The sequence below is a fragment of the Ictalurus furcatus genome, chromosome 4, assembly GCF_023375685.1.
Source record: "Ictalurus furcatus strain D&B chromosome 4, Billie_1.0, whole genome shotgun sequence".
NCBI lineage: Eukaryota > Metazoa > Chordata > Actinopteri > Siluriformes > Ictaluridae > Ictalurus > Ictalurus furcatus.
In genome coordinates, this window is record NC_071258.1 from 10,996,753 (window position 1) to 11,140,931 (window position 144,179).

General features: G+C 37.7%; 4 protein-coding genes and 1 long non-coding RNA gene across 10 annotated transcripts; 3 read left to right on the forward strand and 2 right to left on the reverse strand.

Moving 5' to 3' along the window:
• Positions 1 to 3,053: 3,053 nt before the first annotated feature.
• ctsd (cathepsin D) lies at positions 3,054 to 10,840 on the forward strand. 3 transcript variants are annotated; one of them, XM_053622940.1, is made up of 10 exons: positions 3,076 to 3,145; positions 4,361 to 4,445; positions 6,514 to 6,670; positions 7,540 to 7,663; positions 7,790 to 7,908; positions 8,091 to 8,290; positions 8,654 to 8,776; positions 9,363 to 9,507; positions 9,747 to 9,845; positions 10,100 to 10,840. In XM_053622940.1, exons 2-10 carry the CDS (start codon positions 4,384 to 4,386, stop codon positions 10,259 to 10,261), a joined length of 1,191 nt encoding a protein of 396 aa, XP_053478915.1. In that variant the 5' UTR covers positions 3,076 to 3,145; positions 4,361 to 4,383; the 3' UTR covers positions 10,262 to 10,840. The 3 variants fall into 3 exon arrangements, with proteins under 3 accessions (XP_053478916.1, XP_053478915.1, XP_053478913.1); XM_053622941.1 differs by lacking the exon at positions 4,361 to 4,445 and having other exon boundaries at positions 3,054 to 3,145; XM_053622938.1 differs by lacking the exon at positions 3,076 to 3,145 and having other exon boundaries at positions 4,269 to 4,445.
• An 818-nt stretch (positions 10,841 to 11,658) lies between these two features.
• slc6a15 (solute carrier family 6 member 15) lies at positions 11,659 to 37,564 on the reverse strand. Its single transcript, XM_053622937.1, has 12 exons — positions 37,474 to 37,564; positions 35,210 to 35,704; positions 26,206 to 26,363; positions 25,865 to 25,991; positions 25,142 to 25,323; positions 21,296 to 21,406; positions 17,232 to 17,473; positions 16,781 to 16,970; positions 13,618 to 13,810; positions 13,365 to 13,524; positions 12,184 to 12,346; positions 11,659 to 12,048 (listed from the first exon to the last, which is right to left on the reverse strand). The coding sequence occupies exons 2-12, from the start codon at positions 35,526 to 35,528 to the stop codon at positions 11,659 to 11,661; spliced, it is 2,235 nt and encodes a 744-aa protein (XP_053478912.1). The 5' UTR covers positions 35,529 to 35,704; positions 37,474 to 37,564.
• Positions 37,565 to 46,345: 8,781 nt separating this feature from the next.
• Positions 46,346 to 92,128, forward strand: lrriq1 (leucine-rich repeats and IQ motif containing 1). Of its 3 annotated transcripts, XM_053622942.1 has the most exons (27): positions 46,346 to 46,484; positions 48,130 to 48,256; positions 48,413 to 48,515; positions 48,594 to 48,694; positions 48,918 to 48,987; positions 50,951 to 51,168; positions 51,266 to 51,340; positions 57,411 to 59,528; positions 61,017 to 61,169; positions 61,248 to 61,398; positions 63,227 to 63,420; positions 65,100 to 65,227; positions 65,348 to 65,421; positions 66,542 to 66,635; positions 69,639 to 69,809; positions 74,716 to 75,129; positions 76,023 to 76,197; positions 76,784 to 76,903; positions 78,406 to 78,495; positions 79,144 to 79,271; positions 81,695 to 81,766; positions 81,854 to 81,945; positions 82,858 to 82,956; positions 88,313 to 88,445; positions 88,608 to 88,668; positions 88,806 to 88,926; positions 91,721 to 92,128. In XM_053622942.1, the coding sequence occupies exons 2-27, from the start codon at positions 48,131 to 48,133 to the stop codon at positions 91,858 to 91,860; spliced, it is 5,421 nt and encodes a 1,806-aa protein (XP_053478917.1). In that variant the 5' UTR covers positions 46,346 to 46,484; position 48,130; the 3' UTR covers positions 91,861 to 92,128. The 3 variants fall into 3 exon arrangements, with proteins under 3 accessions (XP_053478917.1, XP_053478918.1, XP_053478919.1); XM_053622943.1 differs by lacking the exon at positions 82,858 to 82,956; XM_053622944.1 differs by lacking the exons at positions 81,695 to 81,766; positions 81,854 to 81,945; positions 82,858 to 82,956; ... (2 more) ...; positions 88,806 to 88,926; positions 91,721 to 92,128 and adding an exon at positions 80,738 to 81,525.
• LOC128606636 (uncharacterized) lies at positions 51,469 to 52,276 on the reverse strand. The gene is made up of 3 exons (XR_008385717.1): positions 51,892 to 52,276; positions 51,745 to 51,802; positions 51,469 to 51,543 (listed from the first exon to the last, which is right to left on the reverse strand). It is a non-coding gene; the product is annotated as an uncharacterized LOC128606636 (long non-coding RNA).
• Positions 92,129 to 96,350: 4,222 nt separating the features above from the next.
• Positions 96,351 to 103,204, forward strand: alx1 (ALX homeobox 1). Of its 2 annotated transcripts, none has more exons than XM_053622945.1 (4): positions 96,351 to 96,958; positions 98,597 to 98,910; positions 99,974 to 100,102; positions 102,506 to 103,204. In XM_053622945.1, exons 1-4 carry the CDS (start codon positions 96,754 to 96,756, stop codon positions 102,842 to 102,844), a joined length of 987 nt encoding a protein of 328 aa, XP_053478920.1. In that variant the 5' UTR covers positions 96,351 to 96,753; the 3' UTR covers positions 102,845 to 103,204. The 2 variants fall into 2 exon arrangements, with proteins under 2 accessions (XP_053478920.1, XP_053478921.1); XM_053622946.1 differs by having other exon boundaries at positions 98,600 to 98,910.
• Positions 103,205 to 144,179: the final 40,975 nt, after the last annotated feature.

Here is a 144,179-nt window from a genome sequence, read left to right on the forward strand (position 1 = left end):
AGATTGGTTCGAGCTGACAGGAAGGATGTAGTAACTCATATAATCACTCTTTATAACTGTGGTGAGCAGAAAAGCATCTCAACATGCACAAAACATTGAGGTGGATCGGCTACAACAGCAGAAGACCACATCAAGTTCCACTCCTATCAGCCAAGAAGAATAATCTGAGGCTATCATGGGCACAGACTCACCCAAACTAGACTGAAGATTAGAAGAAGAAAAAAAATCACCTGGCCTTTTCCCCATTTCAGTCTGTGCTATAAATTACTTATTGTAGTCATTCATAAAGTTTATAGTTTATATTCATATGATTTAAGATCGCAAGTTCTAAAATAATGTGTCATAATAAACACTGCACTGCATGTACTGTCAGGTTCATAAATACTTGGACACCAACAAAGTTATTGTTTTATTAGCTGTCTACCACAGTGTATCGCAGTTGAAATTAAATTGTGAACATGAGGTCAAAGTGCAGACTTTCGGCTGAGGACATTTACATCCAAATCAAGTGAACAGTGTAGAACTTGCAACACTTTTTATATGTGGTCCAAAAATAATTGGATAATTAACTGCTCAACTGTTCTATGGTCAGTTGTATGTTATTCCCTCATTACAAGCAGACAAAATGTGTAGAATTTCAAGTGAGGCATTTGCATTTGAAATCAGTTGCTGTTATCTCTCAATATGAAGTCCAAAGACCAGTCACTGCCAGTGAAGAAAGCCATCATTAGGCTGAAAAATCAAAACAAACCCATCAGAGAGATAGCAACAACATTAGGTGTGGCCAAAACAACTATTACATTGTTAAAGAGAAAGAATGCACTGATGAGCTCAGGAACACCAAAAGGCTCAAGGCACTGAAGGTATCAGTTAATATATATCAGTAAATGATATTCAGGAAAGCTTTTTTTTTGCTCATTTGCATAATATGCAGAATGTACTTTTGCAAACTAGTCCTAGGATTTTTGTCATAAACTTGGTGTCAAATTACTCAGCAGAGTGCAATAATGATCAAAAACATGTTGACATTTGTTAACAATATGGCATGCTACATGTCAAACAATTCTGATGAGGCAGAGCCTAATTTACTCAAACAGCTGTAACTCATGGGTGATTGCATAGATTGACACAAAACCTGAAAGACTTACACTGTGTTCACACCATGTCAGAATTACCATAATTACATCCTCGAACTGATTTGGCGTTTCTATATGCCAAAATGAATCCCTGTGAGATGATGTTGTTGACAACTGCAAAATACATAATTACCACATTAAATCACATTAAAGAGCATATTGTCAGATTTAATGACAAACACAGTAATCAGTAGTCAAAACCACAATACAACAAATAACAAGACAAGATTCTAACATCAGTTGCAAAGTTTGGGGTGTCTGATACTATTCCAAAAATGTTTGATTTTTGATATACCAGACAGTCCATAACATGAATTTTATGGCAAAGCCACCAAACAGGGTGTGAAGGCACCCATCTCACCAACTGAGTAAGGAACCTAATGCTAAGGGAGAAGAACTTTGGGCTATATTTAACGCTAAGTGGTGCTATTTGGAGAAAAAAAAAATGCTTGTAACTTTTGAAGCATGCAACATCAAATCAAGATTCTTATTCCTCTTGCTGATGTTGGGGATTTTTTTATTCTAAGTGTTTTTTTGTTTCTCCTCCAACAAACTTTGTCAAATCACCACCAATTTTATCATGCAGCATTGTTAGACCAGTAAAAAAAAATTTAAAAAAATGCTGTTTCTCAGATTTTTTTTTTAATTTATGGAATGGTTCATCCATAACATGCAACAGATTTTGAACAAACTTTGTAGATGAGTACATGACCTTGTCCTAAGGGACTCCAAGAAGTATTCACTACATCCCCTCTATGGGATGCTATAATTCAAGTTCAACTGGTTTTATTGTCATTTCAACCATATACAGCTGGTACAGTACACAGTAAAATGAAACAACGTTCCTCTAGGATCATAGTGCTACATAAAACAACACACTGAAAACACATGAGACGACACAGAACTAAATAAGACCTACAAACATTCTACACAAAGTGCACATGAAGATGTCTGCTAACACAGGACAGTACAATACTATTAAAACAGGACAATAGGCACAGTAAATGACAGTGTAGTGCTGAACAGTACACAGTTTTAGTTTAGTTTAGTTTTAGTGTCAGGTATAAAAGGTAGTGAAAAAGACAGGTGCCAAAGAATAACAATATAATTGAAAAATGGTATAAATGTAAACATAACATGCTATGACTTAGTTTTCAGCAGATTAGTTTATACCAAATATGGACATAGCAGTTATTGTGGAAACAGCTAGGTAAAGTGTATAATAGTGATTTATTAATTTACAAATGAGTAAAATTTATCATAACGTTTGAACTGTTTAACATGAAATCAGTGATTGACTGGCATAAAGTTGGTTTGACGTTGGACGTTCGATATTCACGGATATGCGGAAATTAAGGGACCGTCTCTAAAGTTACATACGACATTGTTATACATGTTTCTAACTTCAATAGCATTTGAAGGGAATGCTGTACAGTCACACAACCAAATTCCCTTCAAATGCTATTGAGCTTTAAATGATGGTATATTTTGAGTATGGGCCCATTCGGTAATGAAATACATGACAATATTTACATATGATTTAATAGCTTATTTTAATAAATATCAAAAATCTAAAAGGTGTGCATCATATCTGACATTTAGCTGAACACTTTACAGGTGGTTGTGTGACTGTACATCATTCCCTTCAAATGCTATTAAGCTTTAAATTATGGTATATTTTGTGTATGAGCCCATGCAGTAATAAAATACATGGCAATATTTATATATGATTTAATAGTTTATTTTGTTAAATATCAAAAATCTAAGAGGTGTGCATTACAGCTGACACCTAGATGAACACTTTACAGATGGTTATATGACTGTAAGTCATTCCCTTCAAATGGTATTGAAGTTGGAAACCTGTTTAACAATGTTGTGTGTAACTTTAGAGACGGTCCCTTAATTTCCACATATCCGCGAATATCGAACGTCCAACATCAAACCAACTTTATTCCAGTTCAAGGTTGTTCATTCTCTTGATTCCTTGGAAGGTGCAAAGAGTTCGGCATGTAAGGAATTTGTGATAAACTTATTATATATATTTAGCAACATGAGCTGAAGTTAAGAAAGAAATCTTGTTTACATTTTGTTTGACATCATTTGCAACTTGGGAGGTCTACCGAAAACAGGAAGTGGGGTCATACTGAGGGGAAATAAGTATTGAATTCGTCAACATTTTTTTTCAGTAAATATATTTCCAATGAGGCTATTCACATGAAATTTTCACTAGACTTTGGTATTAACTCAAGAAATCCAAACATTAAAGTCCATCAATGAAGTTAGACCAATTGACATCTCTAAATTGTCCATAGTGTGTGAATGAGTGTGTGTGCTATTGTGCATTGGGATGGGTTGGCACCTCGTCTAGAGTGTCCCCTGCCTTGTGCCCCAAGTTCCCTTGGATAGTCTTCAGGAGCCCCGTGACCCTGCGTAGGAACAGCGGTACAGAAAACGGATGGAGGAATATGAGGACTGGGGAAGTATAAGTCAGTGGATAAAATATTGTTTATAAAAAAGGAACAAGTGAATAAATCCCATGTGGAAAAACAATCTAAATGAGCCAACTAGAAGGGAAGGGAGACATTAAAAGACCTTGTCCTGTTTTTTTATCTTGTGTGTGTGTGTGAGTGTGTGTGAGTGAGAGAGAGAGAGAGAGAGCGAGAGCGAGCACTCATGGACAATGTTAAGTGCTGTTGAACAGGGCCAAATGCCTCCATGATGATAAGAATGCATGACACATTTGGCCATGCAGGGAGAGTAATTAGAGTTAGATTTCGATGTAGTCATAGCATTAATTAGCTGCATTATTAATTATGTCAGTAGAATATCCTCACAAGGAGTATGTGTGATCAATGAAGTGTAGGTATAACAAAGATAGTGACTGGGCTGACCTACAGAGCATAACGAAATCCCACAGCTCCGCATGGTACACTTAGCCATTACTTGCAACAATTAAACCTTCACTATAACCCGACCACACTGGCTATTCTGTGTAAAGTGTGTCGTGCTCGTGCTCGTGCTCTTGCTGCTGCTAGGTGACTTTGAGAGCTGCGCACTTTATTCGCGCAACACTGAAAGCGCCGCGCATGAACACACCCAGAGCGCGTGCTTATAATCACGTGACCGTTGCGTCAATGCAGTCAAGTGACCGCAGCGGTTTGTCTTTAAAGCAGCCTGTTGGGGCAAGCATACATACTTTAACTGCGTTATTTCTTTCTGTGTAGTTCTTCACTAGCTAACAAAAAAAATGAAGCTCGCCTGTTTGCTGCTCCTGGTTCTTGCTGCATGGACGGCCGACGCGGTTGTTAGGTAAGCGCTGTGCTGGTTTTATTCAGCAGCGGGTGAGGTTGTCATTTACAAAAGAGCTAGGTTTAGCTCGGTAGCGAGTGGACAATGCAAGCTGTAGTTTTGAAAGTGAGAGCCGCTGGCGTTAATAACGTAAGCTACAGTTTGTTTCCTGCTAGCTAATTAATTTAGCTGACCTGAATTATCGTCTCTATGTTTGCGTGTGACTCAGCAAAACCCTGGACTATATTTAGATAGCAGGGTCCCATTGGAGCTGTCGGTAATGGTTTGAAAACAAGAACACATGTAAGACGTGTTTGGTGTGTAAAATATATATATATATATATATATATATATATATATATATATATATATATATATATATATATATATATACCTAGGTATATAGGTATATATATAAGGGTTTCCCCCTTATATATATATATATATATATATATATATATATATATATATATATATATATATATATATATAAGGGGGAAACAAACAAATGGTGTTATTGTCTTCATAGCACCAACATATCTACAGAACTAAACCTAACCCAGTTTACAACGCCTTTGGCTTCACAGTTGTCAATAATTGATCAAAGATTAGCTGAAAGGTTCTGTACTTGAAGTGTCTTCGTGCAGTTACACTATCTCCAGTGTTTCACTAATGGCAAAGGAAACAGTTCACACCAAAAACTTCACGCCTTCAGTTGTTTGACTGCAGTTGTGCTCTGTCAGACCACACACACACACTCACTCACTCACTCTTTATGCCCGCTTTATTAGCAACCCTTATTATTAAAAACCCTTATTTACATGTTTTCACTTCAGCATGAAAGCAAAGAGTGGTTAGATTAATAAACCAATCACCAGTGAAGCAGTTCCTCCATCATCCTTTAATAAAATAAACCCTCATAACCCTCATGCACATAATTTCTTTCCAAACATTTGCACATTGCCATTCATTATGTGGAAGTCAAGTTCTAGTTTAATCCGTGACTCTATTAGAGCTTTAAATAAGTTCATGATGTTCATGTCTCTTCCTTCTGTTTTTAAATTGAGATTTCCAAATGGCTAATATTGCCTGTCCAACTAGAAAATTTATGATTGTACAGTGTTCTCTGCTTGAATGGGAATATTTACAACCTAAAATAAACATTTTATCTTTGTGTGTGTGTGTGTGTGTGTGTGTGTGTGAGAGAGAGAGAGAGAGAGAGAGAGAGAGAGAGAGATAGATGAGGAAGGGTGGAGAGACCTCAGTGTATAGTGTTAACTCGTTTTTAAACTCTTGGCATTTATCCTTCATTTTGCTTAACAACTGCTTAGTCACATTTAAATAGTTAGTCCTGTTCTGTAGCAGAGTAAAGCTTTTGTTATTGAGGCTTATGAGATGAGAAATGCTTTTGTTTACTGCCTGGCTTTTGTTTTTGTGCCCAACATTTCACAAAAAGCTGGATATTAGGAGCTCAAACCCTGCCAGATTGAGATCATTCTATTGTAAGAGACATGTTTACTCTCTGTGAGCACCATGGAAGGATGCTGTTTAAGCTGGGTTGCCTTGAGCTTGGTATGGTGGTGGTGACCGCTTTTAACATCTAGAGCAGTGTTTTCCAACCTTTTTTCAGTCACAGTACCCTTTTGAAAATGTGAAATTTTTTTTAAAAAAATTGTCACCCTACACAAACATCAATGCTAGACAGCATTAGCTACATGAGGATGAAGGTGATGGTCCAGAAGCATCTGGAGCTTTTCTTTTTTAAGAAATTTGTCCATATTCTTTTGCACTACACATGCATCGTCACACGCTAATTATTAGGATAAAACACACGCATATGTTACGCATACTGATGTTGACATGCTGTTGATGGGTCAGCATGGGGGGCGGTCGAGGGGAGGGAATCTCACTCTCTCTCACTCACTCACTCACTCACACACTCTCACTCACTCACTCACTCACTCACTCACTCTAAAAATGTTTGAAGGATTTTAACACTGCACCCCTGCTCTCATCAGACGGGGAAACACTGATGTAGAGAATGGTGTGAGACCGTGTTAACTCTAACGTTTGTATGTTTCTGTTACAGGATCCCCCTAACGAAGTTTCGCTCCATAAGGCGCTCAATGTCCGATTCAGGCCGATCTGTGGAGGAACTCTTGGCCAACTCTCGGCACATGAAATACAACCTGGGTTTCCCACCCAAATCCGGCCCAACCCCTGAAACACTAAAGAATTACCTGGATGTGAGTGTGGCCTGTCTTTACTCTTTAAACCAACCACTCTTGGCTGACCAAAACTAGCCTGTAGTACCTTTTGGCCTGGTTTGCTAATCTTATTGTGTGTTTGTACTGTGGGAGGCCCTCTTAATCGGTTTCTGATGCTCCTTAGTTTGGCTGGATTATTCACAGAGAAAGTAGTTTGAAAACAATTGCCATGCAGATAATGCTCAAGATTGCTTGCATGTACAAAATTCCAGTATGGCAGATGACTTGAAAATTTGGTCTGATCTATAGCACGTTGTGTGGCCATTTTACAGCACTTCAAATCAAGCAGAATCAGTCAGTCATGGGATGCTCTGTAACATGGTACTACTACTATTTGGGTTTGGAAATTATGTGGCAAGGATTGCTGAGGGTGTAGGTCAGAGGAAGTCACATTTCTTGTCTGCTGTGTGGTGTTTTTTTTTTTTTTTTTTTTTTTGGGTCTTTCCACGAGATATACAGGAAGGAAGTAATTCAGAAGTTAAATGTTGGGCCATGTCAGAAAGTTAGACCATGTGATTAGGCATGCTTTAAGAATATGCTTGTTCATGGCTGACCTCTGCAAGAATGATCTTGAAACTTGTTCTGTCATGATTTTGAAAAGCATGACACCAGTATTTGAATGGTTATGGTTGCTTATCATGAGACTGTTAGTCATGCTGTCCTAACAAAAGGAGAACTATGAGATTAGGCAAACAACCTTTTTGCCCAATTGTTGCTTGGTAAACCACATATTTGTTTAACTTTTCTGTTGGTGTAAAATTCATTAGATTATTTGGAACTGACTTTATTATTTTTTTTACTTTGCATAATCTTCAGGCAACCAAAATTTGTATGTCTCACTTTCAAAGGCCCAATACTATGGTGAGATAGGTCTTGGCAGTCCAGTCCAGACCTTCACTGTGGTGTTTGACACGGGGTCCTCCAACTTGTGGGTGCCGTCTGTCCACTGCTCCCTTACTGACATTGCATGCTGTAAGTCAACACTTTAGACGCTACTTAAAGACAGTGTGATTGATGGATTATTTATGCTATTGTTGAATGTTTGATGTTGGTTGTGGGTCATCTTGGTGCAACTCAGTTGTGTTGCTGTTCTTGCAGTGCTTCATCACAAGTATAATGGGGCCAAATCCAGCACATATGTGAAGAACGGTACTGCTTTTGCTATCCAGTATGGCAGCGGGAGTCTTTCTGGCTATCTCAGCCAGGATGTCTGCACAGTAAGTTTCTTCTGTATAGTTTGTTTTTGTCTATTTTAAAATAGACAAATTTTTTCTATTTTTTTTTGGCAAAGTCCAATGGTGGCCATCTTGCTTACATGTTCATGTAGTTCACAGAAAGTATAAATCAGCCTTTCCGTGACTCTGTTGCTGGTTGAAATTAAAATAAAGTTTAATTGCAGATTGGAGACATTGCTGTAGAGAAGCAGATATTTGGCGAGGCCATCAAACAGCCTGGAATTGCCTTCATTGCTGCAAAGTTTGACGGCATCCTGGGCATGGCTTACCCTCGCATTGCGGTAGACGGTGTTCCTCCAGTCTTTGACATGATGATGAGCCAGAAGAAAGTGGAGAAGAATGTCTTCTCTTTCTATCTTAACAGGTTTGTATTGTGTTTGTCAGCAAATTCAGTGTGAAGTTTGTTGCTAGTATATATGCATCAATGCTTCTGTAATACAGAGTGAGTATTATTATATATATTATTATATACAGAGTATTATTAACACTTTATGGTTAATAATAAAGTAAGCGTGTTATTTATTTTATTTAAAAAAGGGTTGAATGAAGAAGCAAAGTGAGCAGTGGTATATTAAATAGTTCTGAATACAGAGGGAATGTTTCAGGTTCTATGATGGTGTCAAAGTCCCCTGGGTTGACTAGAGGAGTTAATCCCAGTGATGAAGATTCCTGATTATTTCTTGATGAGCTTGCCAAATTTCTGTTTTGTATCATTGATTTTTGGTAGGAACCCAGATACGCAGCCTGGTGGTGAACTACTTCTGGGAGGCACAGACCCAAAGTTCTACACTGGAGACTTTCACTACGTAAACATCACCCGACAGGCTTACTGGCAGATTCACATGGATGGGTGAGAGATCTTTGTCATACTCACTGCAAAGTCATGCTTGTGTCTTCCTTTCTTGAGAGGAAGTTGGTGTTTGTGCAGATCTCGAGGCAGAAACTGTTACATGGACATAAAATTAAGCAGGTTTCTCAATACTCTCATGATCAGACACTGAAGGTTTTTAAAAACATTTTTTAATTTTTAATTTTTTTTTTATAAAAGATGCTGAGCGTTTAAATGAAAAGCTGCTTAACTTCGCCAGTGACTCTGGTAGGCTTTCATGTAAACAGAAAAGATCAGTAAGTGATCTGCCAGATCAAGTCTGACAGTAAGGTGTATATAATGTTTATATATCTAATGATTGATAGAATTCACACTGGCATAGCACAACCCAGTCTTTGTTACTTTTACATGAATCTGAATTTTTTTATTTATTATTTTATTCATTCATCACCAGGGCTTTGTTTCCCAAAGGCTCTTTTATTTAAGCTCTTTTCTTTACAGAGTGTTTGGGAAGCTTGGCCAAGTTTTTGTTTGGCCCTTGCATAATCTGTGCTACATCTATAATGAGAAGTTAGTTGGTCTAACAGGAGTCTCTGGTTTCTTCCAGCATGACCATTGGCAGTCAGCTGACCCTTTGTAAGGGAGGCTGTGAAGCCATTGTGGACACTGGCACGTCTCTGATCACTGGACCTGCTGCGGAGGTCAAGGCTCTCCAAAAGGCTATTGGAGCCATTCCCCTGATTCAGGGAGAGGTACACAGTCATTGATATTAGAACTGTGGAGACCATTTAGGAGTTTAGACACTTGTAGTACAATGCTGAACTCCTTGCATGCTATTAAAATACTTGGTCCTACCAATGATTTATTTAGACTTACTGATTTTGTTTAAAATTAGGTATGGGTGTTGCAAGGTGTCAGCTCATGTAAGCATTTAAAACAAGCCTTGCCTTTTTGTGAGATTGTTGCTGAAAGTTAATTTGTTTCTTGGTAGTACATGGTTGACTGCAAGAAGGTGCCTTCCCTTCCCACCATCTCCTTCAATTTGGGTGGGCAGACCTACACGCTGACTGGAGAACAGTACATTCTCAAGGTTAGTCACATGCAACAAACCTGACTAACATGTTTGTTGCTGTCTTAAACCTCTCTGCTTGGTTTTCTTGTAAATTACATAATCGTGTATAAAGGAAGCAGTCACGTGATATTTTCGTTGTCAGACTTCTTCCAAACCCTCTCCAGCCACATTTGCTTTGAATAACTGGAATATGAGTTGTGTGGTTTTACCCAGCGTCAGGCCATATCACAAATGGGCCATGGTATGACTGAAAATCTTGTCTGTCTGTACAGGAAAGCCAGGCTGGTAGAGAAATCTGTCTGAGTGGATTCATGGCTCTGGATATCCCTCCTCCTGCTGGGCCGCTGTGGATTCTGGGAGATGTGTTTATTGGGCAGTACTACACCATGTTTGACCGTGAGAACAACAGAGTGGGCTTTGCTAAGGCAGTTTAGGTCCATCCCACCGTAGGCTTGTCTTTTTGAGCAAAGGGTAGGAAAGGAGTAAGAATGGGAGTGGATACAGGAGAACTCCCCACTAGAATCATATCAGCTGCTATTATAATCACTAAGCAGTTATGATAGCATTGTGTTTGCACCGTACTTTAGCTCCTCAATTCTCCGTTTCAATGAGCTTGAAGCTGAACAAATCAGGGAAAGGCCAAGAAGTACTACACACACTTGCAAAGTAATGACTTATGGTGTTTAATTGGCAGTAGATAGGAAAGGATGTATATGATTTTAATGGATTAACATGTTTTATGTTATTGATTTTATGAAGCTATTGTGGGTTATTTTTTTATTTTATTTTTTTTTTCTTCTTGGTCTTCACTGAAAATACCTCTGAGTGAAATTGGATAAAGTACAATAAACCTTTTTAGAACATTAAATGTTTATCAGTCTATTGTTTTAGTTTCTTTTGAGTTTGAAGAGCTTTGCCTGCTGTGATTGAAACTTGTGACCTAATTGTTACATAATTACTCTGGTTACTATTGTAATTTTATACTTTCTTCCAAATAAACAGTGATTAAACAATGTGGACTGAACAAAAAACAGTGCTTGGTTTTTTTTTCCTTCTCATTTTTAATTGTAATGTTGAAAAAGAGGTCAAAGCATTTAAGGAAAATTATATTTACAGTTAAAACTGTCAAATAGCCATAGAGTGACATTACATAAACAGAGAGAGAGATGGCATTTGGGGTTTTGAGCATTTTATACCAAATACATGTTTTGATATCCAAACTATCAGATAAATATAATATATATTTACAACATACCTTAAATGTACAACAGCCACATTGTATAAACAAATTATTAGGCACACATTATTTGAACAGTCATTTTTAGGTTGTACATTTCATTCATACGGTGCATATTATAACCATAATTTTGCCAAATCAAAGTAATATTGCGTGTTTATTTTCACATTTGATGCTTACAGTACATTCTAAGTGCTTCAGAAGCTGCTAAACTGTTTCTAATCTTGTTAGTGATGGATAGCGACTATCCTTACTGCAGACATGATCATTATTTACAGAATGAAACCCAGAGGTTATAGATCTCCATTGATCAGAGAGGTGACAGGAAAAGAAAGGGAGTGCGCAAACCCTGGGCAATGTTTAGGGCCACGGGTGTGTCTACGATATCTATAGATGAAATACTGTTTCTCATGACAACATAATGAGGTGGGGAAGGGAGTTACACTGAAGGGTGAGGGTGAAGATTTGTGGTAATACAGGTGAGATGGATTGTTAACTTGTTGCACAGATGCTGTGGAACGGCAAATGTACTGATTTATGTTCACATGTAAGCCCTGAACTTGAGCTATGACAGGGACAAAACATGACTTGCCTTCATAAGTCAGACTCTGGCATATCTGGCATGTCGGCCATGAGATATCCGATGCTGAAGTGGCCATTGGAGGCAGGCTCTGCTTGAGCTGTGGTGCTACTCTCCTTGCGGTACATACTATTAGGCGGCACGGGAGAAGGAGTCTCCCTTGGTGTCTTTCCCTGAAGGAGACTGGTGTCATCTCCCTCGTCCTCTTGCCTTTTTCTGTGAACACTCTCTTTAATGATCCGGCCCTTCTTGTAGATGGCGGCGGACGCGCCACAAGACTTCTCGTCAATCAGGTTGAAATATCGCAACACCAACACCACAGGGACAGGCAAAATAGCAGCGATCACTAGCGTGATGCAGACAGCCAGGCCCCATGGAGGATAACTGAGTGATTGGTCCTGAGCCTGAAACACACATAGATAACGTCTACATTATTCAAAAAACAGATGCTTTAATCCTGAGTTTGGGTTACGCACCATCCATTCAGCACTGTTTTATCCCCAATATCCCCAAACACTAAAAATCATTAAAGGACCAACCAGCTCCTGGATCCAGGCTCTGTATCTTGGAGGACTTGTGCCCAGCTGGATGGCACTAGCAGTCAGCAGGGCAAGCAGCAGCAGAGGAGTAATATACTTCCACATGTAGTAATAATAACGGAACGGCGTGAAACCCAGCATGTCCTTTAGATCCTCGAAAAACCTACAGGAAGATGGGCACAATTCAACTTGTCAGTTGAAGCCTGGGTTATTTTGGTTTCATTTGCATGGTCAGAGCATTAAATAATTTAGTTGCTTGTATTTTACATTTGCATCTGCTTCTTACAACACGCACTGATGCAGAGCCATGTTTCCAGACTTTTGTAATAGGATGTTACAAATAACGTTAAAACTGTTTCCTCAATTATGTTTGTTTTAATTTGACTCGATGTGGAATGGTAATCATTAACTGCTGGTAACTGTTACTCTCTGTATACAATGCCCTCCACTAATATTGACACCCTTGGTAAATATGAGTAAGCAAAGCTGTGAAAAATTGTCTTTATTGTTTAGCCTTTTGATATTTTGTTTTAAAAAAAATCACAAAAATACTCTGCTCACATGGATATCAAACAATTGCAAATAAAACACGTTTTTTTTTTTGATAAACCTTAGTTAAATACAGGTGTGCAACAATTATTAGTACCCATATGAATTCATATGAGAAATATATATTTTAAGTATATTCCCAGTGATATTTAACATTTTTTAGTAGACCTGGAGGAATGGTCTCAGATCCCTTGCCATGTATTCTCCAACCTCATCAGTCATTATAGGAGAAGACTCAGAGCTGTTATCTTGGCAAAGGGAGATAGCACAAAGTACTGACTAAAAGTGTGCCAATAATTGTTGCATACCTATATTTAACAAAGTTTTTTTTTTTTTTGAGAAACCAATGTTGTTTTTTGCAATTGTTTGATATCCATGAGAGCAGAGTATTTTTGTGAATTTCTTGAACAAAAGATCAAAAGGTTAAACAATAAAGACAAATTTTCACAGCCTTCTTTGCTCATATTTACCAAATATTAGTGGAGGGCACTATAGGGGCCTTTAATTATGTCCACCACTGGATAAGAGAGCACATTTCAACAGGACATTCTATGTTAATCAACAGAGAACACATCTTTGTGCAAAACACATGAAACCCCCCCCAATTTAATTCTTCCTTGCATGTAACATACTTTTCAGTGCCATAAACCCAGGCTACAGCCACGTTTTCCAGAAGAACTACTATGAGGAGGGGCAGCGTAGCAGAGTAGTCATCAAACATGGCCACGAAGTAGTTGCCTGACCGCTGGACAAAGATTAGACCAATACTGAATGCCAGGAAACAGCAGCCGACTGTAAAAACACCGGAGGAAGAACGCGTGAATACTACAACATGAAATGTATGTAATACTGCAGTGTGTGAAGCTGTGCTAGCTGTGCTCTGACCTGTCAGGTATTCCTTGCGTACTTTAAAAGTGTCCACGAGGGGTGTGATGATACCCTCGATTGTGCCAAACATGCTGCCCAGCCCCAGGTTCACCAACATGAGGAAGAACATGACTGACCAGAAAGGAGAGGCAGGGAAGTGGGTCATGGCCTCAGTGAAGGCGATGAAGGCAAGTCCTGTACCCTGCACTGCCTGAGAGAGCGAGAGCGAGAGAAGCAGCATAACTATTTACTAATTGCTTTAGGGCATATTTCAGCATGAATGGAAAAACGTGTGGAAAATTAACTGTAGAGAATAAACTTGGAATAGTTCTCTAAACCTGATGTGATATAATGTACAGGAATGCAACTTTGGATTTTCAGTCAGAAACAAAACACATAATTTATGCTTAGGCAAGACTGCCTAACTCTGAACTCTACATTTGTATCATTTAGTATCACTACTGTCTCAAAAATATATGTAAACCAGAAGTGATGCAAAGAGCTACACTTCTCTGATTGTAATTGACTACCTATCAAACAAGACCATAATTGTTGCTTCAAAAAATATTTCAGAATGGAGACAAAAATACTAACTACATCTACAACTGAAAACCAGAATGGGTTACTGGCTGGAATAAAGGTCAATGTGGTTTCATCTTTGTTAGGGTGATGATTTAATTTCCTGCTTACACACAGACACCAACCATGCCATTTTCCATTGTTTCAACCGTGCAAGAAAGCCTTTTTATAATCTCAATGTCTGTCCTCACAGGAAGATTTTGATGGGTTTTTGTTTTATTCAAGCACCTCATAGACCTGCCTTATAATTAACTCCCTCACACTCTCACCCAGTCACTCATTCAATCACCCACACTCACTTACTCACTCATATTAAGGAAAGCCCAAGACTGTTATCAAAGACACACCATATAACAGCTCTGCAGCACTGTATAGAGTGGTGCAGGAATGAGTCCTAAAACCCGGAAATGAGTTAGCATTTTAGCACTTCCGGTTCCATCGTCCCCAAGTCAGTGGGTTTTTTGAATGGGTTTTTGGTTAAATGACTGAAATAAGTTCTGTGGTTAACACAAGCTCAATACATTTTTATGTTTTATTCTACTATATAAAATACATCAGTAATACCCCACTTGTAATACTAAATTGTATTTAGGCTTCAAAATTCATAAAAGTTGTGTTCATTTGAAGATTACCTTAATGAACAAAACGTGTAAGAATCTTTTAAGTTTAAAAAAAACTTTTGTTGGTCACAGAGCTTATTTTCTGCAATAATCTAAAAGCCAACTGAAAAATCCTATTGGATTTTTGTCGAGGGAACCAGGGTGATGCTAACTTCCGGGTTGGCCTACAAATATACGTCATCCCTGCAGCAGCTATTGGGGATACAATGAAAAATACTGGGGATGGTCCAAAAAAAACACCACCACCACAGTGTAGAATTTGATACCATTAGGGATGCCACTGCTGCCTACAAGTCTAGCCCTTTTTGTTTCTTTGTATCCCTGACAGACATATGGACAGGAAACCTGAACAAAATGCTTCCACCACCACCTAGTGGCGAATAAAAAAAATTGTGGTGATAGATAAAGCTGATACAATTAAAAACCCCACCACAACATCCAGCTGAAACATCCGATTGCTTCCACATCTCCAGACACTTTCAAAAGCTCTGTCAGTTTAAATAATAATAATAATAATAATAATAATAATAAATTTCCACTTGTTGATAATGGCTTTTATACTAGAAAATATTGTGCTTACAGTACACTGCTTGAAATGGTGAGGAATCACATGGTTATATTAAAAAAAACATATCTTGAATATAGTAAAATAGATCTAGTTTTCCTTATTATAAGATTACAACAAACCTAATATGATTATGAAACCTATTTCTAGACTTTTTTTTTAAACTAATGTCAAGCTTGAAATAGTGAAGAAGTTTAAGCATTTATTTCTAGAAAGAATCAAAATGACCTGCCAATAGAATACTACTATTTCAAGATTGAGATTAGTAAAGAATGTTTAGAAATTGGTGTAATAATCTTATAATTGGTTTATAGGAATCTACATGGTGTCCCAAAAGCCCCCATACATTACAAATTTTTTCATACTTGGTTTATATTATATTTTGTTTTCAGATAGCCTTTAAGCCTTTAAGCCTTTGGCAAAAGACAAGAGTACAGAAAGCGTTCTCTTGGCTGAATCGGGAAGCTGTTGCAAGGTTGCGATGGACTTTAACAGAAAACATGGCAAGCACGTCACATACGACATTGCTGCCAAACTTATGAACAAATTCAAGAAGCCTGGAAGTGTTGGAGACCAACCGAGACGTTGATACTGATAATGGCACAACCGATGTGGTGCTGGCAAACATAGTCCCCTGTGTATGGAGACTTTTGGACACCCTGTATATTAATAATAAGGATATACTGTATATTACTAATAATAAGAAATACTAGATACATTTACTTATTTTCAAGATATTTCCACTTGCTAAAATGTCATTTTTTGCACTGTTATGGGGTTTCAATAGGTTAAAAGCCATTAAATAAACACTGCATTCTGATTGGCAGATTAAATGTAAAATTAAGCATGTATAATTTTCTATCAGAAACTAATAGAGCATGCAAACATTTGCACTCGCATGGAAAACATAAACCAACTGATTAACTTATGTGAGTCTGTTAAGAGCTTAAAATAAAGATAAACTCTTGAGTCTTGTTTCTATTGTGGATGTCTTCGAAGGCACTGAAGCTTATATACCATTTCAGTTTATTATCTTTCAACCTATATGATAAAACTGATAGGACTAATGAGTTCATGTGCTATGATTGCAAGTTGGGTGAAATTGCAGCTTTAATATAAATCGGTCGATTTGGGTTACAGATCTAATTGCTGACTTTTGTATGTGGATACTGGGCTGGGTGCAGCCCTGAACACGGAGAGCTCAGAGTGGTTGTGTGTGACAAAACTTGGATCCCTGCTAAACTTCTTTGTTATGTATAACATTTTATATTAATTCATTCGTTCATTCAGAGACAGTAACCATGATAAATAGGATATTAAATGAGAAAAACTGTCCTGTTCAATATGTTTAAGGTCCAATGAATGACTGATTTTACAGCATGTTTTGTGTAGGAATTTTGAGCTGCTGAAGTCCTACCTTGTTGAGCTCCTCTTTTAGAGCACAGCTGTCCAGGCCCAGGCGAGGGTAATCGCCCTCCATCACGCCATGGATGATGCTGGTCATCTGCTGGTAGTCTTCTGTGCTCATGTGACTTAAGTTGATGTGATGCGGAATTAAGTTAGGACTTATCTCGTTGCCTAGGTATCCAACAATCTTTTTTGCGTTTCTGGGATTTAATAAAACACAACAGATGTTTGTGGGGTTTTCCAGTTCATAATCTTATTTCCACTATTGTGGCGACTATTAAACATGGCTAAGATGAATAAGGATTTGAGGGGAAAAGAGCAAAAAAACAAAAAAAAGTATTTCACATACTGTTGCATTAGATGTGCAGTGACATTCTGCAGCAATCTTTAAATCAATCCAACATACACTAGGTGCACAACACCTGTGCCCATTTTATTATTCTGTATGATTGTGGACTCACAGTTCGACACACTTGTCATTCATGATATTGGCTTTAAAACCAAGCACGGCGAACACCACCAGTGTGGCCAGCACAGACGTGAAGAAGTTGATGAAAGAGACGAGAACGGCGTCAAAGTGGCAGTTGTTGTTGCGCTTGTTGTAACTGGAGAAGGCAATGACGCCACCGAAACCCAGGCCGAGAGCGAAGAACACCTGTGAAGCAGCTTCACGCCACACTTGAGGCTCCAGCATGATCTCCAACTGATGCAGGATACACAAACACACTTATTGCAGTCTCATCTACACTGTTGAGCCCTCAGATATCAGATAAAACAAAATGGAAAACTGATGTGATACAAATTGACACAGCGTAATGCTCCTTTTATTTTGAATTCTGCATTTGTTCATTTCAATATTCGTAGACATTATTGACCAACGGCAGAGGACTAGTGCAGGTTCTACTTAATATCCCTCTATTGTATGATTATCACAAACATGACTTTTGTCATGTTTCCCTGCACTGAGAAAAAAAGTTTACTCAATCCTCACTTATAATAGCACTTTTGGAGCAGTTGTAAATTTATTTTAAAATTAAGCTCTAAATCCATATAATTCATCATTTCACACATGGGATTACCTTTGAGTGTTTGTGTATGTGGAGAGTCCATAATACAACTCACTGTGAATGAGCTGTTATTATAAAAACAGTAACGTATTAGAATGAGCGCATTAATATAAACCCATCATTCATGTTACAGCTGGAACTACTCTCCGAGCATGCTATTAGGGATGCACCGAATGTTCGGCCACCGAAATCATTCGGCCGAAAATAGCAAAAAAAGCACTTTCGGTGTTCGGCCAAATAAGTGAAAAGGCCAAATAAATTTGACCGAACAATGACGTGTTTGATGACGCGCCAAATAGCCTAGCAACCAGAGTGAGATGCACGAATTTCACGACCTCCACTTCGGGCAGCGTGCTCGTAGCGATGAGGGGGCACGCGCATACACGAGCTACATGCAAGAGCGCATGCTCTTCGGATGTTGACAACCGTGACATTGTTTATTGTGGACACGTGTGTTTGTTTTGTTTCTGTTCCGGAGTATTCTGTCACGTCACGAGATGTAAGGGAGTAGAGTACGGAAGCAGGTAAAGACGTATTTATTTAAGGGAACATAACATTAACAACGTATCTAACTATACTATATCTACTATAATACTCCGCGAGGTGTACAGGGACGCGAGCGGTATATATCCCCAATATAATCAGCCGTATAGAACCGAATAGAACCATTTTTTGCACTCGTCAATGCACTTTTTAATGCACTTTTTTGTTTTAGGCTACAGAGTGTTACATTCTTTCAGCAGTCAGTTATAGGCCTAACATCGGCTATTCAACGGGGGGCTCAAAGATGACCACATAAAAATATTTTTATATTACTCATTTATTTATTTAAAGTTATATTGTGCCTTGTTGGTAGCCTATGCCTTCTGGAATGAAAAAACAATGTTCAGTGTTAAATAAATAAAAAAAATTTGAAATCTTAGTTTTTGTAATAGATTTTTGTCTTTGAAAAGCAAGACAAAATAGTAAAAAGCACATTTTAACTATTTAATTTATGCGATGGTGAAAAAAAAGGTAAAATAAATGGAAAAAACATGTTCGGTATTCGGCCAAGTTTTTCATTATATTCGGTTTTTGGCTTCGGCCAAGAATTTTCAATTTGGTGCATCCCTACATGCTATTATACAAAAATAATGCACAGCTTTTGACCAGTCAGACTTGAGAACTGAACCGTGTTGTTGTACAAATCTACCACCACTTCACGCCATGCTGCATCACAGCATCCTGGTATGGATTATTTTCATTAGTAAAACAGTTCGTTCCAGTCCGCTTATTTGATTGGAAGAGCAGCATTCCGCGATTGCTTTTATTTAGTATATCCACCCTGGGAAGTTTCACTAGGTGTATCACTCTGCTTGTCTGTCTTCACCAAATAAAATTCAAAACTTTTGCTTGTTCAAAACTGTTACTACAGTAAAGTTAGCGACATGATCAGCAGACATGGCAAAGGCACTTTTCATAAATAAAACTTCTGGCGTATAATATGAAAGCTCTTCAGATTAAGATGAAAAGGAAGACAGGATGCCAATTTTACCAGAAGCACTTTTAATCAATGTGCGCTACGTAGCTAGTCAGCTAGACAACGTGCTATAAACGAGTGTGGCTTCTTCGGGATCTATTTCTGCTAGCAGAGCAAAAATAAACAGAACATTTGGCACATTGTGTCCAAAATCTCACAGGCTCAATATTAATTTCTGTTGTAGAAAAGTGATCTCACACTTGGAATTGTGCGGTTATACTGGATATCGGCACGGCTTGTCGTTATTGTTGTTATTCCTTACTTATACACATTGTACTGTTAAATTCTCAATTCTGATTGGTAAGATAATGTTGATAAATGGTCTATAATAGCACAGCTCTGACAGTGGTGCCCCTGCAGTTTATAATAATGCTCTCATTCTAATACAGTATAGCATCAACATACTATAGATACACTGCACATTATATACAGTACTGTGCAAAAGTTTTAGGCACCCTATTTCTTTTAGTACAAACATTTTTTATTTGATGCCTTCTACATTATCAAGTCAGTACAAAAAACATTGTAGATTCCCGAACATTAGATTTCTAGCACAAAATTAAATGTTTGTATATCAGTAACGTTTGTATAAGCAGCATATTATGCAAGAGACCAGTTTTCAGACCAAGATTAAAAAAAACCCACAACGAAGGCTGCTGGATTTTGCTGTAAAAATAAGAAGCAAGTGCGACAGTCAAAATCTCCAGAAGAACTGTGGCTGGTTCTGCAAGATGCTCAATAAAACTTACAGCTCATTTCCTTAAATGCAGTTAAAACTGCACAAACTGTACCAGAGACTTATTACATTATTATTATTATTATTTTTTGTCACACCAAATATTGACTTTGTTTCATTTATTACTGTTTACTGCTCTTTACGGGGTTTTTTTTTTTTTTTTTTTTTAATGTAGAAACATTTAATTTCCTTATTTTGAAGGCATCTTTGCTCTACAGCATTTCTTTGCATGTGCCTAAAACCTTTGCACAGTACTGTACATTATATAAACACTATACAGTAGCATAGTATAGTAACAACATGCATAGAAATTAAGAAATTAAAAAATAAAAAGTGTAATTTTTAATATTGTTTTCTGTGAGAAGGTTATTTTATCATTCTGGAAGGAGTGTCCAGTGTCAGTCCCATGTAGCAGTGGTAAAGCTGTAACTTGAATTTTTCCTGACACAGAAAACTCTTCAGGACGGAGAGTTTTACTGTCTCTTGGTAGCATAAACCTGCAGTATTATTAAGTTATTATTATTAAGTTCAAGAGTGAGAGGAAAGTGCCATTCTTTAATAAAAAAAATTGAAAAATGTTAGCAATGGTAAACTGCTGTGGTATAAGAGGAATAAAATACATCAGGATACATTGCACCACTCTGTCACTGATTCAGCAATGTTTAACAGTATGCCCAAGTGTTTTATTCCTTACATAAAAACAGCTTTGGTGAGGGATTTTCTAATGTCTGTCTCATCATCCTTAGGCTTTTACTGTTAAAAGTGTAAGGACTGTAGTAAATTTGCATCACATAAACAAAGACATAAGCGAGTTATGCGAAAACATGTTAGTGGTAATCACACTTACACTATAGATGCGGTGCATACAGAAACACGAGGATTTCTTTAATATAACATTAATATAACTGTGTCACGGTGCACCAGTGAACGACGAGGGACCAGACAGGACAGTGCCGTTTCCATAGCTACGCTCATTGTTTTCTGGATATTCTGTTAGACCAAGTAGAGGAGCCCATGGAGGAATTGGTGATGAACAATTTGTTTGTGATTGCTGTAAATCAGTGATGATGTTTGCATTAGAGCTTCAGCTCGTTAAATTAATTGCACTTAACCGTTGTCCGTGGCTTAGTGATTCTGCATAAGGCTTACAAATTGTGTGCATCCACATATACATACACAGCCAGCTGGGGGTCTGTCTCTCACCTTGGGGGTGAACATGTGGATGATGCCATCCACAGAACCTTTCAGTAGGAGGGCTCTCACCAGGAAACAGATTAGCACCACATACGGGAAGAGGGAGCTGAAGTACATCACCTGTAGCCAATCAGAACCAGCATTTCATTACTCACAATTAAGCTTCTAGAAGATAAAGTAAGACGTAATAACCTGCTAGCAGAACACTGTATGCATCTGGGAACAGTGTTTACAAACAGGAACTGCTTTTTATTTACACTTAATTCTAATTTGTGTTGTATAAAAACAGCATAGGTACTCTTGTACCGAACACAACAATAATTGCCCTGTAGAGGGCATGCAATCTCATGTTTTGTTCACAGGCTGTCTAATATTGCCTTTAAAACACTCGTCCCTGAGGGACACATAAAATCACTGCAGCCATAATGTGGGCATTTTTACACAAGTTTAACCTGTGTAAAAAACCATTGAATGCATGGCTGTTCTAGAACCGGTCTAAATATCTGAGACCACAGTGAAAATCTGGGATTTTTTTCCCATTTAAAATAAACTGAAGGGTTTTGATTAAAAAAAATTTTTTAAACAAAGAAAGCAAATGTTCAATATCTTGAATATTTAATATTCCACGTTCTGCACTACTTCTAGGTTTCTATTTAAATGTAAGCGAATATTGACCATGTTAACTGCTTTGTGATCAGACGACACTCTGATGTATTTTAAAATGGATCATAAGGTTTTGCACAAAACTTGTCCATAGCAGAGTCCATGCCAGCTCGAGTGCACATTGTCAAAGCAAAAAGGCAACAAACCAAATACTAAGAAACTCTGAAATTTTCACTCAGGTTGCTGTCAATGATATAATTTGTAATTACAATTGTTGTATTAAATATTAGGAAAGAATGCAAAATAGAAGCTTTTTTTTTTTTTTTACCAGTGCTCTCAGACTTTCGGACCTCACCTCACTGCAAACCAGCACTTATAGCCAACACAAATAAACCCATACTGTGCTACACTTCAAGGAGTACTGTACAGCAGGGCTGTAGCTAGGATTTCTGGACCCCCTGAAAGAATAGTATTGCATGACAAAAGAAAGTGTTTATCCCCTTCACTACTCCTTGCCTCTCTGCCTTTTTTGAAATCCTTATTTCTGTGTCCCTACAGGTGTACCTAATAAATTGGACAAAGAGTATTTTGTATCAATTACTTGGGTGTATATACATACAGTATATGGATATTCATGATATGAATAAATGTATTTATACATGGTTCTTAAAGGAATGCTTTTATTGATTTCTCACTGATTCTACCTAAAAATGTTAAGCTGACATGAGCTCAATGCTATAATGCATTGTTTTCATTTTTATACTATTTATGCAGTGAGCATGGCATTAATACATATTTAATTTAATTTAAACAAGGCTTAATATTTATTGTAATATTATATTATTACTCAATTCAGTGAGGTATCTGAAGCAAAACAAGTATTATGGAAATCAAGGACAAAAATTGCCAACTTGGAACTAATTACAGGATGAGGCTTTAAGATTTCATGGTCCACCAGAACTGACTCATACATTTCTGAGGAGCATTTTCATGGCAATCTGCCGTCTCCTAAACACCACGTTTCCCTCTCACAACATACTGTACCTCGGAAAGTGGCACATTTATGGCATTGTTCACTTGGCTTGGGAGAGCAAGGCGCGAAAAACCATGGCAACCTACAAGTTTTTTTTTTTGGTTCCCTTTTTTGCACACGCCCTCCACACTTGTACAGAATGTCAAGAGAAAAGCACCTCAGTGTTATCTTTTTTTAAAATGCACTTTGGTGGAAACTCTGAATGGAACATTAATATTCTTTTGTTGTTAATCTTCAAAAGACTTCACTGATCCCATTCAGATTCCAGCAGAGTTCAGGCACAGAGTTTCACCGCCATGCTGTCAGACTGAGGCCCACACTGAGGTGCCGAGGTCACACTGTAACAAGTGGCCTTGTTAGTGGACAAGGACATGAAGCTGCTTGTTTTTGAGTAGAAGTTGATGATTCAGCTGTTAATTTTTGGAAATGTTACAAATTTCCACAAAAAAAAAAAGAGAAGGAATTTAGACTTTAACACATGTCACTGGACACTAGACATGAGGACTAAACATTCAGGACACAAAGGGCCAAAAATAATTAAACTCACTCCCACTTAAGAAGCTGTAGTTTTTTGTTTGTTTTGCATTTTACATGGTAATATAGAAAATACACTGATGAGCATACTAGTATATAACACACTAATAATTTGCATTAAAAGCTAAAAAATAGGTAAACATACAGAAGTTACTTTGTGAAAATGAAGCACAGATGTAGTGTAATTCACTTACCTAACATTTTATCATGGCATATAATATTATGGTAGTAAAAAGATTACTATGCGTCATTGTAGTAGCAATTCAACAAAAAACAACAGGCATAGCATTTGAGTTGAAAATTTACTGCTGCCTTCATATTTGGCCAAAATAAGATTCATCAATGGACTGATCCTTATGCTGCACTCCAAATGGGACAGGACTGAATTCTTTGGCGTGCAATTGCTGCTCACATTTCTGTCTACAATGGCAGCCCCCTGGATATAGGAAGGAAGTACACTGTAATTCATGTTAAAAACTGGTTATCAGCTCATACCTACTGGAATGAAAGTGGTGAATTTGGTGATTTATTACAGGCAGCCATCAGTGAAAGAAAGCATCCTGCATTGTCTGGTCTAAAAGACAAAACTAGAGTGGAACAGGATGCCATATCTCCACAGCACAGACAGTTAACACAGACTAAACCCCAAAACAGAACTGCCTATCCCGATGAATACTGGTCTGTATCAGTTTTCTGTGATTTGTTTGATGATGAGCACAATCCGGACCCAAGATCTTGGCATCACATTTCACTCTGCCATTGTAAATTCAAATGAAAGACCATCATCTGGCATTTGACACATGCAGTCCTTTGGTTATTAAATGGAATTCCTTTCATTCGGATTATCCTTTTGCTGCTTAATGTCGGTCACAAGATAAGAGAAAACCTAAAGGAGAGGGGTCAGGAGAACTCTGACGTCAAACAGCCCAGGGATAAGGCACGCCAGCCTCACATGGATCATATGAGGAACTAAAGGCTTCAGGCATTACTGAAGTGACCTGCTACAAGCAAATTTAAAGGTCAGGTTGCAATCACTGAACGTTTCATCTTGATACTGCAATTGCCTTATTAATGGTTTTATTATTATGGCTGTTTTCTAAGAAGAGACTACAATTTTCAGTCTAACATCTGCACTGCGGAGTTTATCCTTTTGATTTAAATATTTCTTTATTATTTCATATGTGCGTTACTTTGATCCAAGGTTTAACTGTTCAGTGTTTTTCTTTAAATATTAGTTCTAGTATTTCTTTCATTCTTTCAAAATTACTATCATCATTTTGGGGGGGGGGGGGGGGGGGGATTTATACTGTAATCCACCGTGCCTGTTTCTGTTGACAAATGAACGAATGCAAGATCCATACACTCTAATGTTAACGAACATGGCCTTTCTGACCACCGACCCCCCCACTCATGAGAAAGTAAGTACAGCCCACTCTTGCAACTTTTTTTGTTTGGTCCTGGGGGATCTCAGTCCTTACACACACCTCTAGTATAAAGCAATGGTAGTAAGTTTTTACTGGTTTGCAGTCTATCAATATTCCATTTAACCACTCTAATATTTAAATCCACAGATACATCTTGATTGTGCTCATCACTGCCACTTTGTGTCCTTATCATACTGAAATGCTGGACTACAAAATGTACTACTTCATCTCCTTTAATGAACATGGTTCTTCATCTCTTACCTTCCCTGAGGACTGGATACCTTTGATCATGGCCAGACACACCATGGACCACGCAGCCAGCAGGCACGACGTCATCTTCCAATTGAGTCCTCCGCTCTCTGAGATGGAGTTGGATATATCCAGAGCCTCACGGTACCAGTAGTAGGTAGTGGCCGAGCTCTTCTCGCACTCAGGCACCACATCTGAAAATAACATGAGAACAGGATGGAGGTTGTGTCCAACCATCCATCCATCTTCTATACCGCTTATCCTTTTCAGGGTCACGGGGAAACCTGGAACCTATCCCAGGGAGCATCGGGCACAAGGGAGGGTACACCCTGGACAGGGTGCCAATCCATCACAGGGCACAATCCCATACACACTCACACACCCATTCATACACTACGGACACTTTAGACATGCCAATCAACCTACCATGCATGTCTTTGGACTGGGGGAGGAACTGGAGTTCCCGGAGGAAACCCCCACAGCACGGGGAGAACATGCAAACTCCACACACACAGGGCCACGTGTGGGAATCAAACCCCCGACCCTGGAGGTGTGACCACGTGTGACGTTCGCACACCCTGGAGGTGTGCGAACGTGCTAACCACTAAGCCACCGTGCACCCAGGTTGTGTCCTATTTGACCTTATTTTTTGCATTATTGTTAGATATGTTATTTACTCTACATAGATGCATGTACGGATTTAGTTAGAATGGAAACATTAAGGTGCTGGCTCACATGTGGTGGTGTTGTTTTTGATCAGAGGACACTCGTGCCAGGGCAGAGGCTGCTGAAATGACTGTGAGAAGTAGAACAGACTCCACCCGATGATGACATTGTAATAAAGTGCCACAAAGAAGCACACCTGCGAGGGCAGAGAACACATGTAAAGAGATACAGACATAAATCACAAGGTGCAGCCATCAAATGCCTCATTAGCCCACTTTGAGAATTAGTTTAATTAGCCCACTGTCTCTCAGGCAATGGTTTGCTTTTGCCAATTTTTATCATACACCTGAAAAAAAAAAATGAAAATCATGCATACAGGCTACCAGATGGAATCTCTGTGCTGAACTAACCACACAGCTGGCAAAGCCGATGCCACCCAGTCGAGGGCTGATGTAGTTCCAGACGCCGATGCTGCCGCGACGGATGCGCTGGCCCACAGCCAGCTCCAGGAAGAACAGCGGGATCCCAATCGCCACAAGCAAGATGAAGTAGGGCACCAGGTAGGCTCCTATAAACATAAAGGAGTCTTGTCTTATAGAAATAATAGAATATAAGTAAGGACACGACAGGGCATGCTGTAATAAAAAAAATTATTAACAAGGAAGTAGTGTGATATATATCTTGATGTGTTTTATTCATTATACCAAAGCCTGTTATACCAAAGCAATTCCTGTTATACAATTTTTTTTTTAATTAAATGATGAATGTCATTATTTGTTTAAAAGGTACATTCAATTCTGTGGATTGTCCATGAAACAAGTTAGTTCCAGTTATCACTTATGTTACAGTAGATATAAACAGCCATTCCCTCACCAGACTCTCTTCTCTGTCTTTAGGTAATAACGATATAAAATTTTTTTTAGCATGTCAGTGAGAAACTGCAAATTCCTTTGCCTAAAACACTTTCGAGTGTTAGAAAACATAAACGAACAGCTTTATCTCAGACTGTTACAAAGTACTAACAAGTAGTAGTAAGTACTGGAGCCTCCTTCCAAAAATGCTTTAAATTTTTTTAAAAAAGTGTTCTATTACATATTAGAAAAAGCACATTAATATAAAACTGCATTTTACCTTACAGCCAGGACTAGTGTCAGAGCAATACCGTTATAGAAAATTAAATCAACATTTTAAATCAACTGTGAACTGAAGAGGAGAGTCCACCAACATGAACCTCGAAGAATCTGGAGAGATTCTGTATGGAGGAATGGTCTCAGATCTCTTGCCATGTATTCTCCAACCTCATCAGGCATTATAGGAGAAGACTTAGAGCTGTTATCTTGGCAAAGGGAGGTAGCACAAAGTATTGACTAAAAGGGTGCCAAAAATAGGTGCGCAACAATTATTAACAACGACAATTTTTTTTAACAATAAAGAATTTTTTCACAGCTTTCTTTGCTCATATTTACCAACGGTGCTAATATTACTGGAGGGCACTGTACATGTCTTATTAATCTGTTTATGTGGCATGTCCACCACACAAGTCCCTGTGTAAGTTCTTACTATACTGTATAAATGACAACATATTAGAATGAGTACATTAATATAATCCATGGTCAGAACTATTATCAGAGCTGCTGCTACAAAAATCAACAGCTTCTGACCAACCCGAATCAAGCATTCAAAAGTGCTTACTACAGCCGTAGTAAGGTTTGTGGTTAAGGAAGAGTACAGCGGAAGCCCATTGAGATGGATAAGAGTGGGACTTAAACGGCAACAGAGCACATAGAAAAATAGACATAAACTTCTGAATGCGACAGAGGTAAGGGAGGCAAGTAGATACTGTACAGAGCTTTTACTCATTGAGAGAGAGAAAAAGAGAAAGAGAGCATCACTTCTTCCCAACACTAGCACGTGCTTGTAAGCCTCAGAGACAGAAAAACAGCTATGCCATTTTACTTGACTTAACACACCGTGTTCACTGTCTGTCGCTGAGGGCAATACAAAAGGAATGTTCTTTACCCTGCTATTGATAGTAATTTCTGCTTTACTGCGTCATACTGCCTCATACTGCTTCTTTTAAACTAGCTGGAAGAACATCATTGTTTAATTGCAGTAGTAGACTTTTTATTTATTTACTTACTTTCTTAGTTACTTATTTACTTACAAGGGTGAAATTGGGATTTTTAGGAAGTTGGGAATCCATACTTCTTTAATGGGACTCAACAGTGTGGTATCAATGTGCAAAAGTATTCATTCCATTCAATGGAAAAGTATTCACCCCCCTTGGCATTTTTACTATTTTGTTGCATCACAACTTGTAATTTAAATGGATTTTACTTGGATTTCAAGTAATGGACATACACAAAATAGTCCAAATTGTTGAAGTGAAATGAAAAACAAACAACAAACAACAAAAAACCCTTATTTAAAAACAAAAAAAAAATTTAATGGAAAAAGTGATGCGTGCATATGTATTCACCCCCTTTGCTATGAAGCCCCTAAATAAGATCTGGTGCAACCAATTACCTTCAGAAGTCACATAATTAGTTCAATAAAGCCCATGGTGTGCAATCTAAGCGTCACATGATCTCAGTATATATACACACACCTGTTCTGAAAGGCCCCAGAGTCTGCAACACCACCGAGCAAGGGGCACCATAAAGACCAAGGAGCTCTCCAAACAGGTCAGGGCCAAAGTTGTGGAGAAGTACAGATCAGGGTTGGATTGGAAACTTTGAACATCCTAAGAAACTACCATGTAAACAGCAATTTTTAATTACCTTAATAAGTTTAAGGTCATACTCGAAGTAAACACAAATCGAATTAAGACATGTGGAGTACTCCTGTTTTAGTCGCATTATTGACGTGTATTACAGACATGTAAACACCTTAATCACATTATTAACGTCATGTGAGAATTTTCACAGCATTTTGCGATAGGACATGATCATACACGGCAGTGCTCAACCGTTTTACGGCAAACAAGAGAGCATGGCAGCTTCCCAAACCGCATACTTACCTACTATAGGCCTGTAGTAGGAGAAATACATACATCTCGGCTACTAAATAGATGGTAAGTACGTGGTTTGGGACGCAGCCCACGGCTTCAAGCAGTTGTCTATTTGCATGTACAGCATGACAAATAATTAACCGCACTTAAAGCGTTCGTAAAAAAATTAAATAAATACACCCAAAACTGTATACGGTACCATAACGAAGACGAACTGTATATTGATATGTGAAATTCTGGAGGGACGTCGGATGGCATGGCACGGTGACGTAATGACGTGTGCTGTTAATCGAACTATGTTCTATAACATGTAAAACGGGTACATGAAAGGAGTATTCTAAAAGCGACTCATGTAAACACCTTAATCACAATATTGTCTTACTCAGAGTAAGGTCAATAATTAGATTACTGCTGTCCATGTAAACGTAATCATAATTGATTCTTTTAAGCCGGTGTGCAACCGATGCCATCGTTCATTTCAAACAAAGCGAGGAAACACCTGAAAGATGGTCCTATATTATGTTTGTTTGAGGCAGCTGGCACTGTTGCCGTGAAACCAGCTAATGTTATGCTCCATGCAATGTTTACGATTGTCAGTTATTTGTTAATAACGCTAACGCATTGCAACGTTATAAACTACCACCATGCATCGCCATTCAGCCCGTGACCTGTCAGCTAAACGTTGCCTAATGTCACTAATAATCATTGAACTGTTAATAGTTTTAATAAATCTTTCTGGCCTACCACCAGATCAGTGAATTTAAACTAATGCTATAAATGTATAAGGGGTGTGTGTGTGTTTAGGAGTGCACCTCCACTGTAGCCTCCACTCTAGCCTCCACTCACTGTCAGACAGTGTTAACTAAAATATCCCCCTCTCTCTCTTTTGGCCAGTATCAGCCAGAGGAGGATGTCCTCCAGGAGAGTTTTAAATTTTTTATACCACACCGTGGTATTGACTTTGGTATCGAGTATAGTGTATTTTGGTGGTATTGGTACCGACTACTAGATTTTTGGTATCGTGACATCCCTATATGGCACCACAACAAACCTGCCAAGAGAGGGCTGCCCACCAAAACTCACGGACCAGGCAAGAAGGGCATTAACCAGAAAGGCAACAAAGAGACCAAAGATAACCCTGGAGGAGCTGCAAAGCTCCACAGCGGAGACTGGAGTACCTGTCCATAGGACCACTTTAAGCCATACACTCCACAGAGGTGGGCTTTACAGAAGAATGGGCAGAAAAAAGCCATTCCTTATATAAAAAAAATAAGCAAACACATTTGCTGTTCACCAAAAGGCATGTGGGAGAAAAAATATAGCAGAAGGTACTCTGGTCAGATGAGACTAAAACTGAGCTTTTTGGCAATCAAGGAAAATGCTACATCTGGTGCAAACACAACACCTCTCATCACCCCAAGACCACCATCCCCATAGATGGTGGTGGCAGCATCATGCTGTGGGGATGTTTTTCCATCAGCAGGGACTGGGAAACTGGTCAGAATTGAAGGAATAATGGGTGGTTCTAAATACAGGGTAGTTCTTGAGGGAAACCTGTTTCAGTCTTCCAGAGATTTGGGTGCCCTCATGTCTGTGTTACCTTCTGGCTCTCCCATTTAGATATGTGGTCAAAGCTAGTCTTGCTGGAGTCCCTGCTTGCACTTACGCAAAGTACATTGTCCTTAACCATTACGGGACAATAAGCATACCTAATAATCTCTCCCTCTCTCTCCCTTTCTGTTAAGCTACACATGATACTCTGGAGATACCAGTGATCCTGACCCCTTCTGCTCTCCAGACCTGCCTGATCCATCCATAAAGATGGCTTTGAACCCCAATTCATACAAACAGTTATGCTATGATGGCTAGGACTACAATAGCTATTATAGCTTTAGGACTGCAACTGCCACAAACACACAAAAAAAGTTTTGCACTCAAATCTTCAACAGTGAACAGTGGATAAGTTCAACAAAACAGACTTCATGTAAAAACTGTAATGAATTTCCTGGCTACACAACTGCACTATTTGACCATGTAGTATTAGCAAATTTAAAGAAGGAAATGATTTATAATTGCACAATTCATTGTCACCCAGATGAGGATGGGCTCCCTTTTGAGTCTGGTTCCTCTCAAGGTTTCTTCCTCATATCGTCTCAGGGAGTTTTTCCTTGCCACCGTCGCCTCTGGCTTGCTCATTAGGGATAAACTCATACACTTAAAATCTATAAATCCTGAATTTATATATTTCTGTAAAGCTGCTTTGGGCCAATGTCCAGTGTTAAGAAAGTGCTATAAAAATAAATAGTAAATGAATGAGGTAAATGCAAAATAAAAGTGAATTGAATTGAAATTTAATTTTGCCACACATCCCAGTAAAATATGTCAAAAATGCAGTACATTCAAATTCTGTTTAGGGTCATATTTTTAACATAATGAAATTATGCAGTATTTTTTTTTTTTTATAAATCAAGTCAGATCAGGTCAAGTGGATATGGTCATTCCTCCATATAACTTGTATACAATGGAATGAAATGTGACATTTTAAACCTAAGAGGCTGTTATCACTTTAACCCCAATACAGATAGGATGTTGATAGCTTTTTCCACCACAGTACAAATAGGGACCAAGACTAGGGACTAAGTGTAACTATGGGACTCAGTGTGTTAGGTAACCATATAAAAAGCTAAACCAATAAAACTGCCAAAAAGAAAGAAAGAAATCCTGCTCTCTCTCTCTTATTTATATATATATATATATATATATATATATATATATAAATATAATCAACATCCATCTTGAAAATCAAACTGTGAATAAGTAAAAATCCAAAAATTCAGTGGACTGCTTGGTTATAATCCAGACAAATAAAAACAAACAAACAAAAAACCACCATCTAAACTGTGATGCAAGGAGTGGATTAGAAGTATTTAAAGTGAGTAAATTACTGTAAATTACTGAGCAATATTTAAGATCCTTCATGTCACAGTCCTGAGCAGGTTAAGAACCATGCTTCAAAACACAATAATGCAGCAGCATGGTATATAGGACTACATAATTTGCCAATATCTAACAATCAAACTGTTACAAAAAAGGGTAAACTGAAACTTTATAGAGATTAAATTAACACTGCATTACTCACCATGTACATTATAAAATTCTAATGAGTACTTTTCGTTCATCATGGTTTCAGTAACAGTAACACAAAGGGATATATGACACTCTCTCATACCAAGCAATTATTCAAACAAATGTGAAATAAATAAATGAAAAATCATATGTTTCTAATTGGTGAACAATTTTACAATGACATTTTACAAAAGGTGGCCATTAGGTTATGGTGCTGTGACTGAGAGCAGGGGTGTGCTAGTTTGTTAGTGGCTACAGTTGTCTGGTGTGACGGTGAGCAGCCAGTGTTTAGGGTAGAGACAGCAAGCACACAGAGACAGACAGCCTTAATCAATGCCACACACACTGCCTGGCCTCTTTAATCTAATTACAGACCAGTGCATCAGGGCAGCCACATTCACTTAAAACGGACAGTCAGTCAGTGACTATTAATCCAGAATATACAGAATTGTATTTAAATCTAGCTAGAGTAGACAGAATTAGGAATGAGTAAGCATACCGTAATTTCTGTATGTTATGGTCAGGCCCACTTACGTAAGCAAAGACACAGCTTGCTTTGTAGACACTTCGTCACATGGCACAAGGAAACCTTGTGTCCAACCTTATACAGAAAGGGCTTTCACTCCAGGTTTTCATTCCACCCAAGAAGCCACACCCGATAGTCTATTGAAATTGGTGGAATCAGGTGTGGCTCCTGCTTAACCGGAATGAAAACCTGCACCCACACGGGCCCTTTGTGGATAAGATTGGACATCCCTGACAAACGCTCACCAGCCATCATCTGTACCTTGCTCATCCATGCAATTGTCCAATCAGCCAACCATGTGGCAGCAGCACAATGCATAAAATCATCAAGATACAGGTCTTTGGCCACAGCATGGTTGTTGATGCCAGATGAGCTGGTCCGAGTATTTCAAACAACAATCTATAGAGTTTACCCAGAATGGTGTGAAAAACAAAAAACATCCAGTGTGAGGCTTCTGCAAGTGTAAGAGCAGAGTCACAGGAGAATTGCCGGATTGGCTCGAGCTGACAGGAAGGCTACAGGAACTCAAACAGTCACTCTTTACAACCAAAGTGAGCAGAAAAGCATCTCAGGATGGACTATACACCATACCTTGTACAGTGTGACCATTTTACCATTGCGACTGAAAATTACTTTGTGCGACTATGAAAAAATATATATATGCGCACCAGTGCGAGTGACCTGTTCGGCGTTGTATAATACAATCAGAATAAAAACTACAACTCTAAAACACATCTACATCGCACAACAGTTACTTTCACACTGCTTTTTATCACCTCAGTCAACCGAACAAGTGTGCAAATACTGCAAAGAAGCCATTATGATGACAAGAGCCACACTGCAAATCATCTGCTTCTTTCAACTTGCCAATCTCACGCAAAAGATCTGAACTTGTGACTGTGACATGCTTGTGTAGCCACAGCGGCGTCTTTCCTAATATATATAATTTTTATTTAAAAAGAAATATTTTATGCTTGTTTATTTATAAATTATCCAACACTATTTGTCATTGCTATTATTTTAATTCAATTAACAGTGACCAAGAGCTTACATTTAACTGTTTATGATAGAGCTTCTGATTAAAGCTTAAACAAAAAAAGATTGGTATTTGGATCGGTATCAGTCGATCAAGAGGACAAGAAATTGGTATCGGCTGTAAAAATCCTGATCGGAGCATCAGTAATGAACACCATTAAACTAAAGCGCTTTGCATCTGGCGGGTAAATAAACTCAGCCAATCACATCCTACATGAGATTATTCAGATATACACAATATACACAGAGCAGTTCGAGAATTGGCTTTGGAGAATTTGGAAAATGGCTAATAGTGTAGCTTTAAATATATTTAAGAGGAGCAGACTTCAAAGACTGAACATTGATGTTTTTTGTATTTGTTTACAAGGTGGAACAGGTTAACGGTTGTTGTTTTTTGCATACAGCATGTAAAACTAAATGCAATATTTTCATTTCATTTATAAGAAGGTAAATTAATTTGTCATGGCTCACACTATGTTCCTAAATTCTATCATAATTAACAAGTTCTCATGCCTACTTGTGCATTATATTGTGGCACAATAATGTTACCATCCCTAAAAAAATAAAAAAAAAACAACTTTAACAAAAAAGTTTATTATAAATTTTTTATCCTAAATAAAAATATCATACATTTTTGACTGTGCTCCTAAATACAAATATTTTTTATTTATAATTTTTGTTTTTATTAATTTTCGTAATTAAAAAAAAAACACTCTTAATGTAGAGTCCTGAGGTTCCTGTCAGCAAAGAACAGAAATCTGAGGCTACATTGGGTACAGGCTGACCAAAGCTGGACACTTAAAGAACTGAAAAACAATTTTCAACTTTTTCCACTATTCGTCTGATCTTCAACTGAAATGGAACTCAATGTGGTCTTCTGCTTTTGCAGCCCATTCGCCTCAAGGTATGAAGTGTTGTGCATCTACGAATGCTTTTCTGCTTATCACAGTTGTAAAGAGTTGTTACTTGAGTTCAGAACTGGACACTGAAAACTGGACAGATAAAGAATAGAAAAACATCGCCTGGTCTTTTTCCACTCTTTGACTGAACTTCAGCTGCCCAGTTTCAGTGCAACAAACAGGGAGGTGTGATGCTGCTGGATACTTCCTACATTCTCTTTAGGATAGATACACCTAAACACTAGTACTGCAGGATTTTCATTCATATATCTGTCCTAACAACAACAACAACAACTGACACTTACAAATACTATGCCCTGGTGCATAAAGACTCCAAAGTGATGAACAGATTTATGTTAAATTTCACTGTATAAGTGAATTCAACACTTGAACTATTAAGCCAATGTTGTAAGAACTGATTTAATAGTGTACATAAGATCTAATTCAAAGGTGTGAGTTCAATGATGCATTGATAATTACTGTTACAACTGTGTAAATGAAAATTCATTACTATAAATGTTAATGGAAAGCTCCAGCCTGAAACATATTCAATATGTTTATACTGAAATACTCTATTCATTCATTCATTCATGAAATACTCTATTCATTTATTCATGTGACTCTATTCATTCATGCATTTATCTTCAGTGCTTGCTTTACCTTGGTCAGGGATGCACCGGTGTTCATTCAATAATGTACAGACGTTGCTCATTCAATACTTAGGTGTTAATTCAGTACTTCAGCAGGTTGCAGGCATTAGGCAATTTCAACACTGTAAGAGTTAAAATACAACCCTTCAGATTTGCTGGTCAACTTACCACCTCCGTTCTTCTGGCACATGTATGGGAATCTCCAGACGTTGCCAAGGCCCACAGAGAAGCCCACCTGTGCGAGGATGTACTGGAGCTTGCTGCTCCATGCGGGCCTCTCCTCGCCTTCATCTTCCTCCTCTTCCTCTTCGGGATCAACAGAGCCTTCCTTCACGTGCCGCTCCTCACAGCCGGATGCGTTTTTCACACTCACCATGCTCTTCTGAAACGGCTCATCACATGCATCCTCGTTGGAAAGCAAATCTTTGGCAGATTCAATGACCTCATCGTCAAGCTCTCTCTTGACGGATTTGCTGTTTTTGGGCATTTGATAAGTCAATCGTTCCTAAGGGGTGAAATGCCTTTTTTGGTTTGGGATGAAGGGCAGGAAACGTGCCTGAAGAACCTTAAAATCTCTTCTTTAAAGTCACGTGCTTCAAATGGAATATTAATGAGATATCATGGAGTGAGGTGATATTTACGGCCTCATTGTTATGTGACAGGCTGTTGGGATAAAGAATAAAAAAAAGAACAGTGAACTCCTTCTAGACCGTATTGCAAACAACCTAACTGACATATTCCTCTCACAGCAAGGAGTGGTATAATAAAGGCATTAAACTGTACCTTTCCTTGTCGCTTAGGTGTTACCATTAAAGATATTTTTTCTCTATATCATTAGTATGTATCTTATCTGGAAGTCTAAATATAGTGTACTGTTACAAATTGAAGATAGTTGACAGTTGAAGATTGCAAACAGACCTGGCAATGTTTTTCCAATATTCAAAATGAACTTGAACTGTATCGGCATCATTTTATGCATAGCTCTGCTGACATATGATTGGCTGATTGAATAACTACACAAATGAGCACAAGAGTACAGGTGTTCTTTTTAAAGTGGCCAGTGAGTGCATATCACCCACAAAACACATGAACAGACTGCAAGTCAATACCAAGAAAATGAATTTTCCAAGTTTCACAGCATTTGAATAAGTATTTTGTAGTGTTAGTGAACTGAAATGAATTTAATTAGGGTTCCTATGACAATTTTATCTTGCTTATTTTGTCATTGGAATATTTTGTTACCTAGTAGAATAACAGAGACCAATATTTCAGTTCACTTACTGTCCACAAAATTATTTTATTTTAAATTATAAATATTTTCTTGGCCAGGTTACAACCTTTATAGGGCTGGTTCACATAGTATGTTTGACACCCTACTGTAAATGCTAATTTATTGCTAACACACCACATCCACCTTCTCAGGTAAAATAATTTTAAAAAAAAACATAAAAAGGTCAAAAAGGTACAAGAGATGTATCCTTGATGCTACCACTCCAGCGACAAGGACAAGTACAGGTTGTTTTTTTTTTTTTAGAGGCTGTACATTTAATGAAAATAGCATCCCATGGTTTAACCTACTGATACTAAAATAATGTATGCAACAATAACAGGAATATTATAGTAGGATTGTAAGGTGTAGGCTAGTAATAGCTAGACAATATGAAAAGGCGTTACACAGTATTCAAATACACCAGGTCGTTTCACTTCCACACGACGAATATTTGTGTCTATACCATACCATAACGTATTGTTTTATTTTATTTTCATTCTAACTGTTGTGTATTTGACATGTATTCAGTATCTAACAGTATTAGGTTTGCTCGGAAAATGAGCGTCTTCACCCGCGCTTTAATAATTGAGCCTCCCCGGCAATACACGAGGTCATTTGCATAAGAACCCAAACACGGTGGGTGATTGGTCAATGTTCTCACGGCGGCTACGTAAAGGAAATAATTCTTTTTTTTATTGTGATATTTCCGACACTTTACTACACAATGGGAAACGCTTATTTTATCGGATATCCGTTCAGTAATATCACTTTAACATATTTCAAGTTGAATGTCCCAAAAACGATCCAGTGGCATGCTGATCAAAAAATGATGAGGCATGGCATACCAGCCTTCTCCTACTCTCCATCGCGGCTTACATACAACTGATAAAGCTCTCTAAGCTTTCATCTAAAATGAACCTCCATTAATACACATTTTCTACATTCCATTACAGATATGACCAATCCTTCGTGTAAATCTTAAATAGAGAATAACCTAGCATTTTCTTCCCTGACTAAAATGCCAGTGCCCAGACATGTGGGGTATTTCATCATACACTGCACCGAGTCTGCATGCGCATCCATCCCTATCTGACTGAAAAGGAATATATAATATAATAACAATAATAATGAATTAAAAAAATAGGGAAATATATATTGTTACCTTTTTTGATCAAGAAATGGTCAAGGATATTCCAGTTGTATTTTATAATGCCTGAAATATAAGTCACAATGTCTTACGTGCACCTCACACTGCCTCTCCTCTATCTGACACGACTGGTACAGTTCTGCTGCCGGTCTTGCTAAAAATCAACTCTCACGTTTCGCCTTGAGTGACAGCTTCATCCGCTCGACGCTGTAGGGGTGGCTTGCCTGTTTATACACCTACAACGAAAAAAACAGACCTTATTATTAGCACGTCTATATATGTCAAAAATCTGAATATTCTACTGTATTGAAATAAATCATTGTAGCATGTCTTTACATATGTTTTGCTTTGAATAACGATATTTAAAAATGTGTCCCCCCCCAGTTACTACGAATGGTTCAGGTTACTACAGAGGCCCGTATGCAGAAAACAGCTAACGTTATTGAGGTGGAATTAGGAGTGTATTTCATTCTAGGGTTATCGAACCGCTACGTAAGTGTTGTTGATGTTTTTTTTTCCTTTTTAATTTTAATTATTTTAATTTATTTTTTTTAAACCGTTGCCCCCCCACCGGCTTCAGCTGCTCCATCACTCACAAAAGAGGGCGCGCGCATGAGCCAAATGATTAGAATACAGATGAAATGGCGCGTGCATGTCTTATCCAGTTTATACTACAACCCAATGTTTAATATGTCAATCTGGATATCAGCAAAAATTTTAAACAAATGTGCTGATTTATTTTTGGTGTTTTTTTTTGTGTGTGAGTGGATTAAACGAACCTAACATACTGTATTTCAGAAAGGACTGAAATTTATTTAATTTTATTAGTCGTTTCCTGTCATTGATAGCATTTACTTTATATATTCATATTCATGTTTTATATTTTTATTTGTATTCACTGTAAAACAAATAATGTTAAGAAAAATCAAAATAATGATACTGCCCCACAGTGCAATATGGTATGGTGCCGTCTTGGGGTCTTGACTGACAATACTGGTAACTGCTGGGAATTGAATCAAACTTAAATTCCAGAAATAAGATTTCATTTCATTTTATCTTCAGCACCAATTGTACTTTAAACCCAGTGCATATTCCAGAAATGCTTTAAGAGGATAGACCCAAAGGACTCAATCAGTCCATCACAGCTATGGAAAGTGTTAAGAAATTAATTTTGGAATATGGTAAAATAAAATGATACAGGACTATAATAGGTTGCTGTTAAATATATATGAGGTCAGATATCATGTATTAGTTCATTTTAAATATCAAGTAAAATAGGTTACATGAAAAAATTGTATCATACACTATATGGCCAAAGGTTTGAGGACACCTGACAATCACACTCATATATGTTTGTTTAACATCCTATTTCAGATTTTGTCTCCCTTTAGACTGTTCACTCTTCTGTAAAGGTTTTCCACTACATTTTGGAATGTGACTGTGGAGATTTGCCAATTCATCCACAACAGCATTACTGAGGTCAGGCACTGATGCTGGGCAAGAAGGCTTGGGGTGCAGTTGGCATTCCAGTTCATCCCAAAGGTGTTCAGTGGGGATGAGGTCAGGGCTCTGTGCAGGCCACTTGAATTATTACACTCTAAACTTGGCAAACCATGTCTTCAATGGAGAAATCTTAATGCTGCAGCATACAAAGACATCCTATATGATTGTGTGCTTCAAACTTTGTGGCAACAGTTTGGGGAAGACCCACATATGGGTGTGATGGTCAGGTGTCCACAAACGTTTGGCCATCTAGTGTATGAGAAGGCCAGAGTTGGAACTGCATGCTGAACATCTATTCATTAACGCCTTGTAACGTCTAAAATGTCAATAAAAAGAAAATAATATATCAGCTCTAGCAATGATAATGGCAAAAATTGAGTATTGATAAAAGTCTACATGCTAGAAAACACCTCTCAAAGGTAACTATTTGTATCCTCTTCTGGTCTGCTGATGAACATTGTGTTTTGACATGTCACCAGATACTTATTATTTTCTGGGTTCAGAAGATATGTGAGGACTGTTTTGAAGCATTTCATGATGACAAACACTTGGTGAGTCACAGATGGCAGGTTGCTTTGCTCACCTGTTGAATAGTTAATGCCCTTTCCTGACCTGATTCTGGTAATCTGATGCCCCGGTGCTGTCACAAGTTTTACTCTCACCAACTTTTTCGTAAGAAGTTTGGCTTTGGTTTGTATTAAGTGTCAAAATCAAGCAACGCAAACTAGTCTGAGGAAAATTCAACAATATCCTTATCACTGTGAACACAACTTTCTTTACCCTCATTTTATTAAGCCATTTTGTGCAGGATTTTGATCAAAGCAGAATTTCAAACCCACTAAGATATAGACATGCTGTGCATTTGTGTTTGTGTTCATATTCAGTAATATTGTGTTATATTCAGTAATCTTACTGTAATTTTACAAAGACAGCCCACTAGAGCTGAAGCATGCTATGTACAGTTAATGTCATGCGTTTACAAAGGCCTTGCAGAATCTGCAAAATGTCAATAAATAATTTAAAAACAAATTATTAAAAAACGAGATCATAAAAATTGTATTTTAAAAATGTTTTTATTTAGTGCTGCCCTTAATAAACTATTTCACACAGCAGATGTTTACATATAGTCCACAAGACACAATGATAACTAAATTTACACAAATGAACCAGTTTGAAAGTTTACATACCCTTGATTCTTAATACTTTGTGTTTTACCTGGACAATCAACGATTGTTTTTATGCTTTGTGATAGTTGTTCGCGAATCCCTTGTTTGTCCTGAGTATTTAAACTGCCAAATGTTCTTCAGAAAAATCCTCCAGGTCCGGCACGTTCTTTGCTTTTCCAGTATCTTCTGGATATTTGACCAATTTCCAACAGCGGCTATATGATGTTGAGATCCGTCTTTTCACACTGAGGACAAATGAAGGACTCGTACACAACTATTACAAAAAGTGTAAACATTCATTGATTCTCAAGAAGGCAACTGGATACATTAAGAATCGGGGGGTGTAAACTTTTAAACAGGATGATCGTTGTAAATTTGTTGTTATCATTTTGTCTTCTGGGAAACAAGTCTTGTGTAGCTTCTGAAGGGCAGTACTAAATGGGAAAAAAATAATAATAATTTACACTGATCATATGACATACAACTATATATAAATATGTTAAGTGAAATAGCTTATTCAGGGCAGCACTAAATAAAAAACAAAGTGTTATTTTTATGATCCCTGTTATTATTTTTTAACTAATTTTGCACATTCTGCAAGTCATATGTAAACTTATGACCTCAAATGTAGGATGTAAATGAGTCCTTTTCTAGGTAAATTAGTCCAACCCAGTATGAGCCAACATAAAAAAGAAAAGCAGGGAAGCAGGATAAACCAGACACTTAAGACTGAAACAATGCCCACCATTAAATAAAAATTATTATTAATTATATAATTAACAATAAAAAACTAAACATGCTTTTCAATCACACCTTTACACTAGTGCGTAAAATGTTCTGATATTTTTTTTATTACTCTTCATGTTCTTTAAAATGCTCTGCAAATTTCAAGTAAATTATAAAGGAATCTACGGTAATGCAGTTACGTTTATTAATATAATTGCTGTCAAGCCAAGGCTATGCAAAAGGTTAAGGCAAGAACAGGCCTAACATACTGTATCTCTCATAATTTACATGTGCATAAATCTGGACAAACATTTATGTATAATAAATTGTATGCGCTTAATTCAACAACAACAACAACAACAAAAATAATATGCATTTATTATAATATATAGTATCTCACAAAAGTGAGTACACACCTCACATTTTTGTAAATATTTGATTATATCTTTTCAAGTGACAACACTGAAGAAATGACACTTTGCTACAATGTCAAGTAGTGAGTGTACAGCTTGTGTAACAGTGTGAATTTGCTGTCCCCTCAAAATAACTCAACACACAGCCATTAATGTCTAAACCGCTGGCAACAAAAGTGAGTACACCCCTAAGTGAAAATGTCCAAACTGGGCCCAAAGTGTCAATATTTTGTGTGGCCACCATTATTTTCCAGCACTGCCTCTTGGGCATGGAGTTCACCAGAGCTTCACAGGTTGCCAGTGGAGTCCTCTTCCACTCCTCCATGATGACATCACGGAGCTGGTGGATGTTAGAGACCTTGTGCTCCTCCACCTTAAAGGATATAATCAAATATTTACAAAAATGTGAGGGGTGTACTCACTTTTGTGAGATATTGTACAAGAGTAATATAAAATAGATTTGAATCTATATTGAATTAAGTAATTAAGAATTAAGTATTGTTATTTGAATTAAAAATATATGAAAACTGCAGTACAGGCCCAAAGGCATAGAGATCATTATTCTAGCCTAAAATTTGAATGGAAATAAAGCATCAACTGGATAATGGCTACAGACCAGTAACAAAAAAACCCCTGACAGTAGAAACACAGAGACACTATCCACCTCAGAGATTGGTTTGTAGCCAAGCCTCACTTGACTCCACTAATCTGCAGTGTAAACCTGCAGCCTTGTGTCTGGGTTCTGTGCTCTGAACACCTTGTCCACTGACTCCTCACCATACATCAGAGTGGACTAGGGTTTTTTTGTTTTTTTTTTGGAACAGTTGAAAATGTTTGTTTCTTTATGAAACATAAACAATAGCCTCCAACAGCTCTAAGTGAAGGTATGCTGTCATATAATTAAAAAAAAAAGTTGTTTTTTCATTTTTTATTTTTGAAGGCTTGCATAAATAAAAATGCCATCTGAAAAATTAAGCAGGACTGCATACTACCAGCTTTGTAAGACCAGGTCAAGATACATTTCTTATAACATTTTCTATAACAGTTAATAGGCATTTTGGTTTCTTCATTAAGTTAATATTTCCATCAGAAGACCTTACATGCAACAGGGAGGATAGCTGAAAGGATGAAAGATCAACAACACTGAAGAGCCTCTTTTTGGTATGGTGCCGCACATTGTGTGATCTTACTCAGAGTAGAGGTTACATCAGAAAAACTTTGCATATGACTTCCTCTATGCTCTATGTAAGCTATGTACACAGTAAGCATTGAGTAAAAATGAAAATGTAATGAACAAACATAGCTTTAGGTATGACTCCTATTCATCAAAAAGTCATGTGAAAATATTGTCCAAAAAAACACTGATCATTAGTTACACTAGTTAGTTACCAAAAAATGATAGTCATGATACTGTATCCCGCTCATTCTCACATCAGTTCTTCCTGTCTTGTGCTAGCTCACTCTGTCTTGTGACCTTTATATTGCAATCAAAATGTATGTCTGCCTGATATTTTAAGAAATCCATTTGATCAGTAGACATGAGCTTTGTGTCAGTTCAGACTTTGCTTCGGGTAACTGAAAATATTCTGAGAATTTCAACTCTGTGAATTTCTGGCAGTTTCATTTCAACAGCTTATTTTCCACAGTACTAGCTGATGTGGCTTCATTCAGAGCTGCTATTGTGTCTATAATGAGTGTTACAGAATCAGCCACCAGACATGTTTGTTTTAACTCCAGGTGGTCCACCAGAACCTAGTAATTGGATAATCTCGATAACTCTGTCCCATCATCTTTTTGAAGGTTTGATTCACTCAGGCCATGTTGAATAAACCTAGGAATCTTTTAGCTGAACCAACTCAAATGACTCAAGCTACTAAAAAGACTCAAATGATTCCAACTGTGTGGCTGATGGAGACTTGTGTGGGGAGAGACAGAAGGAGGAAAGGTTAAAACAACACTATATAAGCAAATATCAGAAATTTGCAAAGATTAACGATGTGAAGCCTGACAAATCAAATAATAGCCAGAAAATTATATTAATAAAAAGTGTGTGTGTGTGTGTTAGGGGGGGGGTCAGCAAAAGGCTGGAAAAGTAAGTGTTACTAAAAGGAAACAGCTGGAGTAACATTTTGCAACTAATTAGGTTAATTGGCAACAGGTCAGTAACATGATTGGGTATAAAAATAGTATTCACTCAGTTTAAACATTTGATATATTTTCTATGTTCTATTGTGAATCACATATGGGTTTATGAGATTTGCAAATCATTGTATTCTGTTTTTAGTTACATTTTACCCAGTGTCCCAATTTTTTGGAATTGGGGTTGTATTTCTTTTTGAACACTGTACTTCTTTGCCATCTAAAACACACAAAAAACTAAAGACTAATACACAAAACTGTGTATTTGGCATTATGGTAGGCATAAAGCAGATTGCATCGCGAAATGCAATACAGTGACGATTGAGGGATTTATTACCTTATATACCTGCTGTATCATATCTGATACACACATTTTCAACACGATTTTCCTATAAAATAAGGTTCGAAATGTTAAGTAATTATATGTTGCTTCAATAGAGTAAATAAAGCAGATATTTTGGATGTGGCCTTTAAGGCCTACTACTGCCTGCAATGGCCGGATACTCCACCAGAGGGCAGAAGACATGTATCTTCATGTTTTGTATACAACAGTTTTTTTCAGGAAAGTATTGATCATGTTCACATGTATCAATAATGATACAAATGGCGCTCCAGGTGAACAAATCAAGGAAAAAGAAGAAGACACACTTGGACTGTGAATAAATATAAGATGCAAAGACAATACAGTAGATACAGAAATGGATAAAGTAGTGTAGGTAAAAATGTAATTTACTTGTAGCTCAATTGGTTAATTACTTTACACTGGACTACTGGGTGGAGTAAGAACAATGAATCCACTGAAACTTACCAAAAACCTTACACAAACAGCAGGATACGTTGTGCAAGCTAGAGTGCGTCAAGATCAAAAGATATTAATATTTTGTAATAATGTGGCACAAATAGAGAAAGCACTGAAAGCTGATTAATTGTGTGTTGAATATATGGTTCGGTAGCAGCACCAAGCAGGATAGGTGGCTCTCCAGACGGTGGTGCGATCAGCTGAGTGCACCATCCGCACTGAGCTCCCTGACTTGTCTTCCTACAGCAAGTGACCAAGGCCAGGAAGAAAGTGAAGGACCTCAGCCATCCAAACAATGGAGTTTTCTCACTGCTACTGCTCCTTAAAGGCCAACACACAGAGAATGAGGAGGAGCTTCTTCCCACAGACCATTCAGGCCTTCAACAAGGACAAGACCAAGGACTAGAGCTTGGACTTTCTTTCACAACACCCACAACACTTACATTCTTTAATGCCTCATGTATTCATTCATCTTCAGTAACCACCTTATTCTGTATTTGTAAGTATTTATCATATGGTGCAATCACTTTGCACAGCATTATATTGCACAAATAATTGCACATATCTGCACTTTATCCCAATTATAATCAAACTCAATGTTGCTGCCACCCATCTTTATAGCCTACGTTTTATATAGGCACATGCAAAGAAATGCTGTAGAGCACAGATGCCTTCAAAATAATTAACTATTTTTTATTTTATTTTAAATACCATGAAGAACAGTAAACAGCAGTAAATGAAACAGAGGCAATATTTAGTGTGACAGAAAAATAAAAATAGTAGTCTCCGGTACAGTTTGTGCAGTTCTATAAGGAAATGAGCTGTAAGTTTAATTGAGCATCTTTCAGAACCAGCCACGGTTCTTCTGAAGACTTTGACTTTGTATTTGCTTCTTATTTGTAGCAAAAACCCAGCAGCCTTCATAGTTTTTGTCTGAAAAGTTGATCTTACATAATATGCTGCTTTCTTTAATGACATACAAACATTAAACTTTCATACAAACTAGATCAAAATAAAACTTCTTTATTCCCCAAACAAAAACAATCGAAAATAAATGCACGTATGAACAAATGGAATTTTCTAAAAAATAATGCAACATGGGTACTATTCCCAAAAAAATGTGGATGAAGTATTATGGAAAATGTTTTTCCAAACAAAGTTGTTGGAAGCTTGGTGATGGTGACGTTGAAGTCGAGCGACCGTGGTGTATTGTAGTGTGAGGGAAATTATTCATTTTTAATTTTAATAGTTTTGTTCTTGTTCCGTTTCATTCTCATCAAAGGTTAACGCCTAAGAAGGCCATGTCATGTCACTGAGATCAGTATACAATGTTTATCTGCTATACAGAGACACAAACATGTTCTTCTGTTCAAGGTTCGTCTAAACATCTTCCAAGATCCTGAAACAAAGCCTGTTTGAACTGCCTCAAACTGCTTCTTATCGGTACACAGAAGTGTGTCATGCTCTGCGTTTCATGTATATAGTAGTGGTTCAGCACAAGCGCTTCAGAGCGCTCTCATTATTCTATCTTGCTTTATTCTATCCTATATTAACCATCTTTCTGTAATAAACCTTTTTTACCTTCAGAGGACGAGTCTGCGAGTGTTGTCTAATTTCCACGACAGTAGTTAGTTTATAGCATACGTTTAGCTTTTTATTTCTGGCGATTGTATTTAGGCTTCAAACTTCATAAAAGTGTTCATTTGTGAAAATAATATTAATGGACAAAACGTGATAGTACTGTAAACTTTTGTTGATCACAGAATTTTATTTTTATTTTATTTTTATTTTAGGTAACCCAAAAGCCTATGGGAAAATCCTATTGGTTTTTTGTCGAGGGAAGCAGTGTGATGCTAACATCCGGGTTCAGGCACAAAATTACGTGATCCCTGCGCCACTCAAATTGTTTTACATGCCAAATGTGGAGGGTACTAGCAGACGTATCCTAAGGACACGCAAATTACTCATTGAGCTCTGTGTTTTGTCAGAATATTCTATATAGTTAGAATATAGAATATTCTAAATAGTACAGAATTGCAAAAATAAATAAATAAATTTAAATATTTGAACTATATATAATATATATATATAATATAATATGTCTCTTGTCCCCCACACCGCCCTGTACTTTTTGGTTTCTATAGCAACCGCGACTCCAGAGCGCCATAGACGCTATAGCGAACTGGCTCGTGCTTCTCTAGTAAATTAGCGTTAAATAAAAGAAAAACACTTGGATTTCAAGTTACATCACATCAGAGACCGAAGGTTTTTATACGAAAGGTATTTATTTAACGGTTTTGCTGTTATATAATACAATGAAACTTAGTGCAGTGTGCTTCGTTGGAGCTGAATACCAAACGCGTCCTTATTGAGCACTAAGTGCACTACATGTGGTTTAGAAGCCTTTATGACATCATCTAAGAAGGGTACATACGTAGGGGGTACGATTTATTTGTAGTTCAGCCTTAGTGCCTGATCTTCTGCATGACAGATTAAAAGTGTTGAAGCTTGCGGTTTTAAATCTTATTTTTATAATTACATTTGTATTATTAAATCTTATTTTTTGGATGATTTGATGGATATACGTGTACTTTAGGAGTGAAAACATTTATATGCATCATTAACATATTTTAAATAATATGTATAGGCAATTTAAAAAACAAAAACAAAATCATAATACAGTGGTGCTTGAAAGTTTGTGAACCCTTTAGAATGTTCTATACTTCTGCATAAATATGACCTAAAACAACATCAGATTTTTACACAAGTCCAAAAAGGTGACAACAAGAACCCAATTAAACAAATGGAACACGAATACTATACTTGGTCATTTATTTATTGAGGAAAATGATCCAATATTACATGTCTATGAGTGGCAAAAGTATGTGAACTTCTTGGATTAGCAGTTAATTTGAAGGTGGAATTAGAGTCAGGTGTTTTCAGTCAATAAGATGACAATCAAAAACCCCAAGCACACAAGTCATTCTACCAAATAATGGTTAATAATGTTTTGGAATGGCCAAGTCAAAGTCATGACCTTAATCCAATAGAAATGTTGAGGAAGGACTTGAAGCAAGCAGTGAATGTGAGGAAACCCACCAACATCCCAGAGTTAAAGCTGTTCTGTACTGAGGAATGAGCTAAAATTCCTCCAAGCCAATGTGCAGGGTTGATCAACAGTTACGGAAATGTTTAGCTGCAGTTATTGCTGCACACCAGCTACGGAAACCAATGAAAATCTGATGATGTTTTAGGTAATATTTGTGCAGAAATATAAACAATTTTAAACGGGTCACAAACTTTCAAGCACCACTGTAAAAAAAGTAGACATCCTAATTGATTTAACAGAGGAAATGTATGGAAACATGAAGTGTTTGTAGTTGTGACAAACTGAGTTTGAAACTTCTCTCAGGTTTGACACTGCAGTCTGACGGCTTATCCATCTTCAAATGCACACAGATCGTTAGAGCACTGACTACACTGTGCAGCATGAGAAGATCATATTAGACAAGGAACTGGTGCAATTCTTGATAGTATTTTTCTATTATGAATTGAAATGATTAGATGCTAAACTGAGCCCATCCAATTGATAAATAGCATATAGTGTTCAATCATTGGCTGAATGAGGAAAAAGATGAAAGAGAAAGAGACCTCTGAGATTTGTAATGAGTACTTTGAAAGTCTAAATAAAAATGTAAGGAGCAAAAAGTATGTTTTTCTTTTTTTCTTGGAAATGCAATTAAGTAGAGTACAATTATTCAATTTCAATTCTATTCAAGTAAAATGTAAATACACCACAATAATAAGTATGATAGAAAAGTACATTTTACTCAAGTGTTCTGCACCCCTGGTGCTAGGTAATCCAATTTAAGGCTAGGTGGTATTAACTACATAAACAGACTTGAAGGAACTTTACTCTGATTAGGATGGATGAACATGACATTGAACAAGCTATAGACGAAGAGCTGGAAAAGCTGAGTGTGAATCTCTCTGACATGGGCTCTGACAGTGATGCAGACATTGAGGAAGATTTCACTGCATCTAATGAAAAGGTGTGTGTGTGTAATCTTTTATGTAGCGGTCAAGCTAGCTTCTGTTTGAATTAACTGGACATTTTTTGGTATTTTATCGTGTCTTGTTGTCTGTTTCCCACCTCACTTTGTATTTGTATCTATTTTTCATCTTTCTTTGTTCTTTTCAAATTACAGCTAGAGAATGACCTTCCTGACTCAGTGCTTGCCTACTTTAAAGCTTCAAGTAACAGAATGAATTCTTTTGAGCAACTCATCCTTGAAGATCTTAATGATCTCGGTGAGGTCTGTTTTTCAGGGGGGAAAAAATGTTTTTTGGCTGCTGTCAAGGTTCTATTTAAATGTATACTATTTGCAGAGACCATGTGTAACGAGATGTTCAGGCCGAGTCAGCATGCAGATCTTCTGAATGAACTGGGCTCGAATTTTGACGAGGATCCATTAAAGCTGAAGGAAAGAGTATGCCATAGTTTATTGTTTTGTTGTGGCTTAGTGGTCTTAGAAGTGGATGTGATTGTAAAAACCTCTGACTCATTTCTGAGGAAGAGAAGGGTGAATGAATTGTGCCCTTGATGTGTTTTCTTTAATGTGATTTCAAATCAAAGAAACTCTATAAAAATGTGTGTATCTGTGTGTGTGTGTTTTTTTTTTTTTTTTTTTTTTTTTTTTTTTTTTTTTACAGATAATGTCTGAAATTGAAGAGCAAGTAGGCGCCCCATGTGAAACTCATGACTCGAATGGAGATGGAGATGGTTAGTTTGACTGATGGAAGTTAGGCTAAAGAAAGAAAGAAGATATATATATATATGAGAGAGAGAGAGAAAGAGAGAGAGAAATTGTAGTTTCTTATGCCAAGAGAATGGATGTTGGATGCATGATTGCATATTGCTTTCTTTTCCCTCTTAAGATTAATAAAGAAAGACAAAGTGGATGATATTAGCCAACTGCAGGCTTATTGAAACAAGGCAAGACAAGATTTTAAATGTTCCAAATCCAAAGTACACTATATGGCCAAAATATCTGGACACCTGACCATCACATACCCATATATGCTTCTTCCTGAAACTTGAAAGCACACACTTGCATAGAATATGTTTGTGCTGTAGCATTAAGATTTCCTTTCACTGGAACTAAGGGGCTCAAACATGTTCCAGGATGACAGTGCCTCTGTGCACAAAGTGAACTCCATGAAGACACAGTTTGCCAAGGTTGGTGTAGAATGACTTAAGTGTCCTGCACAGAACCCTGACCTTAACCCCACTGAACACCTTTAGGATGAACTGGAATGAAAACTGTTCCCCAGGCCTCCTCACCCAGCATCAGTGTCTGACCTCACTAATGCTAAAGCAAAGTATATAAAAATGTATAAATACAAGTGTACTATATGCAAGTGTACTATATATATAATATAGCACAGTATTACAAATTATCATTGTCAGTCCACCTATTGGCATGTTTTTGAGAAGAGTGAGGAAACCAGAGAACACGGAGGAAACCACACAGCACATGGGGAGAACATGTGAAGCTCCACATAGAACAACAAACCCTGGAAGTGTGAGGTGAACCCGCTACCCACTGAGCCACTGTGCACGTGAAGTGCATTGAAATGCAGAGCATTATTCATGTGTTGACGTTATTTCCACTGAAACAGGAAGTCAGGATGGGGAATATCGACTGACTTCTCCCCCCCTTTTTAAATAGTCAATGGCGTTTAGGTTATCTCACAGCCAGGAAACTTACAACTGTTTGGGGCCGGACACTTCAGATTCTAGAGAGCATTTGATTGGACAGAAAATGTGTTGAGAAGTCGAAGTGCAGGGTGATATTTCAAAATTGTTGATCTGTATTGGTGGTAGAGAGAGACTGTAAAGTCTGAATGCATATATCTTCTAAATTCAAATTTCCTCATTGTTTTGGAGCACACTAGCTTATAGATAACCTTAAGGCGGACATATTCATACTAAAAGTCACAAAGGTTCAATTTTGATTTCATGGGGACTTTAAAACCGGACCAGTCTGGGCCATCCTGATGTTCCACTTCTGCTTCAAGTTTCCTTCAGCTTTGAGAATGATTGCTGTATATGGTCTTATTCGGATAGCCTAAAGATTGCACTTACTGAAGACCGTTTTCCCCAAGTCTCATACTTCAGTTGGATACTATAGACATAAACCTAAAAACTCTAATAAAAAAGACCCTGATGCTTGTACTGAAGGTACTTTCAACACACTTAGAATTGCTTGACTCTGTATAGAGCAAAGAAATCATACACATACAGCAATTCTCCTGATTAAACTAAACAGCTAATAAATGTCTCTTTCGGAGTTGAAGAGAGTGTGTTAGAAGAGGGAAAAGACTAAATGGCTTTTCCAGAACCAGGGTTGGGAAGTAATTAAAATGTGTGTGCGCATGTGTGTGTGTGTGTGTGTGAGTGTGTGTGTGTTGAAAGTCAGTACTCAGGTTTAAGCGACCTCTGCTGGGTTGGATGGTGTTCAATAGCTGAATCAATTTAAAATGCAGTAATTTGTTACCAAAAGTAAATAAATATGATCTTAAAAAATAATTCTTAAAAAAAAGGTTACTGAAATATGTCAGCTGTTATTTGATATTCTACCAATAGGTATATAATTTGGTGTATTTGGTTATTTTTGCATGCAGATTTCTTTTTGAAGAACTTGTACTATTTTTAAGTGCACAAATGTATTTGTTGAGTTCAGATACTGAATATGACACACACAAGGATTCTGAAAGACAGTTCATGTTTGAATGGAGACGGCTGGAGGAGCGACTGAGGAAAGAGGAGGAGCAGAGACTGGCCGAGCTTGAGGCTGAGAGGGAGCAGTGTCTGAACTCAGCCAGAGAAGAGGAGGAGAAGAAGAGACGTAGAAGTGAGCAGTTGAAGGAGGAGCTGAGGAGGACCGAAGCGATGAATCAGGTATGTTTATCTGTAAAGGATCTGCGAGAAATCCCTGAATACTTTTGCTAAAAGAAAGAAAACTCAATCAGTTTAATTTTTCGCTATTTGTTTACAGTTTGAATATTTGAAACCTGTAGCTGGAGATGGTGAAATAAGCCAAAGTCTTCAACTTGAAATGGTCGAACAGCAGGTGAGTTCAAGCACTATAGAAACACCTCCCCATAAATGTACAGCTATTTTTAGCAGGAAAATATTGTTTCATTTTATTTTACTGTTAAATGCTATGCATTGAGTGTATGTGTATAGATATGTTTATGTGTACAGGAAATGCAATGCATTGTGGGATCATTCTCCATGCACCTTCAAAGTGTTCTGTCAGTAGTTAGTTGTAAACTAAGGAATAAAACACAACCGGATATGCCGTTATTGGAAAATAATGAATGATGGGGTGGTGTGATGCTACATGTTTTTCCCATATATATATATATATATATATATATATATATATATATATATATATATATATATATAATCAATTAATCATATAACCTATAGGTTCATTAGAGCAAACCTTAAGAATGTAAAAGAGTTTACCTGTGAGGGCGAGTCCACATACAGCAATTTGGTAGGGCTTACAGTTTTCTCTTCCCTTCTTTTTTAAAAAAAAATTATTATTATTATTTTATTTTTTATCTCAGTAAAATTTACTTGTGTGTTAAATTTGCCAAATGTATCATGTACCGCTGATATGATGGAATGAGTCAATGGGGCATGCCACTTGATAACCCGCTGCAAAAATACTGCGCCTCTTGCGCTTCTGTCTTTACTTATTTATTGCTCGAACCGGACTCTTTCCGTTAGCAAATATTTTTTCCGTTATTATCTCTCTCTCTCTCTCTCTCCATATACCCGTCGGTATATATCTTAGTTTTGAAGCTGTGATGATCAGTGTGATCTAAGAAACCCCCAATATCTCTGCCGTCGCAGAGGCGAAGTTCCTGGAACTTCTTATAAGAAATCGCTCCACGTTATCACAGTCTCCCCTGCAGACGACGTGAGACCTGTACGGAAAGCCGGAGGGCGCGCGCGTGCACGAGTGCACGCTCTTGGATTACGTATGGACTATGGTGACTTTGTTTACTATGGACAGGTGCATTTGTTTTGGCTTCTGTTTTGTCTCCTCCCTGTTCACTTATTGGTTGATGTTCGAGGGTATGGCTTTATTGTTTCCAGCTGTCTGTGTTCAAGGTTGATTATGTGAGTTATTTAAACCCCTCGTGTTGCTGCGAACTTCGCGCAGTATTAAATACGTTAAATAACTAAAGAAGTATAGATGTATATACTGAAGTTAGCCTTCAGCTAATAGGTCGTGTTCTCATGTCCTGTTCTTGGTTCATGCTGAAGACCGCGTATCTCTGTTCATGTTTATTGACCTTGTGTTTTGGAATAAAGACTTTAATCTGCACTTGCTTCTGCCTCAAGTCCCATAATGTAACACTTCTCTCAATGTAATACACACATTTCTTATATCATTGACTCCCTTCCACACAGACAGCAACACAATGAATTCATAAAATTCTAATTCTAATTCTAAATTCTTGACGATTCTTACCAGCCAGTGGTAAATCTGCATTGGTCTTTCAGTCTGCATAATAAAGAGCAAACCGCCTGTGTGTCAATACAGACTTCCGGGTGAAACTTTTCCACGGGCGTCCTCCTGTTTGCTTGTTCAGAAAAGCTGAAAGACTCGCACAGCCCATCCAGGAGACGCCAAATTGTCGTGGAAATTAGACAACACTCGTAGACTCGTCCTCTGAAGGTAAAAAACGGTTTATTACAGAAAGATGGTTAATACAGGATAGAATAAAGCAGGATAGAATAATGAGCGCTCTCTGAAGTGCTTGTGATGAACCACTACTATATATATGAAACGCAGAGCATGACACACTTCTGTGTACCGATAAGAAGCAGTTTGAGGCAGTTCAAACAGGCTTTGTTTCAAGGTCTTAGAAGATGTTTAGATGAACCTTAAAAAGAAAAACATATTTGTGTCTCTGTATAGCAGATAAACATTCTGTACTGATCTCAGTGACATGACATGGCCTTCTTAGGCGTTATCCTCTGATGAGAATGAAACAGAACAAGAACAAAACTATTACAAAGTAAAAATGAATAATTTGATGCAGCTCATCGTGAAGCAAAAAGCCATTACCCCACTGAATTTGATTATTTTCCAATAACAACATATCCTGAAGTGTTTTATTCCTTTTATACCACAGCAATTTGTCAATGATAAGTTTTATTTATTTATTTATAATTATGTTTAATGTTGTGGAACAACATTCTCTTTTGGTGCCTTTTATCACTTATAGCAGTCATAAACATAAGTTATTCCCTCACCAGACTCTTGTTATTTCTCTCTCTTCAAATTAATGAGACAAAAAAATGCAGCTTGTAATGTTACGGGGAAGCCACAAAGTGCAAAGCCCTCTGTCCTGAAGACACTGGAGACAAAAATATAAAATAAATGTCTCTTCTTGGAAATACACTACGACACTTTGGACATGCCAATCAGCCTGCCATGATCTATCTTTGGACTGGGGGAGGAAACGAAAGGAAACCCCTGCGGTACGAGGAGAACATGCAAACTCCTAAAGAAAATGTTAAACCAGCAATTTTTTAAAAAAGTAATTAAAAAAAGTAACTGAACATTTTACACTAAATTAAATTTTTGCCAGCAGTTACCAGGAAACTACTGTATGCAAGCTACAATAATGGTTACAGTAAATTACTGTTATTTCATTGTACAGTTTCCTACTGTAAAATGACGAGTATTTTATACCACAGTGCCATTAAATTCTCTGATTGCTCAGAAGGTGTTGATTAATATTCTATAACAGCACAGGTCTGACAGTAGTGTAGCTGAAAGACAATCACAGGTTTACAGTGCATCTGGAAAGTATTCACAGCACTTCACTTTTCCCACATTTTGTCATGTTACAACCTTATTCCAAAATGGATTAGATTCATTATTTTCCTCAAAATTCTACAAACAATACCCCATAATGACAATGTGAAAGAAGTTTGTTTGAAATCTTTGCAAATTTATTAAAAATAAAAAACATAAAAAGCACATGTACATAAGTATTCACAGCCTTTGCCATGACACTTAAAATTGAGTTCAGGTGCATCCTGTTTCCACTGATCATCCTTTAGATGTTTCTACAACTTGATAAGAGTCCACCTGTGGTAAATTCAGTTGATTGGACATGATTTGGAAAGGCACACACCTCTCTATATAAGGTCCCACAGTTAACAATGCATGTCAGAGCACAAACCAAGCCATGAAGTCCAAGGAATTGTCTGCATTTCTGCAGCATTGCAGGTCCCAATGAGCACAGTGGCCTCCATCATCCTTAAATGGAAGAAGTTTGGAACCAGCAGGACTCTTCCTAGAGCTGGCCGCCTGGCCAAACTGAGCGATTGGGGGAGAAGGGCCTTAGTCAGGGAGGTGACCAAAAACCCGATGGTCACTCTGACAGAGCTCCAGTGTGTCTCTGTGGAGAGAGGAGAACCTTCCAGAAGAACAACCATCTCTGCAGCACTCTACCAATCAGGCCTGTATGGTAGAGTGGCCAGACTGAAGCCACTCCTCAGTAAAAGGCACATGACAGCCCGCCTGGAGTTTGCCAAAAGGTACCTGAAGGACTCTCAGAGCAAGACCAAGACAAAGATTGAACTCTTTTGCCTGAATGGAAAGCGTCATGTCTGGAGGAAACCAGGCACCACTCATCACCTGACCAATACCATCCCTACAGTGAAGCATGGTGGTGGAAGCATCATGCTGTGGGGATGTTTTTCAGCGGCAGGAACTGAGAGACTAGTCAGGATCGAGGGAAAGATGAATGCAGCAATGTACAGAGACATCCTTGATGAAAACCTGCTCCAGAGTGCTCTGGACCTCAGACTGGGGCGAAGCTTCATCTTCCAACAGGACAACGACCCTAAGCACACAGCGAAGATAACAAAGGAGTATCTACAGGACAACTCTGTGAATGTCTTTGAGTGGCCCAGCCAGAGCCCAGACTTTAACTTGATTGAACATCTCTGGAGAGATCTGAAAATCGCTGTGCACCAACCCTCCCCATCCAACCTGATGGAGCTTGAGAGGTCCTGCAAAGAAGAATGGGAGAAACTGCCCAAAAATAGGTGTGCCAAGCTTGTAGCATCAAACTCAAAAAGGCTTGAGGCTGTAATTGGTGCCAAAGGTGCTTCAACAAAGTATTGAGCAAAGGCTGTGAATACTTATGTACATGTCCTTTTTTTTGCTTTTTATTTTTAACACATTTGCAAAGATTTCAAACAAACTTCTTTCCCCTTGTCATTATGGGGTATTGTTTGTAGAATTTTGAGGAAAATAATGAATTTAATCCAATTTGGAATAAGGCTGTAACATAACAAAATGTGGAAAAAGTGAAGCGCTGTGAATACTTTCCGGATGCACTGTATATTAATGCACTCATTCTACTATGTTATTGTTTCCATAGTAACAGCTCATTCACAGGGACTTGTATGGTGGATGCTCCACATAAGCTAAACTTCATAATAAACAGATTAAAAATGCATTGTTGTCTAAGAAAGAAAAATGTGTGATCACTGATATGGTGAAGCTTTCCGTTAGGAAACATCACTTTATTATTTATGGAAGGAGTTTCCACATTAGTGCTTTATAACGATCAGTAAGTTTTTCACCACAGTAAAGTCTTCAGGACAAATAACTTTCTGGTTTCTTGGTAACATTACAAAGCTGCATTTTTATGTCTTATTAATTTTAAGAGAGGGGCGCACGGTGGCTTAGTCGTTATGTTTCCCCGTGCTGCGGGGGTTTCCTCCGGGTACTCCGGTTTCCTCCCCCAGTCCAAAGACATGCATGATAGGCTGATTGGCATGTCTAAAGTGTCCGTAGTGTATGAATAGGTGTGTGAGTGTATATGTGATTGTGCCCTGCGATGGACTGGCACCCTGTCCAGGGTGTACCCCGCCTTGTGCCCGATGCTCCCTGGGACAGGCTCCAGGTTCCCCATGACCCTGAAAAGGATAAGCGGTATAGAAGATGGATGGATGGATGGATAACTTGAAGAGAAAAGAATAGACAGATTGGCGAGGGAATGACTGTTTTGCAGATGTTCCACAACATTAAATGTAACTATAAACTAGAATTGCACCGATACTAAAGTTCACGGCCGATACCGATAACTGTTTATTCAGATTGATATCGGCCGATACTGATACAGATAGTTCTGCCTTTTATACCTTCTTTTAAATTAATAATAATTAATTCCACAATTCTGAAGGAAAAACTTTATTTGTTTCACAGTAACTGGTCTCATAAACAGAAAACACATTACTCAAATTAACATGAACACATTAATTAAATTCTGAAGATTAAAGTAAGATTTCTTAACTTATTGAATGTTATTAATTCATATTAACAGAATTAATTGACTGAATTCTAAAAAACCTCCTGTTAGTCTCACATTCACTCACTACAAACAAAAGCATTTTTACTTCATCACTGAACATCAGACTGGTAATATATAATATAAACTTTTTTATATTAACATTAACTGGATATGAAATATACTACTCTACAAATTTCTGTGCAATATATACCTTTTTTAATATACCAACTCATCTTCATTTAAATCTTTCAACGGTGTACTGACGCTTTAATTCAGCATGAGCAGTTAGAGCAGCATGGCAAAATTTTTTAAAATCTTGACACTGAAACTCCTGCTTCACTGTGCAGCGTATGGTGTAAAAGTTTAGCAGTGCAGAGTTTACAAACTGCACTTTTGTCGTCATTCCACACAAGATACATCATCTTTACACACAGCACAAAATCGATGTGTTTTTCTGCCCTCTTTTAATTGACAAGATATAATCGATCCTGATCATCGGATGTTTCTAAACCTGATGTTGATAGCGTGAAAAATTGCCTTTATCGGCCAATACCGATTATTGGCCGATACATCGGTGCATCTCTACTATAAACTGATAAAGGTGTTGTTGCTTATTTTTGTATAACAGCATGCCACATTGTGCTTGATTACTTGCCTATTTACAACTGTAATGCCATAATCATTGCATGATCATGCCAAAAAAAAATCTATATCCTTTAAACACGCTTTAGTACTGAATGTATACACAAACTGCTTGAATAGATTTTCACAATATGGGTATGTATGAATCTGTCTCAGGAGCTGATCAAAAGATTAGAAGAACAGATAGCGGAGGAGAGGCGAGTTTTCGAGGAAGTACAGCAGGAAGAAGGGAGGAGATCTGAGGCACGGTGCACTGCAGCAGCCACGAAGTTACAGGCAGCTTTCAGAGGGACACTGGTGCGTTGCTGGAGCAAAAAAGAGCTGACCAAGCGGAGAGAAGAGGAGAGGAGGAGACAGGAGTTGAGGAAAGAAAGGGAAAGGAGGAGAGAGAGGGAGGAAAGGATGAAGATGGAGTGGGAGAATGAGAGAAGGAGGGTGGAGCAGGAGGAACAGCGTCACAGAGAAGAGGCAGAGAGGAGAAGAGCTGAGTACGAGAGAGCCAAGGTACATGAGCGTCATCGCCTGGAGAGAGAGCACAAGCTGGAGGAGCAGAGAAGAAAAGAAAAGGAAGAAGCAAAGAGGATAGATGATGAAAGGAAAAGAAAGGAGGAGGAGGAGAAGCAGAAGAGGATGGAAGACAGGAGAGTAGAAGAGGAAAGGAGAAAAGTACAGGAGGAGGAGGAGAAGAAAATTAAAAATGAGGAAAAAGCAAAAAGAACTGAGGATGAAATAAAAAGAAAAGATGAGGTGGAATCATCAGGAGGAATGGAAGAGAGTAGAGTAGAAGAGGAGAGGACAAGAAAAGAAGGAGAAGAAGCAAAGAGGATTGAGGATGAAAGGAAAAGAAAGGAGGAGGAGGAGAAGCAGAAGAGGATGGAAGAGAGGAGAGTAGAAGAGGAGAGGAAAAGAAAAGATGGAGAAGAAGCGAAGAGGATTGAGGATGAAAGGAAAAGAAAGGAGGAGGAGGAGAAGCAGAAGAGGATGGAAGAGAGGAGAGTAGAAGAGGAGAGGAAAAGAAAAGATGGAGAAGAAGCAAAGAGGATTGAGGATGAAAGGAAAAGAAAGGAGGAGGAGGAGAAGCAGAAGAGGATGGAAGAGAGGAGAGTAGAAGAGGAAAGGAGAAAAGTACAGGAGGAGGAGGAGAAGAAAATTAAAAATGAGGAAAAAGCAAAAAGAACTGAGGATGAAATAAAAAGAAAAGATGAGGTGGAATCGTCAGGAGGAATGGAAGAGAGGAGAGTAGAAGAGGAGAGGACAAGAAAAGAAGGAGAAGAAGCAAAGAGGATTGAGGATGAAAGGAAAAGAAAGGAGGAGGAGGAGAAGCAGAAGAGGATGGAAATCAGGAGAATGGGGGAGGAAAAGAGGAAGGTACAGTTGGAGGAGGAGAAGGAGAGAAAAGAAGTGGAAGAAGCAAAGAGAACTCAGGATGGAAGAAAAAGAAAGGAAGAGGAGAAGCAGAGACGAATGGAAGAGGGGAGAGGGGAGGAGGAGAAGAAAAGAAAAGAAGAGGTAGAAGAAAAGAGGACCGAGGCTGAAATAAAAAGAAAAGAGGAAGAACAGAAAATGATGAATGAAAAAAGAGTGGTAGAAGAGATTAGATTAAAGCAAAAAGAACAAGTTAAAAAGAATGAAACTGAGCAAATGCAGAAAGAGCAAAGAAAGGGACAGGACTTCAAAGGAGAGGAAATAGCAATGAAGAGAAATGATGATAGACAAAACATGGAGGAAAGAAGTAGAAATATAATTAAGGAAAAAGGATCTGGTGATCAGAGAGAAAATCCAAAGACTGACAAGGAGAGCAAGAATACTACAAAATGGGGAAAAGATGAGGAATTTGGTGATAATGTATCCCAGCTACTTCTTTCTCAGTCAGTCAATATGTCCAAAAGTTTCTTGCCCAGGACTCTGTCCTCTAGAAATGGGCAAGACGAGCAGCTCAGCTGTAACCTAGTATCACCCCGGCCCTCTCCATCTACTGATAACAGCAGTGTAACTGTGAGTCCATCTGAAGAGAAAAGAGTAACGGACACCAGAGGGCCGCAGTGTGCTCTGGATGACTCGAGCTCTGCATGTCTGCCTTACAACACTGAGCAGAAACGATTAGCCTGGATGATGACCTGCGTAACCTGGTCCAAGCTCTCCATGCAGAACAAGAGGAAGGGGCTCAGTGCTCCACCCAGGAGGAGGGCACATAGGAGAGCTTCAGGACATAGCCTGCTACCTTTACCTGTGGGCGCCATTCTCAGGTCCGGATCCTGGAGCTCTCTTAAACAGGTAGCAACAGAAACAGTAAAAGAGTCCTTAGTTATGATGAATTATTATTATTATTTTACATTTTTTAGTAAGAATAACAGTCCTAATATCTATCCACTGTATTTGGAGTGTATTTGTGATGCAGCCGGATGCAAAGCAGAGTTACAGTTATGTCACCTAAGTTGATTAATTTCCAGTTAAACCAATTCCAGAAGTGCTTAATTCCACTCATGATAATGATAATGATAATGAGTGTCTATTGGGCATGTATACATTACAGCACAGTGAAATTATTTTCTTTGCATACCCCAGCATGCCAGGAAGTTGGGGCCAGAGCGCAGGGTCAGCCATGATATGACGTCCCTGGAGCAGAGAGCGTTAAGGGCCTTGCTCAAGGGCCCAACAGTGGCAGCTTGGCAGTGCTGGGGCTTAAACCCCCCGACCGATCAGTAACCCAGAGCCTTAACGGCTAAGCCACTAATGACCCCCAATTACTATATTTATTTACTAAAGAATGACATCATACTTGTGGGGGCACCTCCAGGGTTGGAGGTTCAATTCCCGCCTCCACCCTGTTTTTGCGGAGTTTGCATGTTCTCCTTGTACTTTGGGGGTTTCCTCCAGGTACTCTGGTTTCCTCCCCCAGTCCAAAGTCATGCACTGGCAGGTTGATTGGCATCTGTGAATTGTCCATAGTATGTGAATGGGTGTGTGAATATGTGTGCGATTGTGGCCTGTGATGGGTTGGCATCCCATCCAGGGTGTCCCTCAGGTTGTGCCCCGAGTCCCCTGGGATAGACTCTAGGCTCCCGATGACCCTGTGTAGGATAAGCGGTACAGAATATGGGTGGATGACATAATAGTTTTTACTTGTTTATAGTCCACAAAACAAGTTACTTACTATACTATTTTCACTTTATAGCAGCTCTAAATGTTCCCTCACCATCCACTCTTTTTTCTTTTTCTTTCTCTTGAATTGAATGAGAAAAAAACAAATGCAGTTTGTCATTGACACTGCAAAGCCCTTTGTCCTGCAGACTTTCTAATGTCGAAAAACTTAAAGTTACAGCTTTACCTCTTACTGTTACAAACCACTGACACTGGAGGCTCCTTCCTCTTCCCATATGATTGCGTACATTTTTTAAACGTGTTTATTTGAAGCATTTGGCATCCAAGTCCATAAGTTATAGAAGTTATAGAAAATATAATGTGTTCAAATGAGCACATTAAAATAAACCAGTGATTTGTAGCTGAACTATTGTCAGTGCTGCTGTTGTAGAAATGTAATCAGTGGCTTCTTACCAATCAAAATTAAGCATTAAACAGCACTGTGGTATGAGTACATTTAAATTGAATAGACCGGATATGCAACTTACTACGTGGTTTTAATTCTCTATTTATCTCCCTTATATAAAATGCTTCCTAATGAGACAGATATAAGCATATAGTGATACTGTAATTAAATCCTAAACAGTGGTAAAATGAAATCTCCTGTCAACACCACACCAGGTAACTTCAGTAACTCTGGAGGATTTGTCCGGCTGCAGTCTCTCCACACTGTCTGAGTGCACTAGACTGCAGAGTCTGACGCTCCGGCGATGTAGCCTACGGGCCCTTGATGGACTTAACCAGTGTACTGAACTTCAGCATATTGACTTACAGGTATGCACCAGTGCCCTTGAATGGTTGTTGTGGTTGCACAAGCGTGTTGTCTTTTAAAGCTTCCTGTTCTTTCTAAAGGAAAACGATATAGCATATGTTGACTGTGGGGGTCTGGCCAGACTTGAGGTCCTGCTGTTGGGAAGGAACCAGCTTACGAGTATCCACGGTCTGGACGATGCTGTTAACCTGACTGTGCTTCAGCTTTCCCATAACATCATCTCCCGCATCAGTAAGTGCATTACTAAAGCTGACCATACAGTTGAGAATCTGCAAAATGTTAATAATTTGAAAATAATAATAAGAGGGATCATAAAAACTGAATTTGTTTTACCATGAATAAACTATTTCACATAACAGATATTTACATATAGTCCAGAAGACATAATAATAACTGAATTTACACAAATGCTTCAGTTGAAAAGTTTACATACCCTTGATTCTTAATACTGTGTGTCATTACGTGGATGATCCATGACTGTTTTTATGTTTTGTGATAGTTGTTCACGAGTGCCTTGTTTGTCCTGAGCATTTAAACTGCCCATTGTTCATCAGAAAAATCCTCCAGGTCCTGCACATTCTTTGCTTTTCCACCATCTTCTGCATATTTGACTCCTTTCCAATAGCGGCTATATGATGTTGAGATCCGTGTTTTCACACTGAGGACAATTGTGGGACTCATACACTATTACAAAAGGTGCAAACGTTCACTGATGCTCAAGAAGGCAACACAGCACATCAAGAGCATGATGGTGGGGGGGGTGGCGATGTAAACTTTTAGACAGGATGATCGGTGTAAATTGTTATTATTTTGTTTAAAGATCTTATTTTTTTTCATTTAGTATATTTTTCATTTCATTTCAAGCTACATAACATATCTGCAGTACATGTTTCCCAGAAGACAACCAGAAGACTAAATAATAATAATTTATGATCATCCATGTAATGACACGCAGTATTAAGAATCAAGGGTATGTAAACTTTTGAACTGGATCATTTGTGTAAAAATGCAGTTATTATTGTGTCTTGTGGGCTATATGTAAACATCTGTTATGTGAAATAGCTTATTCAGGGCAGCACTAAATTAAAATGCCCGCTTATTATTATTTTAAATGGTAAATGGCGCACTTATATAGCGCTTTTATCCAAAGCACTTTACACTGTGTCTCATTCACCCATTCACACACACTCACACATTCACACACACACCAACGGTAGCAGTGCTGCCATGCCAGGCGCTGCCATGCCAGGCGCTAACTTGCCATCGGGAGCAACTTGGTGTCTTGCCCAAGGTCACTTCGGTATGTGGAGTCATGTGGGCAGGGAATCGAACCGTCAACCCTACAATTAGTGGACAACCCGCTCTACCACCTGAACCACAGCCACCCCAATGTTAAATCATTAACATTTTGCAGATTCTGCAAGGCGTATATAAACTTCAGACCTCAACTGTACTTGAAATCATTGCCTTTTTCATTGCCTTGAACTCTTTACCTTACTCACAGTTCCATTAAAAAATATAAATATAAAGTAAATGTATATTATTTTGGTTTTGAATATTAACCATATTAAACATAATAATGGAAAAATGTCCATAAGCAAATAAGATGGAAGTAATAGGAGTGATAGGAGCTTTGTTTCAGCTTTGATTTTACCTTGATTGCTTCAAATTCAAATATTAATAGTGAATATTATATTTTCAGTATGACATTATTTTAATGTTTAATGTAAAAAATTCAAGTCATCCAAAAGATAAACTGGAGCGGCTGTTTGGCTGCTTTTATCATCCACACTGCTTAGAGCTAAACACTGTAACAACTAGATGGCAGCATTGTCTTATTACTGTAGCTTCTTCTATATCCGCTCCAGCTGCGCATTCAAACGGGAGCCATTTGTGACTTTGTATTCAATAATCATGAATAAATATTCCATAAGCAAAAGGTTAAAAGCTCTTAGATCATATTTACTTTCAGTTCTTGGGATTTAAAATCAGATTTCTGTTTGGCTGGTATTAGATTTCTTCTTGCTCTCTCCTCTACAAATGATGTTCTTTCTGTCAGGTGGTTTGGGATCTCTGAAAAAGCTTCACCGTCTGATAGTTCATCATAACCAGTTGATCAGCACGAGGGGACTCAGTGAAGCTTTCACGCTTTTGCACCTGGATTGCTCGTATAACCACCTCAGCCACATCGAAGGCCTGGAGAACTGTGCACTGCTTAACACGCTGGACCTGAGAGGAAACAACCTGACAGAGGTACACAACTATTTACAATCCTAATCACTCTGTGTTCATCATAAAAACCATAAACAGCTCTTGGAGAGGTAATCCATATTAAAATGATACTGAGGCAACCACATGAACCCAAGCACAACATCTGAAATGATGACATGGTGAAATAATTCCCTAGAACTTAGAGAATTCCCCAGAAATTTCTTCTTGCTGTTCTCTATGTAGTGTTTTCCCGCCCACTCCAGCAGACGCTCTCGACCTATGGTGGCCTCTCCCATAGTTTTGTGACGGCTCCAAACATTTTATTATAAACTAGTTCTTAGTTCTGTTTGTTCTGTTTCCCAAAATATAAACAAATTAGTCACATCAACCACGGCAACCCTGACCAGGATAAAAGTCTTGGGAAGTGGTGGCCCAGTGGTTGGGCTGCTGATCAGAAGGTTGTGAGTTCAAATCCCAGCACTGCAAAACTGCCATGGTTGGGTCCTTGAGCTAAAGACTAATAATTAATTGCCCATTTGTATCGTATCTCAGTTGTAAGTGGCTTTGGATAAAAGCATCAGGCAAATGAGCAAATGTAATGTAAAGGTAAAGTATCTCCTGAATGTATGAGCACAGCCAGCTGTATTCAATACGCTCCCATGTGCACAAATGTGGCCTTTCTTTGTCACATGAGCTTAATATGTGACCACCTGCTCCATCATGCATGAAAATAAAAACTGCTTGCTCTAGTGACTATTTTGTTTGGTCCCGCAAGATCTCAGTTCCAATGCATGCAAAATAGGTTACATTGCAAATGAAATTAAAACTGAAGAAGGCCAACTAGATTCAACAAAGGAAAATGGAAAAAAATATGACATTCAATACTTTATACCTCTCTTTTTATACTGTACTTGACCTAACACTATTATGGTCATATTGCAGCCTGTGATGCACATTTAACATTGCTCTGTTTGTGTTCCGATGTTAATGCCTCATTCTGGTGTCTCATAAAATGTCTCAGAATGCATGTTTGGCCCCATTCACCACAGGCCTTTAATAACAAGCCGTTTCCCACACACTCTCATGACCTACAAGTGATTAAAACTCTCTTCAGACCAATGTCAAAAAATACAGATTGTATTCCCTAAATTATAATGACACATAATCATATAGGGATATATTGTAAATCTCACAATAAAGGGGGAAAATCAGGAATGTCTTTCTCACAAGCAAGTTCAATACACGGAGTAATATTTAGTGACATCTCATTATTCTGAATTGCCTTTTAACTGATGTAATTTTTGTTTCGCTGTGCATTTTTGTGTCTCAGTTAATTAAAATGAGGCGAACAACCACATGAAGGAGCTCTGTTTAGAGTTTTAAGTTTTCCAGAATAAAATAGATGTCTATACATATGTGTAATGTCCTTTTAATCACCAGAGTAGGATCTGAAGAAAGACAGAGCCCTTCTGATGACAGCTATTGTTTACATCATCCTCACATTAAAAACGGCTCATCCATTCACCTCCTATTAGCGTCTGCCGTCACTTTAATTCAATTTCCACTGCCAGTCTGGCTCAGTGCTCAGAAATGTGGTATTGCGGTTTCATATTTAGGGTGAGGCTTGTGTTCCTCAGCTCATGGGACATTTAATGCTTGACATGGTCAGGATGGTATTTTGGCAGTTTGGTTTTATACTTATTTTTCTGTCTCTGGTGTAGTTGCCTGTGCTTAAGAACCATGTCCTGTTGAGGGAGCTATATCTGGATGATAACAGCATCTGCTCTCTGCATGGCTTGAATAGCTGCTGGCTTCCTCTGCTGCGCTGTCTGTCTGTGCCTCAGAACAGGTGGGTGCTCTGTACCTGTGGAGTAAATCCTGTCTAGCTTATGTGATTATTTCTGTCTCAAGTCTCATTATTTTCCCCTGTTTCATCACGCTGACTGTGTTGGTTGTATTTCTTTCTCAGTATCACACTGCTACCACTGCTAGTGGACTTGCTTTCATTGAAGACACTTAATGTTAGTCTCAACTGTCTCTCAGGTAGGAAAACATCCATACAAATTGGGTTCCATGTTTATTCCAAGGTGTTGGGTGATGTTCTATAACAGCGCAACTCTAGTGAAAGGCTAAGCACTGATTTATATTAATGTGCATGTTCTAATATGTTATCATTTCAACTGTAACAGCTAAAGTATGGATTTGTATAACACTAATAATAAATGTATAAAAATATATTGATGTTTAAACAAATCAATATGTATAATCGTTGATAAGGTTTTCTGAGGAGACATTTATTTAGCACGTTTTGCACGGAGTCTACAGTGTCAGGGCTTTGTAACAGTCACAGGTAAATTAACAGTTTTCCAGCATGGGAGACTCTTCAATAACGAGAACTGCTTTTTTATTTTAGTAATTGCAAAGAAAAAAATGGAAAATGATTGTTTATAGCTGCTATAATGTAAGATATAAACTATAAAAGATGCTCCACAACACTGAGTGGAACTATAAATGGATAAAAAAAATGATATGCCATTCTTTAATAAATAGGAAATTGTAATCGTTGGCAAATTACTGTGGTATAAGAGGAATAAAACACTTCAGGACGTGATGTTATTGGAAAAAAATCCTCCACTATATTGTTATTGATTATTATTCTATAACAGTACACCCCCTTGTGCTTTATTCCTTACATATGGACCTCTATTTTAAAAAGACTTTTAAAAGTATCCACACTAGTGGATGTGAGCTTTTATTCCTCACACTCTATAGCTCTAGCTGCTGATGTAAATTATTCCCTATTGGTGGCATTTTGTCAATTTTTATTGTGCATTCTACTTGTTGTATCAGCAAGTGTTTTAGGAATACTTAAAGTAATACTTTAGTTGGGAAAACATAGCGTAACATGGCCTCATTCACCTTACATTTGATTTTTTCTCAGATTAATAGTAATCACGCATTAAAAAAAACCCAACTGATATCTTGCTTTGGTGTAAAGAAGTGAATCATTAAATCCCACAATCCGAGAGTAGCTCAGTTTTACGTCTACATAAACAGAATATTTGCAAAGCATGTCTATAGATCAGATTTGTATCTATAATAAGATGAGGTATCATTATTTCTGCTGTGAGGGAGAATACAAACACCTTTACTTCTCTTCTAGAGCTGAGGAACATTTGTATGAGTCTTCAGGGATGCACTCATCTTCAGGAGCTTAGCATGACTAACAATCCTGTCCAGCAGGAGAATAACTGGAGGTAAGGTAGATACTGCATGTTATTGACTAACTGATGGATTGTGTTCCTCATGGTAGCAACCGCCTACACATATCCACTCGACATTATTATGGTGACGATGAGACCAATCAGAGAGCCCTAGCTCTTTAATAAATGAGAAGGGAAACACCACCTCCTGTTGTAATGGAAAAGTTTCCTTGGACTGCCAAACACAGCTATGTGTACATTCCTGCAAAAGATACTAACATTTTAAGCGTGCCCCAGAATGTGTGTAATGTAAATGCAGACACACTGCTCGAGATGGATCAGGCAAGGCGAGGAGAATAAACATTCCACTTTAACACTGAGTTTCCGGGCCGGATCACTGAGCTAGCTAATGTATCAGTGTGTCAGTTATTGGATTACCCGGTGACATCTATCTGCACGTGGACTTAAGTGCTTGTAATTCTTAAAATATTTACTCAGCAGCAGAATATTTGGGAAGCAAATGCCTTTCGGCACTTACGCTGGCAGTTATGTTTCACATGAACTTAAACAGAATGATAATTAAATTAAAAATTGTGGATTAAGTGGGACATGTAGTTTCAAAGTGGTAGATCAAAAAGATAATGAATGCAGCTTATTTAGCTTAAATGGAAAATCCATAATTAAGTCCTATTAATCTGCTGATGTAATTTTGTTGCATAATTTAAATTAAGTGTAGATTGTTATAAACTGTGTTAGTATTACGTTAGGCCAACTAAGTCTCTTAGTTGTATTATATATTATATTATGTATATATTATAATTTTATTTATCAGTTTGTATTGAATTCCTATCAAATCGCATGGGCAATAGACAAAAACTATATATATATATATATATATATATATATATATATATATATATATATATATATTTACACTTTTTTTAGTACTTCATTTTGGACATCAGGACACAGAGATAAGGATGCCAATCAAAATCCTCTCTACATGTCTTGTGTATGTGGTGTCTGGATGGGGAATTCACTCAGGTCGTGCTCAGTATTGAGATGAACTTGGTCTAACCCTCAGTGCCAACAATGGTATTACACTGTCTGTTTTCACTGCTGTCCTCTCGTTTTTTAATCCTAAGCCAATGATAACAGCAGCAAAATTAAAGCACCAAAGGATATCGCAAGCAGGAGCAGAGAGAAAAGAGAGGGATTTTACCTCCATAAATCTCGCTGCTGTATGAGCTTGTGTTTGCAGGGAAGTTTTCACTAAGTGATATATGGATGGAGCTGTGAGCTTAAGCACACTCTATTGCACTGAGTGCCTGTTGAATCCTCGATCCATCAATGAAGCTGTGCTGACATCCATATGAGCTACACATTGTGCCTTATTTCAGTGTTACCCTATATACCGTGACAACATTCCATTACAAGGTATATAGTTCAATTCAGTTCAGTTCAGTTTTATTTGTATAGCACTTTTAACAATGGACATTGTCCCAAAGCAGCTTTACAGACATATATATATATATTCAGGATATAGATTTTAAATGTATGAATTTATCCCTAATGAGCAAGCCAGAGGCGACAGTGGCAAGGAAAAATTCCCTGAGACAATATGAGGAAGAAACCTTGAGAGGAACCAGACTCAAAAGGGAACCCATCCTCATCTGGGTGACACTGGATAGTGCAAATATAAATAAATCCCTTCTGTCAATTTGCTAATACTACATGGCCAAATGCAATTGTATAGCCAGGAAATTCATTAGAGTTTTCGCATGAAGTCTGTTTTGTTGAACTTATCCACTATTCACTGATGGAGACTTGAGTGCAAAACTGTTCATGGCAATTGTAGTCCTAAGACATCATAGCAAATCTGTTCATATCAATTGTGGTCCAAAGCCATCTTCATGGTTTTTAAGTGGTACCATCCTCAGTAATCTCAGTGATCTTCAGGCTATCCATGTGGGGCTATCCTCAGCAGCAGCGAGTGATTGCTAAGTGATGTGAACTCCAGCCAGAAGTAGGGGGCATCAGGATGTCCTGAAAGCAGAAGGGGTCAGGCTCAGAGAGTGACAGCGTGATATAGTGGACTGTATTATTAGGGTACTATGTGTATTCCAGCCTGTAGTGTTAATAATTCATCTGCTTTACTAAGCACACAGAAACCAAATCTTACAAAGTTGCAGTTTGCCATTAAGTAACTTTATACTGAACATGATGTAAATAATGCATATGTCCTTGCAAGTTTTCTAAGTATATATCAATTTCTCTTTCTCATGCACACACATACATGCATATACACAAGCACAGCCACACAAATGTTGTGACAGCCCAAACCACTTGAGTCTGACTTTGTACAGTTTTGAGAAGGAAAGGAAAATGGACTCCACTTGATTGGCAGCCTCGTCACTGGACTGAGGCCAATAGAGCCCTTTTCACTTGTAATTCAAAAGTGTCATCACCATTTCTCTCCATGAGGATTCGACTTTGACTAAAGCTTTTTGCTCTGCATGCAGACGGCCTGCGGACTCTCCTGGGTCTGAAATGTCAAACTCATTAAACATTTCATCTCCATTTCCTAACTGATTTCATGTGCTCAATGTAAATATTCTCCAGTGGAGTAAGGGGAGAGAGAGAGAGAGAGAGAGAGAGAGAGCGAGCGAGAGAGAGAGAGAGAAAGAGAGAAAGAGAGAAAGAGTGAGGCAGAGGGAGAAGGAGAATGTGAGATATGAAAATATATTTTCCCCTGATACAATCATATTAATGCTCTGGATGTTAAGTGTAGTTGCACGTTATTTTCATACGTAGATCTGCATTTATAAGCAAAAGTGAAAACTCTCTCTTAATTTTAATTGTTAAATCATTTGCATCCTTGTTGGGAAATTGATTTCAGTTTTATCCCGTTCTGTATTTTATCTCGTTCTGTCCCATTTCTGTGTGTGGTGACAAAATTCAATGATGTAAATCATTTCTCACATGTCCATGTCACAGTGTTATTTGTTTGATCATGTGAATCATGTGAAGTTGCTTAGCGGATTCTTCTTTATGCAGGTCTTCTGTTCTGGCAGTAAATCCAAGCTTGATAAAGCTGAACGGAGAGCAAACCGGCGCCTCAGGAAAACTCTCTGCAGACTCAACACAGCTGTGGAGCTTCCAGGCCCTCTGCCAGGCGCACCAAGATCAGATTGACTCAGTACTACAGAGACACAGTGTGGAGATCAGGTAGGAGTCTAGCACTAGCAATGAGAGTTAATTATTTAGTGTATTTTGGGTTGATAATTGTAATCATTTCAGTTCATCAAATGATGACAGAATTATCGCTACATAATAGTTGACTGTTTTTAGATTACAGATTATAATAGGATTCCCCGTGACCTTGTGTAGGATATGCGGTACAGAAAATAGATGAATGGATGGATTATAATAGGATGAAAATTCTCAAACATTTCTTCTAAATGATTATAATAGTTTATAGCTGGTGAGCCTGGAGCCTTTCCCAGGGAACTCGGGGCACAAGGTGGAGGACAAATATTCACACACCCGTTCACACAATACGGACAATTTCGAAATGGCAATCAGCGCATGTCTTTGGACTGGAGGAGGAAACTGGAGTACCCTGAGGGAACCCCGAAGCAGGGGGAGAATATGCAAACCTGCACACAGGATTCGATAGGCAGGATTCGTACCCCCAACCCCCGGTGGTGGGAGGCATTTATGCTAACCAATAAGCCACTGTGCCCCTGGCTGAACCCCATAACTGTTTTAATTTTATTGGAGAACAGGGTTGACACTAAATGAGTAGACTTATTTTAGACCAGGGGTTCTTAACTCTAGTAATGGAGACTTCATGCCCAAGTTTTCTTAATGCCACACATCCAATTCAACAGATTAGCTCATTATTAAGCCCTTTATTGCTTTGGGTAAAAGTGTGTTGAGGCCAGGGAAAATGCCAAAGTGTGCAGAGCATAATCTCCCAGGACTGAAGCTATACCCCAACCCCCCCATTTTCAACTATAAGGACATTTAAGTGAAATTTGTACCTCAAATGGTATTTACACAACGATAAAAATCACAGACTTTGTTTACGTCAAGCAAACGATTTATTTGAATAGCTTACTGTGATTGGCCCATGGTGGCCAATGAGCATACAGCACAACTAGCAAACAGGTTATTTTTACAATTTTTACAAAATTGCAAATAACTCTTTCACTTGTCTTCCAAATTCCAAATCTCATCATCACTTTATTCATAGCAGAGGTTAGTTCTCTCAGGACATCATTAAGAACACAATCCTCCTGTAATAATAATCCTCAGCCAGTGCTGGGTAGGAATTGGCAGGAAAATTTGTCGGCAAATGTTATATGGCAGATTGAATGCATCAGACATCATTATGCCCCAGCTTCTGGCAGGAAAGAAATCTGAATCCATGGTGACTGGCAGGAGATGCAGCCAATCAGAGGAGAGAGAAAGTAAGAACAAGAGAGGGTACACAAATCAAACATGGCCACTGAAAGAGTCAGTATGATACTACAGATATCTTATTAAACAGGCAAGGCATTTATTTGTGTTCTAATATGATGGGAATGACAGTCAACCTATTTATCCTTGTTGTGGAGTTTGTATTGTTACCCAGCTATGAAGCTGTTCAGCTGGAAAACTCATGACAGACAGCTAACGATGCATGGAAGGATTCAATCATGGTTATATTGGTTAAGAAATGGTGTCTGTTTACCTCTGAGTGTATATTTGTTACTCTGTGTATTAGCTAGTGTGCCAAAACTATTCAGCTTGTAACTAATGCTTTTGATAATATGGAGACCAAAATACAGAGAATTATTTAATAAAACATACAGAAAACATACCATACATATACACACATAGGAAGTGAACATACGTGATCTTTTAGTTTATCTAGATGTATTTCAGATAGCTAGCTCTAGTCAGTAGGACTAGTTTTGTCAGTTTTGGAGATATGCAGTACTCAATACATATCACATTGATGTGCTCAATAAAGTTGTTTTAATACTCATAATGCTTCTTTAGTATTGAGGCAGCAGGTAATGACATTTTCAGAGCTACAAAAATTGCAATGCATGGCTGGAAATAGTCAGTGTTACTTAGGCATACTATTTAGTGCACATTGTACAGTTCAGTGGTGAATTCTCTGTTGACTTGCAGCCGTGATATTAATCGGCACAGTGGACGAGGATTGTGCAGCACAATCCAAATGAAATATCTTGCAATAGCTTTTTTAGGTACCAGACAGGGCAAAATTTCCAAAATGTACATCCATTGGCTTTAAATAACAAATCAGTGCATTTCTGATTTTTGAAACTGGTTACAAGATATAGATTTTAAAGAACATGTCTGCTTGGATTTCTGTGTAAACTGCTTGTCACATCCTTATTAGCAGACAAATAAATATTAATACATATTAAAGGTCTGTTTCTATAAATATTGTTGACTAGCGTTTGGTGTCAGGGAAAACCATCTTTGATTTGGAGAGGTAGAGAAAGGCATTGATTGTTAGAATAAAAAAAATAATCTCTTGAGATGTTTTATAGACACTCAGGAACGATAGAGCAATGTCTGAAAATGATACGTGATAAGTAATGAAGTATAAACAAATATGAATTATAAATAAATCTACGTATCCTACCATGGTGAGATAGTGAGTATGTCTGAAAGTTTTGCAGTAGAAGTTACGGCGAATGGACTTTCTGCTCATTAGCATGAACGCAGCATATACAGAGAAAGATGAGAGCAGCTGTATATTATTTAGAGGCAAATTGTTGTTGAGGGAATGATTAGGTCCAGTGTGTTTGTTCCAGAGCTAATGAAACATACTTATAATGTAGTGTACACAAACGTCTCACTGGCACAATGTACATGTTTCACTTTTAAACACAAAGCCTCCTCAGGCTGGCTGCTTTAGACCACCTACAGACAGAGCAGTAGTCACTGGTCAGCATGTGTGCGTTGTATGTCTAAGTGTGTGTGAGACAGGTCTGGCTGATCCTGTGTGATAATAATGATAATGATGAGTCTTTATTGGTCACATATACATTACAGCACAGTGAAATTCTTTCTCTCTGCATATCCCAGCATGCTAGGAGGCTGGAATCAGAGTGCAGGATCAGCCATGATACACTGGCCCTGGAGCAGAGAGGGTTAAGGGCCTTGCTCAAGGGCCCAACAGTGGCAGCTTGGCAATGCTGGCAAGCCACCATTGACCCTTTAAAAAAAAAAATAAATAAATAAAATGATGAGACTCTTTGTCTCTTCCGACCTTGTTTTAAAAAGTGTCTGCCCTGGATCAAATATTTGCCTCTAAATAGCTGTGAAGACTCATGATAGCTACTCAGATCCTTTTTCCTTGCATTCTACATATTACACAAAGCCTCTTTTTGGTCCATACATGGACCACCACAGCCAATTAACATCTGACCTGACCTGGTGTCAATCCCCAGCTCACCCTGGGGAAGGTGAAGAGTCCACCGTCTGGCTGGGTGACGTTGTAGCGCTGGTCTGCTGAGCGGGCACAATGTGACCAGAGGAAATGCTGTCTAACAGAACACGCACACGGGGTCACCCTTGTGTCCTTTGTACCTTTGATTTGCACACAGATATCTTACATTCTCCAGCAGTAGCCTCATGAATGGTGCGTTCTTCCAGATTTTTGCCTTTGCTTTCCGGAAGCTGTTTCACGTATCAGTAGGTGGAATGTCTCAATAAAAGTTTGAATATTTATTTGCCTTGACATATTTTCTAGTACTACAGCAGTCTTTTGATTATAGCAGGTCCATACCTGATGTCAAATTGAGCTGACATTAATTTGTTTAATGATTGGATCAAATTGTTATTTATTTAACAAGAGTTGTTTCTAACACCACTTAATTTTACTATTCTGGGACTTTTACTAAAAAAGAGTGAATGTGTGTGTGGGCGTGTGTGTGTGTGTGTGTGTGTGTGTGTGTGTTCAGATGCCCCTGTGCCCTGTCTGAGGATTGAAATAGCAGGGGTTCTGTATTGCCTGAGAGGATACAGAGAGCTCAGAGTGCAGGATTAGAAGGGGGAGAAGCAGCCGTTGCTAATAGAATAATTAGCGTGAGATTGAGATGCCTTTGTACACATTTAATCCACATCATGAAAAGTCTCATTATATGACAGTGAGACTTTCAGCAACAGCTGCCTTGAAAGTATGCAGTCAGATAGATTCTCCCTCTTTCATTTTTCTATTCATTAAATGAAAACACTTGCGAAGTTAGAAAGCTCGCTTTTAATAGCCTCAAAGACGTAAAATGATCAGTTTATTGACCAGTGTGGCTAGGATGGTCCAATTGTGTAGTTAGTTTGTAAAACAGAAAATATTGTTGTATTCAGCATTGTGAGCCTGAAAGATTCTTCAGCAGATTATTGCTTCCTCACTCATTAACTAGTTTCATTTATAAATAAAACAACAACAAGAACAGCAACAAAAAACAGATGCAAATTTTGGGAACTCTTTAAATCTATTCATTTAACGAAATGTAAGTTTATAACTAAACTTATTTATTTAGTTAGTTATTAGGCATTAGTGGTGTTGACGCAATTCCTGTATCCTTTTTGTGCTTCAAATATTTGGATTTAAATCTGAAGTGGGCGTGGCCTAAACTAGAAAGTTTATTTATTTATTGATTGATTCATTTATTAGGCATTAGGGGTGTTGATGCGATGCCAGTCTCTGTATCTGTTTTGTGCTTCAAATATTTGGATGTAAATCTGAAGTGGGCGTGGCCCAAACAAGAAATCTGCATCCTACCACACACCTTGATACGTTGATACAAACCTGTAGTCTCAAATGGATGCCCTGTGAACCTTTCTCGCAAAAAATGAAAAACAGTAGTCCACCTCCTATTCATATCTGTATTTGTATCTCTTTATAATATAGTTATTTGTTCATTCTGAATAATGTATTCATATTTGATTACATTCCTATTAGGAATCATTTAGTCGCTCACTCTATTAGCTGTTTGGGTTGTTTTTTGTCAAGTGGTGCTTTGTATACAGTCTGTTATTATTGCTCTTGCTCTTTCCATTATGGCAAAAGTTTCATCTAATGTGACGTGTGTGTTTTTGTGTTGTACAGCTCAGCTCCATCTGCACTGCATGCTCAGCTCTTGGTTGGTAAGCATGCTGCTGAGCTGTTCCAGTTGGCTGAAGAGCAGCGCTATGCTCATGAGTATGGAGACAGCTGTGTCTGCGAGACAGCCATGCAGGAACCTGTGGCCTCCAGAAGCCTGCATGAATTATCTGCCTTGGATTTAACACAGGAGAAAAGTGCTGAGGCCAAAACCCAGCAACCAGCAGAGCACAAGACTCTGAGCTGGCAAGCACCATATGTCCAGAATGTTACCCATAACTGCCAGTCTCCATATGGTGACTATAATGTTGGTTGTGCAGGTAGCTGCATAAGTCCTACTCAGCAATTCAGGGACACACAACCGAGTGAAGACAGATCCAGCAGATATGGTGTCCAGGCATCCAGGGTGGACCTCAAAACGTATGCGTGATAAGGATTTTCTCAGTGTTCTTTCTTCCCATGCAAACATTTATATAATAATAAGTTATATGTATCCTTTGCGTTTTAACTGTAGACAAGGGCATTTCTTATGGTTTAGACTTAAAAGAATACTCCAGTTTATTCTCTGTCCACCATCTCTGTAGTCGATAAGCACTTACCGCAGAAAATATTTTCCCTGTACTGAAAAAAACAAAGGAAAAACAATTAATAGGTTCTTAGGGTAGTCAGTGAACATTTATATGAAACATATATCTTTGTACAAGGCATTTAGGAATAAGTAGTCAAAGATACAGTGTTTGTAAATTAAGCTCCAAATCGTTACCTTTTCAGCTACATTCTCAGAGGGTAGATTTGCGTTTGTTTTTTCTTTTTTTTTTTTACTTTATTGTCCATTGTTGAATGTGTTGAAAGTTGGATAAAACAATATAAGACTAGCTGTAGCAAGACATTCTCTCATGTCTCATCCTAAGATCTTTATTGTTAGGGTGTAATGATTGTAACCCTTAAAATTAAAAAAATTCACCAACTACCCTTAGACTTCCATTAGAAGCGAGTTTTGAGTAAACAGTTTTTTTTGTTCTTTTTTCAGTAGAAGAAACTTTTAAAATGATTGTCTGTTGGAATCACATGGTCACTTCATATGTAGTATAGTTTTAAAATGTTGGTGTATTCCTTTTAACAACACAAATGTTCCATTATCTATCAGTCATCTCGAAATCACTCTCACATGACCTTGAATCTTCAGCCTGTCCTTACCCCTCCGTTGACTGCTGATAAATTCATTTGATTCGTGACTGAAGAGATATACATTTAGTCACCCATAATCTTTTAGCCTTACATCATCTGTAATGACTTTCTTTGCTATTATTCAGAGTGGCAGTTATGGTGATCCAGCGCCACTGGCGTGAACACAGACAGAGGAGATGCACGGGCCATTTAGGGACACCTGCAAAAGCTCATACAAGATTGAGTCCTCCAAGAAAAGTGAAATCCTGCAAAACAAAGCCTGAGTGTCTTAATAAAGACTACGCTGCTTCTGTCATTCAGGTATGGCTTACTTAGTAAGAAGAGATGTTGTCATGGTTCACGAATGTGTCTGATCAGACAGAAATTGCACAGTGATATGCTTCTGAAAGGTGTTTTCAATTCCTCCTTTTATGAACGTAATAAAGAAAGCTGGAATAAAATGAAATCTACTTCATTACACTATTAATGCCATGGGCTTGTTTTGAATAGCATGAAAGTACTTTTGCAAGCAGACTGTTCTTTGCTAACATAACTTCTGAGACAGATTTTCTCCATGCTACTTATAGTTGATGAGTCCCCAAGGGTTTGACAGAGTAAAAAAAAAAAAAAAAAGATGAATCAGATTCCAGTGCTTTGGTGAAGTGGGAGCGTTTGGATTCTGATCTGCACTGTTCTGAAGTCTTCCACCCCCCGGTCTGTTGGGAATAAAGAGATTTAAGGTTGTCCCAGTGTTCCATTTGTCTTATACTGCTTAAGTCACTGAAAGTTCAAACAGCAGACCGTGGGGCAATTAAACAGAGGTTAACATGTTTTATCTTCCTAATGGGATAACACACAATATTTACGTTTGCGTGTGATTCATGGACCTGTGTGTTTGCCCCTGCAGGCAGTATGGAGGGGCTACGCACTACGGAAGAGGCTGACTCGTGCTCTCATGCTTGCCCAGATATCAGAGGGAGATGAGCCCTTTGAGGAGGTGGACATGGATGAATTCATTTTTGATGAGGTAGGAGCAGAGTCAGCGTGTTGTTGTAATAGCTGTGAAATCAGTACACAGATGGACGGCTTGTGCTGTGACACTGACGGCACCCCTCACTAGCAGCCGTAGCATGGAGGTGGGGAGTTGTCATTAGCAATTAGCTGTACACAAAGAAAGGTCATAATAATCAATGAACAGGGAAGACAGAGGCACTGCTTAGCTGCTTCACAGTATAATAATCACTTTCTGGCTCGTATATCCTCAAACATTTTCTGCCTCATTGTCTTTGGTGTTCATAACTTTAATCCCTGTCATGCATCTATAATTGGTAGACCAAACAGTTGTGGACACCTGACCATCACGCCCATGTGTGGTCTCATAAGTCCGGCGTTATAGGAGAAATATAATAAACAGCAAAACAAAAGTTTTTATTTATAGAAAATATTATTTTTTCACAATAAATAGTTTCCTATGAGTATAATGATTCATATCTGTTCTTCCTTGCTCAGATTCATCATGGTCTGTAAATCTAGAAAAAATACATGAATGTTATGATGCTAGACTTTTGGGACACCCTGTATAGTAAGAGCTAATTGATACAGACAAGTACGGCAGACACTCCACATAAAAGGATAAAAAAAATCGTGTGTTATTATTGATATGGTAATGTTTTTTGCGAGTAGACATTTATTTAGCATTTGTGGAAGGAGTCTCTAGTGTCAAAGCTTTGTAAGTGTCAGAGGTAAACCTGTAACGTTAACAGTTTCTCAATAACATCCATCCATCCATTTTCCGTACCATTTATCCTACACAGGGTCACGGGGGAGACTGGAGCCTATCCCAGGAAACACATTCACACACCCATTCACACACTGCGGACAATTTGGTAATGCCAATCAGCCTACAATGGGGCTGGGGTGGAAACCAGAGTACCTGGAGGAAACCCCCAAATCACAGGGAGAGCATGCAAAAACTGTACACACAGGGTGGAGGCGGGATTTGAACCCCTGGAGGTGTGAGGCAAACATGCTAACCACTAAGCCACCGTGCCCCCTCTTGGTAAAATGACAACTTTTTTTGTCTTCGAAAGAGAAAAGCAATCTGATTTATCATCTTTTTTAAAAGTTCAATTTGAGTATCTGTTCAGGGGCAATGAGACTGTTAACGATGAATGGATAAAAAATATGACGTGTCATTCTTTAATAAATAAGAAATTGTTAGCATTGGTCGAGTGCTGTGCTATAAGAGTTATAAAACACTTTGTAATGTGCTGTTATTGGAAAATGATCATCTTTGGAGTGACACAAGAAGGTAATAGTTTGGGTAATAGTAACAATAATCCTGTTGTTGATTATTTTCCTATAACAGCACTTTCATTTCATTCATGATTTTCTGCTTGCTTTGACACAATAAACAAAGTAACAGGATGCGCTTTGTCATCCGTAAACTTCTCAATAAGATGCTGGCGCATTCTCTGAGAAATAAGCTTCTATTTCAGTCCTCACAAGTTGGACATGTGTTCTGAATAGGAAGCCATGGAGAAGGACTGGATTACTCTGCATTCTGACATGTCGCCGTCCTCAGTGCTGCCGTATTCAGAACAGCTGCCGCTGCCAAAGGTAACAGGCTGAGAAGCCCTCCCACTGTCTGTGGGCTAGCCCAATCCCAGAACCTCTGGGTGATTAATCAACAAATTTATTACCTCCAAAAACACCATTACATTCTATTCCGCTTTTAACTTCCTTTGAATCAGCAGATGTCGTTTTTCAGCCGAACCATCTGCATCACAGTAGCTGAGCTATGAAGCAGTGCAGCTGCTAGAATAGAGTATTTTAATGCCTAATGTGATAATATTCAAGCTCAGAAAAAGATGGAGCTTAAAAAATATGGTGCATGAAGAAGGAATTTAACTGGCTTTTTAAGCAGCAGAGTTTAACATCAGGATGATTTTATCTTTCTTCACTTCATGATTTGTGAATAAGCCTTACAAAAAACAAAGACACATTCCATATGTAGTTGCTAAAACTCTAGAGTGTAAAACTTAATGCTTAATGTAATAACCTTAATTCTGAGGAAAAGATAGTGCATGGTGATAAGATTTTATATATTTATTTTTTACCTAATGTTTTGAGAGTAAGGCTTATGAAAAGGATGGTACATTTCTTGAAATATGAAGCGGCATTCCTTTTCTTGTCTGTAAAACAGGGTATTATAGTGTCAGATCATAAAGATCATATTAACGATATGCTTTGTTGGATTTTTTTTAGCCTCTGCTTCCTCTGCCTGAGCTTCATAAAAGTGTATCCGTGGAGCCATTTAAGCTCAGACAGGCCTGGATTAGTGGTGAGGAAGCCCCAGTGTCAGAGCAGAGTCCATCAACTGATCCAAGCACAAGGTAAACACGTCCGTACAAAAGTGTAACCTCATCTAAAAAGAAACTGAAATTGTCATTTGTGTTGTTTGTGCTAGTCTGAGATGTTATAATGGCTATATTTAATGGCTGAGAGTGGCATCATGGTGCATTAAATCCCACTCAACTCAAAACCAAACCAAATATCTAACTAAATTTGTACCATTTCTTGCACTGATTTGTGCTGTACATTGTGCCAGTTTTTATTTATTTATTTTTTAACATCAAGCATCAAATCTATAAAACGTATGCCTGTTCAGTTGTTAACTAATTATAAGAAAAACCTGAATATATAAGTGAAAACCGAGTAAGAATGAGTACAAAGTATACTAGAAAGGTGTACTGCACGATATAATTACAGTGCTGTAAAAATGTATTTGCCTCCATCCTGATTTCTTCTTTTTTTGTGTATATCTCATACTAAATTGTTTCAGAGATGAAAACAAGATCTATGATAAAATAAAAGCCACCAGGGGAAACACAAAATACAGTTTTTAAATGATAATGTTATTCACTGAAGCTAAAAATTTATCCAATACCAACTGTGGCTGAGTGAAAATGTATTTGTCCCCATAGTTACTAATTCCCCAAATCTATGAAACTGCATTCATAGTGGGGTTCAGCTGGACTAGACGCAACCACGCCTGATTACTGCAAACCCTGTTCAATCAAATCAACACTTAAATAGAACTTTTTCAACAGCATGAAGCTAGTTAAAAGGTCTTACCCATTAACACACTATGCCAAAGTTGAAAGAAATTTCAGAAAGGATGAGGAAGAAGGTGATTGAAATACATCGGTCTGGGAAGGGTTACAAAGCTATTTCAAAGGCTCTGAGGCTCCAAAGTCATAAAAGAGCCAAGGACAACATCAAAGGACCTACAGGCTTCTCTTGCATCAGTAAAGCTCACTGTTCAAGACTCCACTATCAGAAAGACACTGGGCAAAAATGGCATCCATGGAAGAGTGGCGAGGTAAAAACCACTGCTAACCCAGAAGAACATTAAGGCTCATCTGAATCTTACCAAAACACACCTTGATGATCCTCATTAGTATGAGATATACACAAAACCAGAAGAAATCAGGATGGGGCAAATATTTTTTCATAGCACTGTAAGTAATCCTATGAAGAACCTATCATGCTCTGTGGTATGTATAAAATGCTAAGCAGGCCCAGTTGACCTCAATTGAGGATAAAGATGGCATTATCTAAGTGACTCTGAAAGAGGATTCACTATTAGAAGCTTCAGCTGTGCTTCAGTAGAAAGTGATGAAAGTGACATCTGCGTTTATACCTGTGGGTCTAACTGGCATGGCTTTCCTCCTCTTGTCCTCTTAGATAGAAAGCTAACTGCAAATCAATACAAACTTATTCTGACTGATCACTATTAATCTACAATGAAACATATCTACATGAGATACTAGCAATCCTGACCCCTCCTGCTCTCCAGACCTGCCTGATCCATTCTGATGTCCTACTTCTGGTTGGAGTTCTTATCACTTGGAAATCACTCGCTGCTGCTGAGGATGGCCCTACATGGACAGCCTAAAGATACATGAGATTACTGAGGATGGTACCACTTAGAAACCATGAAGATGGCTTTGGACTGCAATTGCCATGAACTGTTTTGCACTCAAGTCTCCATCAGTGAACAGGGGATAAGTTCAACAAAATAGACTTATGCTAAAATGACAATGAATTTGCTGGTTACACAATTGTACTTTTTGAGCATGTAGTAACCAGTTATAGAAGGGATTTATTTATAATTGCACTATCCGGTATCACCCAGATGAGAATGGGTTCCCATTTGAGTCTGGTTCCTCTCAAGGTTTCTTCCTCATGTCGTCTCTTTCCTGGCCACTGTCACCTCTGGCTTGCTCATTAAAAATTGATATCCTGAATTTGCATATTTCTGTAAAGCTGCTTTGTGACAATGTCCACTGTTAACAGTGCTATTCAAATAAAATCAAATCGAATTGAATTGAATTCTATCCTGATGGGAGTGGTCTCTTCCAGGATGAACCCGCCCTCATCCACAGTACACGAGGACTCACTGAGTTGTTTGATGAGGATGAAAATGTTGTAAATCACATGCTATTAGACAGTGCTCTCCACCACCATCATCAAAACACCAACTGAGAGAATATCTTTTGGACGAATGGTGTTCATTCCATCAGTACAGTTCCAGAGACTTGTAGAATCTGTGTCAATACACATTGAAGTTGTTCTGAAAGCTTGTAGTAACGCAACACCAAACTAACACATTTTACGCCGGTTTTTCTTTCAATTTTGTTACATATTAAATTGAATATTAAATATTACAGAAGTTATGAGACAGAACTGATGGTTTAAATACCTTTTGTATTGACAAATTATTGATGAATTGTGTGCTTTGTGTGTATTTCAGAATGCGATCTCCTGCATCAAGACTAGGAAAATATTCTTTATCAGAAAAATCTGAGAAAATCCTGGAAGAATGGTATCGAAAAAAAGTTTTTTTTTATTGTTCTTTTTTTAAAAGTTCATAGTGAAGACCATAAGGATTTGTGTGTTCTTCTCCTTTCAGGGGTTTTAGCAGTTTCTCCACTGCCCTTCTTATGCTAAAAAGGGCTCAGAGGATGAAGGCCGGGAAGCAGCAGCATCCGAGAAAATTACAGTGTAAGCGTAATACTAGCATTTATTCCGGTTCTGTCTGACTTTTTTTCTTTGTTCATGCTATTACATTAACAGCCGTCCTGTTTATCAAGTAATCATACAGGGATTTTTATGGAAAAGACAAGTGGAGAAGAGAAAGTTTTATGTGTCTACAGCATAGTGTAAAAGAATTGCCAATAATTATTTATTCTTATTGCAGCAGGTTTTCTCTCTCTATCATTACAGTTGTCCCTATACCACTATTTTCATACATGTATGAAAACTTTCTCACCGTAGCATTTCAGTCTGGTTGAGAATGACTAAAATAGTATGTGCACATATTCAGCATGGTGAACATGTGGACTATAAGTGAGCAGTTTAATGAAAGAAAGAAAAAATACTTCTCAAAACAATGTCTGTCTGATGTTATTGTTTTCTCATCTTTGTCTCTGGTTGGTGTTATGCTAGCATGGAGGCTTTCCTTTTAGAGCAATGGAACAGACAGTAACAGCGAGCAGCTCTCCTTTTTTCTGTCATGTTCAATTTGCCTGAATTTTGGAGCACTTGCTGGAATTGACTATTCTGCACTGTGTTGTGTGCCTAAGCTTGGCTATTATTATGAGGAGCTATAGAAGAGTCACTTGTCCTGAGGTTACTTCACGGTGCTATGAGCATGCGAAGAACCACAGAGACAGTAGTCCTGATCTGTGCCAAGTTCCCAGAGGCTTGGCCTGGAGCTGGATTTGATCAGGGTCATAAGAGCGTGACTCTTAATGCCACAAATCCAATAATAGGCCCATGAAATGAGGGCCTGTGTGTAGCTCAGAAAGCCTCTGCTCCTGTTGAAGCCGTGCGCTGTGCTAATTCAAAGTGATGGTGCGTGCCTGAGCATGAGCTCACTTTAACTCTGTCTCTGTCTGTGTTCTGGTGTCACAGATCCAGCGGTACGTTTTACTTTGTTCAAGAACCACGACATGCGGCCTGTGGAGACGGCGATCCAAAGATCCAGACCTGAATTCAGAGAGGAAATTAACGGTACGATTGAGATATCACAGCTTAACTGACATCACCAAAAAAACAAAAACAAAGCACAAGCTCTAAAGTCGATGGTATGGCAAGTTCTTAATAGTAGCATACAGTAACACGGATAATGTTAGCATTTTTTGGGGAACGTGGTCTGAGTTAGATCTCTTTGGTTCACTTGGAAACCTGGGCATCGCTTACCTTGATCAAATTGAAGGCACATGACATGGTGGTTAATAGCCAGCCGTTAAGCTGTTTGGGATGATGGAGAATAAACAAGATGATTGTATTTCAAGAGGACTTGGTTGCAGAGCCGAAGTGTGAAATCGAGTTAAGTGCAGAGAAGGTAGAGAACATAGGGGTTCCAGACTCCTCAGAGTGAGCGAGAGAGAGAGAGACAGAGAGAGAGAGAGAGAGGGGGAGAGAGAGAGAGAGAGAGAGAGAGAGAGAGAGAGATCTGTGTAGTTCAGTGTCATTATAGTAAAGAGAGAGAGGGGGAGAGAGAGAAGCCTTTCAGCAGGAGGGGGTTGTTAGATAGAGGGTAGTGAGGTGGGGTGGTGGTTATCATTTGAATGGGATAGCAGGAGAAATAGTTATTGAGACACAGAGATAGAGGTCTTCTTGCTTAAGCTTTCTCTCTTGAATGGCAAAGAGTGCAAGCATTTCCTCTCTCCATGCAAAAGATTTCTTTCTTTCTATTTTCCTCTTCTTCTTCTTCTTCTTCTTCTTTTGTGTTGTTGTTGCAATTCCCCTGTAAGCTGATCCCCATTTTCAAGTGGGTTACTTCATGTCCAGCACATCCACAAAAGAGAGCCTGGATAAAATAAACACGGGCGAGTCAGATATCTCGGAAAGAATCTGTCACGGCTTTGGGGGCTAATCACCTCCAGAAGGGGGCTCGGAGCAGGGGGCTGAAATGCAAGCCGGGGGAGAGCAGGGGAGCGGCGCACAGCCCGAGGCGTGAGGGCATCCCTGGGGGCGCGGTGTTGGTGCCTTGCACAGGTCAGAGTCGACCATGCACCCCAAAACACATCATCTTAGTGAAGGAGTGCTTAAGCTGTCACCATCTCCAAAGACCATTCCTCCTTCAGAGGAAAAGTGAATGAGTCATGGAACAGATCAGAGTTTATGCCCTAAAGTTGTATTCATTATTATTAATGTAGTTAAATGTAGGAAATAATTATGGGAAAAATAATTTAATGCAGTAATATACAGTAATAATATATAACCCAAATGTATTTTTAGCACTTTTTTGGAAACAAGTTCATATGCACAATGAATGTGTTTCTGAAATCGATCAAATATTAGTACCCTCTTTACTAAGGGAGTAATTATGAGAAATATGTTTTGTCCATATCTATGACTTATATGTGAAACATAGAGTATACAGCTGTAGCCAACACCAGAGCTCTGTCTCTGTCTTGCTGCAGCTTTTACTCGTCCCTGGGGTTGGATTTAAACAGCCAGTGAAACGCTGTTGTTTTGTAAGCGTGTGCTCAGGGAATGCACATAAATCCTGTGCCCAATATTCTGACCTCCCAGAGTCGTTATCTGCTCAATTTCACACTTCTTGTGTGGAAAACGATGTTCCTGAAATGATTTACTCCAGAGAACTTACTGAATGATAGACTTGAGGTCTGTTGAGATAAGTTATAGCCAGTGAGTAGTGTCATTCATCAGGGATGCACTACATGTAAGGTGAATGGATTTATTTGACTATATAAGGTAATACATGCATTCTGCATATTGCAGTGGAAGTTTTATTTATTTTTTTTTGTTTTTTGTTTGTTTAAATTTTTTTGCTTGCCTTCCACGGATGCAGACATCTTGGCTTTGTGTCCCGTGTTTCCGTTCCGTAGGTAACATGATTAGTGAGATGGTCATGCTGTTATAGATAAGTATGATAGATATTCAGTGAGATCATGTTCGGTGCAGAGCAACTCACATAAACACCAAATTTGACAATAGTCCAGCGATGATTTATTATTTTTGTATTTTATATGATTTATTTGTATTTGTTATTAGAATAAAAATACAGTATGCATTAATAAGCTTCATATGTAACAAACTTATGATAAAACATTGTCAGTTCTCGTTTTTTGTTGGCATTTAAAAAGGTTTATTCTTTGACACTTCTGTTGATAAGGCAATTTTATCGTTTTTCCTAGTAATGCACATCAGTGTGTAGTCACTGACCTGAACACACAGAGTTCTATTAGTTTAGTTTTATTTGGCATTGATCGCTTGATGACTGTTACAGATCTGCATTGTAGTTTCATACACACTTTGAACAGCATGCAATATTGTGTGTGTTTGTGTGTGTGTATGTGTGTTGACCGCTGCTTGACCGCCTGTGGTCTGCTCTCTGGAGGTGAAGGCTTGACCTAGGGCAAATGAAAGTAGGAGACAGAACTCACGATAAAAGACCTGACCTCCTCCTTTGAGTCTGCCAAGAGAACTCCCAAACACTCAAAGCCCCATGGGTATAACACACACACACACACACACACACACACACACACACACACACACACACACACACACACACACTCTTATATATGCACACAGACATGCAGAATATTACATCCTTTCAGCACAAGAGACCATTTCATATTTTGTGTGAGAGAGTGTGAGTGCTTGTGTATGTGAGAGTGTGAATGTGTGTGCTTGCTGACCCATGGCTTCATTGTAGTCAGATAGATCTGCCATCTCCAAAACTGAATTCCAGTTGAATGAGCTAGTCCCCAAAATGCCTCAAAACTTCATCATGCAAGCGAGCATATCCTCTGTCTTATAACTTATAATCTAGATCACTCTGATCAGTTTTAACAGACAGAGGTGATCATGTCATTAAAATATATTGTCTGTATATATATATATATATATATATATATATATATATATATATATATATATATATATATATATATAAACATGTTCCTATTTTATTTTTCTTTCTCAAAGCATTAAGGCTTAGTAATTATTTCCTTCTTTGGGAAAACACAGTAATTAGAACCATGATTTCAGTTTTTTTATTTCCCTTGTAAGTCTATAAACTATGTTTGACCTTGTGTTTGTATTCCGGGGCGGACAGGGTGGCCTCAGGTATGCTGCCCATTGCTCTTTGACGACTTAACGTGGGGAGGCTGAAAGAGCTGATTCTCTAATATGGTGACATGTCTGCTTCGTTGCTGCCATAGTCAGCTCCATATTACCTAATGTGCTTAAGAGCCACGCTTAACAGGCGTGACTCCTGGGGCCTCTGATGTCCTGAGGCTGCGGCGATCAGGGGCATGAGGGGGTCTAATTTCATTCTAGCTAAACTCTTTAAGAATCGTCATTTTTAAATGTGCAATTACCAGAGTTTGCTAGTATACACAGTAACTAAGGGTTGTATATCTTACTATACACTTTCATTAAGGGCTTCTTATTGTAAAATCTATCATTCATGATCTTGTAAGTTCCCTGACTTCTTACTTGTGCATAATAAGGCTATGCAATAATAACTATGCAATTTTCTTTATAAGCCTTATAAATCACACTTGCTAGTGTGGAAACAAAATGGAGTAACATTATAATTTCAAACCATTTTTCTCAAAATATTTTTTCTATAAAAAATATTTAAAACCAACATTTATTAAGAATCAGTAATCTCAGCTTCTAGATGACATGCATTCATGAAATTTGACATTTTAATTCCTCACTATTTTGAAAATGTGTATTACACGACTTTCTCAAACTGCTTATAAATGTTAGATTTATTTATTTATTTATTTATTTATTTTTACAGCAGTATTACTTTCAAAATAATTTTTCATAATAGCACATGATGGTTTATTGAATAATCAATAAAAAATCTATAAAAGCATTTCTTCACAGTGAAATATGTATTTTCAATTCAAATTCAATTTAAATAAAAATTTTATTTTATTTGTCTCATACACAGCCATACACAGTACGACGTGTAGTGAAATGCTTGTTACAGCTGTCTGTGACATAAACAGAATTTACACAGAGTTAGAAAAAAGGATAAAAAAAAGTCTAAAAATATAATGTGAGAATATAAAGATGGGTGGCAGAAACAGTCTGATTATAATTGGTATAAAGTGCAGATATGTGCAGTTGTTGTGCAATATAATTCTGTGCAACATTAAGCTGAGGCAATTCTATTGTATTGTAATGTGGCTTTTCATTTGACCTCTAACATATTCCAAAAACCTGACTTTTTTAGTTTTATTAAATATGTAAATGTATGCATATTTAATAGTTCCATTTGCATAAATACATGTATTTAATTCCATAACTATTCCATTAGCAAAGTATAGATTATTTTTGGAAATGTGCATAAGCAGTAAGGCATACACGCAATATTAATTACAACAAATGGACACTTCTATTTCTTCTGCTAAATTCACTTTGTTTTTTTCTCTGACATCCTCACCAGACTGCATTTTGTTATATATAAATTGGACTTTTTTTTGTTATCGATTTAAAATCTATGAAGGAGCTATTAATTTATAACTCTAATAAATATCTGACTAGTCTAAATGTTTCCTCTTTAGACAATTTGTGACTTTTCAGCACCATTAAGTGCTACCTACTTCCTCCATTTGAACTCTGCATGAGAAGTTAATCACTTGACATTTTTAGTGGATTTCCAATTAACCCATGATGACTGTAACCCATAAACCCGAGCTGCTCTTTACATCTTGGCAAAACCATGAGAAGGATTTTAAATAAGTGTCTCATTAGTTCCAGCACTTGGCTGTCAGAAGTTGTAATCGATTGACACTCCTCCCTGGCTGCATCGTTCTCCACTGAGAGTTTGTGTTCTTGCTTTGAGTTACAGCTTTCTGGTGGTGCGCTTTGACACTGACTGTAAATCGTGTGCTTACTTCCTCTCTGGAAGTTCAGGGTAAAGTAATATTACAGCTCAGCAGGTTTAAAAAGAGACCACAAAACCTACTGAAAGCAAACCTCTTTATTTGCCTCAGTGAGCCACCACTGGAGCGTTGTAGTAATTACCCCTCAAAGCTTTCCAAAACAAATGGCCTCCTAAGCTTGAGTGTAAACAGGCCATGCTGTTTGCACTGGTCTCTCAAGGCTTGGTAAACTCTACATCGTTAACTGTCTGTCAAACATTCAGCTTTTTTTTTGTTCAAGAGTTTGAATAGAACTTTATTTTCCAGTCTCACTTGTGTTGGCTCTTTATCTATAATTCATGCTCCAGGAATATTGTATGTTTTTTTTCCATGTCTTTCATAAAAGTCTGTGGTAACTTCAGTGCCGATGGGGCCCAAGGTCCATGCATGACACAAACAAATTATTCTTATTGGTAACTGAGTTTGATGTTTGATGTCAAATGTAGATGGCAGAGGAGACGTGAGTGTTCAGGAGGCACTGAGAGGAGAGCCAGAGCAAACCCAGACACGTCACAGAACCTACCAGTGGCTCCAAACACAAGCCGTGCCGTGCCGGAGAAGCTCTGCCTCCTCCGTGAGGTGAGTATGTCATGCATGATGAGAATTTTCTGATCTACAACTGATGGAATAATACTTAATCAGATTACAATTTACACAGGACAGCATGATTCTATATTATATTGTATAAGCAACATAATTTGTTAAAGTACTAGTCTGGTAACTTTACCTGCACATTTCTAGTGATCATTTCCTGCCGGAGATTGACCCTGAAATTCTGAATGGTGGAAGGGTTCAGCTTGTGGTAAGGACCTTGATTTAACATCTGAAAAGCACAATGATTCAGGGATGCCCAAACAATATGTGCACAGAAAAATGCACTGAGTAGCTTTTGTTATTATGGTAATATCTTTTTTGCTGGTGTGTGTGTTGGATTTTCAGGCTTCTACAGGGTACAGAGAATCTCCAGATTCAGCCATGAGGCTGTGGATTGATGGTGCTGGTTTCTCTTCATCTCAGAACCACCAGGCTCACACTCGGACACACTCGGCTGGACATGCAAGTGGGTCTCAAATTGTAGAAATTATTAACAATCCAAAATTAGTTAACTCAAATAAACAACAAAGTTATCAAATATATGTATATACTAGACAGACTAGCCTTCACTCCCCCATGTGCATAAATGAGCCTTGGCGCACATGACCCTGTCGTTGGTTTGCCAGTTGTGATTCCTTGGACCATTTTTAGTAGGCCCTAACCACTGAATACCACCGAGACCACCCCACAAGACCTGCGGTTTTGGTGATGCTCTGATCCAGTTGTCCTTTGCACTTGTGAAAGTCGCTCAGATTCTTACGCTTGCCCACTTTTCCTACTTACAGCACATCAAGTTTGAGAACAGGCTGTTCACTTGATGCCTAATATATCCCACCCCTTGACAGGTGCCACTGTAACAAGATAATTAATGTTGAGAAAACTCACATTGAGGTTTGAGATCAGATGTCCCATGAATTATTTCTAAAACAGTGTGGAAAGGCATGGAAAATAGTTATTGCTTATCAGTCTTCCAGCAAAGTTATTTATGTCATTGGCTCATATAGTTTAGCTATATGCTGGATGCCAGATATGTCACTTTAAGCTAGAATTTATAATTCAGTAGTAATTAGCTGTAGGCTTCACATGATGATGTAAAATTTAATAATAAAGGTCATAAAGTGGCACAAAAAAAAAGTATATTAGTATTGTCATTTTGATTCATAGTATTGATTCATAGCATGTGCAATCATTTTGCTGCTTTTATAGCAGTCTTTGTGTGTGTGTGTGTGTGTGTGTGTGTGTGTGTGTGTGCGCGAGTGAGTAAAGGGCTAAGCTGGACTGGGAGATGTCAGGGTCAATCAGGTGATGGTCAGTGTGATATGTCAGTCTCTCAGCAGGAAGCAGGTCTCAGTTCACCCTGAATAAGTGGCATCTCTGTCATACAGGCTTTAGATTAGTCTCCTTATTGACAAAGATGCTACTCAGGGACACAAGCTGCACTCAGCAGATTTAACACAGTGATTCACAGAGCTGAAGGCACAGCACTGTTGTTTCTAACTAAGCTAAATTAGATTCTGATGATTTCGAAATGAAATCCACGAGGATGTGCACTTATACACATGACACTTGTTGTTCTGTCACATAGGTACATGAGAATGTTGACGAGAAAATCAATTTAAAATACAGCCCTTTATTTATAAACGGCAACACTGATTGCATAAAAGAAACATTACACACTATGATTCAAATGACCTATAAAAAATGTGAAGGAAACTACTAAACTAATTAGATAACTACTGAGCCCATAAAGGGTCATGGTATGATATCTTCTTCTTCTTCTTCTTCTTCTTTTTTTTTTTTTTTAAAGAAATGCTTGTGCTATCCTTAACAATAATTTGTATGTTTTCTCGCAAAAATGCTTGTGCTATCCTCAACAATAATTTGTGTGTTCCCTTGCAATATTTTAGTGGGTTACCTGCAATCCTTGCTTTAATCCACATCCAGCACTGTGCTATACCATGATAAATGCATTTACTGAATTTAACTTTGCATATGGATTAATATATGGAGATTTTTTTTTTATCATTGCTTAGTACACATTCGTATATATATATATATATATATATATATATATATATATATATATATATATATATATATATATATATATAAATATAAATATTCACACACACGCATACACATTATATGCACACACACACTTATTAAGCTTACTACTTACTGACGGACTCTTTGTGAATGCTTGCTATATATAAATATAGTCATATATAGGATGGGTAGACTGACTGACCCACCTTTCCAACATGTTTTATTTTAACTTTGGCCCACCTACCAAGTTGAATAGCCCTTTTCTATAACATTCATGCCACACGTTAACCACCACACATTTAATAGAGTTACAAATATTTTCTTTACTCCACTAGAGGAAATATCCTGAGGTGCGTTTTTAATGTCTTGATTTTGTCCCTTTCCAGAGCTAACGCAAGCAAAATGACTGCATACATAGCAGTTAAGCATGTGTGGCAGGACAGCAACATGTGACTTTTTTTAAAAAAAAGCAATTGTCTACAGTTTGTGCTTCATGTGCATTTTAAAAAGGCATGCAAAGTTTAAATCTGGTTTTCTTTCTTTCTTTTCTTTCTTTCTTTCTTTCTTTCTTTTTTTTTTTTTTAAAAAAATCTGCATATTATAGAGTGACTTAAACCTGTAAAGTGTATGAGGAGTTATATATTTGTAAATTATATATAACATTTTTTGATGTGCTGAAGATACAGAATGTGTGCTCAGCATCATTTGCTCATTAATGGTAAAGTCAGTTGATGACAGTTAGCGCTGTATCCTCTCTGAGCGTGTAGAAGTGTGTTGAGGTACAGTATGTTTTTCAGTATCTACAGTGTGTGTCGAAGTGCTGCGCTACCTGCAGTATGAACATGTCCCTGCTCCATCCTCACTGGGCCTGTACATGTGGAACACATCAGCCACAGAAAAGAGCTCACTTTGTTGCCTGTGTTTAAAAAGATCTGCATTAAACACACACACAGCAATGGAAGCAGCTCTGACATGCTCTGAAGCTGGCAGCCCAAGGGCCTGACACTCAGCCTGCAGAGAGCTGTGGATCTGTGCGATGACGTTGTGGCCATGGAGGTCTTGGCAAGGCTGTGGCAAAAGTGCATTAACGCATTAGTGCTTTTGGAGCAAAAACCTTTGATTTATGTTTATGCCATGCTGGGCAGATGTATAGGAACACTATTTCTGGTTCCAGCTGGCGGTTTTGTGTGACAAATCTGATTCTGTTTTCACAGAGAAAGAAATGCTGTCTCCTCAAAGAGTCACCTTGGCTCCATCTCAAAAGGAGAGAATCTCATTCCGAGATAATCCAGTGCTGCTGAGTGGAGGCTGGGGAGGAGGCAAGAAGAGGTCTAAAGCAAACAAGTTAAAATAACCTTACTGCAAGAAAAAGACAATAATTTTTCCAATGCCTTGTACATTTATTTACACGTGGTTGTATGCATGTTCTGAGAATGATGGATGTGTTTTTTTTTTTTTTTTTTCCGCTAAAGCGCTTTAAACCCTAATAAGCTCTAATAAGCCTTACGACGCACATTCAGTCTCCTCTGAAATTTCCTGCAGCTTCTGTTTCACTAAAATTCAGCTTCTTCCGCTGTAAATTAATTAAAAGCCTTGGATGAGGTATAACCCAAATATCTGCAGGCAGTCCCAGGATGTGTGTTATTCTCAAATATCAGTGACCATGGCAAACTGTGGAGTGTGTAGAAACCATTTTCGAATGACATGCTTAATATACAAACAATAGCAGGCAATAGGAAGCAGCTCATTCTTCCTCTAAAGCAGTTGAGCTTTATGTATATATATATATATATATATATATATATATATATATATATATATATATATATATATATATATATATATATATATAAAAACCTTTTTGGTAAATACATACATACATATATATACCAAAAAGGTTTACCAAAAAGCATCTTTGCTAAATATAGGTGTACAACAATTATCGGCACCCCTATGAATTCATATGAGAAAAATATATTTGAAGTATATTCCCATTAATATTTTATATATTTTTTTTAGTTCAACCATGAATATGAGGTAACACATAGGCCAAATTCACTTAGTCATTTGAAACAATGGGTAAGACCAAGGAATATAGCTGTGATGTGTGGCAAAAGATGGTTGAGCTTCACAAAATGGGTAGTAGCTATAAGAATATAGCTCAAGCATTGAAAATGCCCATTTCCAACATCAGGTCAATAATTAAGTTCCAGTCAACAGGAAATGTTTTGAATCAACCTGGAAGAGGATGTGTGTCTATATTGTCTCAATGCACTGTAAAGAGGATGGTTTGAGAGGCCAAAAAATCTCCAAGGATCACAGCTGGAGAATTGCAGAAGATAGTTGCGTCTTGGGGTCAGAAAGTCTCCAAAACTACAATCTGAAGTCACCTACATCACCACAAGTTGTTTGAAAGGGTTTTAATAAAAAAAGCTTCTACACTCATTCAAAAACAAACTCAAGCGTCTTCAGTTTGCCCGACATTACTGGAACTTCAAATGGGATTGGGTTCTATGGTCAGATGAAATCAAAATAGAGCTTTTTGGCAATAAACACCGGAGGTGGTTTTGGTGCACACAGAGAGGTAGCCATATGGAAAAGTACCTCATGCCCACGGTTAAATATGGTGGTGGCTCTTTAATGTTTTCTGGCTGTTTTTTTGCCAGAGGACCTGGACATTTTGTTAGGATACATGGCATCATGGACTTTATCAAATATCAACAGATATCATATGAATACCTGACTGCCTCTATATATTTATAGATAGATAGATAGATAGATAGATACACAGATTTCTTTGTGTTTCAGTTAAGGTAAAAAAATTAAGTACATTTATTTATTGGTGGTCAATAAAATCTTTTGCACAAATTTCTACTCTAATAACTAAGTCATTAAAGTATAAATCACTAACATTTTATCAAACAAGACAAATATGATCGAATGTATGCATTACCTTAGTGATTAGTCTCACATTTAGGCTTTTATTAATTTCACAATGTGAATTTTCAGTCAGAAATCAGTGAGTGCCTAAACACAGTGGTTCAAGCACTGTGACTGTCTGGACAGCAGCTCAAACCTTATAAGAGAATTTGTGCAAAAACAAACCTGTAGTAGAGATGTAGGGTATTGTATTAGTGCACAACATGTAGGATATTGATGTTCTTCCCTCCACTTTCATGTGCTTTACTTATGTTTAGGGTTTTTGGTCAAATAGGGTTTTGGCTGTGTGTCAGATTCGTGCACACACCGTGCTAAAATGCCTGGCCACCTATTACATTTCCACCAACAGTACAGGAGAAGATTTATGCATACTGCTTTATACACACTAGCACTTCTAAAACTATATTAAGACAAGCTACAGCTGGGTAATTCTGTTCTGTGCTCATATGAACAATTATTTGTAAATATGCCACATGAAGACTAATTGCTTTTGATAGTTGAATTCTTTCTTCATGTTCTAAAAATGAAGAATGCTGGAAATTCATTTGGGGTTACTAAAATGAGATTGCTATCTCTGTATGGCTCTGAAAGTTCATGACAGCACAGCCTTTGAGGTGAACAGTATACATTTCCATTTGCCCTCATGAAAAAACCTGATTATATTGGAGATTGGCAGTCTGGGCTAACCCCTGTCACTGGAGAATGATTCACATTACTCACTGTCCAAGGACAGCACAAGAGCCAAAACCAAGAGATCTAATCCTCATAATTACTGGAGACAGCATAGGGTGTACAGGTTTAAGGAAGATGCTTTAAAGTAATAAAGCCCGCTGTAGCTTTGTTTTGCTTTCTAATGGCTTACATTCATATTTCATTACCCAGAAACTTTACAGGAGAAATAAAATGTAAAAGGATTTTTTTTCTATCATAGATGAGGTGTGTTGAGAAGAAGTGCAGGGGGCTTTGCAGGAACTTAATACACATCTCAGTACATGTGTTTGTGACTGGCCCTGTATATGCAGCTGCTCTGTATAGTTTATTATTGTTTTAATTAGGCCTTCTTAAGCGACTGGTAGAGTGTGTATACAAACCAGAGTGGCACACTTACCCAGATCCCCAGCTTATCCAGCATTAGAGTACAAACCACTGTAAATGAATCTGTACTGAGTTTCAACGCATCAGCTGAATATAATGGGTGCACTCTGTAAAAGGCATATCTTTTTTATATATTATTTTATTATTTACAACAACAACAACAACAACAACAACAACAACAATACTAATCATTTATTTGTTTGTTTATTTTTTTAATCACAAGAAAATAACTATTTTCAATAATCAGCAGACTATAATGGCTTAGCTCAAGTTTTTAGTTTAGTTTAAGCTGAACTTATATTTTATTTTACTTTGGAACTCAACAATATTTTTATTGCAACAAATTCATGTATTATTAATCTTAAATACATACATATATTAAAAGTATTTAAGTAGTAAAATTTAAAATAAACATTAGAAGCTAATTGATTCTGTCATTTAAATACTACCCTTTTTCTCGTTCTGAATTTAAAGTGCACTAAATACCTTACTACTACTTCTACTACTACTACTACTACTACTACTACTAATAATAATAATGAAATGAACTTGTGAAATGAACTTGAGAGACTGAACAGAGAATTGAGTATCTTTATTGTCATGAAATTTGGTGAAATTGGTGAAATGAATCTTTCGGGTAACTTTTTCAATCAACAATCTGAAGACCAAATTTTTTTTTAAACGCACCTCCACGAACTTCTCGCATTTTCTCCTCAGCGTGAGTCCTAACGCCACATCAGAAAGCTCCCTGCTACTTAAGAGCATGCTATTTATTTTGCTTTGCAGTGGAGTGACATCCTGTAAGCCTCGGCTTTGTTCAGTGGATATGACTGGAGTGGCAGGTGGTACGATTTACCGCTAAATGAGAAAGAGCTTCTCGACGTGTGATCTCTTTTATAAAAGCTGCTTATAGGGAATATGCGCTATCAGATATCAGTGTTACAGGGTCACAGCCCGGCGTTCAGGTACTTGGCACCGCGGGCCACTCTGACCCAGTGTTCTAAATTGACATGCAAATGTAAATTTCAGTAGTATAATAGTGATAGTGTGGCTTATGAAATAATGCATAGGTCATGCTATCAATATTATACCTCCGAAATATCTAAAAATAAATTAATAAATAAATGTCTTTTTTTTTTTAAAAAGTTATATATATATATATATATATATATATATATATATACTATTAACCGATAAAGATCTCTACAGTGGACCTCATATTTTCTCATCATAAGCCTGAACAGCGTGGTTCCAGGACTGAGGTGTGTGTAAAACGCACAAAGTATATAGCGCCTTTATTTATGACTTATTGTGAAGGAAGTAAGTGGGTTTGAATTTTTCGTATACTCTATAGCCATTTATATTGATATCGTTGCTGGGTGGTTCAGTGTGTGATATAAAATAATCACACTAATACAGTAAGTAAGTATATAGATGAAAAAGAATTAGAAACAGTTTTATGCTGCGCTGTGCATAAAACTAGAACCAACTGTTTCTCACGATTACAAGAAACATAATGAGCAAAAATAAAAACAAGATGAATTCATGTGTATGCAACAACACCGGCAACAACAATAACAACAGCAGCAAAAACAACAACAACAACAATAATGATAGCCTATTTATTATTTGTGCGTATTTTACTTTTACTTATAATATTAATAATAATAATAATAATAATAATAATAATAATAATAATAATAGGCTGTAGTGCTACTTTCGTAATAGTAAGCCCATGATAATATTAAAATATTGCAGTCAATTTTATTTGAACTTTTTTGTTCGTTTCTACAGAATCTGACTCAGTTTGCAGGTCGAAAACAGACTATTTATTCCATGATTCCTTAGCATGGTTATTCCCATCCACTGACTGAATACTGAGCTTAACGCACTTTTACTAAGAAGCTTAGACAGCCAGAAAACACTCCAGATGTCTAAACAGACCACGAGCAGTGTAAGTCTAATTGTAACTGTTTCAGAGTTTCCTAAATCTCTGCGCTTGCATGTGGGTCATGGGTGGAGTTTCAAGTTCTCCATATTCAAATGCTGGGAGCTCCTTTTGCTCTGCCATATAAAGAGACACTGAGCCTCTCGGTCACTTTAAAGAAAGACAAATTGACGGTCTGCGAAAACCACTGGCTCCAGTCGTGTTTACGATTAATAAAACTACTTTAGTGCACTTTTGCGCGTCAGAGCTGAAAGCCAGCGGACCATGATGGACTACATGACGGACAAGTTCCCACTGAAGTGTGAAGCAGGGAAGGGGACAGACTTTTACCTGGAGCCGCTCATGGAGCCTTTAGAGAGCATGCAGTACTACAGCAAGAGCTCCAGCAAGAGCAGTCAGCATTACACACTGCAAAACACCGAGCACCACAGCATTCTGGACAGATCCTCTCCATGTGACAACCAAACCTGTGAGTTAGTTTTTTTTTTTTTTTTTTTAGCATTTTCTCAGACAGTACTGGGTTTATTATGTCTTACTACATCATTTTCTAGGGCCTATGTAAGGCTTTTATGGGCGGTGAATGCCACGCATCTGATGGTACACCATAATATTTGTATAAACATTTTACCAGAAATTACAAATTAGTATTTTGATTATAGGCCTGCACTTTATTGAGCAATAGGACTACACTCTGAAAACAATCAACCCCTTTGGGTTGTCTTTTCTTTAAATCTTACTTCAGGAAGCCTGTTGCAAAGATTCTTCCTTAAAGAATCCTAATTTCAATCAATAAAGGTGCAGTACTCTTCCTTGTCTTTTGGGTGGTACAGTAATGTGGACATGTTGTGTACCTTTATCTTTTACCTGACAACTGTAATAAAACAACAACAACAACAACAACAAATAGCTTAAGGGACATAATTGGATTTTTAGGACCACTACTCTAAAGTATAATTAAAGATAAACCACATATACTAGGTTACAGACACAGGCCTACTGAAAGTAAAAAATGAGAAAGGAAAATACAAGTTAGGTTTTTTTTATTTCTGAAAGTGTTGGAAGCTTCATTTGTTTACACTGAAATATAGACTGAAGCTGAAGCTGAAGAATTGTCCCGCTTGCATTGCTGCACATAGCAAAATAAGTGTTTAACTAACACCTTTTGATTAATCATTGATTAACACTGATCTTGTGGTGTGTGTGTGTGTGTGTGTGTGTGTGTGTGTGTGTGTGTGCTTGCAGATTTCATATAGTTTAGTCCATTGTACTCTTACACAATTTCATTTAACCGTTGAAATGGCTGATCTTGGTATATTATGTTTTATTGCAATTCCCCAAGACTGAATTGTATGTATTTATTTATTTTTTAATCCAATATTACAAAGTTACACATAGTATGCCCTACTATAACAAAGTCTTTACATCTGTCGTTAAAAAATATGTATCAGATAACCAATTTGAAAAGTTCGAATTGCGAATATTAATAACTCACAGACTACCTGCTCATCATGAAAACCATTATATAAATGCCTATATAGACTCAATTAGATTTTCTTATTTTATGTAGTACGTTGTAAAACCTAGCAATTAATGGTTTAATGTTTAATATTTTTGACCTTCGTGCAATCTAGGTTACTTATAGATACTTATTATGTTTATTATATTAGGCTATACTCTGTTAGTATACTTTGAAATAGGCCATATTAGTAACTTTATTAGCCTTCTCTTTACTACTGAAGTCTACTAATTTGTGGTCTACTAAAAGGAAGCTATTTAGCAGTCCAGAGTAGTCTATTATGTGTATATATTATGATAGATTTCTGGTAATGTAGACATAGGGTTATTGTTGGACGTGTGATAGTTGATTATAGGTATCCGTTTATCATCTAAAGCCGTGATAAAGTTTATATAGGCCTAATACTTAATCAGTGACCTGATGACTTGACAGTAGTTATTATTATTATTATTATTATTATTATTATTATTTCTTTATATATTTTTTGTTTTGTGTATATATATATATATATATATATATATATATATATATATATATATATATATATATATATATATATATATTAACATATGCTGTATTTCTCCACATCAGCAGCAGCTCCTCATTATTGCAGTGCGAAGGCGGATGACGGCGGCGGACACGCGGAGCTCACGGGGCCGCTGGATGAGCGCTGCGGTGTGAGGACATCACCGGGGACAACAGCTCGGGACAAAACCGACTTAAACGACATTGGCGAAAAGTGTGACAGCAACGTGTCCAGCAGCAAAAAGAGACGCCACCGGACCACGTTCACGAGCGCCCAACTCGAGGAGTTAGAAAAAGTCTTCCAGAAAACACATTATCCAGATGTGTACGTGCGGGAACAGCTGGCCATGCGTACCGAGCTCACCGAGGCCAGAGTGCAGGTACTGAGATAGGTGTGCTCTTAAATCTCATGCATGCATGCCTCACAATTTATTACAAAAACAAATGAACAAAAAATTCTCTCTTATACACAGGCCTACGCTGATTTTTATATAGGTAATTATTAATAAATATTTTTTTTTATAAAGCGCATTTTTAAAACAACGTTGATCAAAGTAACAAACATTTCCTTCAGTTCGCGGCTGACTGCAAAAGTTTGCACACCCTTAGGACAAAATAAATGAGAGATTTTTTTTAGTTATGTTATTTACTTGTTACAAATAAAAAAAAAAAGTCAAATATGAATAGCATAACGAAAAAATATGGTTCCAAAATTTTTATTTCCCTTCATGAATGTTGCATAAGTATAAATATTTTCTAATAATTTATAACCTGCATATCACTGCGTTGAACCTGTTTGCATCCTCTGTTCGGAATTCTCTGAGATGTAATTCGCTCCAGATTCACGACAGTAGTTCGTTTCTAACCACAGGACAATATTTGCCCGTTCTTCTTGGCTTGCCTGCGCTAACACTAATAATGCACTTCTTTAACGCAGGTCTGGAGGCAGATGGGTTCATGAAAAAAAAAAATCAAACTTAATTTCTTTTTGATTTTGGATTATTGCCTCGCATGATACACCCACGTTCGACTGGAATTCGAAGCAGTAAAATAGGAGTAAACATAGATGTAAAATACATATGTTCATGCAAAACTATATGTAAAATGCACCTATAGGCCTCCATGCAGACTCCAGAAATGGCGCACACAATATGCGTTCAACTATTCCCAAAAGCTAAGGAATAATGGCATGTTTTGAGCTTGAATGTCAAAAGGTGTATGTTTAAAGCATGCAGGAAAGTCGGTCTATAATGCAGTATTACCAGAAATAATAAAAGTGATGAATTTACTGTATAAAAGACGGAGGTTGGTTTTAAAAGGATGACAAGAATCGCATTTAAAGCTCACGTGCAGAATTATTAATGTTATTATTAATATATGCCTATTCCTCATGCCTAAATAACGATCTGTTAATTATGTGTTTTCCCCTTTCAATTTATGAAGGTGTGGTTTCAGAACAGAAGGGCGAAGTGGAGAAAGAGGGAGCGCTATGGACAGATCCAGCAGGCTAAAAGTCATTTCGCAGCCACATATGACATTTCAGTGCTGCCCAGGACAGACAGCTACTCACAGGCAAGTGTAGCTGTTTATTCGTTTATTAAAATCATTTATAAAACTGCTCTTTTTACACATTGCGAAAATCACTGCCTTTTTCAAAAAGCTATTGTAGGTCATTTGTGCATTAAGCTCAGTGAGATGTTACACATTTGACAGGGAATTAAAAAAAAAATCCTGTTGTGATGAGAGTCTATGGATCAGGTGATGTGCAGAAACACATTTCATTAAGTCTTTTAAGTAATTTTAGAACTGAACGCCGTTAGCACTTACTACTTTGTTTTTGGTTTGTTTCGGCAGAGCAAACTACTGTACCATGTTTAAATGTGGATTTACAGGTGACAAATTGTAACTCCTAAAAGATGCTAAAATGTAACATTTCCGACACCTAACGTAGTAAAAGGCAGTGTTCTTGATACAATAATAGACGTTGCTATAGGCTATTTATAGCTATTATCTCAGCGAGTAAACTTTTCCCCACTAATTCTAACCTCCAGGCTATATCTGATTTTATAGAGCGGGTTTTTGATAGTTTATTATTATTTTTTTTTAATATACTCAAAAGTATAATATAGGTTTTGCACACTACTTTTGAAAATATTGGCTAGCTATATTCATTACTCACTAGGTTGCAGCTCTTCCCCTAATTTATTTTGCTGAGCCGTGTTTATAACCACATATTCTGGCATTTCTAGTGTAAGCAACGTCTGTTTTAGCTTCTGTTATAGTTATCTATCCATACTACACTGCATTTCTAGTATTTCAGTAATTTGAAGTAAGAATTTCCGGGCCCAAAAGTATTATAGAGTTAAGATTATACTGCTGTAATAGCCATCGCTGAACAATTATCTTTGCACTGCAGTGGTGTTAGGACAATAGGCCTACAAGAGAAACATTTAAAATTGACTGTAGCTTTTATTTATTTTTTATATACTGTAGCCCATATAAATCACAGTACTTGTGAAATGATTGAAATAGGCTATAATACAGTCGCTGAGGATAGCACAGTAAACGAAGACGCTAGGTGGCTAGGTGACAGATTTTTTTTCTTCAGATTTTTTTGTTGTTGAGATTTTTGTTCAGTGATTAGCTCAGTTTCATTAAAAAAAAAAAAAAAAAAAAAAAAAAAGATTATGAAATAACCTAAAATGGAATCTTTGGTGATAATAGTATACATACACAACTCATTAAAATTCATCCTGAATGTTTCAGAAAATAGGCCTGGAAAAAAATCAACAACAAACTAGTAAATGCTAATTCTGTTCAGTGCTAATGGAACTATAAAAAAAATGCAGACAGTGCTCAACACCTTTACAGTTTACATGATTTCTGGGTTGTACATGAATTATTTTATGTAAACTATAGTGCCTACCTTTATATTTATAGTGTTAATAGTTAATTTACATTCTTTGAGACTGACTGCAACTGAACAGGCTAGATCTCTAATGGCCTATTGCATTCAGACATTTTGTTTTCTGACATTTTTGTTTCCCTGTAGATAGCTCATAAGTTGTTTTCTGATGTCATACAACCCCAATTCCAAAAAAAGTTGGAATGCAGTGTAAAACTCTTTTTATACCCAATCATGTTACTGACCTGTTGCCAATTAACCTCCAGCTGTTTCTTTTTAGTAACACTTTCTTTTCCAGCCTTTTGTTGCCCCGTCCCAACTTTTTTGAGACGTGCTGTGGCCATCAAATTCAAAATTAACTTTGTTTTTCCTTAACATGGTACATTTCCTCAGTTTAAACATTTGATATGTTTTCTATGTTCTATTGTGAATAATACATGGGTTTATGAGCTTTGCAAATCGTTGCATTCTGTTTTTATTTACATTTTACACAGCGTCCCAACTTTTTTTGGAACTGGGTTGTATAGTATATCTATTTCCCTGAAGTTACCTGAGTAGATTCTAAGAAAATATACTGCCACTCAAAAGTTTATGAACCCTTGTATTAATTATTTTTTGCTAAACTTCTAGAAATGGTTCAAGTTAAATACTCTAGAAATTGGACTAAGTTAACAGGGAAAAAACCGTAACACTATTTTATAGGACAAAACATAGGTCTGTCTTGATCGCTCTAATTAGGCAATTAGCACACAACTAATAGCAACCAAATCAAGACAAATCTAGGTTAACAGTAACATACAGTTTTACAATAACTGTACTTGTCTTTATAAAAGCACTAATTATTCCCTTTACAATTTGCAAATCCTTTAATATAAAGATATCGGTGTTTGATTGAACACCTATTTAATTGATTAAGTGGATAAATTGTCATAAAATGTAAAATCATTCACACGTCCCTAAACTTTTAACTGGCAGTGTACTTGTGCTCATTTACTGCAGTACAGACTAAAAGAGATATAGTCTCTGTATCATTGAAATTTTTGTGACATTTTTTTTTAAACTCCAAACAGATACCCAATAACTTGTGGCCAGCTCCAACCCCTGGTGGCTCAGTGGTTTCCTCCTGCATGCTTCCACGTGGTTCTCCACCGTGTGTACCATCTCCGTACCCCCACTCACCACGAGCCCCTGAACACAATTACATTAGCTTCCCCAACCACCAGCAGAACCAGTTTGGTGTCAATCCTGTCTCCCTCAACAACTTCTTTACTGATTCGCTTTTGGCCCCAGCGCCAAATGGGCATGCAGCATTCGAGAGCAAGCCTGAGTTTGAGAGACGGTCGTCCAGCATCGCTGTCCTCAGGATGAAGGCCAAAGAGCACACAGCCAACATCTCGTGGTCCATATGATCCCTGTGCTCAGAGTCTTATTCTCAACAGTATTAAATAACTTTAATGTACTGATAAAGACACAGATGTGGACAATTTATTTGTACTAAGAAGGACTCCCTGCTCCTTGAACCGATCATTGACTGAAACGGTTCCATTGAGGAGCTTCAATTTGAGCCAGCATCACTTTTCACTCGTACTTTGAACAACTTGACAATACAAATTTACAATACTTGATTTACATTTTATGTGTAAATGAATGTCTTATGAATGTCAACAAACTTTTGCAATAGTGTGGCTTATTATGTATGACGCACTTATGGTGAAGTGAAAACAGTAACACAGGGAGCTTTATGAGCTTAACTACATTCTGTACTCAGGACTGGGGGGGTGGGGGGTGGGGGGGGGGGATGTGATGTCCTTGACATGCTTACACAAGTCACATGTCTGTGTGCCTTGAAGCAAAGCTGTGTACAACTCATAAATGTGGCTGACCGTTGCTCTGCCACAACCAAAGGGGCACTTTGCACTCTGTAGGAATTGTATTTCAATAAATTTATTTGGAGATTCCACAATTATTGTGATTTATATACTGCATCATGCCCCATTTCTGAGAAGAATCAAATGCTATACTCTTACCCTAGATTTTAAAAAAATAAATTTTAACCTACATTCAAGCCTATGGTGAGTTAATAAAAAAACAATAATCAAAATTGACATAAAGAACTGTTCAGTGTTAATTTTGTTCAATCAGTCATCTTCTTTAACAGCTCCATCCTGCTCAGGGCCGCAGTGAATCCAGAGTCTATCCTGGGAACACTGGTGTGAAGGGGGAAAACATGCAGCAGATGAACCGGTGGTCATCACACACACACACACACACACACACACACACACACACAAACACACACACACACACACACACACACACGCACATGAAAGATAACCTGGAGGAAAGTCACAAAGCTACAGGGAGAACATGCAGAGAAACTCCACACAGACAGGAACCCAAACTCAGGGTAGAACCGAAGACCCCCAAGCAGCGAGGTTTTAATCCTACCCACTTGTTGTTCATGTGAAATGTCATCTTACACATTTCCCATTCAGTAACAACATATATATGTATGTATATCTATAGCACTGCCACTTCACCTTCACTGAAATGGTATCCTATTTTTGTACTATAATGTTGAGCAACATAATTGTAAAGATAACAATTTGTGGTGCATTAATTAAACATAAAGGTCTAGTGTTGTAGTTTTGTGAGTACATTTTTACATTTTTTTTAACCTTATAGGGTAATAATGAACCTGTACTTGTTCTGACAATGTATATTTTTTGCCACACAAATACTGTAACTACAGTAGTTAATAATTTCAACAGGCTATTGGGGAATAACCTCAGTCTTGTCCTCAGATGTAGAAGAGCCTATATCCTGAGTGCTGTGTGATTAAAAAAAAAAACTTCAATTAACATATTTTTTTCAGACCTAATTATTTACTATATCATAATGATTAATTTTAAGATTCTATTTATAAGGTTTTAAATGACTCTTTTGGCAACAATGAGTTAATGTGATAAATATGTTATTTACTTGCCACTGGCTAGAAAAGTGAAGAGCTATACCACTATATTTGCTTAAAAGTATAAAAATATAAAGTTAAACTTATTTCAGATGGCTCAATATCTTAAAATTATTACAGAATTGTGTGAATTATGACTTCTAGTCTCTGCCTACAATGTGCCAAATAAAATATTTGATTCCAAGTGTACATTTCCACCGTACAGTGTAGCCAAAAGCAGCATCAATTTCTAACCTTAATATGAAGTTAATCATATTGTGAGACCCTAAAATCAAGATTTTTAATTTACTGCTGTAGCATTATGACAGAGTGAAATATCAGTAAATATTTAGTGACACAATTAATTTGCACTGATAAAATTATTACCACAAAATAGCAATTAGCTTTGGGTATGCACAGGCAGAGTTAACAGTTTTTGATTATAGTACTTTTAATAGGCCAGACTGTGTGTGTGTGTGTGTGTGTGTGTGTGTGTGTGTGTGTGTGTGCATATATGTCTGTAGATATTTGTTCATGAATTCTTGAGCTCTGTGGCAATACCCCATCTCTGCACCACTGTTCGCTCTCTGCAGAGTTTCTGAGTGGTCCTCCCTGCTGTAGCACTGCAAGACAGATAAAGCAGGACATGAGAGGAGTGCAGACGAGATCCATCAGGAGGGCTGAATGGGTTTGACCCGGCGAGGTGAGCCTCAGTCATTAATACAGAGGCACACACGTGTGGGGGAGGAGACGAATCTCCCTGCAGCACTCCACTGCATCCCAGCTTTCAGGCCAGCAACAGAGCTGCTCAATCTCATCACATATTTTCATCTGTTTTTCAAGTAAACTATAGGCTATTATTATGGAAAGCATTTTCTTGCCAGTCCTATGCCCGAATTATCTGTGCTTGGATTCCTTTTTACAATGGAAGTAAGTCCAAATTGGTTTTTGGCTGGGATTTCTGTCTGATACCCAGATAAGATTCTTGGCATCATTGCGAACAGCTCAGTTATAAAGTTCCAGTCATATAGAGGGCCTTGTAATAAATAGCACTACATGATTTGAAACCTATAGATGAGTTCGTTGAAAGATATTGCAGATAATTATTGGCAAATGGGTCAGAAAAGCAACCTGAGGACATTTTTATGATCATTCAATGGACTGGCAACCCATCTGGGGTGAATTGTCTCACCTTGCTCCCAGTGTTACCAGGATAGGCTCCGGATCCATCAAAACCCTGAGCAGGATTACTGAAAGTGAGTAAGGTCTAACAGTTGAGATCGAAGTTGTTCAAAATGCTAAATGTTCTAGGTACCTTCAAAATAAAAACATTTATACATCCTTCAAACCACTTGTGTATTCCAGTAACCTAAGTTTACATGGCTGAGGCATATTTTTGTACACAATATATGTAAGGAATAAAATATGATGGGGTGTGCTGTTATTGGAAAATAATTCATGCGAAGTTGGTGTGATTATAAGTGCTTTATTCCGCTTATGCCATAGCAATATGCCAACAATTAAAACATTTCTTTCTTTATTATATTATTTATTTACTATTTATTATAATGAATGATGCATGGTACTTTTGATCCAATTACAGTTACATTTAATCTTGTGGAATGTTCATAACTTATGTTATAACAGCCATAAACAGCTGTTCCATCACCAGCCTTTCTATTTTCTTGCTCTCTTAACATGAATAAGACAAAAACAAACAAACAAACAACAACAACAACAAAAACCACACAGCTGGTCATGTTGCAGAGAAACTGAAAATTCACAAAGTCCTCTGTCTTGAAAACTCTTCCATGGTTTAAGACATTCTGACTGTTACAAAGCCCTGATACCAGAGATTCCTTCCATAAATGATAAATCAACATCATACAGAAAAATCCATCATATCACTGAGTATATATTTTTCTTTGGTAATGTTTGTAACAGAACATTTTTAATCCATTGATTATAAGACCTATATTTAACAATTTTTTTTTTTGATAAACCTGTGTTGTGTTTTTCAATTGTTTGATATCCATGAGAGCAGAGTATTTTTGTGAATTTTTTTAACAAAAGATCAAAAGGTTACACTATAAAGACAATTTTTCACAGCCTTCTTTGCTTATATTTACCAAGGGTGCCAATATTAATGGAGGGTTATCCAATAACAAAAAAGTTATTCAGTACCAACTGGGCCTGTGTGAAAATGTATTTGCCCTCGTGTCTACTAATTCCCCAAATCCATGAAACTGCATTCATAATGGGGTTCAGCTTGACTAGACACAACCAGGTCTGATTACTGCAAACCCTGTTCAATCAAATCAACACTTAAATATAACTTTTTCAACAGCATGAAGTTGGTTAAAAGGTCTTGCATATGCATATGAAGTAATACACAGTAATACACAGTAATATATTATGGAAAAAGGTGATTGAAATACATCAGTCTGGGAAGGGTTACAAAACTATTTCAAAGGTTCTGGGACTCCAAAGAACCACAGTAAGTGCCATTATCGCCAAATAGAAAAACTTGGCACAGTAGGGAACCTTCCCAGAAGTGGCTGATCTTCCAAAATTCCTCCAAGAGCACAGCAACTACTCATCCAGCAAGTCACAAAACAGACAAGGACAACATCAAAGGACTTTCAGGCCTCTCTTGCATCAATAAAGGTCACTGTTCATGACTCCACTATCAGAAAGACACTGGGCAAAAATGGCAACCATGGCAGAGTGGCAAGGTGAAAACCACTGATAACCCAGAAGAACATTAAGGCTCGTCTGAATTTTGCCAAAACACACCTTGATGATCCTCAAACCTTTTGGGAGAATGTTCTGTGGACTGATGAGTTGAAAGTGAAACTGTTTAGAACAGTTCCACTGTCCCGTTACATCTGGCATAAACCAAACACAGAATTCCACAAAAAGAACATCATACCTACAGTCAAGCATGGTGGTGGAAGTGTGATGATGTGGGGATGCTTTGCTGCTTCAACACTTAGAACCTTGCAATAATTGAAGGGAAACATGAATTCTGCTCTCTACCAGAAAATCTCTACCAGAAAATCCTAAAGAATGCCCGGTCTTCAGTCCATAAACTCAAACTCAAGCGCAACTGTAATATTTAGCAACACAATGATCCAAAGCATATGAGTAAGTAGTAGTGCTAGAAGAACGTGAAAGACTAATCTCCAGCTATTGGAAGTGTTTGGTTGCAGTTATTACTGCTAAAAGTGGCACAAGCAGATTTGAAGTTTAAGGGGGCTATTAGTTTTTCACATGGGTGATAGGTGTTGGATAACTTTTTTTTTTTGCTTCAATAAAATGAATAAATAAACGAATGAATAAATAAATATTGTATTTTGTGTTTACTCAGATTGCTTTTGTTATACGTTGCATTTCACTTGAAGATCTAAAACTATATATGTATATATATATATATATATATATATATATATATTGTTTCAGACTTGGAAAAATAATTGATACTTCTATATCAATGCTCCAGGAGTAGATTTTCTATAAACCAAAAACATTTCCCTAGGACCCAGTCCAAAGTGTCAAAGACTTAAAATCAAAAAGTCAGTCATTTATATTAGAATAGAATGAAGACACTGAAATGTAAATAGGAAAGACTAATATCTATCTAAGGAGCAATATTCAAACATTGTTTATTTGACATTCCCTGTATAAAGATTTATTTTACTTCCCCATATGTCTAATTTTGTGTTAACAGTTTAACCTAAGTACAATTGTGAGCTATACTATAGACATTTAAACACTCAGTAGGATGCATAGAGAGTCGTGCTTATGCCATTACACACTCCTGTTCATGGATTGTTAGAGACATTGCAACACTCCAGGTGTCTCCTCCTAATGAGACAGAACATCTTTGGCACACACCAAGCATTTCTAATAAATGTTTCCCAATCCTGGTCTAGGAAATCACTAGACACTGTATAACTGAATGCTTTTGCTTGAATGAACTCATCAGGTCCAGTCTTTGTGTGAGGTGGGTTAAAGAAAGGGAAACACTATAATGTGAGTATTTCAAGAGCACGATTGGAAAACCCTGGAGCAAAATGAAAAATAAAGCATATATATTCTCTTGTGCAACATCATATCATGAAACTAAACAAAGAGCTTAGGGACTTACTGTAATAATCCCAATATGTACTGAGTCCATGCTAGGCCCCTGGCATTGCATCTGGCAAGACTTGTTTTTCTTTCGATCTGAGCCTTACATACACTCTGTGATGGAGATTCCATCCGAGCCCCATCACTCAGGAAAACTCCCAGCATGAAGCAGGTCCTGGTGTTTTTAGAGCCTGCTGAGCCTGGGGCAGATGATCGCTCTTCTCACGCGGACGTCTCTGTCTGTTCAGCAGAAGTAGCACTGCTCGCTGCAGCACACAACTTCATGATTTATGAACCACTTCCAAGAACCACTTCTCCTGTGCAATTGAGACCAAATGACTTATTGTGTGTGATGTGATTTTTTTATTGGCTTCTCACACAGAGCTGTGCCGCATCTGAGGGCAGTATGAAGTCATATAGATTAACTCTAACACTTGTGGTTAAGATGTGTGTGGACACTGGTAAATAAAAATGTCAGGATGAAGAGTGGTGCAATCTCTGTTGCTACATATTTGCAACAAGCTCGAAATGGTGGACATTTTCTTTATTGTCCTGAGTATTGATGAGTAAAGTGTAATTACTCTCTCTAATAACAGAACAATTACATTCTTTTATATCATAGTGCTGCGGAACTCTTGAGTCTGATGAGAAGGTGTTGATTAATTTTCAATAACAGCACGATTCAGAAAGTTGTGCAAGCTGCAAACAAATCACACAGACATATTAATGCAACTACTAACTCAAAGGGACGCTGTGATAATTAAGACTAACAATAAATGAATTTAACAAGTGTTATTTAACAAAGAAAAATGTGGAATCATTGATCTATGAAGGTTTCTGCAAAGAGATGCTTATTTGGCAATTATAGAGGGAGTCTCCAGCGTCACTGCACTTTTCCATCACAGGAATGGTCAGGATAGTGAACTTTTATGTCCCAGTTTCTTGGTAACATGACAAGCTACAATTTTTTGTTTTATTAATTTCAAGAGAGAAAGAGGAGGTTAGTGATAAAATTTGTCTCACAAACATTCCACCACATTAAATGCAACTATAAACAGATAATATGTATGATATATTGTTCTTTAATTGATTTAATTAATATAAGAGGAATAAAACAGTTTGGGAGGTACTGTTATTGGAAAGTCACACTACCCCATTTTTTATTATTTCCTATAACTGCACTCCATATCATGTTTTATTCCCTACATAGACAACACTTATGTACATTTACAGTTATGCCATCAGTCATAATGCCCTTATCCAGAGTGATTTACAGAGTGGCAAATTTTAACTCATGAGCTTCTGATCAGTAGTCTTAACCTCTGAGCTACCACTGCCACTACATTTACATGATAACATGCTTAAAAGTATTGAAATGAGAAAGAAACACTGGCCTCTGTGTTACATATCCATCCATCCATTTTCCATACTGTTTACCCTACACAGAGTCACAGGGCCTGGAGCATATCCCAGGGAACTCGGGGCACAGGGCAGGGGACACCCTGGACGGAATGCCAACTCATGACAGGGCACAATTGCACACACATTCACACACTATGGACAATTTAGAGATGCCAGTCAGTCTACAATGCATGTCTTTGGACTGGGGGAGGAAAACAGAGTACCCAGAGGAAACCCCCGAAAGCATGGGGAGAACATGCAAGCTCCAATGTACAAAGGGCAAAGGCTAGATTTGAACTGCAGAGGTGCAAGGCAAACATGTTAACCACTTAACCACTAAGCCGCCATGCCCCCTGTGATACAATTCTTTCGATACATTTTTTTTTATCTGAAAGACAAGTTATCACTTTTACTATAGGAGTTATAAATAGTTCCCTTACGAGCCTCTCTTTCTTCCTTTCTCTTGAAGTTATTAAGACAAAACAAACCCCCTGCAACTTGTCACCTTACCAAGAAACCAGAAAATACAAAGTCCTCTGTACTAAAGACAGTTTTGTGGCTTTGAAACTGCTGGAGAATCCTTGCATAAACATGAAATGTTTACAGAAAGGTTCATCATATGAATGATTAGACATCTACTTTGTAAAATAACATTTTAAAAATCTGGCTATGAGGTTTCGATTATGTAGATTGTCCATTATACAAGTCCCTGTAAGTGAATTGTTTTCCTGCATAACTTAGACATTTTGGTCATGACAGTACGCACACACACCCGCACGCACACGCACGCACCCGCACGCACGCACACGCACGCACACGCACACAGAAAAGTGAGAGCAGACAACTCATCCCATCAAGGATGAGTCAGACAGTGAGTGTTGATGTGTAGTGTCCTCATGAATAGCGAGATGAGGCTGCTCTACTGCGCCTGCTGAGATAATGATGTTTACTAATGCCATGACAAACAGAAGCAATAAACACACAATTAATTATCAGAGACAAACAAACTCAACATGTGCCAAAATTTGCTCTGACGTCCATGCATGAGCCAACAAATTACGAGCCTGTGAACATGATTCATTCTCCCAATCAGTATTCTACACCTGATTTTAATGGAATTCAAAATGTCACATTCTGGCTCGTTGTGTTCTGGCTAACACATGGCTGAATATAGAACTTTAAAATCAGTTTATCCCTGTACGAACTGGTAGCTCTGTTATTGCTGCACCATTTGACTTGATCACATGGACGTGCTAGCCATAAAAGTATGTAAAGTTACTATAATATTTAAAGAATTTAAATAATCTGCTCTACATGCTTAATAAAGCACATAAAAGCACTCTATAAGTTTTGCCATTGGCTTCACTAAAGTAAAATCACATATCAGATGATGACAGATGAGTGGCCTACTCCCCTGTAATCAACATCCAACAGGACTCCCAGCAGGAACTCCCTCTTCTAAAAACTGGCTTTAAAGCCCCCAATCTCCATCATTAGTACCAACTGAATGGCTTATTGGTCTACAAGGACCCTCGCAGCTTCCGCCTGCAGTACAATGTACCAAGACATGAAACAGTAACACTGAGCTTTTTTTCTTCACTTTTATTATGTAACACAAAAAGGACTGCAATTCTGAAAAAATTAAACATTCAATGTATTCTATGAAACAATAAAAAAATAAACTTGATAAGAAGGGAAATAGTTAGGAGATAAATTTAATGAGTTTGTGACTATGAAGGTACCTTACGATGGACTGGCATCAAATCCTGTTGTATTCCTACCTCGCTCCTAGTGTTCCCAGGATAGGCTCCGGATCCATTGCAACCTTGCCCAGTGTAAAGTGCTTACTGAAGATGAATGAATCAATAAAGTAAAAATAAATGTTTTTTTCTTTTATCACATATTGTCACATTTTCTTTGACCTGTTTTTATTATAGATAATAGGGTTGTCATGATACCATAAACATATCTTATGATACTATACCAGCTGAAGTATCACGATACCAAGTACTATCACGATACCACGCAATATTGTATTCATTCATAATTCAAATCTACAAAATGAACCAAATTTACAGAAATACATAACTATGAATGAAAACAGACAAACCAGATTTTCTTCTAAATACTTTATTAATGAGAACAGATAACTGGCTGTTGGAAAAACTCAAGAACAATCATACAATTGTGCCACATATTTCATTTATTGTTCCCTAGAGCAATGAAATCATGCAAATGGAAATTGTCCTCAGAGTACTAAGAATGAACACAAAATTAGTAATAAATAATTGAATTTGGAAATGAACGCTAAAAAAAATATCATTTAATTGGCTTATGATCAAACATGGCTAATTTTATTATTTACAAAATGCGGTTAGCGTAATGCTATCTGGCTTACTATCAAAAACAGCAAATTTAATTGTTTAAATACAGCAGTTAGCATAACCTTAGCTCGCTTACTAGCAAACAGGAAATCTTTAAACATTAAGGTAAAGAATTTAGGTTAAATGAAGTGTCACTAACCTTTGTGTATTCTGCAAAAACAGTAGGATGTGTCTTTTTAGCGAAAAGTATTAACTGCCGCAAATACAACATTACTTACGGTACTATTGTATTGACACGTTTAAAAAAAATACATTGGCATCGGCGGTATTTTGAAGCTTTAGTATCACGATACTACTGTAGTACCAGCATACCATGCAACCCTAATAGATACAGATTTCTAATGCACAATTACTAAAAATCATGAAATGTAAGCCGAGAGAATTTAAGCTGCATAAATCAATATACTGTTTCCTCTTTTACAGCTCAAAGCAGTACTCACAGTCACATTCCAAACATTTACCACTTTAAGGCACATGCTGACTCCGTGATAAACGTAGTGTGTTGATGGAGACAGCGACCTGTCCTTTGATGATAAAATGTGCGTTTTGAACCTCCCGCTACATGTAATCTTTACAGGCTGGACACTGACATATCACCCCGTCACAATCTCATGAACTAATGGGGGACATGCTCATTTTCTTATCACATATATTGATGTGATTGGGTGACCCTTTGGCCATCTGAGGACTATCTACTTTGTCAGACTTCGCCTCCCCCCCCCATAGGACTTTGAAGTTCACTTTCCTCTGTAGAAAAAGAAAGCAAATCAATAACTGCAGAAAATTAATAATGCAAAACTTGGTTAACTTTTGTGTGAGATTTTATGTTCAGTGGTATCACTAGTTCATCTGTGTTTAGGTTATTTTTCTTCCACAAGTCCTCCCCAAAGTTTCTTTGACATTTGAACTTGACTAATGAGGCATTAGAGGTCCGTATCCCAATACATACCACTGGTTTAGATTTGGGTTAGTAGAATATAGGGCATGTTTAGCAGTTTCAGTTTACATTGTTTTCTTGTGGCAAATATGCATTGTTCTCTCTCTCTCTCTCGCTCTCTCTCTGTCTCTCTCTCTCTTTCTCTCGCTCTCTACATTTGAATGATAAATATAGTCATAGCTGACCACTAAGGAAGCTTACATGTTAAAAACGTTGGAAAACAGCAGTGATTAGGGAAACGCATACTCTCATCTGCACCTAGACCGCATCCTGGATTACAGTCACCTCATTAATCTCCACTGAGGGAGTAGAATAGCACTGTTTACAGATAAGATTAGCCAGATAATTCAACCCAAATGGAAATGAACAAGGTTACAGTGTAGGGAACTCGTAATAACTTGAAGGATTGCATCTACTTCACTTTTTTTTTTTTTTTTGTTACTGAACAATAAAGAATCAATCCACAAAAACAAGAATCAAACAACAATAACAAGCTAATTATCTGATAATTCTTATTGAATACACCTCATTATTTTCATCTGAATTTCAGTTTAAAAAAAGCTTCAACATGTAAAAATATATTTAATAGAACGAACATAATGTGGCTTACTCTGTTTCATCCAGAAAATATGCACCTCTTCTGTACTTATCAACTGTTCTCCTTAATTACAACTCCTAGATTTGTCTACCTGCTTGTTTATTTATTGAAGTCACTGAGTAAAGGGATAAGATCTCTCGGTTCCTCTGTGTGTCTTCATTCTCCACTCAGAGCCACAATCAGCTGTTGACAGACAGCACAGCCCAGTGTGATGCCCACAACCCTCTCGGGTGACACTGTTGCTCTAACAGATCTTCTATAAAGAGGTATGTGTCACAGAAGCTGGCATCATGGAGCACAACAAACAGCCGCCTGCTGAAAGCCACTGGGTGCCTTTAATCAGGCAAGGGGAGAGGAGGAGAGACCCAACTCTCTGTGATTGAGTTCTAGCTCCTTTGTTCTGATGATTAGAGAAGTTTAGGGACTCGAGTTTATCCTCACACTGGTCCTAAGGAAATCTGCCATTTAAGCTATCTAATTATCTACAGTCCAGATCTGAAACTCAGATATGAGGGAGTGTTTATTTTTGTGTGAGAAGTATGATACTTTTAAACATGGGATTTAGGGCTGTTCCAGTCACATGAACACACAGTATCCCATATTAAAATCCCAGGTTACATCAAGCATACCTTCTTCACATCGGTGAGGGAAGAATGAAGCGAGCGAGAGCGAGAGAGAGCGAGAGAGAGAGCATATTCCTTTTACATGTATTCATTCTTCCATCTTCAGTCACTGATTTATTCTGGTCAGGGTCATTATGGACCTGGAGCCAGTACCAGGAACACAGGCACAAGGCAGGAACACACACCAGTCCATCAGAAGACTCCATAAACACGCAGTTACACACTCATTTATATCTATAGACAATCTAGACTAGCTATTCCTGCCACTAGCACCTTTTCTTGGAGATAGGAAGAAACCCACACAAACAAAGGTTCTTGATCTACACCCCCATGCCATCCCTCCTCAGGATTTTTAAGTAACTAGAGAACAAGATAAGCAAAACTGACATTCATTAACGTGAACAGTCCTTCCTGTGCTACTCAGCTATCTAACAGGTGCTAACCTGACAATGTGTGTAAGCAGTTTTAGGTCATACCAATAAATCTTTTTGTAGGTCTAATAAGCAGCTACAGTCTGGTTTTGTCATGAAATCCCAGAAAGTCAGATGCAGTTGCAGAATGTTTATAATAACAAAACAACTAAAAAGCAAGCAAAGACTGGAAAAGGACCCCAAAACTGCAACAACTGAAACAAGGAACTAGCAGCAAGGCAAAGAAAAGAAATCTATAACATACCATACCTAAGGAAATCTTCCATGGAAGCTACTCTCTCCCATGCACCATGGAGTCGATACCTGCATCCAGCTAACACAACTGACACTGCATGACATTTGCTTGTCTTGAACACTTTGTCAGCATGGTGTGTTTTAAAAATTCACTACCGGAATCATCATAAACACTGTATATTGTCTATGTGCATGAATGGAGAGGTGTCTTGCATCAGTCAGTAATTAAAATGAGATTTTCCGATATAATGAGTGGTGGAAAGATTATGGTTAACTTGTGGTTTTTATCAGTGTACAAACTGATTAACTCCAAATTACATATTGAGTCATCAGTGTATTCACACAATAATTGGTTCACAAAAAATAGCATGTAGGAGATCGCCCTCTGTAGGTGAATACAACACTGACGGAAAACAATAACCACACTGTACCCCACTGCTAGTAAAATGCAAAAGTATTAACACAAGTAAGCATAAATTAATATTACAAGTAATCCACAAACAATCACATTAATACTTAAGGAATGGCTTCATAACAATGAATTAATACACTCATTGATGCTTAATGCATCAGGAAATGAAGACTATAACTGAGTCATATATCAAATTACCAGGAACTCTATATTTTAGCTTTCCAGCACCTCTTTCTTCCTGAATGCTAAACTGGAGATACTGGAGCCAACAGTAGCAGAAGGAATCTGTGTGCTTTAATGAGTTCCCATTTACCCCACCACAACCTGCATCACCTGTACATCCTTCCCCCTGCACCAGTCCTTGGTCATCTCCTGCCACTGACAAAATGTTCTCTTTTTAGTGTAAAGGGTAACCACTTAAGTCTATATTCATTGCAGAAGAAAGCTGTACTAGACAATGTGTGAAGTGTGAACTCCATCTTCCCTGACGCATGTGTCAGTACTTTCAGTGTGTACAAATACATGTGTATATTTAATGTCATTTTCATTTCAACATTTATAATAATGTTGATTTTGTGGGAGAGCTTTTTTCTTTTTTACACTTTAAATGTTTAGTAACTAGATACAATAGTAATCAAGCGAGACACTTTTAACCAGAGGAAATAATTCTATGTTGATTAATTGACTCAGTTTCTCTCCCATTTTTCTTGATTTGATTTCAAAGAATGAGCGCTGCTCTGGTTCACAGCCAAAAAATACAGTGCACACTCAGGCACACTTAATTAGGAAAGAAACAATTGAAACACTTTCACGTCAGACAAATGAAGCATCAAGTTAAATGACTCGCCTTGTATTTTCCATCTAAGCCTTTTTTCTTTTGTTGTCAGAAGCTGAAAGAACTCAATCTTCATTTAAAATGTGAGCAAAAAATATACAAGGCATAGGCTATTATGGTCAATAAATGGAGACAAATTAACTCTGTGCAGTGTAACAACACAAACAATTAAAAGTGTAGACCACAATAACACGGTAAAGTGAATCTCTTTGCTTCTTTGCAAAAATACATTTGCATTTACTTCAAGTTCTTGTAGAGGTTACATGTTGTGCAAGTACTCCCATCTTGCACAACTCTTAGTATACACCTATCAGCCACAACATTAAAACTACCTGCCTAATATTGTGTAGGTCCTCCTTGTGCCACCAAAAGAGCTCTGACCCGTCAAGGCTTGGACTGCACAAGACCTCTGAAGGTGTGCTGTGGTATTTGGCAAAGACTTTAACAGCAGATCCTTTAAGTCCATTAAGTTGTGAGGTGGGGCCTCCATGGATCGGTCTGTTTGTCCAGTACATCCCACAGATATTTGATCAGATCAACACCTCGAACTCTGTCATATTCCTTATCCAGCTGAAAAAGGCCACTGCTATTTGGGAATACTGTTGCCATGAAGGGGTGTACCTGGTCTGCAAAAATTTTTACTTAGGTGGTACATGTAAATGTAACATCCATGTGAATGCCAGGGCCCAAGGTTTCCCAACAGAACATTGTCCAAAGCATCAAACAGCCTTCCCTAGCTTGCCTTCTGCCCATAGTGAATCCTAATGCCATCTCTTCCCCAGGTAAGCATTGTACACGCACCTGGCCATCCACATGATGTAAAAGAAACATGATTCATCAGACCAGGCCACTTGTGTCTATTGCTCCATGGTCCAGTTCTGAACGATGGCTGATCGGTGTACAACAGTGAACACAACTGGTGCATTTGTCTTAGAAGGTTAGAAACTCTGAAAAGAAATTGCCTCTTTTTGAGGGGATACAAACTTCAAACACATTTATAAAAAATAAACTTTACTAACTGGATTATTTAAATGAATAGTAATTTTACATATCTGTTTACAAATTGAATATTATTAATTACATATACTCTTCTTGTAAAGGCAGATATGTCTCTGGTATAAACATAGAATGTAGCGAAAAGGTGAAAGTGAAATGATCGTGTTATATTAAAACCACTGGAAAATGCAGGCGAGTGAGTCAAAGCTACCAGCAGGTGGCGGTATTTGAGTAAATCCAAAGCAAAGCGAGTGACACTTGAGCAGGAACAGCGGATTTCATTTCACGCAAATTCATAGCTAGATGGATCCTACGATGTCGCAGATTGAATTCAAATTGTTACTAATAGGCCATCAGACATGCTGAACTGGTTTTAGGTCTCATTTCTACAAAATGAAATGATAATAAAAAAAATACAGTGTACACACTCAGGATCAAATCCATGCAACAAACAGGGCTTTAAAAGCATACTGTAGGATTTTTTTATATATATATTATATTATATTATTATATATATATATATATATATATATATATATATATATATATATCTCTACACTTCAGATCTGAAACTCAGATATGAGGGAGTGTTTATTTTTGTGTGAGAAGTATGAGACTTTTAAACATGGCATTTAGGGCTGTTCCAGTGACACAGTATCCCATATTAAAATTCCAGGTTACATCAAGCATGCCTTCTTCACATCAGTGAGGGAAGGATGAAGCAAGTAAGAGCGAGCATATTCCTTTTACATGTACTCATTCTTCCATCTTCAGTCACTGCTTTATTCTGGTCAGGGTCACTATGGATCTGGAGCCAGTAACAGGAACACAGACACAAGGCAGGCACACACACCAGTCCATCACAGGACTCCATAAACACACAGTTACACACTCATTTATATCTACAGACAATCTAGACTAGCTATTCCTGCCACTAGCACCTTTTCTTGGAGATAGGAAGAAACCCACACAAAAAAAAGGCTCTTGATCTGCACCCCCATGCCATCCCTCCTCAGGATTTTTAAGTAACTAGAGAACATAAGCAAAACTGACATTCATTAACATGAACAGTCCTTCCTGTGCTACTCAGCTATCCAACAAGTGCTAACCTGACGATGTGTGTAAGCAGTTTTAGGTCATACCAATAAATGCTTTTGTAGGCCTAATAAGCAGCTACAGTCTGGTTTTGTCATGAAATCCCAGAAAGCCGCGCCGCGCCGCACTCCTCAACTAAAGTGGGAAAACACAGAACTTAAATAGAGCAGGCTAATTGTAGAAACACAAAACAGGTGAGCACAATCAAGGAAGGAAATGGAGCAGACAACAAAAGAAGAAATTAAAAAAAAAATTATTGAGGGTACCCTCTGGTGTTCTGGGGAAGAATTGTCCATGGTGAACATGACGGGCTTAGATTGTCCGATATTTGGCCTGATTTTGCTGTTACAGGCACAATTGTACATTGTATGATTAAAAGATAATCTTTGGTTGTGAGTTGAGTTTGGTGGTCTTAGAATGTGTAGTGACATGCTCATTGGTAGCTCCTGGATTTAGTGCCGCTACGACCAAAGACAGCCTGCAACAAAGTTCTGGCAGTGTCAGAAAGTTTTGTTTAAAATTTCAGAATGTGACCCCTGCTACTATACAACATTCATCTAAAAATCTACCAATGGGAAGCTGGCATAAGATTACACAAAACTCATGGGACATCTACAAATACTGTACATTTACATTTACATTTACATTTATTCACTTAGTAGACGCTTTTATCCAAAGCGACTTACAAATGAGAAAAATACAAGCAAAGCATTATATCAAGCAGAGAACAATACAAGTAGTGCTACCATACAAGGTCCATTAATTGAGTTCCAAAAGAAGCAAAGTGCACAGAGTAGAGGTGTAAGTGCAATTAAGTTTAGTGGCAATGAAGAGATACATGCAAAACATATTGGATTAAAAAAAAAAAGAGTAGTTTGGTGAATTGTGGCAGCAGAAAAAAACGTCTCTATAATGTCGCATCACAGTTATATTATGGCAGGAGAAAAATGGAAAGACGCGATATATGGCTTCCTGGTGTGTAGCCAGCTAATTAGCATGCAAAGAACTGTTCAATGAGTTTATGTGAAACTGTTTTATTTCCTGTTGAAGAGCTACAAACCTACAGTGTGCTGTGTCGCTGAGCACCTGGTATAGCACAACGTAGTAACTATCTTTATCGTTTAACTCTTCATATCCAAAAATTGAGTTTCCACCTGTTTTGGGGGGTGCCCATTTTCAGCATTGAATTTATTTGTGATGTCACTCTACAGTAGTGGTTAATGGCTCATATGAAAATAGACACTCAAGGTTTTACGATTTTGTAGTTTTTAATAAGTATTTCTTTTTCTTTTTACCTAGCCTACTAGGTTTAAATGTTATAATTTTATTGTGGCAGTTGTATAGTGTTGAACAATAATAATAAAAAAAGATTTAGTTGTGCTTTCCATTTTATCTCTGTACCAGTGTTATTGTGGAGAGGTGTGAATTGTTTGCCCAGCAGGGGGCTCACACCCTACCCTTTTCCAATCACTCTGCTCACCAGCAGTTAAACACAGAATCATGATACTTTACAGAAACCCAACAGAAACCCAACAGTTCCCTGACTAATCAGACTTGCAGCGATAAAGTTATTCGTTTGTTTATACTAATTGGAAATGTCAGATAAGTCAATTTCCATTCAGTCGGCAGAATGGAACGCCAGTCTACTGTAAAAAAGGGTTAATCTGACACGAAGAACACATGCTATCGCACTGTCAATTCTTGTTAGGATCATCTTCTACAGTGTGACAAGTAATAATCGTAAAAGACTGCTGGAATCACACAGTGTAAAACCGGCTTAATATAATATTTTGCTTAGATGATTCTGATTCATATTCAGAAATATTCATAATTTTGTTAGCTCTAATTTGGTTAGGTTAGTTCTTAAGTAGTTAGCATTGGCAGTGAAGATCGTATTATTAAAGCTGCAGTACGGAACTTTTTTTGGTTAAAAATGAACAAAAATCACTTATTGAGCAAGTACATAAAAATCAGTGTTCAGCACTGTCTCCTTCCCTAACCCTGATTCACAACTGTAAGTTAATGATTTATAATTTGAGCGGTTGGGTCGGATTTCGCGGGAAACGGCATTCGTCTTTGCGTGGTTACATCACGTCTGTAAACAGAAAGAAGAAAAGCCGGCTACTATATTGTGTGTGTGGGTGCTGAGGATGGTGGAGCGTTGTTTACAATTTAAACTTGTCATCTCGATGGCTTCTTTTAATCTGGATAGTTCTAAATGCAATCATTGTTGACATCTGGGGAATCACCTGTTGTCAAAACCAAGAAACCTCCAATTGCGGAAAGCCTGCAGTAAAACAGGGTGACAGAGTCCGTGCTAAAATGGGAATAAATAACGGCATGGCTTTTGAGAAGTGGCGAGATCTGTAGGGATTGAATACTGATGCAGAGATGGCTTTTTTTAACTGAACAAGTAAGACATTTCAGTAGCTCAATATATAGTGGCTAGATAACATTAGCACACTTGTTTGCTTGATTCAGCTAGGTATCGAGATTCCTATATTGTGTTTTTTGTTTTGTTTTGCTACAGTCAATATGGTAAATTGCACTTATTTACTGCTAGCTATGAGAAAGAGCAAGTCACCTTCGTTGTCAAGTATTGGAGCTAATATACAAGACATTCGAACACCTCAAACCATCAGATTCATCCGCGCAGAGGAGCAGTGCCAAAGCACATCCCATGTAAAAAAACAAACAAAAAAACAAACAAACAAACAAACAAAAAACCTCTGCAAGTAACTTGCAATTTTATGTTTCAAACAGAGATGGCAATAGAGAGGCAAATAGAGAGTCCTGTACTGCGGCATGAATATAACTATTAATTTGATTAATCGTTTTTCTTTTACTCCACATCCAAAATGGCCATCTTTGCTTTAATACATAACATGTTTCCTTCCTGTTGCTGTCTAACACTGTGTGCATACTGGATTGCAATTTTATTCTTTCTGACTGTATTACCTGATCCTTTAGGGAGGTGTTGCTCCTCATGCTGTTCCATTAGGTTCCATTAAATCCTGCCTGATGAGGAGAGATGTTTTCTACAGGACCTGCCAAAACCTTTATGTGTAGTGTCCCAGGAGCCCTGGTCTGAATGGACTGACCTCCCCAAACATCAGCTCATCAGCATTCAACACACTGCCTGCTGCAATGGGCTTACCAATGGTGCGTATGCACCTCTGTTTGTAAGCCTTCATCTATAATGCAAAGCCACATGCAATGTTGTCCTTTAGGACTTGAATGATCAGTATAATTTGTGGAACTGTCAAGATGCATCAGGTTTGCATTCATGTGCCCAAATGTGGTTCATACAAATTCCACTTCACTTATTTACGATGCTTCCACTCTTTTCAATGCACAAAATATGATGGAAAACCAATTGTTTTAGAAAGGTAATGAAAATAGAAATTGTAAGCACACCGGGGGCCTGGCAACTCTCCTCAGTTTCTGTATATGAGCTACCAGGGCTAAGCCACCCGTCTTTCACAGTTAAAAACAACAACAACAACAACAACAACAACAATATAATATTTCATTTTTATTTTCATTTTTGAAATATTATATGCTGTGAAAACAAGCCTTGAGGATTGCTTTGGACTTTTGTAGAAACAAGCACAATGGCACCACCAATAGCCATAACACAATACACAGAATATAAAGACATGAGGCTGGGGCTGGTTTCGTCCTTTCCCAGACTGTAGATTCATTTATTATTGACAGTTATGTCTATAATATATTGACAGATTTGAGTTCCATTTGAGGTGATATTTTTCAGTCTGCTTTGCTAATATGTTAATAACACCTCATGAGCAGCGATTGAGAAAATACAGCCAATTTTTTTTTTTTTTTTTTTTTAAAACAGTCACTGGTGTAATTGTAAACTGGTGTAAACTGGTGTAACAGTCACTGGTGGATTATTTACTCAATCATCCTTTTTTTTCTCCAAAATGCCTTTGGAGGAGAAACAAACATATCTAAACTAAGCACACATTCAATCCATCCATTTTCCATACCACTTATCCTACACAGGGTTGCAGGGGAGTCTGGAGCCTATACCAGGGAGCTTGGGGCACAAGGCAGGAGAACACCCTGGACAGGGTGCCAACCCTAGCAGGACACAATCACACACACATTCACACACTACCGACAACTTGGAAATGCCAGTCAGCCCACAGTGCAGTCTTTGGACTGGGGAGGAAACCGGATTACCTGGAGGAGACCTCCAAAGCATCCGGTGAACATGCAAACTGCAAACATGCAAACTGACTGCACACAGGGCGGAGGTGGGATTCCAAAAAACCACCATACCCCCCACATCCAGTCCAAAGGACAAACAATGACTGGGACTGTATGTCTATATTAATCACATATACACTACAGCACAGTGTAATTTCACTACAGCACAGTGAAATTCTTTTCTTCACATACCCCAGCATGTCAGGAAGCTGTGGTCAGAACACAGGGTCAGCCATGATACAACACCCCTGGAGCAGAGAGGGTTAAGGGCCTTGCTCATGGGCCCAACAGTGGCAGCTTGGTAATGCTGGGGCTTGAACCCCTGACCTTCTGATCAGTAACCCAGAGCCTTAACCGCCAAGCCACCATCTATCTATGAATTTCCATGTCTATCTATATATAACTGTATGTATGTTATTTGTGAAACAAAATACACAAACAGCAAAGAAAGAAAAGAAATCACTTATTTTGCCATCGATGAGACCTCACCATATAATGCACTGCTCAACACTAATAGTTTTGTTGGTGAACTAAGACAACTATAGGTGGTAAATAATTCCATATTTAAAAAATATATAATGTAATGTGATGCCACAGAAGTATTTTTTATGATAGCAATAATGTAATCATTATTAGATGATTATTAGATAGAAATAATTTAATCATTTAAATGCCATTATGTTGTTTGTTTTTTATGTGTCTGATATCAACAACAGAAAAATAATGAGACGATCTTTTTTATTAAATGACAAATGCATTCATCCGCTAAGCACTAAGATTTCTCCATGATCTCTCTGTGCCAGTTACTTTATCCAGTGTGTGTGTGTATGTGTGTGTGTGTGTGTGTGTTCATTCTTTATACAGAAGGTATGACTCATCTCAGTCAATCTATGTTTGTGGGAAGTCCTAACATACTTCAAATGAGTGTCTAAAATTTAATAGGTATGAAATTGAAAAAAAAGTTTTGTGACATTCTTTACATTCCTGAGTGGTTATTATGTCTGAGATATTTACTCTAGAATGAAGTGATTGCTCTCTTTGTTAACGATTGTCCCACTTGATGCTGTTGAATGTTTACTCACTGACTTCTTGTGCATGACTGCACTGGCACTCTGGAAAGGAGAGACTGTTTGGCTGTTATTATTTGACTTTTATCCTGCCTCTAGACATTAACAAAAGGGTTCAACTAGTCATAATTTTTCTGCCCTGTGCTTCCCTTTCTGCATTCATTTCAGCCTGGATGATTCATTGGCAATATTTGTCATCTCTGTCTTACATGCATGATGTATAAAGCCAGTGTATAAAGATGTAAAGCCTCTCAGGTCTGACTACACAAACATACAGCCAAAATCCGTCTGCATATACTGCTCATTTAATTACTGTCAGCGCTGAAAAGAGTCTAATCACTCTGGAATGTTCAGGCTAGTCATAATTGGTCAAGAATATGGCTGCACACATACATATCATCATTTGTATTTTTTGCTGAATAGGTCATTTATTGAACTGCATATGGTCTTTTGCAGTTTGTCCTGCTATATCCCCCTACACACACATAACCAACATACTCTTGTTGTTTCTCTTTTTCTTTCTTTTTTTATAGCCATTCTGGGTCTGTTTGCCCACACTTCCATCAAACAGCAAGCAATCAGAATAAAATATCAAAAGTGGCCTGGAATGCGATTGACCTTTATGGGTGATTCATGGCCTAGGCCTGCTCTCAGCTCCTACCATACCATTAACCTTATCTTGCAGGCTGATAATGAACTCCTAACTGCGGCCGTTCCTCTGCTTGCTTCCCGCTGTTACAATCCATCGTTCCCTGTCTTAGGCTTCCTAGACAACAGGATTGATTGAAGTCTCTACAGTGTTTTCTTTAGCCTTTGCTCTCTTTAAGGTCTCACAGCTGCAGCGGGTCAGCAGGGGGCATTTTCATTTGAACTTTTGATTTCGGATCTCGGATTTATCGAGCTTGTCCTGTTGTTCTTTCTCAATATCACGGCTTGTTGTTTTTGCATAATTCTTTGCTCAAATCTGAAAAGACATGGGTAAATGCTGGACACCAAGCATTTTTTGTTTCTTTTTGTCCAAGCAGGGATTTTTTGTTTCTGTTCCTTTCCCCTACTGTACAAGGCCTTATTTTCATTAACACCAGACATTTTAAGATCATTCATTTTAAAACAAATGTTTCTGACTGAGCTTGAGCTCCATGTGTAATGATGAAGCCCAGTTCTCTGCATAGTTTATAGATAATAAATAAACACACTTAGCTATTAAATCATTTAATAAAGCTTAAGCAAAAAAGATTATTTTAAAAGCCTATAATTGCATTAAATAGTCTATTTTGTGGGGAAAAAAACGGCTAAGGTACAGTTATATAAGGTAAGGTATATAATACTACATAATGACTAGTCTAGGCAACTGGGCAGATTTCATATCCGACTATTATTTTTTTTATTATTAGTTGCTTCAAAAACCAAAAAAAGAGAAAATAAACCTGACCTCCTATTGACTCTTGGATTTGGTAAAAAGTACACTTTTTTTATGATGGTATGACACCGCTCTATGCTGTAACTATAGCTACACACACTGGCTGAGGTGCAATGTGGTTGATGGTAACATTATTTTACTAGTAGTTAGATTAATTAGCACAGCAGGAGATCTTTTGTAGAATCAAGGAAACAAGAGTATGTGGAAACATTGATGAAACTGAAGAACATACTGTGCAGCACAGAGCAGTAATACAACTCTCCTGCTAATGCACAATATGTCACTTTGTGGTTAAACATATTAAGAGAAAATAAAGATGCTAATCAGACTCTGGGCATTTTCAGACCTGTAGATCTGCACTTTGTTCCGAAACCGGGACTTACAACGTTGCATTTTCTCCTTGGCTCGGTTCGCTTTCACAAAGCAACTGTTCAAAGCTTACCAAAATGTGTTTATACAAGTCACATGTGAGTAAACTGTCCTCTCATTGGTCAGAGTGCACCTGTTTACGTTCCGAGGTTCTGCACATAGCGGCCATCCATCCTGCCCGAGCTTATTGTGCATTTGTTTTTAGCTGTAATTACAGTATTATAATTTATCAGTTTGAGTGGGAATCAATGTTTCACAGAGTGATTAAAAGCCCACCTCCTTGAGGCGCTTGCTAAACACTTTGTAAACCTTGGTGTTTTTGAAATGCATTTTTGAAAATGGTTCATAAATATGTTTGTCAGACCAAATTTCAATGAGGCATTTAACTGTACCTTGTCTTTGCTCCAAGTTAAACTGCGATCCATGTTGCAAGCCATTAGCAAAACAAACACACTTTTAACCCAACACAGTTCCCTTTATGCATTGCTAGACAGGTTTGGTTCGTTGGTCTGTTGGGTTGGATTGCTTTCTTACCACAGGCAAACCACTAAAGAGTTCCTTTGCAATCGGTCATTGACCACCTTGTTCAGGTGGTCTCGGACAGATTGTTTTGGTTTGGATCCGAGCACAACAAACAACAAACAAGCCAGGTGTGACAAAGTCCTCTAAACAGACAGAACACCACAGTCCCCTCCATAGGAACTCATATGCATGTTCATTTCCCTTAGTTTGTATTAATGCACTTAATTTGCTAATTATCTGGCCATATGTTATTGCCTATCATTATAGCTACCATTTTTAGGCTAGTCAATTCAGTTTCTAGACAAAAAAAACATGGGTCCAAGCAAGCACACTGGAGGTTCCACTTGCCTGATCAGCTGGCTAATACATTAATTCACTCCTGTAATACAGCATATTACAGCAAATACATATAATTAGTGCTTTTTAAATGGAAGTTATACTTATGAGTGAGGGGAATTAAGGGGTGAGGGGAATTAAGATAAATACCAATATTTAAATTGCTTGTAATACTTCCAACACAGTGTAACCTTCGCAGTGAGCTATTTTGATGATAATCCTCCATATGCAGCTAGGCAATCTGTGAGAGTGAGCACTCAGAAACAGAGAGCAGGAGCCCAGCTGATGAGAATGATTTGAATCAGTGCATCATAAAAGCCAAAGCTTGCTGTTACTCTCTTTAGAAGTGTCAGGTGAGTCACTCAGTCTGAGATGAAAGATCTAAGAGAGGCTGAAGCTGGATTCCGACAAATTTATAAAGTGGTTTGAAGGGCTTTTTGGAAATCACTCAAGTCTTATTGAAGCTGATAATAAAAGCAAAGGTAAAACAGCAGCTACTGGTAGTTGGCACCTTTCCTACCTACCTACTGAAGCACTAATGATGAACAGAATCTCTAAAATATCCTCCTAGTATGTAATGTATAATATTTGTACAGTTATTTGTATGAGTTTATCATGCTTCATTGGACATGAATTCTCTTTCATATGTAGCATTCAAATTCCATGGACTAGTACTCAAAGGTGTCTCTAATTAGGTACCGTGTGTGTGTGCAAGAAAATAGGACTACATTATAGAATATAATTTATAGAATGAAATGTTAGCTTATTGTATTATATATTCTAAATACAATATAACAAATATATATATATATATATATATATATATATATATATATATATATATATATATATAAAAATGTATATATAAGATTATATAAATATTATATATTATATATGTATTCACAAAAATACTCTGCTCTCATGGATATCAAACAGTTGCAAACAGAACACAGGTTTGTCCAAAAAAACTTTGTTAAATATAGGTATGCCACAATTATTGGCACCCCTGTGAATTCATATGAGAAAAATATATTTGAAGTATCTCTCTGTTGGATGTCCGTCGATTCCAATGAGGATGATGCATTGCTATTGATCAGTCTTAGAGTGGACATGTAAGTGACTGCGGAGACCAAACTCTGAGGGACAGATGCGCCCACAGTGTTGACACTGTGGACCCTTTGGGGTGACAAGTACAGCAGCATGCCTGTGCTGGTGGCGTTCCTCTGTTGCCTGGGTCATGGCCGCTTCCCAGACATCAAGACTGCTCATACATGTGGTCTTCCAGGCGACTCTGTCAACCATCAGACCTTCGAGGAATGTTACTGGGATGCCACAGGCCCTCAATTTAAGATGAGATGCATAAGGTTTTTAAGGGCGGCCCACAGTATGCTGTCCTTGCAAAAGCTCACCATACAGCAGTTACAGTGGCATCTGATAACATGACCGACCCAGTTGTCGCTGGTAAAGGATATGTTTGAGAGCGGTGACGTTGGCCGAAGTTTGTTATCGGTGACATGATGTCACCAGCGAATGCCAAGCCATGGGTTTGGAAGGCTTCTAGTGCTTTGATATGGTGACGATAGGGGGTCCAGGTTTCGCATATATACAAAAGAGAAAATAGGCAAATTGCTTTGTACAATCCAACCTTGGTTGATAAAGTTGTGATTTAGGAACACCCGGTGCATCAGACAACCAAAAGAGGAAGAAGCTCAATGACGAAACCCATTGATATTTTAAATTTTTTAGTACACTGACTATGAATAGGAAATTGTTCAACCATGACAGGGATATCAATATGAGGTAACACATAGGCCAAATTAATCTTAGGCTTAGTCATTCATAACAATGGGTAAGACCAAGGGTCTTAATATAGCTGTGATGTGCAGCAAAAGGTTGTTGAGCTGTTTGTGCAAAAAATCATGTGCTCTGGAAGTGTAACTTTTAGACACAAACATTCATTTAATTGGAAAGAATATTTCTGTATTTGGTGGAATAGGTTTTTTTTTCAGTTGTTTGTAGTTGTGTTTTTTTTGTATGTAGCGTTTAGTGAATACAGCGTAAGTAACTGAAATTTACATTCATGACCCATTCATAATCCATTCATTAGAGCATTTAGTTAAAATATATAGACAGGATAGCCATGAAATTCTTTGATCTACCCTTATTTTTTTAGTGGTATTATTCTATTTACTGTACTCATGATATGTAAATAAAGCCGCAGATTAAGGTAAATAATGCAAATTAACTTAGCTACATAGTTAGCTAACTTAGCTTGCTGTTATATAGACATATAATTAGGATATTCTCTTTGAAAACATGGTTTCATACAGAAAATCTTAAATATGCATGATTTATGTTTTTATGGTTTGCCTAACGCAATATCTGGAAAATGTGTAATTTATCTTTATAAAAGACTTAAAAACACAGAAAAGAAAGTGAAGGAAATTCTCTGATCGCATCATCCTGTTACAACTATCATTATAGCCAATGAAAATGCATTTCAGTCGGGGTAACATAAAAGTCCACCTACCACTGCAACGGTAGTGAGAATAACAGCCAATCAAACAGCACTTGTAGTGAAAACAAGTGCTAACTCGTTAACTAATATTGGGCTGTAATAATACTGTACCTTAGGTGATTAAAAACATTAGCCAAATGAACTGGTAAGCTAGCTTATTTTAGACTATATATAACAAGTTTGTTAGCTATTGTTAGCCCTCACTCTCCCAGATTGGTGGCTATTGTGTCGTTCATGTAGAGACGTAGCTAGCAGGAATTAGTAGCAATTTAATTGCATGCAAATAGTATACAATATTTATGACTTCTGGTCTCTAGTGTCTTTCCAGATGTTTCTTATTTATATGCTTTATATCCTGTCTGTTTGTTTACAACTGAATATGATGTGTACAGCCAGTGTGCTGTATTCAGCACTGTACTATTACGCTATCTTGTTTCTCCCTTGTGTTAAATTGATTAATTTTCTTATGTTAATTGTGTACTATATGTATTTTATATTTCTGTGTACAGAGCACATATCTTGTATTTATAAGGATGGGGATAAGGATAGAAATTCCATGAAGAACCTATTTGTGGATATCCTTAAAAACAGTGCAGATCGATGGTTTGTTAACTTTAATGCCAGGTTGCTAAAATGAAGCCAATCTGAACTGTGTGCCCTTTATAAAATGTAATACATGTGTTCATCAGTTGGATTATATTAGGAACATGAGTGTGGTGCTGTTTTGCCAACCTACAGCACCGTGATTGGGAGTAAAAAATAGTTTTGGAACATGGACAATGCTGTATAATCTTCTGGTCCGGACCATCAGTGTGTCTAGAGGCCAAACACCCAGACCTCTGTTCAAATATAATTGTTGTGTTATTGGATATTGCTTTGTGGCTCACATGCTTGAAGGTTAAACATAATAATTACTGTAAGCAGCAGTAAATTCCATTTCTGTTATATCATAAGTTTACTTTTTAAAAGACAGGGCTGACTCATTCCCAAAGAATCAGAGAGAGCAACCATCCCTGGTAATAACAAAAACATGTCAAACCTTTGTCTTTAGATAGCTAGAGCTCCAGACTAGAAATTCCAGATTTGCATTGGTGACAATAATTGTGACTGCCAGTGAAGGACATGACTGGCCATAAAGGGTTTTTTGACCATTATTTTTTCCAGTATTTTTTTTTTTAACCTTTTAAAATAATAAAGAAGAAATCACGAAGAAAGTATAAGCTCATGTGGAAGTCTGCTGTGACCCACCAAATTATTGAACAAATCAAATCCATATTTAAAATTCTTCAAAATAGCCAGTTTTGATAACAGCTTTGCAAACTCTTGGTATTCTCTCAACCTGCTTCATAAGGATGCTTTTATAACTTTCTTGAAGGAGTTCCCAAACAAGCTGAGCACTTGTTGTTTGCTTTTCCTTCTTAATTGGGTTTATGAGACAGGTGACTCTGATGTACTTATCCTCAGCAGCAGAAATAACTCTTAGTCCTCATAAGAACAAGCCTTGTCATATCATTTGATGGTTTTTGCAACAGCACTGGAAGAAGAAACTGTCACAGCTCTAGAAATGTTCCAGATTGACTCACCTTCATTTTTATAAACTAATGATCGCCTACTAATGATAGCCTGGAGCCTATCCCAGGGAACTCGGGTCATAAAATGGGGGACACCCTGGATGAGGTGCCAACCCATTGCAGGGCACAATTGCACACACACACACACACACACAGTACAGACAATTTGGAAATACAAATCAGCCTACAACGCATGCCGTTGGACTGGGGGAGGAAACCAGACTACCTAGAGGAAACCTATGAAAAATAGGGAGAACATGCAAACGCCACACACACAGGGCAGAGGCTGGATTTGAACCCCCCAATGCTGGAGGTATGAGGCAAACGTGCTAACTTCTAAGCCACAGTGCCCCTGCTTAACAGGGTATTTCTTACCATATTATGGAATACTACTGATACTATTGTAACAAATGAGGCTATTTATACTCACCCTCTGTCACAACAAAGATGATTGGTTGAAATGCAGAAACTTGGAAATAATGAACCAATGAATGAGGTATAAAGAATAAATTAGATAAGATGATCTTCCACAGTTAAACTCTGACTCTTAACTTGTGCCAGAGACATAAACATATAGATTTCTTCAAATTCCATATTTCTGGTTTGGAAAAAAAATATTCACACACATTTTTGCTAACACACACACACACACACACACACACACACACACACACAAAAACAAAAACAACAACAACAACAACAAAACCCTCATGCGTTTCAATCTGGGTTTTTAAAATATAATTGTAAAATGTAAAAGTACTTAAGTACTTACTTGGGTCTGTGGTCGGCTGCTCCTGCAACTCTTGGCTTATTCATCAATTATTCATCTGAAAGCTTATTATTCAGTAACTACTATGAATTATTCAGTAACAACAGTGTAATTAATATGAAAGTTATGTGCTTACAAGAGTGAGGAATGTAAGGAATTGCCATGAACGCTTTAGGTGTTCAGGAGAGAATTGTTTCCCTGAGGTAATTTTTGCAGATGCTAGTGCTTTCCATGAAAGCATGTGATTTTATTCATGAAGTTTATGCCCTGTGTAATTTTCTCATACATGTAAACAATACATGAACTAGCTAACATGGTTTCATTTGGTGGACTTCTTGATTTAGATTTGTGAGTAGTGTTAAAAGATTTGTTCATCACCAAATTGAGCGAGAAACTGTAAAACTTCTATCATGAAGAAGAAATTGCTTTAAATAGAAGTAGGTGCATTTAGTGGAATTACAATTCTCATTAATAGTGATATTTATGATTCAAAAGCAATTTACATTCATCAGCCACTTTATTAGGAACACCTGTACACCTGCTCATTCATGCAGCCAATCATGTAACAGCAGTGCCGTTACAGCAGATACGGGTCAAGAGCTTCAGTTAATGTTCACATTAAACATCAGAATGGGGGGGGGGGGGGAGATTTTTGGCATACCAGACAGGCTAGTTTGAGTATTTAAAAAATTGGTGAATTTTCTTGCACAATTACCTTGAGAGTTCACACAGAATGGTTCAAAAAACATCCAGTGAGTGACAGTTCTCTGGGTGGATACACCATGTTGATGAGAGAGGAGAATGGCCAGACTGATTCGAGGTGACAGGAAGGCTATGGTAACTCAAATAACCACTTTATAACTGTGGTGAGCAGAAAAGCATCTCAGAACCCAAAACTTTGAGGTGGATGGGCTACAACAGTAGAAGACCACATCAGGTTCAGTCAAGAATAGGAACCTGAGGCTACAGTGCACACAGACTCACTGAAAATAGACAGTTGCAGACTGGAAAATGACACCTGGCCTGATGAATCATGATTTCTTCTCTTACATACAGATTGTAGGGTCAGAATTTGGTGTTATCTGCATGAATCCATGAACCTAACCTGTACCCAGCCTTAAGTCAACAATTCAGGCTGCTTCTAGTGGTGTAATGGTTTGGGGAATGTTTTCTTGGCACACTTTAGGCCTGTTAATACCAACTGAGCATCACTGGCAGACTAGAGTATTGTTGCTGACCACACAGATCTCATTATGGCCACAATTTACCATACTGTTGTATAATGGCTACTTCCAGCATGATAATGCTTCATGTCATAAAGCACTAGTCATCTCAAACTGCTTCCATGATGATCATTCATCAGATCTGAATACAATAAAAGACCTTGGGGATGTGGTATAATGGGAGATTTGCAGCATGAACTTGCAGCTGACAAATCTACAGTGATCTACTATCACCTCCATACCATGAAGAATTCAGATTTTTTAAAAATAAGACACTGTAAGCATACATTACAATATAATACCATTACAACAATATGTACTACTATACTGCAACTATACTATTAATACTACTATACCACTTCTAGTCTCAAAAAGATTTCAATATTTAAAGATATCCATCTCTACCTGTAAGCCATTTTCAGTTCTTAAGACATTAAAATTAAATAGCATCTCAAAAATAATATTCCCACAAGAGCCTTCTTAAAGCTTGCACCTGAAGACCTCTTTGTGTTGCACATGAAAGCCTCACTATGTCTGTGTGTATGTGTGTGTGTGTGTTTGTGTGTTATGTGAGGGTGGTGAATTTCTGAGAAGCGAAAGATAAGTAGGAACAAAGTCATCCTTCCCAGACTGTCAAAACAAGGACTTCCCATTTCAGCCTCAGGTTGAACTGCCTTTAACTCTACACAGGAGACTCCGGAGTTTAGAGAAGTCAAAGTTTCCTGACATAACCATTTTCTGCCAGCTGTACGTTTTTTTTTGTGTTTTTTTTTGCACATAATGATACTATGCTGAATATATAATAATGCACAGTATAATATGTTGTGATTTACAGAGACTGAAGGTTGAGAAGAGCTCTTACTAGGAGATATTCATCTACAATCCACTTTGCATTGGTGGCAAATATAGTCCATAGGATTGTAGTCCATTTTTTATGTGTGCACATACTGTATAAAGTGATTAAAAAGCAATTTAATTTAACAGTCTAAATCTCACAGGAGACAATATCCTTGTCAATGTATTCCAATGGTATATTACACAAAAATACACCATTTACCTATACATGAAATCTTCTTGATTTGTACAAACACTAGAATAGTGTCTAGCAGGCTTATATTACATGTATAATCAATTCCCTAGTGCTGGTATGTGAGAAATGTATTGACAGAAGCGACAGGTAAATCTGACTCAATCTGGGAATAAGTGCCACTGAAGAGAAATTCCCTGAAACACATCAACTGGGAAAATCTGTTACATTCAAAATCAGATTTCACAATTTAATCATGTGTTTTTCAGGTTCCACCTAGCTGCAGATGCAGATGGAGGAAAACTGCTTCGGGGGAACGGTGGATTCCAAAGCGGTGACAGAAGAGATTTGGCTGAGTCGGGAAGACATACATTAATAGAGGTGAGGTTAGACTTGTTTCACTTGAGCAACAGGAGCAGTGAAAAGAAGTGAAGTATGGCTTTTTTGCAGTTATCAACATTTTAAAGAAAACCTACACCCTGAAATCCATTTAATATGTTTATATAAAATTTTTGTGTTTAGTGATTCTTGTGCTAATTTGTTGGTTAATGCTGTATTATATTTATGTTTATATATTTATTAATATATGTAAATATTATTTCGATTGCTTATTTGAGTACTTATTTTAGATGTTCCGTGTTTGGATTTGTTTTAATAAAATAAATTTATTTTTTTTATTGCTCATGTGAGTCACAACTGGCAAAAGAGAACCAGAACTATAATCATGCAGCTGTCTATATTATGTTATGTCAAAAGCAAGGCTCCAGACAAAAAACATCTACTAAAGAGCCAATGGCTCCTATAAGGAAAAAAAATTATTCCTGTGAGATGTTAGTGGCCATGTGCTGCTCTGATGTCACAGTGGGGCAATGCTAGTAAAGATTCAATAGTGTTTAATAGGAGAAAAATGTTCAAGCAAGAGCTTTTTTTCCCCCTCACTTGCCATTTTCAGCGACGTTTAAAGCCATATTAATGAGAAATAGTAATAGAAGTAGTAGATGGGTAGATGTACAGGGTGTCCCATAAGCCTCCATGGACAGGGGAAATTAACACATTTTAGCAAAATTTTACATGCTTATATATATAAACTATTATTTTTTACTTTTTTATTTTTGAAAAATGCCTTTGACAAAAGAAGATCATATTGATCATATCATCATTCTCATGGCTGGATCGAGAAGCTGTTGCAAGGTTGCAATCAGGGTTCGGAGGGTTACCTTAAAAATGGATTCCATTACAGTTACAAATTACTTCATAAAAAATTTAATCAGTAACATAATCCAAGTATCACAATACAAAAGTAATTTAATCTGATTATTTCTGGATTACTTCAAGGTCACATATGTAAATAAAGTCAAGAGAAAGGCAGTATGATCGAAAATATTATTTCGATTGCTTATTTGAGTACTTATTTTAGATGTTCCGTGTTTGGATTTGTTTTAATAAAATAAATTTATTTTTTTTATTGCTCATGTGAGTCACAACTGGCAAAAGAGAACCAGAACTATAATCATGCAGCTGTCTATATTATGTTATGTCAAAAGCAAGGCTCCAGACAAAAAACATCTACTAAAGAGCCAATGGCTCCTATAAGGAAAAAAATACAGGCGCCAAATGATTTTTTTTAAATGCCACATAAGAATGAATTTACGTTTAAAATTTTTATAACACTTACTTTCAGTCATCCTGTCATGCTTGTACGTCTGGCCTCTTTTACAGTGTCAGAATTTTTATCCAAGTTCACTTAAAGTGGGAACTAAACGTATTTTCCAACTTGCAAATTATATACAGTCACAAAGAATTATTCTTTACTCAGAATCTGAGCCAGTGTCACTGACCATAATTATGTCAGCATCACTTGGCCATTGGGTGCAGTTTGGCCTCCTCCTCTGTTTTGCAGAAAGCCAGAGTTTGACACATGGTTCAGGATAAAACTGTTCAAGTTATGGGACCTCTGTGCTGATCCTGATCAAGTCTTCCAATTTTTGTCAATTTTTCTTAAATTTATCTTCATAATATCTGAGAGGGAAATTTGATGAAAGGCAGCTCTTCATATAGCTCCTTCCATTCGGTCTCGTCATATAGTTCACATGCACGAGACACTGCTTGTGTTAACGATGTTTTTTGTGGAACACTCTGCGATTACACAGTTATGAGCTTTTTTATGCTTTTGACTATCACCCGGTTTTCTTACAGTCTCTTTCTTGAAATGGTTTGTTCCGGTAATGAAATCCATTTTCCCCACTATTTCTCTGCCTGCTCTGCAAAAGTCACAAAACATTTTCTGTGTGTGATGATCATACCTGAGCCATGCAAATTCTTGAATCCAAGAAGTCTTAAAATGCCTTTCTGCACTTTAATTTGGGTATTCATTGATTGATAGGGAAAGATGATCCTCTGTGTCTCCATCGTTTTCTGTCTCTCTCATGCTAGCACAACTGGAGCCTGCTTTTTTACTAGCAGGTGTGCCGTCAGTATTGGTACTTGACAGAGATGAGGACTGTTTGAAAAAGTCAGATTTTTTGACATGTCTTTCTGACGCAGAAAACTGTTCCTCGCTTTCTCCGTGCGTATTTTGGCACTCTGGATAAATTTTAACTCATTGAAATGGCTTTTTTTCCCCACTGAAACTTTCATGCGCAGCGTCTCATTTTATTACATCAACACATGAACAAATTATGTGACAGGCTACTCGTCAAAGAACATGCAATTAAAAAAGGCATTACATGCAAATTTTTAAATCATAACATGTTCATTTTTATTGTCGCCGGTGGCAATCTCTGCAAAAATATAATTAGCAAATTAATATTTTTGGTCACAAATGTGACCGTTTTAGGCGCAGTCTGGAGCTCTGCAACAGATTCATTTCTTTGGTTTGAAATGAAAAAAAAACAACCCTGCAACTCCCAAGTATTTTCATTTTTTTTTACAAAATGTACTTCGTTTTTTGACGTAACCGTAATGGATTACAGTTACCCGTTTTTGTATCTTGATTACGTAACGCCGTTACATGTATTCCGTTACTCCCCAAGACTTTAACAGGAAACAGGAAACATGGCAAATACATCACACACGACACTGTTGCCAAACTTATAAACAAATTAAAAAAGACTGGAAGGATGTCCACGAACATCCACTGTTGAAGACACAACCGACGTGGTGCTGGTATATATTGTCCCTATGTATGAAGTTTGGGACACCCTGTAGTTGTGGGTAATGTAGGAAATTGTTAATCAGTATAAAAATGTGATGATGATGAAAGACATTTCAGCTAAAACAGTCAACTCAGAATTTCATTACATAGTAAGACACCATTAAAGATCACAAGCTAATTAGTAAGCTTAATTTGCAATTCATTTAACAATTGGATTTTTTTCCTGTAACATGGCCAATACTTTATACTAATATATACTAATAACTAATAGAGAAAAACATTTAGTATATGAATTAGTGTTTGTGTTTAATAAGGTCACTTGAGTAAGGGTCAGCTATTTCTCTAGATTGGAAAATTTGAATGGTTGTCTTAAAAATCCCACTCAGGACTCATCTTTACTTTCTATCACATACCAGAGCCACCCAGCAGGAACAGTGGAGGGTGTTTCCTGTTGAAATGAAAGCAGTAACCCTCAAGTGCAGCCTCCCTGATTGTGAGCAGGAGTGATCAGGATAGTTCAACAAAGCACAGGAAGTGCGCTGCCTCTTTTGGGATAAGTTAAAACATTAAACACACACACACACACACACACACACACACACACACACACACACACACACATGCTAGTGTTCAGATGGACTCTCAGAAGGGGGTATCTTGACCTCTTTGCCCTCATGCCACAGCTCTGTGCGTAATCCAGCAGGTGTTCCCACTAACCTCACTGACATCATCCTCCAACACAAAGGCACATCAAACTCAGCTCCAGCCAAGGCAAGCAAAAACAGGAGCTGATGCCAAAATGAATGGACAAAAGACAAAAATAAAATTTTTGCTCATATTTCACCCCCTCAGGGCTGCTGTGTGCATTATGCACACACTGTCTGCCATTTCTATTCTCAGTGAGACAGGAAGAATATTTAAGAGTCCATACATCCATACATCACAAGCACATTCTCACTGAATGTACAGTATATGTTCTGCAAAGGTCAGCTTGAGCTGACTTAAAATACAGAAATCCTATTGTAAGAGACCTGATCAAAAAGTGAATGACTTCTTTTTTGTATTGTTTGTAGGATCTGGTCTCCATCCCAGAGAAGGAGACCTGCTGACAAATAAGTAGCATTATCTACCATGAAATGAGGCTATTTTAATCTTAATATTAGTAATAAAAATGTTTACACTCTTAGAGCAAAGTTCTGTTCAAGGATTTGTTTGATAAATAACCAGAAGCCTTTCTGGTCAGGCAACACTGTAGAATTCTACCGTTACAAACCATTTCTCACAGAAGGACAAAGAACTTATTATTATAATTATTATTATTATTATTATTATTATTTATTTTATTTTTATTTTTTTTACATTTAACCTTTTCTAATGTGGGAGTAATGGGATGAAAAATATGATAAAATTAAAAATACTGGCAATTTAAAAAATATTCCTCTGCAGCAGAAAGCGTTCTATCACCCTATCATTAGGAGACTGCAAGTTCGAATCTAACAGTGTCACAGCCATGCATGTCTGGGAGTCATGGTGATGAGATGATGAGATTTACGTTGAGGAACATTATTCTCAAAATGCTCCACAAATTGTAGACGCAGTGTTTCACAGATTGGTGAACCTCTGCCCATCTTTACTTCTCAAAGACTGTGCCTCTCTAAGATACTCGTTCTATACCCAATCATGTTACTGACCTGTTGCCAATTAACCTCCAGCTGTTTCTTTTAGTAACATTTACTTTTCCGAGCCTTTTGTTGCCCCCGTCCCAACTTTTCTGAGACGTGTTGCGGCCATGAAATTCAAGATTACCTTATATTTTTCCTTAACATGGTTCATTTACTCAGTTTAAACATTTGATATGTTTTCTATGTTCTATTGTGAATAACATATGGGTTTATGAGATTGGCAATTCATTGCATTCTGTTTTTTATTTACATTTATTTACATAGCATCCCAACTTTTTTGGAATTGGGGTTGTAAAACTGTTTTGGCAGTTGCAGTTAAAGGAATCCTGAAAGTTGGGGAAGGCTTCTTGTTAAGGTAAATAAGTGGAACGTTTAAGGCTTTTAAATGCACTTTATTTTGCACTTTGAAGTGTTTGCATCACTTCCCTCTGTTAAATGCTGTTGTGTATATCACCGTATCATGAAATTTGATTTGTTTCACTTCTTTAAAGGGCTGCTTACAGTACAGTTTATACTGCTTATAGTATCCCCTGTCCCTGCAGTCCTCTAGATCGACAGTAAAATCCAGATTTTAATGAGTGAGCTCTATTTTGTGACAGACAGCTTACCTTATTCAGCAGACAGTCTATTCTGCTTCAGTAATTACATTTCAAAATCTAAAGATGTTCATAATATGCAGAGTTAAACATTGAAGAGGTATTATACTAAACTAATACCTATAATATTACTGCCTGCTGTAAGAACTAAAAGCAGCTCTGTGAGGATGTTTGATGTACAATATCAGTCAGATATGCACCTGACAAAATGGCTGTGAAGGTAGATTAAAATCAGGAGTGCGATATCTGAGGGGGACGGGGGGCGGGTAATTGCCTTGACATATAAATGTGGAATCTTGGGTGGATGACCGATGAGATCATTTAGATCAAGGTAGTGATGTTTACATCTTCCTCCCTCCACCCATATTGGCTGTGTTATGGACTAATGCAAACCTGTGGGATATCTCATTATGATGAATCACAGTCACCAAGCATACAGCAATGAATCTTTCGTGCTAGCTATTCGCTTTCTTTCATGCTCTCTGCACTCTTTGCCATCTTTTTTTTTCCAATTGTGCTTGATGGATTAAATCAAAATATATGCCAAGCCACCATCCACTATCCACCATCTTTACTCAACAACGTCTTCAATCCCATAATACTACCAATGTGTTATTTTTCAAATAAAGGCGTGCGGACATACAATGAACCCTGATCGTGCTACTTATTTCAGGAGAGCAGGAGTTAGTCAGCTGTAAAGAATACATGACAGAAATGCATTAAATAAAACCCTGCAGGAATGTGAAATGCTCCTCCATTCTAGCATTAGAGAATATCAGGTCACTTTACAACCATATTACGGGTTATCCTCACCCCCAGGGAGCTGTATAGCACATGCAAGCCAGGAATGTCTCAGTTTTTATTGAACCTTTGGCTGAACTTACTACTTGCAATGAGATATATCTTAGCTCATGTTAGCAATCATATGAACATAGCAGCATTTGGCACATAACTTAGTATTTGCAATTCAAATCACAAAAAAACAATTACCGACAGATTCAAGGGTTTACTTCCAATTCATTTATTAATCTTCAGTAACCACTTTATTCTAGTCAGGGTCACTGTGTATCCACAGCCTACCCAAGGAACACTGAGCATTAGCCGAGAATACACTCAGTCCAACTCAGGGCAGCATGCACACACACTCATTATGCCTATGGGCAATTAAGAGTAGCAAATCCACCTACTGGCATGTTTTTGGGAGGTGGGTGGAAAGTAGCGATGCTGGAGGACTCCACACAGACAGCAAAACAGCACAGCTCCACACAGACAGTAACCCAAGCTCAGAAATATATTGAGCTATGAGGCAGCAATGCATCTCTTTGGACTGGGGAGAAAATTGGAGTACCCGGAGGAGACCCCAAAGCAAAGGGAGAACATTCAAACTCTTTGCAAACAGGGCAAAGACGGAATTCAAACCAAAGCAAACATGCTAACGGTTAAGTCACCGTGGCCCCTCTCTATTGGGGAGCTGTCGCAAGGTTGTGATGTACTTTAAAAGGAAACATGGCAAGCACATCACAACTTATTAACAAATTCAAAAAGTATGAAAGTGTTGTGGACCAACCAAGAAGTGGACATCCATGAAATTCATTTGACGAAGGCATAACCAATGTGCTGCTGGCATACAAAAATGTTTCATGTGTCCCAGGCATAGTTCATGAACTGGTGAATTTCACATACTTCACCCTTCACCCATATTTCAGTTAACTGCAATTTCTATAGTGTTAAAACGGTCTCTTCTCTAACAGGCAGGGCCCGGATTTCAAGAGGAAATGTTCACAATTGACTCCAGAGGAAGCCAACACCCAGCAAGGGCACAAAAGCTGGAGGAAAGAGACTCGTAAACGTCAGTGTATTATCAGCCCACTGATACAGAGGCTTACACATGCTTAATCGTCTGGAATGTGCCCTTTAAAAACTGTTTTGTTTGTATGAAAAACATATCACTGTTGAATAATGTTTTGATAAAATACGTAATACACTGTTATTAAGCACTGGCACACATTCCTGAACAACCAAAGCCCAGTTCATTTCTCTTACACCATCATTGTAAACCCTGGATATCACTTTTATTACAAAGTCTTTAAGCAGATTTTCCCCAAACATTTTACACACTGCTCCACCTCTGTGCACAGATTCAATGATAAACACTCATGTCACAGAATAGTAACAAAGATGGTTTGGAAATCAGTGAAAGAACACTGATTTCTGTATCATTCTCTATGGAAAATGATACACAAACAAAAAATTCTGTCCCCTGCCTTGTGCCCTGTGGTCCAGGCTCCCCCGAGACCCTGTTAAGGATAAGCAGTATGTAAAATGGATGGACTTCCTGCAGACAGTATAATACACGAACACACACACACACACACACACACACACACACACACACACACACACACACACACAGAAAAGAGAGAGAGACAGAGAGTGATAAATGTTTAAGAATGTGTAAAGTATTTCTTTTTACATAGAAAAGCTACACAAATAATTTATTGTATAAAACAGCTACACCTGCCAAGCAAAATTTAGCCAATGAGCTTACAGAAATCACTGACATAATTGAATATATATAGTCTGTTTATCTGCTGTCGAGTGGAGAAGGATGGAGGAAGAGGAAAAGTGTCTCAATAGCGGAGACACAACAGGACAAAGACAAGTTTTATGGTGTTAACTCACTGCTTTTCCAACTGACTAACTGGGTAAATTTGCCTTTTTTTTAATTTGCATTTTTTCTGCTGTCTGAGTGTGTGCTTCATTTATGTTTCATTAATTCGTGATGTATATTTGATGTGACAACAAAAAAAATCTAAATTTTTCTTCTTCTAATTATTATTATTATTATTATTGACCATTAATATTTCTTTTTATTATTATTTGTATGACATTTTTGATTGAGTAACATATTGAGTAAAAACAGTAGCATATGCTCTCTGTAGAGTGAGTTCCCAATTCATATCTGCAGTGTAAGAACACAGTTTGTTATAGGATTTCGTATAGAAATGTATAAGTCCGTTTAGCATTTTAATTAAAAAAATATCATATTTTTAAGGGGTGTTAATGCTTTTGGAACCAGAGTTTCATTTTGTCTCTATATGGCCATATGTGCTTTTTGAACATCCTGTTCCGGACTTAACCCGCCTTTGCTGTTATAATAACCTCTACTCTTCTAGGAAGGATTTCCACTAGATTTTTGAGTGTGGCTGTGAGGATTTGTGCTCATTTGCTTATAAGAGCATTACTGAGGTCAGGCACTGATGTAGGGCAAGGAGGCCTGGTGCACAGTCCAGTTCATCCCAAAGGTGTTCAGTGGGGTTGAGATCAGGGCTCTGTTCAGGCCACTCGGCTTCTTCCACTCCAGCCTTAGAAACCATGTCTTCATGGAGCTTGCTTTGTGCACAGGGGCATTGTCATTCTGGAACAGGTTTGGGCATCTTAGTTCCAAGGGAACAAGGGAAATTGTTATGCTACAGCATACAAAGACATCCTATACAATTGTGTGCTTCCAACTTAGTTGCAAAAGTTTAGGGAAGAATGACATACGCTTGTGATGGTCAGGTGTCCACATATGTTTGACTATATAGTGTATACGGAGAAAATGTGTGTATAGATTTTAAGAAATGTGGCAGGGCATTAACCCAGTTGCAAAAAAAAGACTTAACCCCTTATTTTTTCCCTTAACCTCTTAAAGTACCAGATTAATTTCTAAATTTACTTATTAAAACATATGGCTAAGTAAACCTAATAAAAGCTGTAGTTATGAGAGTGGGAAATACAGATTTAGACCCACCAATGAGTCCTGGAAGTTTTTAAAGTTATATTTGAAAATCAATATGCTGAAACTATTCCAAAATAAGTCCAATCTGGTATCTCTCTAAAATGTTTTGTAATCCATTTAGAATACTTTTCTTTCTCTAATGTGTTCTCATTTATCACAGTTACATTACTTAGAAGAAGATGGGATTTGTCACGATTGGAGGCGAAGATGGATGCAAGTGCAGATTTACTTTTAATAAAGTTCAAAACAAGCCAAGAACTATGGAACTTTTGGCAAGGTACAAGGAAAAAGAAACAAAAAACAAGCATGAGCATAACATGGCAAATAAAGACAAATGTAAGACAAGGAGTGCAGTGCAAACTGTGGCTATATACACATAGGTGCTGGTTAACATGACTCAGGTGCAGGTGGTCATGTGACTGTGATGCAGTGAGGTGCAGTGGCTGCTGGGAAGTGTAGTTTAGAGTTCCTTCTCTGATATACATGACAGTATTCCTTTTCAGTCTGGTTTATCATGTTATCACAGGGAGCTTTTCTTGCCACTCCAGTCTCTGGTTTGTTTGTTCAGGAGTTAAAATAAATCAGATTGTATAGCTAGTTTGTGACAATATTTGTTTTAAAAAGTGCTATACTAATAACATTTAATTGCATTTGAATTGTAATATGTTTCTTTGTTTTGTCTCTTGTTCCCAAACAGTAATGGATCAAATTACCTACTAAATAGTAATCAGAAATGAAGTTGTACTTCATTTGGCAATGACCAATTATCTTGTTTTAATAGTTGCATTTACTTTGAATGTGAATGCTAGTGAGCAGGACAGATATATTGTTGTTATGATGGTGGTGTGTCAAGCACAAGGTGCGGGTGGGGAAGAGACTCTCTGGAAATGAACATCAAATCAGATTAATCTCACAGACACGCTGAGGCTCTTCAAAGTGAACCTGATGTACAAGTGAATCAAGATTAGTGCTATTGCCACCATGTTGTACAGGAAGCCTGAAAGAGCTGTGAGAAAGAGAGTGGGGGCCTGTGGGTGATCAAAGGGTCCCCATGCAAGATCTAACACAGCTGTCAGTGGCCCTCAATAGTTTGCACTTCAAGCCCTGCTCTGGCCAACCATTCAAAGCCCTCATCATGAACATTTCTGGATGAATGTGCTGTCACAAGAGCTGCAGTGTTGTGCGTGTGCGTCAACAGTCTGCGACACACACTTGCAAGGTGCTCTGCATGATTAATATTAATGCTTTTTTATCTTAGCACCACAAAAAATGAATTGCAAATACAATTAATACAATCTAATACATCAATATTATGAGATTACTCCTTAACTGATGTATAAAAAGACAATCAAGAAGGAAGGAAAGGATGTATGAAAAGACAGAAGGAGGGAAAGAAGGAAGGATCAGATGTAGAAAAAGCTGGGAAGGAAGGAAGGTAGGAAGGAACCG

Coding starts and splice junctions, on each gene's coding strand:
- ctsd (XM_053622940.1), top strand. CDS start 4,384: ATGAAGCTCGCCTGTTTGCTGCTCCTGGTTCTTGCTGCATGGACGGCC. Junction 7,909..8,090: donor TCAGCCAGGATGTCTGCACA/GTAAGTTTCTTC, acceptor GTTTAATTGCAG/ATTGGAGACATTGCTGTAGA. Junction 8,777..9,362: donor TGGCAGATTCACATGGATGG/GTGAGAGATCTT, acceptor GGTTTCTTCCAG/CATGACCATTGGCAGTCAGC.
- slc6a15 (XM_053622937.1), bottom strand. CDS start 35,528: ATGCCCAAAAACAGCAAATCCGTCAAGAGAGAGCTTGACGATGAGGTC. Junction 12,347..13,364: donor TGGGTTTATGGCACTGAAAA/GTATGTTACATG, acceptor ATCTTCCTGTAG/GTTTTTCGAGGATCTAAAGG. Junction 12,049..12,183: donor GAGCCTGGATCCAGGAGCTG/GTTGGTCCTTTA, acceptor TGTGTGTTTCAG/GCTCAGGACCAATCACTCAG.
- lrriq1 (XM_053622942.1), top strand. CDS start 48,131: ATGGATGAACATGACATTGAACAAGCTATAGACGAAGAGCTGGAAAAG. Junction 75,130..76,022: donor TCCAGGGTGGACCTCAAAAC/GTATGCGTGATA, acceptor GCTATTATTCAG/AGTGGCAGTTATGGTGATCC. Junction 81,767..81,853: donor GAGAAAATCCTGGAAGAATG/GTATCGAAAAAA, acceptor TTCTCCTTTCAG/GGGTTTTAGCAGTTTCTCCA.
- alx1 (XM_053622945.1), top strand. CDS start 96,754: ATGATGGACTACATGACGGACAAGTTCCCACTGAAGTGTGAAGCAGGG. Junction 96,959..98,596: donor TCCATGTGACAACCAAACCT/GTGAGTTAGTTT, acceptor TCTCCACATCAG/CAGCAGCTCCTCATTATTGC. Junction 98,911..99,973: donor TCACCGAGGCCAGAGTGCAG/GTACTGAGATAG, acceptor CAATTTATGAAG/GTGTGGTTTCAGAACAGAAG.